Source organism: Syngnathoides biaculeatus, chromosome 9 (assembly GCF_019802595.1).
Source record: "Syngnathoides biaculeatus isolate LvHL_M chromosome 9, ASM1980259v1, whole genome shotgun sequence".
Taxonomy (NCBI): domain Eukaryota; kingdom Metazoa; phylum Chordata; class Actinopteri; order Syngnathiformes; family Syngnathidae; genus Syngnathoides; species Syngnathoides biaculeatus.
The window spans coordinates 4,062,501-4,170,570 of record NC_084648.1 but is presented as its reverse complement, the minus strand read 5'-3'; the positions used below and the strand labels follow the sequence as shown (position 1 = coordinate 4,170,570).

The 108,070-nt window shown below is 41.7% G+C and overlaps 6 protein-coding genes and 2 non-coding genes across 8 annotated transcripts; 4 read left to right on the top strand and 4 right to left on the bottom strand.

Moving 5' to 3' along the window:
- The first annotated feature begins 8,003 nt into the window (after positions 1–8,003).
- On the top strand, positions 8,004–10,189 carry LOC133506425 (keratin, type I cytoskeletal 13-like). The gene is made up of 7 exons (XM_061830557.1): positions 8,004–8,496; positions 8,574–8,656; positions 8,755–8,911; positions 8,999–9,160; positions 9,238–9,363; positions 9,485–9,702; positions 9,813–10,189. Exons 1-7 carry the CDS (start codon positions 8,071–8,073, stop codon positions 9,907–9,909), a joined length of 1,269 nt encoding a protein of 422 aa, XP_061686541.1. The 5' UTR covers positions 8,004–8,070; the 3' UTR covers positions 9,910–10,189.
- Positions 10,190–11,507: 1,318 nt separating this feature from the next.
- krt98 (keratin 98) lies at positions 11,508–29,799 on the bottom strand. Its single transcript, XM_061830561.1, has 9 exons — positions 28,890–29,799; positions 13,684–14,023; positions 13,219–13,301; positions 12,998–13,154; positions 12,362–12,523; positions 12,157–12,282; positions 11,843–12,063; positions 11,728–11,738; positions 11,508–11,632 (listed from the first exon to the last, which is right to left on the bottom strand). Exons 2-9 carry the CDS (start codon positions 14,011–14,013, stop codon positions 11,535–11,537), a joined length of 1,188 nt encoding a protein of 395 aa, XP_061686545.1. The 5' UTR covers positions 14,014–14,023; positions 28,890–29,799; the 3' UTR covers positions 11,508–11,534.
- On the top strand, positions 17,806–17,878 carry trnat-agu (transfer RNA threonine (anticodon AGU)). The gene has a single exon. It is a non-coding gene; the product is annotated as a tRNA-Thr (tRNA).
- Positions 28,226–28,298, top strand: trnat-agu (transfer RNA threonine (anticodon AGU)). Its single transcript has one exon. It is a non-coding gene; the product is annotated as a tRNA-Thr (tRNA).
- Positions 29,800–29,924: 125 nt separating the features above from the next.
- Positions 29,925–32,605, top strand: krt94 (keratin 94). Its single transcript, XM_061830560.1, has 8 exons — positions 29,925–30,417; positions 30,651–30,733; positions 30,821–30,977; positions 31,076–31,237; positions 31,328–31,453; positions 31,879–32,099; positions 32,199–32,212; positions 32,304–32,605. Exons 1-8 carry the CDS (start codon positions 29,998–30,000, stop codon positions 32,351–32,353), a joined length of 1,233 nt encoding a protein of 410 aa, XP_061686544.1. The 5' UTR covers positions 29,925–29,997; the 3' UTR covers positions 32,354–32,605.
- A 6,956-nt stretch (positions 32,606–39,561) lies between these two features.
- On the bottom strand, positions 39,562–54,106 carry smap1 (small ArfGAP 1). Its single transcript, XM_061830673.1, has 10 exons — positions 53,816–54,106; positions 53,247–53,380; positions 49,432–49,517; positions 48,165–48,240; positions 47,984–48,049; positions 47,807–47,885; positions 46,424–46,554; positions 44,729–44,933; positions 43,320–43,657; positions 39,562–40,560 (listed from the first exon to the last, which is right to left on the bottom strand). The coding sequence occupies exons 1-10, from the start codon at positions 53,931–53,933 to the stop codon at positions 40,426–40,428; spliced, it is 1,368 nt and encodes a 455-aa protein (XP_061686657.1). The 5' UTR covers positions 53,934–54,106; the 3' UTR covers positions 39,562–40,425.
- A 459-nt stretch (positions 54,107–54,565) lies between these two features.
- On the bottom strand, positions 54,566–61,888 carry cenpk (centromere protein K). The gene is given in 11 exon segments (XM_061830097.1): positions 54,566–55,340; positions 56,933–56,986; positions 57,103–57,238; positions 59,808–59,835; positions 59,838–59,905; positions 59,994–60,076; positions 60,149–60,195; positions 60,725–60,788; positions 60,957–61,013; positions 61,095–61,196; positions 61,524–61,888. Coding segments are annotated over 11 exon segments (1,005 nt in total). The 5' UTR covers positions 61,734–61,888; the 3' UTR covers positions 54,566–55,184.
- Positions 61,889–67,388: 5,500 nt separating this feature from the next.
- Positions 67,389–68,779, bottom strand: lbx1b (ladybird homeobox 1b). The gene is made up of 2 exons (XM_061830674.1): positions 68,452–68,779; positions 67,389–67,879 (listed from the first exon to the last, which is right to left on the bottom strand). Exons 1-2 carry the CDS (start codon positions 68,777–68,779, stop codon positions 67,389–67,391), a joined length of 819 nt encoding a protein of 272 aa, XP_061686658.1.
- Positions 68,780–108,070: the final 39,291 nt, after the last annotated feature.

Sequence of the window (108,070 nt, the reverse complement as noted above, 5' to 3'; positions counted from 1 at the left end):
ACAAAGACTACTGAATCAAAAGGTTTTCCATACACGTATTGAACCTGCTTGGACAAGACTACGTCGCTCTCGCCTAACACTCCCGCAGGCGCTCTGTGCAAGGAATGCGTGTTAGGTTCATGAGTCCATTGCACGAAAAACTCCCCTGTTAACTGCTAAAGAAACGACGTGGCTCAAAAGTAAATCCCTGATGCCAAAATTTCCCCTTTCCTCTTGGAGTCACAGAATTTTGCATTTGTTTTACATGCATGCATACATTGAAGTCAAGCAGTGTAAAATGCATGGGGGGTTTATGACTTAACAACAGTGTATATCTGTGACAAATAAAACGTTGTGCTTTGAAGTACATCACCAGCCAGTTAATTATTTCTGTTTGGATGTAAAGTTAGCAGCATTGAGGGGGTTTGAAACACAGAGTAATTGAATAGAATAGAACAAAAAAAAAAAGACGTTATTGTACAGCAGTAAAGTAGGCAGTAGCAGCACAAGGATTTAATAATATTTAATAAGCAACCACTCCCCACCCAATATCTGCAAATGCTGAAATAAGTATTTACACGTCACCATTTTTATCAGAAAATATACTTGACGTGAAAATTTCATCAGATGTTGGCCATAACACAACTAAAACTGCTAAAATGTACAAGGATGATCAAGATCAGGCAGAAAAATGAGCCACCACATACTGCCAAGGAAACCCTTGATTCTTAAAAAAAATATATATAAAAAAAAGCAGCAAAAATGCCCCCGCAAATGGACGTGAATACGATTGAAAATCTGTGGAAAGCGCTAAAACTCAAAGTCCATAAAAGAAGTTCCTGGAACCTTCAAGATTTGAAGACTGCTCGTGTAGAGGAAGGGACCAAAACCCCAACCAGAGCAATTCCATGCGACTAGTTTCCCCATACAGGAGGCGTCTTGAAGCTGTCTTTGCAGACAAAACGAAATACTAGTTGGCGTGTTCTCTTCTTTTCCCCTGTGTCATTTCACATTAGCATGCACAACTTTATGTCTGATCTTGATTGTTCTGCTTTCTTTGTCTGTTTGGATTACTTGAGTTGTACCCACCATCTGGTAAAAATTTTCACATCAATAGCACATTGGGAAATATATTTCATGAAAAAAAAAAGCATGACACATTAAATACTTATTTTAGCCAGTCTGTGAATGGCAAACTGTCTATAATAAAATAAACTATATACATTTGCAAAAGTGAATGTGCACTGCAGCAAACTAGTCAGCAGCATTACTTGCAGTCATTACAAACGATACAATCAGGAGCCGCTCTTACATCCACATCGCTAAGCGACTCCTTTGTTTTCATTCATATTAATGTCACAAGTGTGTCGATAGAAGCTTTGCTCACACCTTTCGCAATCTCTGCTGGAAATTTCCAGACCTCAGAGAGCTTGCAAACAGTGTTGCATGAATCATTGATGGTAGTTAAGGGTGGAGCCAAGCATCACCTGCGGGTTATGTGGCCGGACCACACAAACCTGCCTGAACCTGAATTCAAGAGGAGCTTTTGGAAAGCTGACAAAGAACGCAGCTCCTGTTGCTGCGCCCCCCGCATTGGAAGACTGATGTGCGCATCTTGCCTTAAAATAAACCATAAGATTAAATATTGTTTCATTGCTACTTGTATCTCTGTCTGATGAAGGATATAAATAAGCAAATAAATACACAAGATATTCCAGCGTTCCTGATCATAAAACTGTTCCACAGCAGGGACCCTGGCCTGGCTTGACGCAAATAAATTCCTGCCAGGTTTTGGAGTAAATGTCAGTTTTATGCCCCCCCCCCCTCCAAAAAAATAAAATAAATAATAATTATTATTGCTATTACATGTGTGATTTCGTGTCTTCCATTGCATTTTGTCTCCAACATGAGCGTTCACACCCAACTAAAAGCACCCGAGGCTCTCACTTGCAGGTTGGAGCACAAACCACATTTCTGACATGCTCCAACTGCTCCCCCCCTCAAGATGCAGTCTCCTGTTTTTGTTGACTAAGGATTTGGGAGCCTTTTGCAAAGTGAATTTAAAATGACTGTTCCCATTTAAAAAAATAAGTGACAGCAAATGTGCACACACCCCTGTTTGGCTGCAGTATAAAGTGCAACCAGGATAAATCATCTTAACATTTGCATCTAAATAAATAATGCATGTTTAATAAAAAAATGTAGTTCTCAGTTGTAGATGTATAGCTTGAAAGTATTTTTCACCTTTTCAGTTTTCCCCGAGTTTTTAGGCAAGGGTAAAATGTGATCCAGTGATGCTCTTGGTAAGCCACCGTATTGGTGCAGATGTGCAAATTTTTCTTTCCGTGTTTTCTGTGGACCGCTTCCCACTTGGGACAGAACATTTACTTTAGAGGACATTATGACTTCAAAAGTGAATATTACATCTTTTTTTTTCTTGTATCCTTGTATGTCCAGGAGGATTATAGTAGATTTGAATTTTCAATTATAGTTTTTAGTTCATTTTGACTCATATATATTTTTTAATTCCATTAGTTCAAATATTTTTTTTTTTTTTTACAGCAGGTGTGGTAGTTTTTATTAGTTTGTATTTTTTCAGAAATTATTAATTTTAATGAAGCTTTCATTAGTATCAGTATTAGTTTAAGTTCATTTTCAATTTGAGGTATTTGTCAATAGCAAGATTTAAAAAAAGGGCCCAATGAGTCCATTCATCTATTTTCTCAGATACTTATCCTCAGAAGGGTCCCGGGAGTGCTTGACCCTATCCCATTGTCACAAGGCAGGGTACACCCTGAACTGGTAACCAGCCAATCACAGGGCACACATAAACAACCATTCACACGCCTATTCACACCTATGGACAATTTAAGTGTCTATAATGCATGTTTTTGGGACGTGGGAGGAAACTCGGATGCCTGGTCAGAACCCACCCAGGCACGGGGAAAACATGCAAACTCCACACAGGCGGGGCCGGGATTTGAACCCCGGTCTTCAGAACTGTGAACTAGTCAATCACCTTGCTGCAATCCATAGAACCACGGTTACATAATGATGTAAACTTGGGTTTTTAACTTGAAAAAAAAAGATTCAAGTTTTTATTTGCATGCTGTCCTTCGCATGTTGTTAAATTGAAAACTTCTCAAGTGGACTTTCAGATTTTCGACTGTTAGATGGTGATAACAGGCCATAACACCCAAATGAGCATAAGCGCCAATGTGCTCCACTATTAAGAAACTCCAACACCTCATCAAGACATATGAAACAATTGGGTTTAAGATCAAAAGAGGAATATGAGACAAAAGTTGAGAATTCCAACATTTATTCTATGGAGGGTGTGGTAAAGAAGTGAAGAAACGGGTCCAAGTGGGGCGGAACAGTTGGCGGAAGGTGTCTGGAGTTCTATGTGTAAGTTTATAAAACAGTGGTGAGGCCGGCCATGATGCACAGATTAGAGACGGTGGCACTGAAGAAACAACTGGAAGCAGAACTGGAGGTGGCAGAAATTAAGATGCTGAGGTTCTCGCGTGGAGTGAGCAGGTTGGATAAGATTAGTAATGAGCTCATTAGAGGGACAGCCAAAGTAGGAGGTTTTGGAGACAAGGTTCGAGACAGCAGACTTGGATAGTTTGGACATGTTCAGAGGCGAGAGAGTGAGCATATTGGTAGAAGGGTGCTGAGGATGGAGCTGCCAGGCAAAAGACCGAGAGGAAGACCAAAGAAAAGGTTGATGGATGTTGTGAGGGAGGACATGAGGACAGTGGGTGTTAGACAGGAAGATCCACGAGATAGGCTTGGACGGAAAAAGATGACACGCTGTGGCGACCCCTAACGGGACAAGCCAAAAAGGAAAAAAAGAAAAGAAGAAGATTCCACAGTACAGTATTTACATCTAGATGTGTTGAACAACTCAGGAGAAAGCAGCTTTTGTACAAGTTTTGACCGATGGGTGTTTCTAGTTGCTCAAGTGTTGCCTTTTAGACTGAACCTCCACAGGGCAGCCATGAAGGTCTCACAGTCCACTGTTCGAAGAAGACATCAACACCATAACATACCATGAAAACCCCTCATCAACAAAATCAATCAGAAGACCAAACTGGATTTTATAAACACTGTAAGTACAGAGGTGAGCCACAAAAGTTTCTGAACAAAGTTTTATGGACTGATGAGACCAATATTCACCTCTAACAAAGTGATGGAAAGGAGACGGAGGAAAAAAATGCTTTTGATCCAAAACATAAAATCTCCTCTTTGTAGCAGGATGAAGGTAATGTCGTGGTTTGGGCTTGCATGGAAGCTTCTGGAATGGGCTCGCTACTCTTTACTGATGATGGAACCCATGATGGTAGCAGCAGAATTGATTCTGAAGTCTACAAAACCATTTTGTCTGGCAAATTACAAGGGATAAGCTCCATCATGCAACAACACTTCTGACAAGACAAAGGACATAGACTTACACTAGGAAGGTCTTAGACTGGCCAGGTCAATTACAACGCACCTTAACCCAGCAGAACATGCATTTTACGTCTTCAAAAGGAGATTGAAGTGAAGAAACATCATAAACAAACAAGAACTGAAAGAGGCTACAGCAAATACCTTGAAAAGCATTTCAAAGAAGAATGCAACAGTCTGGTGAAGTCAATGGTTTTCAGGCTTTATGCAGTTATTGCAAGTAAGCCTTCATTCCACCAAATATGAAACGTTAATTTAATCATTTATGTTCCACTACTTGTTCTCTGTTGAAAAGTAGGTGACTTCAAACACAAGGTGCTCGGTCCCGAGTTGTACATGTTAATCGAGATGTTGAGTCATCTAGATGTAAATACCGTGAAATGAAAGCTGGAGTTCTGAACATTTTGTCTCTTCTTCATCTCTTGATTTGAAACCCAAATAAATGTCTTCAGTAAACAACAAACACAAAGAAATTGACCTTCTTGTCCCAATAGTTTTGCAAGAGACTGCATACATTTTTCTGAAATACATCTGAAATGTCAAAAGTTTCTATATGAAATTACATGACAAAGATGAAAATGAAAGATATTTTTGCTAGGATTCTAGTTAGCTTTACTTAGTTTTGCAAATGTAAAATGTCATTTGTCAGTTTGTTAATTTTTTTAAAGCATTCTGATTTTGCATTTTATTTCATTCACGGAAATTTTTTTTGCACTTGTAGTTGTATTTTTTCATTTTCATTTACTATAACTTTGGTGTGCAGCTGTTCTTTCTTTGGCTCCAGGATCTGTCAATTTATAGGTAAGCCTTTAATTCTTTCACACGCACACATTCACGCATGGATGCACACGACACGCAACACACATTCTATCAGAGATGTCCCTATGAATCAGAAAATGTGTTGAGCGAAATGTCAGAAAACCTCAAACCAAATTGCGAGCTTGCTTGACTCAGATTTCAGCCACACCTTCCACTGATACCTCACATGCCAACATGGCTGCTCACTTTCGCCTCGCCTGGTGCGTTCAAGCATGAGTGTGTGCAACCGGTCGTGATTCTTCGCCTACCACAAAATATCTTGATTTGCCCAAGAGTGCCATAGAAATATCCTCAACATAGATATTGGGGTAAGACGGTGCATAATTGTTCGGCATTCAGCTCAATGAACGAATGAGCTTTTTGCAGATGCTTCACTTTATCTGCAAATTGGTACCATCAGATATAGTATAGAGTTATGAGACAAAATACAAATTTCCAAGATCAGGACAAAATACATCAAAGCCTACAAATGATTTGATGAGCACAAGAACCGTAAACCGTTTTCAACTTGTCAAGGGAACTAATCTAAATTTTAAGACTTCAGATCTGTATCTTTGGTCTCTCGTGCCTCTTGTCTTTGAAATTGAAGAATTCTTTTCATGCAGCAAATCTTGAAGTTCATCTCCAAAGTCTCAGAGAAAATTGTTTTTCTCCTTGATACTCCACAGAGCCGGATTCTGTGTGACAGCATCTTGTCAAAGATTTACAACAGAATTTGTATATGCTGTCGTTTTGCAGTTAACAGCTTCTGGATATAAAAATGATAGCCCAAGAGTATATGGCACATACATCATACAACGTTATCTTGTTTTGTGACCCAGTAAGGATACAGAAAATGGATGGATGGATGGATGATTTCAGAACCTAAGAATGTTTTCAAATACTGGTCTTGAAATTGGTCAGATTTAGTTATCCACAGTTCATTTCCTGATGACTCACAAAAAACAAGTCCAAGTTACCCCCTGCAAAGACCAACCAATAACACATACTGATGCTACACAGCCTCAAAAATCGTTATGTATGGTGTCCATCTATGTTATCGGTGGTAGTTAGCAAAAGTTGCAATTATGGCCTTTGCAGTTTGAGCAATGTTGCTCTCATGGATTAAATTTATCGCTCGTAATTTTTTTCATGTAATTCCAAAATTCCATCTGTAATCTGTGTCCCTTGTCATAGCCATCCATGAATTTTCTTTATTTCTTACAATGTTCAGTGTCATGGCCATGGGTGACTGGAGCCTACCCAAAGAGAATGCAGACTGATGTCATTCACAAAGCTACAAGTGCACACAGAGACTGACAACCTTTCACACACACACACACACACCACACACACACACACACACACAACACACACACACACACACACACACACACACACACACAACACACACACACACACACAGAGTAGGAAATGAATCCACACTGCCTGGACGGAATTCAAGCAAATGGACCAGCAGTGGCTGTGAGACAGTACATTATGCTCGTATGAAGGCATTTGCCTCTTGCATTGCTGTGTCTATCTGAGTTTACTAAGGATATCAAAAACACAGCAGTTATACAATTCCAGAGCCATGACAAGACTTGCTACAATGCGAAGAGAGCGACAATTGAATAGCAAAACCACAATGCTTATTCAGTAAATGCACAGTGGTCACGGTTCTTTTCCCAATCTTTCACAACTTTCCATGCAAATTTATACTGCATTCTCAGAAGAACAGCCTGCGCACCGTTGCAAAGCGTGAAATTGCTCAGGTACCAACTTGCGACCTTGTCGTTTTAATTGATTCCTCATGTTCCCATAACCCACGGAACCAGAGCAGCAACATGTTTGGCTCCGCCTCTTCCTCCTTTGCCGCTCCCACCGGTCACAATAATGGCATCATGTTGCACCTCTTATGCAAGCACGAAGCACTGGCTTGCAGTGCAGTGCAGTGCAGAATTTTACAGAAGTAAATATAGCAGTTATGCGATATTGTGATAAAACCCTGGAAATGCAAACTAATTATGGACATATTTCAATGTCTTCAGTTAGAACCTGCATTGGAGAAGTGTTTCCACCTCCAACAACAATCTGGAGGTTGTTTTTACTGTATGGCATACATTGCACAAAGTGTTGTCTTTGCATGGGGTATAAAGCCTCAGTTCTTTTCAAGGCAGATGAGTTCACCAAAGTGTCAATGGTGCAGAAGATCGGGTTAATATTTGTGTCAATTAAGAGTTGAAATTGCTGAAACTCATCTCTCTTAATGAGTTTCCAATACTTGTTTCTGATATAGGAGTTGTTTTTTTTTTTTCATTTTTTTGCCAACAGGGTATCACTGACTTATTGAAGCCAGCAGCAGTTCATTGAAGAAAGATAGTCTGTTAGAGCACCGACATGGCACTTCAAACTGGTTGAACTTGACTATGCAGCCTCAGGCTAACAGGGCAGGGCACGGCCCTTTCACTAGACATATTTTAAAGCGATAAAATTTAGGGGTTGTCAGGTAATAATGGGTTCTATATACACAAGATCTGGAGAGAATATTGTGTGAAGCAACAATAAACCTATATTTGCATGTGGTTTAAATGCATTTTTTAAAATGTGTTTCAACACGTTCCACTGTCTCTTTCAAATCATGTATTGAGTAAATTAACCCTAGGGATAAGTGTGAAGGGTGAGGCATCTCAGGTTATGCTCCTCCCATCAGCCATGCATGCCTCCACTTGCAGCAGAGGTTGCCTTGTGTTGTATAAAAAGGGGACACAGAAGGAGCTGTGTATCTTAGTCCATCATCTCCACTCTAGGGCAGGCAAACACCACCGACCACTCAGCACCATGACAAGCATCAGCAGGTCCTCTATCTCTGGTCGCTCCTACTCAAGTGGAAACCTGTCCACCGGTCTTCGTAGGGGGTATCCTTTAAGTGTTCATGGAGGTGCAGGAGGAACCGGCTCAAAAATCTCCACCAGCACATTTAGCATAGGAGGGGGTTCTGGCGGTTACGGTTATGGCATGGGAGGTGGAGGAGGCGCAGGCTTTGGCATTGGTGAAGGCCTGGATCTTCATGTTGGGGCCAATGAGAAGGCCACTATGCAGAACCTGAATGACCGCCTGGCCTCCTACCTCGACAAGGTGCGCAGCCTTGAGAAGGCCAATGCTGAACTTGAGCTGAAGATCCGTCAGTTCTTGGAGAGCAAGGTCTCCCCCTCTGCCCGTGACTACTCTGCTTATCAGGCCACCATCAATGACCTGCAGGGAAAGGTAGGAATTTGTGTTTTACTCTGTTTATTCAGTTTTCATGAACAGATGCTAACATTCTATTTTTCTGAATCACACAGATCCAGGATGCAACACGAATCAATGGAGGCATTTACCTTGCCATTGACAATGCTAAACTGGCAGCAGACGACTTCAAAACCAAGTAAGCTTCAAGACTGACAACAAGGATGATTTTGCAAACTGCAAGGACATGTTCAGCCATGGTGTAGCATGATGTTCTGACTTCTTGCTGCCTCACAGGTATGACAATGAAATGGCTATGCGTCTATCAGTGGAGTCAGATATTGCCGGCCTGAAGAGAATGTTAGATGAGCTGACACTGGTCCGCTCAGACCTGGAGATGCAGATTGAAGGACTCAGGGATGAGCTTATCTACCTCAAAAAGAACCACGAGGAAGTGAGTAGCAATTCCTTTTACAATCTATGTCTGAGTAGCCGTAACCTTCTCTCTGACCAGTGTCTTACAAACACTTTTACGTGACAGGAAATGGCAGCCTTGAGGTCACAGATGACTGGACAGATCAACGTAGAGGTAGACGCCAAACCTCAAGTCGACCTTAACAGAGTTATCAACGAGATCCGCGAGCAGTATGAGAACGTGGCTGCAAAGAACCAGCGAGACCTGGAAGCCTGGTTCCAAACTAAGGTGAAACTGAAACATTTTTGGTTATTCCAAAGCCTGTAAACGAATATGACACTAAAGGTCTATCATGACTACTGCAGACCGAGACACTGAACAAGGAAATGGCGGTCAGCACAGAAACGCTCCAGACCTCCAGGTCAGAGATCAATGAGATCCGTCGCACTCTGCAGGGCTTGGAGATCGAACTACAGTCTCAACTTAGCATGGTAAATAAAGCAGATCCTTTTAGCTCTACACTCTCATGAGGATTTTCACATGGCCCACTGTTCCCTTTTGTATTTTCTTGAATGGGGAATTCATATTTATTCAAATTCTAATCCCCCCCAGAAAGCGGCCCTGGAAAACACATTAGCTGAAACCGAAGCCAGATATTCCATGATCCTCCAAGGTCTCCAGGCACAAGTGTCCTCCATTGAACAGCAACTGATGCAACTGCGTGCCGAGATTGAAAACCAGAACACTGAATACTGTATGCTCCTCGACATTAAGACCAGACTTGAGAGAGAAATTGCAGAGTACAGGAGACTGATGGATGGAGAGGGCAGGTAAGAAAATAAAAATACCTTACACATATTTGACCAGAAGAAAAACCCAGCCAACAGAGTTTAACCACACGCTTTTTGACTGATATTGGACTGTCATTGTCCTTCCTCAGCATTGGCACTTCCAAGACCACCACTGCCAGGGTGATAATGGTCACAGAGGACTTGGTCAACGGCAAGGTGGTGTCCTCAAAAACAACCACCGCGTAAGCTGCCTCACACAGCAAACAGCAGCACAAAGGGGTGTGACGCTTGAAGAACGAACGCCTTTTCATCTCAAAAAAATGAAATGATGAAATAAAAAAGCTCCTTGTCTGCCAAACCTACTCTTTGTGTAGAAGCTTGATCATTTGTTTCATGTTGTTGAGCCTGCAAGAGTTCTCCATATGACAGGTTTGACAACAAAATTAGCTGTATGCAGGAACATCACCAAATCACAAATGCTTCAGATGTGTTAAAATGGCAACAGAGTTTCAATCCTGCAATAAAGGGGGGAAAAAAAGTACAGTAGTTGAGAAACTCCATTTCATTTCAGGGTGTGGTTTTGTCCCAATTTGAATGGGATCCGGATGAGACTGAATGCTTTAGTTTCTCCCGGTGCATGCTGACGCACAGGTTGTATAAAATGAACTCTGGCAAAGCTGAAGAAACTATAAATAGTTTGAAAGAACTTGCAAACTGATTGGACAAATTGATGAGTGTGCGTGTGTGTGTAAGTGTCCTGTCCCATCATCCAGACCAATTTACAATCAGCAGGGAGTGTTTTTTGCAGAGGAGTGATATCTATCCAGATCTGATTAAAATGACAGCTACCCCACCAGCATTTTGGGTATATCCATCCATTTTCTTAGCCGCTTATCCTCACAAGGGTCGCAGAAGTTCTGGAGCCTATCCCAGCTGTCAACGGGCAGGAGGCAGGGTACACCCTGAAGTGGTTGCCAGCCAATCGCAGGGCACATAGAGACAAACAGCCGCACTCACAATCACACCTACGGGCAATTTAGAGTGTCCAATTAATGCTGCATGTTTTTGGGATGTGGGAGGAAACCGGAGTCCCCAAGCCACATCCGAAACCACATGGTCCTCAGCAATGCGCACACACAGCAACCTCGCCACTCCACCTCCAACTATCAAGTTTATGCTTAAAATCAATTAAATGTATTCAACACTGCACCTCTGTGACTACACCTGCTTTGCAAACTAACTTATATTCACATTCTACAATACAAATATGTGGAGAAAAAAATGCGTACCTTCCACTCAGAAGTCTCACAAACAAGAGGAAGTCATCCCCCCTGCCACCCGATAAGTGTGCCTTCAAAATAAAGCATGCAGCCTACTTCCCGTGTTTCTCAGATCTTCCACCAACAATTCAACAGCATTTCCCCCCTACAATGACCATTTTTAAACGCAATTCATTCTACCATCAATGACGTTGAAAAGAAGGAAAAAGAATAAATGACAGAGAAAACGCTGCCTTTTCAAATAAACATGTACTTCCACATCCTGTTCTATTATAACACAACAACATCACACCATTACACAGCCACGGGGAGAACATGCAAACTCCACACAGGCGGGGCTGGGATCGAACCCGGGTCCTCAGAACTGTGAGGCCAACACTAATGTGTTTGGCCCACAGGCCTTGGGTTTCACACCTGCGCTCTATGCTTGCATCAACGTATCTCTTGTTCAATGTTCAATTGCTTCAGCAATTGTTTATGTGATTCATCCTGTCCTAATTAGGGTGACTTGAATTTTTTCGTTTATTTTTATGAAATGGCAGAACACGAAATTGTTAACGGCATGATCTTTATTGAGTCTCTTCCCAGGTATCACTTAATGTGATCCACATCAACGTCGACAGTCTTGCTGCTCTCCACCACCCTCCCGTCCACGACCCTCTCCACCACCGTGATGACCTTGGTGACCACTGTTGAAAGGAAAAGACATAAAAGAAACATGCGCAAATGTCGTCCTTAGGTTCAAACCTTGTTCAGTGTTAATAGTGCCCACGAGAATGCTCACCTTGCTTTGAGCTAGCAAAGAAGAAGAAGAAGTGCGGGTATTAATAACTTTGTAATTGCTCCGATCGTGACCAATATTTTCTGAACTACAATCGAGCATTTGGGTCAGATCTCACCTCTCCTCCTCTCCATCCAGTAACCGTCTGTATTCTGCAATCTCCATCTCCAGTCGTGTTTTAAGGTCCAACAGCATGTCGTACTCATGCTTGTTGCTGGTGATGTTGGCGCGGATCTGGGAAAGTTGGGCCTCTAAGCTCACGATCATGTTCTGCAGGCCTGATAGCTGTGCGGCATAGCGGGATTGTGTCTCTGCCAGGCTGTCCTCCAGGGAGGCTTTCTGATTGGGCCAGGCAGAGACGACATGAACGGGCAGCCCGAGATAAACGGTCAGGTGAGACTATATTTTGGTGACAAATGCAAGGATCTGTACCATGGTAAGGTGGGACTGCAGTTCAATTTCAAACCTCTGGAGAGTGTTCTTCAGGTCTTTAATTTCTGAGCGGGATGTCACCAGAGACTCTGAATGTGTCATCACTTCTTGCTCTACTGCCGTGATCTTGGCACATCACACGCACACACACCGCTACATGTTAAATTATTGTCTTTTTGAAGTTATCATGAGCTGTGCTCTTTACCTTGCTCTGGTACCAGGACTCGAGGTCCTTGCGGTTCTTGGTGATCATAGCCTCATAGTGTTCTCTGATCTCTGTCATGGCCTGGTTTAAGTCTAGAGAGGGTGATACGTCCATGGTCACGTTAACCTGACCGCCCGTTTGACTCCTGAGCAGAGCCAATTCCTGTGGGGTGTCAAAGAAGGAATCTTGTTGACTGAGGTTAGGGTTTTTCCTGGTTATGAGTTTTTTTAATATATGCATCCATGTTAATCTGACCCATTTAAGTGTGTGCCTGTGAGACAAAAGTGTAGCAGTGTGCTAATGGAAGCAAGAAAGAAGTTAAGTGTTGAATGGAGCAGAACTCTTTGTAAAAACATTCATCCATAACGGAACTCAGTCAGTGTTTTCAGAGGGGAGTGTGGTTCTGTGTGTGTTCTAACACGTCACAAGCCACAAGAGACTGTGATAAATGGTGACACTGGTCACATACCGTAGAGAGAATAGTAAGTAGGAGTGCTGGCTCCTTCACCAGCAGTGAAGTGAAGAATTGCACAGACATTTCATGGGTGTTTGTCATGCTCAAGGAAAGTCTTGACCCAGATAAAGATAAAGATATTAATTTTGTTCAAGCACCTTTGTTTAAATCGACACCCTCACCTCTTCATGATTCTTCTTCAGCATGATGAGTTCATCCTTCAAACCGTCCATGTGGCACTCCAGATCCACTCTGGCAATGTTCACATCTTCCAGAAGCCTCTTCAGCCCAGCAGTGTCTGCCTCCACGGTCATTCTCATGGCAAGCTCATTCTCATACCTGAGGGTGGAGATTTAGGCGGCTCATGTCAGCTACGTGATGGTAAAACAGGCAGCACACTCACTTCATTTTGAAGTCCTCAGCAGCCAGTTTTGCGTTGTCAATATCCAGAATTGTCTTGGCATTGAGCCTGGCGGCGACACAGATCTGACAAGGAATCAAAGACATTTTTAGAGACTACAACGTGAGCACGTTTGTCAAACGATACGCCATCACAAATACTACTACACGTTTGACTATGAATGAATTCAGGTGAAAATAGTAGTCAGCAAAGATACCTCCCCCGATGGTCATTCCCCCCATATTCTAATACTGTACACGTTTTTATTACAAACTTTCAAAAGAGCGTGGAATTATCCATCCATCCATTCATCTTCTATCGCACCTTTCCTCATTAGAGTTGTGGGTGAGCTCGAGCCCTTTGGAGATGACTGAACGAGTCAGACAATATCCTGCATTGGTTGTCCCCCATTTTATTTTACCCACCAATTTCACAATTTGGTGGGTAATCCTGGAATACTACTCTTACCTTGTCCTTCAGGTCATCAATGATGGCAAAGTAGCTGGTGTAGTCGTGGCTGATGACACTCCTGCTCTGGTACCAGTCTCTGATCTGCTTATCCAGGCGCTCGTTCTCCTTCTCAAGGGTGCCCACCTTCTCCAAGTAAGAAGCCAGACGGTTGTTCAAGTTCTGCATGGTGGCCTTCTCGTTGGCGCCGACGTGGAAGTCCAGGGCGTCAGCCAGGTTGAAGCCCGGAGCGGCTATGTAGCATGATTGAGCCGAGGAGATGCGGGTGCCGTGGCCGCCGGCTCCACCGTAGACGCTCAGGGTTTTCTGGCCGTAGGATTTAGTGGCCATGATGGAGAATCTGGATGTGGACCAGGTGGGAGCACAGGAAAGGATCTGCAGTTGTAAACATCACTTTGCTTGCTGAGTTATATGTAGTGCAAAGTGGGAGGGGTTTTCGTTGAAAGAGAAGAATGTGGCCACCATCACTCCATGCAATCGCTCCATCAGCACTCGGGTGGTGCCTCGTGGGTGAGGGCTTCATACCCCCTCATTACAGGTCAAACTTGTGATTCCACATTTTTTCATTTCTCAATGTATAACCATTCTTGAAATACTTATCTACCTTACATTTAGCCCCTTTTACAATGCATACGGTATATGTCCCCTTCTGTATTTATTCGCAGATGAAAACAGGCAGTTTGAGCTAGCATGCACCTATTGGAAAAATGTCCTAAAATGTTGACTCGGAATGTTTGCGCACAGCTGATAGAAATTACATGCAGCGGTGATAATTTCACGTCAGCCACACAAGGGCCAAAGGTTGAGACCAAGCTTATTTAAGGGAAGTATATCAGAGCGGAAATGTGCAAGATTGCACTTAGTGATGCTTGTGTAGTCGTATCTCATGAACCTTTGACTACATTCACGTCCAAGTGTCACACGCCCGCATCTCCACACACAAGACGAAACGACAAGCGAACACAATAGGGATGTTTGCGTGAGTCCAAGAATGCAGAACATTTTCTTAAACATGCATTCCTGTCATATGTTGAGAAGCCTCTGAGTTTTGATCAACGACGTGTATGCAAGTACATATTTTTGACATCTAAAGGAATTGGCAAGTCAGAGTGGGTGACACACATTGTGTAAAATGTGAAGAGAGACAAGAAATATTGCTTGAAATCTCGTTAGACTTTCTTAACCAACCAAGTGATGTTAGAGTTACAACATATCTCACTGTTGTGTGTTGTTACATCAATACTACGTATTTCTAAATTGAACCTATTTGAAATTCAATTTTAAAATGAAACTGGAAGAAATGGCAAAATATTGAAAGCACCAATAGATGTGGAATGATGGCTCAGTCGTGAGAGCAAGTCAGAGCGCTACAAAATACCTTGCACGTGTGTGATGAATTTGAGGAATGATTGATTATGACTAAGGATGGCATTTCTCTTTGCATTATCGTAAACGCCCCTCAAGATGACGTCTTTGTCAGGATAATGATTTATGTGTGCAACAGAAAAAAGCCCGACAGTGTGGGATTGGTCTGTTTTGATTAGCCTCTTATTTGGAGTTTATTTTGAAATGTCAACTCACCAACAAACTTTGCTTTACTTCATTATTCCAAAACACATCCTTACTACCTTAAGTTTAAAAAGTAAGATGCATTTCACAGTGGTGATTGGAAGTCAACACTGCGAAATGCATAGGCAATTATTTTTGGCTTGTTCTGTTAGCAAGTCATCTTTTTCCTTGTAAGCCTATCTCCTGTCCTCTCCTCTCTAACACCGACAGCCCTCATGTCTTCCCTCTCTACATCTTTCAACCTTCTCTTTTCTTCCTCTCGCTCTTTTGCCTGGCAGCTCCATCCTCATCGCCCTTCCACTGAGATACTCACTCTCTCTCCTCTGGTTATGTCGAAACCATCAAAGTCTGCTCTCTCTAACTGTGCTGTCCCTCTGATAAACTAATTTCTAGCCTCATCCAACCTGGTCACGCCTAAAAAGAACCTCAACATCTTCATTTCTGCCACCTCCAGCTCTGCTTCCTGTTGTCTCTTCAGTGCCACCGTCTGTAATCCGTAGATCATGGCTGGCCTCACCACTGTTTTATAAACTTTGCCCTTCATCGTAGCAGAGTCTCTTTTGTCACTTATCACACCTGACACCTTCCGCCGCCAGTTCCAACCTGCTTCAACGCGTTTCCTCTTCTTTTCACTTCACCCCAAGTACTTGAAGTCGTCCACCCTTGCTATCACTTCTTCTCACTTCTACCACTCCATCCCGCTCTCATTCATGCAGATAAATTCTGTATCACTTCGGCTAATCTTCATTCTTCTCCTTTCCAGTGCACAGCTCCACCATTCTAAAGGTTCCGTCCCCCAGCACTCCTGTGACCCTTGTGACCATAAGAGGCTCAGAAAATGGATGGATGGATATTCATTATTTTGGCATACAGTTGAGTTGTATATCTAGTTATTTGTTTTTACTTGTTTCTATGCGATCTGTCAAACAAGGTTACTTTATTGTTACATGAAACTGGTCCATGGCGCAAAAAGGTTAGAAGAGTGAGTGCTGATTGGGAGTACAGTAGCCACACCCCATTTTTAACAATGGACTTTTCAACATGCATTAATTCATATCTGCAGTATTCTGATTAAATTACTTCTATTGGATTTATTTCATACAGAATTAAAAAAAAAAAGGTGTAGGTGGAGCCTGATTGGTCTGCTTGCGTCAATATTCTCTTCCAATAAATACCTCGGTTAAAATACTTCAGTAGAAGATTCACTATGCCTCTATGACCAAACTCAATATAATATCTTTTTGTTCACTCTCTTTTTGCAGCTCAGGTGTTGAGTGAGCATTGCCTGTTAAACAGTATGAAGCCATGAGTACGGTCATTTTTCAGTGAATAATGTCTGTCTACTGGATATTGGATGAGTGGATAACAGCACATTACGTGTACGTATACCGTATAGTTTTGAGTTGTATTTTTAGAGCACAGTCAGTGAGAATATGCTAAATCCAAAGTGATGGAGTAATGTGAAGTTTCATACCTCATAAACATGATTGACTAGACAATTTGTGTCTTCTGTTGTCACATGTCACAGTTAATAGTCACTGACGTGGAATGTTTTGCAGTAAAGTACATTACATTTGAAAAACTTTGCACTCATGGGTTTTGTATGTTTCTGTTATAATTTGGCCCTACAGAATTTTGAAAGGAATTTTTCCTTGGGATATGTGCAACAACGAGCAGACGAAACGGTGTTTGACTTGTTAGAGCGTTGGCCTCACAGTTTTGAGGACCGGAATTCAAATCCCGGCCCCGCCAGTGTGGTGTTTGCATGTTCTCCCCGTGCCTGCGTGGGTTTTCTCCGGGCACGCCGGTTTACTCCCACATCCCAAAAACATGCATGGTAAGTTAATTGACGACTCTAAATTGCCCGTAGGTGTGACTGTGTATGTTAATGATTGTTTGCCAATACGGAATATGGATGCATACTCGAAAAAACAGAGACTGGATGAAAAAACACCACCAACTTTAGCTTGAGCAGCATCTCCTCAGCGCCACCTGTTGAACTGCAGCAGTTGTTGACATGCAAGATGTCCCGCAACTGAACCTGATTAGATGCGGTAGGGTGGAACACAACTTGGAAGCGGTCCCTTTTGTGTAGCGGGATACAGATGAAGTTTTCATTCCTCGAGGCTTCTAATTTTGTATTACGCCTTGCATGAAAAAACCTTGATTATCATTCTCAACCACCAAATTTGTATTCGTACTTTTTTTTCCGCATAGGAATGATCAACAAAATAACAACATAATTCATTCATCCAACATGTTTATGGTGAATGCGTGCAGAATGGTATGTGGTATAAAATAAACAGTACGCAACAGTACAATGTTGATGCAATGACTGGAGTCTTTTTAAAAGATGAAGATTCAAAACATTACTGTATGCTCACAAAATCTGGGGTAGTGAGAACTTTAGTCTTTTTCTTTTCAATTAAGTAACAATATTTCATCTTTGCCTAAATCAGTACTGTCAGGGATCCTCAATTACATATTTAATTTTACTTGATCTCATTATTCTCAGGATGATGAACAGATTTGCCATTATTTACGGTGAGGTATCGCTCCGTAGCTCAGTGGTTAGAGCACTGGTTTAGTAAACCAGGGGTTGTGGGTTCGTATCCCACTGGGGCCTCCACTCCCTGAGGAGGGTTGTGTCAGGAAGGGCATCTGGCGTAAAAATTGTGCCAAACATATAAATGCGTTCATCTGAGATGATACGCAGTGGCGACACCGAAAGGGACAAGCCGAAAGAAAGCCACGGTGAGGTATCGCTGGACTTCTAAATGAAACACGTGTCCTTAGGAGAAAAATAGAAATACAATGTAACGCCGAAACAAATTTGGAGCATTACAAAAACTTAACAATGGAATGAGAGAAACCTGTGAGATGTAGGATAATTTAAAGCCCAAGTGACGTGCCTATAAACATTCTAAAATAGGTATTGCAATGAAAAATACAGTGAACTTTATTCACTTCAAATGATATGATATAAGAGCATGTCATCCACGCGCAAAGTTGCCGAAGTCCCACTCGACATCCAAGTGGTAGCCATATTGCCCGCAACGTCATCAGCAGACGTCACACTGGAACATTTGTCTTTGAAAACATGCAGTGCCACCTGCTATGGGAGAGGAACAAGAGAGATTTTCAGATTTTTCCGATGCCCCTTCTGACACGGAAGCTCTTTTAAAAGAAAAGAACATCTCACAATCGAGTGAAGTGACCGGGGCAATATTACCCTCTCGTTTCAAGCCATATTTAGATGATATGCGGATCACTTCTAACTAAAAACAGACTCCCCGACTCCCCTCGCGAGCGACCCAAAAATAAAAGAAAGAAGGATTACGTCCTCCTCCCCAATTATTAATTTTTTTAGTCGCTCTATTCACACCTATCTGTCCTTTGTAACCCACGAAGTTCTCGTCCTTTGCATCTTTTCAATCTATTTTTCATGACACACTGGGTGTTTTAGAAAAGTATGAACGGTAAATCCATCCTTCCAAGTGTTCGAGCAATATCCAGCTATATAACAAGCTGCATTTTGGCCAACACAAAGGAACAAAGAGCTATCTTCCCGCAGGTAAAACTGGTATAAACATACGAGACCGCCTGACTGGGCGTCTGGTACTAACGTCACTTCCTGCTTCTTCTCGAAAATAAATCCCTCGAGAGGAATTTCATGGCGGGAGTTACAAAAAGCCATATACGTCAAAATCATGTTCTGTGGTGAAAAAAAACGGATGGGTCCAATCCGACTGCCTTTTTTTTTCAATTATTAAAAACACACTAAAAATCATGCTTTTGGTGTCCGTGGGCCTTTAAAATATAGTTGTCTTTTGAAGTCAACTGTCAAAAATGCACTCGAGCATTTTCTACTATGGCTGACTTAATTTCTCTCCCACACTGCGACTGCTGTGGCAAATTTTTGGGCAGTTTACAAACTACAGCGTGACACATTTTCCCATAGCTGCCCCCCCCCCACGTTGGCTCACGAGGATCCCGTTTTGTCAACGTATCAGTGAAATATTAGCTGCCGGGAAAGTAGAGGAAAGTTTGGAGAAGAGGTTCGGCGGCTCTTCTGCACCTCATTGCAGAGAAAGGACATGGAGAGTTGACAGGAATTGCATTAAATTCCGAGGCAGACGGACACAAATTGAATAAATTATTCTCCAGCAGTATTATAAAGTCTATGCCTCATATTTGCTCACACGTTTGTCACGATTTCATCACGTCTTTGCGTTAAATAGAAAACGAAAAGATCCACTTTTTGGAGACTTTTTGTGGTCTGGCGTCATCTCCTGGCCGGGGAACAACTGGGAGGTGATTTTTATTGATGAGGTCATGGGAGTACATTTTGATGTGAGGTGTGACTGACTGGCTTAACACGTCCTGCTGTGTAAAAGTATTCTTGACGCATGAGAGACTCGCGTGAGATTTATGCAATCTTTGCTTTGGAAGGTGAAGGCAATTTAGTCCTCACGTTGGTTGGTTTGCTGTAGTTTGATGATGAAAAAAAAAAAGTTCATTCCGCAAAGATACACACTGGGCTTAATTCACACATGCTTGTCGTCCAAAGGGTGAGGAGGCGAGTTTAAAGAATAATGGCACCGTGACCAATCCTGACATCGTTTGGGCCTCCACGCCCACACTTCCTCCTCCTTCCAAAAGCCTCACACAAAAAAATGCTCACTCAAACATGAACAAAAGGTGCTTTGGGCCTCTCTCGTCTCAGCTCTTAATTCACTTCTTCGGACACATTGTGAAGCTCCTTGCTGTGGACATGCAGGCTTGCACGCTTTGTAGGTTTTCTGCAAAACTGCATATTTGCAGCATGTCTGCATGTATCGCAGCAAGCGGGTGAGAAGGATGTGTTCATACTGTCACTTGGGTTTGAATCACATCAGCGACTTTAATTGTTGTTGAACAAGAGCTTGTCCTTCTTGGGGGGAACTTAAGCTCTCGCTTGTTCAGCAATGTACGCACAATTAAACAGAAGAGAACCGTCATCTGCCCCAGTAAAAAGGACAAGGTGTGAAAAGTTTACAAGCGCTACCAGATAAGCTCACAGTTAGCATATAGCGTCTTCTTATGTAAGCAAAGCTATTTACGCAACGAATCCCCACCAGCTTCTGTGATTCACTTTGTCTGGTTCTTGCCTGCATTTTATGTGCTGCCGCTAGAGGAGGCTGCGCGATAGTAAAAGACGCCTCCAACGCGCAGACATCTGATCTCAGGAAGGGTGTGGCACTGTCAAGTCAAGTCAAAGCATCTCGAGGAAATATCAAGACTTGCTTTTCCCCAGAGGTCATTGTAATGTATTTCCTATCGCGCTGCACGATGTTGCACTGTTAACAAAAAACAGTAAGACATGAAGCACCAAAAGTAAATGTCCAAGGTTCTGCAGAACAACAGACAACCAGAAACTTGGTCCATCGATTATGTGACATCCCAACTTCACCCTACAATAATCCTTGATTATTATTAGTTGTTAATGACAGCCAGTGATGCAACAGTTGTGTGTTTACCCAAGTTAAAACAGATGCTGGCTATGAGCGTTTGGAGCCACTCGCTGGTGAATGTTTAACATACACACACACACACACACAACACACACACACACACACCACACACACACACACACACCACACACACACACGGGCAAAGTATGCAGGCACCAGGGTTGTCCGTATCAATAACTGTGTGTGTTGGACTTTTGGCATAGGTGTTGCATGCTGGGAAGTTATTGCAGAGTACAGGCCGAATAGTTCAAGAGGATGTGATAATGCCTGCGGTGGGGTGTGGTACATGGACAGCAGTCTCCAAGGAGTGTACAGGAGTGTGCTGCGATGATTCACTCTTGATCCTAAAAGGACCGGCTGGCTAACTCTGCTCAATGGGAAACATGTGTTGAAGGGATTTCTGCAACTCTGCTAGCATGCAACAACGGTCTGTCAAAGTGGTGTCCTTCATAAATAAATTTTCTCAAGAAAATGTGACTTGTAAAACAAATCATAAAAGATGACGAGTTCGGTAAAAAAATGATCAGGATCGACCGTGTGAGAACGTCATCCAGCATTCACACGAAGGCGACAGTGTTCATGTATGTGGAGGTGAATGAAACCAAACTGGAAGACAATAAGTGCCATTCAAACACGAGTAGTGAGTGACACAGTCTACTAGTTGCTGGGATACATTAAAACAACAGATACTGCTCGGAGCTCAAGTGCACTTGAAAGTGCTGCGTAGAAGCAGACAATAGACCACTTGTTGTGATTTTCTTTTCTTTTTTCCTCCCTTTTATTCACAGGGTTGTGGAAATCCGGACAATGGAAAAAAATGTGAAAAATTTCAATGACAGCTAAGCGAGCAAGAGTTCAGATTTTTCCACGCACTGCTTTTTGGATGTTGCCAATACCATATTGCATACCTTATGTTGCTATCGTTACAATCACATCAACACAACACCACAGCACAATCTTCTCAAATGCAAACGGTATCAACGCGATGCCAAGCCGAGACGTGCCCATCAAAGTCCGGCCCAGTCTGGCTGCCTTCCTTCTGTAACTAATTTGAACAAAACAAGCCTACTCAAATGTATCCAACTTCACAATTTTTCAATCTTTATTGTCCCAAAAACAAACAAACAAACAAAAAAAAAAAAACACCCAGACTTTCAATTTAGTGCTCTTGTTGAGCACTGCAGAACATGTTATTAATTTTGTAAAGAAACGTCCTCATCTTTGGTCACTTATATCAGCAGGCACATGGTTTTGGACACATTTTTGCCTTGTTATTAGTTGAATATTGATTCTTAACTGCCCCATCCAATGCAGCCCAATGGGGCTACAAAGCAGTGCAATCTGTAGGCCAGTCCCAAGCCCCGAGAAATGCAGAGGGTTGCGCCAGGAAGGGCATCCGGCGTAAAAACTGTGCCAAACAAATATGAGCGTTCATCTAAAGAATCCCATACCGGATCAGTCGTGGCCCGGATTGACAACGCCCGCCCCCGGCACTGCTAACCTCCAGGGCGTCGGTGGAAATTCAGCTACTGTGGGTCGAAGACAAAGAAGAGGAGGAAACCGGATCCATCGTCAGAAGAAAAAGAGGAATGCACAGAGCCTACAACTGAGTGTAGGGACTTTGAATGTTGGGACTATGACAGGAAAAGCTCAGGAGTTGGTTGACATGATGATTAGGAGAAAGGTTGAAATTCTGTGCATCCAAGAGAGTAGGTGGAAAGGTAGTAAGGCTAGAAGTTTAGGAGCAGTGGTTAAATTATTCTACCACGGAGTAGATGGGAGAGAAATGGAGTAGGGGTTATTTTAAAGGAAGAGCTGGCTAAGAATGTCTTGGAGGTGAAAAGAGTATCAGATCGAGTGATGAGACTAAAATTTGAAATTGAGGGTGTTATGTATAATGTGGTTAGCGGCTATGCCCCACAGGTAGGATGTGACCTAGAGTTGAAAGAGAAATTCTGGAAGGAACTAGATGAAGTAGTTCTGAGCATCCCAGACAGCGAGAGAGTTGATTGGTGCAGATTGTAATGGACATATTGGTAAAGGAAACAGGGGCGATGAAGAAGTGATGGGTAAGTACGGCATCCAGGAAAGGAACTTTGAGGGACAGATGGTGGTGGACTTTGCAAACAGAATGGAGATGGCTGTAGTGAACACTTATTTCCAGAAGAGGGAGGAACATATAGTGACCTACAAGAGCGGAGGTAGAAGCACGGTGGTGGGTTATATTTTGTGCAGACGATGTAATCTGAAGGAGGTTACTGACTGTAAAGTAGTGGTAGGGGAGAGTGTAGCTCGACAGCATAGGATGGTGGCGTGTAGGATGACTCTGGTGGTAGGTAGGAAGATTAAGAAGACAAAGGTAGAGCGGAGAACCATGTGGTGGAAGTTGAGAAAGGAAGAATGTTGTGCGGCCTTTCGGAAAGAGGTAAGACAGGCTCTTGACGGACAGCAGAAGCTCCTGGAAGAGTGGATGACGACAGCCAACGTAATCAGAGAGACAGGCAGGAGAGTACTTGGTGTGTCTTTTGGTAGGAAAGGGGAGAAGGAGACTTGGTGGTGGAACCCCAAAATACAAGGAGTCATACAAGGAAAGAGATTAGTGAAGAAGAAGTGGGATACTGAGAGGACTGAGGAGAGGTGAAAGGAGTACATCGAGATGCGACGTAGGGCAAAGGCTAAACAAGAGGCATATGAAGACATGTACACCAGGTTGGACACGAAAGAAGGAGAAAAGGATCTCTACAGGTTGGCCAGACAGAGGGATAGAGATGGGAAGGATGTGCAGCAGGTAAGGGTGATTAAGGATAGAGATGGAAATGTGTTGACTGGTGCCAGTAGTGTGCTAAATAGATGGAAAGAATACTTCGAGAAGTTGATGAATGAAGAAAATGAGAGAGAAGGAAGAGTTGAAGAGGCAAGAGTGAAGGACCAGGAAGTGGCAATGATTACTAAGGGTGAAGTCAGAAAGGCACTACAAAGGATGAAAAATGGAAAGGCAGTTGGTCCTGATGACATACCGGTAGAGGTATGGAAGCAATTTGGAGAGATGGCTGTGGAGTTTTTGACCAACTTATTCAACAGAATACTAGCGGGCGAAAAGATGCCTGAAGAATGGAGGAAAAGTGTTCTAGTTCCCATTTTTAAGAACAAAGGGGATGTTCAGAGCTGTGGGAACTATAGAGGAATAAAGTTGATGAGTCACACAATGAAGTTATGGGAAAGAGTAGTGGAGGCTAGACTCAGGACAGAAGTAAGTATCTGCGAGCAACAGTATGGTTTCATGCCTAGAAAGAGTACCACAGATGCATTATTTGCCTTGAGGATGCTAGTGGAAAAGTACAGAGAAGGTCAGAAGGAGCTACATTGTATCTTTGTGGATCTAGAGAAGGCCTATGACAGAGTAGTGGAGGTGGGACTGCATCAGGGATCAGCTCTGAGCCCCTTCCTGTTTGCAGTGGTAATGGATAGGCTGACAGATGAGGTTAGACTGGAATCCCCTTGGACCATGATGTTCGCAGATGATATTGTGATATGCAGTGAAAGCAGGGACATGCAGAGGAACAATAAGAAAGATGGAGACATGCACTGGAAAGGAGAGGAATGAAGATTAGCCGAAGTAAAACCGAATATATGTGCGTGAATGAGAAAAGTGGAGGGGGAAGAGTGAGGCTACAGGGAGAAGAGATGGCGAGGGTGGATGACTTCAAATACTTGGGGTCAACAATCCAGAGCAATGGTGAGTGTGGTAAGGAAGTGAAGAAACGGGTCCAAGCAGGTTGGAACAGCTGGCGAAAGGTTTCTGGTGTGTTATGTGACAGAAGAGTGTCTGCTAGGATGAAGGGCAAAGTTTACAAAACAGTGGTGAGGCCGGCCATGATGCACGGATTAGAGACGGTGGCACTGAATAAACATCAGGAAGCAGAACTGGAGGTGGCAGAAATGAAGATGTTGAGGTTCTCGCTCAGAGTTAACAGGTTGGATAGGATTAGAAATGAGCTCATTAGAGGGACAGCCAAAGTTGGATGTTTTGGAGACAAGATTCGAGAGAGCAGACTTCGATGGTTTGGACATCTTCAGAGGCGAGAGAGTGAGTATATTGGTAGAAGGATGCTGAGGATGGCGTTCCCAGGCAAAAGAGCGAGAGGAAGACCAAAGAGAAGGTTTATGGATGTGGTGAAGGAAGACATGAGGGCAGTTGGGGTTAGAGAGGAAGATGCACGAGATAGGCTGAGATGGCAAAAGATGACACGCTGTGGCGACCCCTAACGGGACAAGCCGAAAGGAAAAGAAGAAGAACTGCCCCATCCATAGGATGTATGTGTCACACCTAACTGCTCTTATATTGTGGTTCAATATGGTCATGATTGTTTCTAAAATTGTGAGACAAATAGACGGCGGATTAAGTCGGGCCATGCTCAGGAAACAAACGCTGTGTTAAAAATGTTTCTTACAGCATTTACAATGGGGAGGGGGAGAGGGGACAGGTCTTGAAATCTCAACAAATACGAGCTCAAGCAGCATTCCAGAACGGTTTGGGTTCAGCCTCGTATGTATTAATTTGTCCACTGCGCCCGACAACTTGCTAATTTACAGCCTAATGTCATTGACAGGGTAGGAATGCGATGTGACATTCACAAGGTATTAAAAGTAACAACTGCAGAAGAGATTGAGCTTGCTTCAACCCCGGTATGAAGTGATCTTATCTTGGGTTTGCTTCACTTCTTTGCCTGAGCACTGGGATTGTAAAAAAGGGAGGGGGCAGAAGATATTTGAAGTTTATAACTACTGAAAACACCCAGAAAGCAAACAGAGATTAAAGTCAAGCTAGCAGGAATTTCTTTCAAGGGTTGTGGGTGATGCAGTCATTTTTGATAAGCTACGTACAGTATTTGGATTTAGGATTGCGATTAAGGGAGTATGTCTTTGGGGTTCAATTCCCCACAAGTATTGTGACATACAAACTTTCCTCCAAACTGTGTTTCAATCACGCTGATTTCGTAGGAGGCTGAAAGCAGCGTTGCAAAATCTGTGAGCGAGGGGGTGCATGACACACCGAAATCGTCGCAATCAGAATTTACAAATGGTGCTAAAAATAAATGCGGCAGTGAATAATTATGGAGGAGTTTTTTGGAAGCATCCAAGTAAGCCTGAGTCATGCTGTATTTGGTTTGTGTGAAAACGTCCACTTTCCACTTGCTCAAATGTGCTGTGACTGCAAGTTCTCCACCTTACAGTACGCAAATCCTACTAGTTTTTCAGCCTGTAAATCTGTTAAAATATGATTTGCTCTTCCACTTTTTGGTCATCAATTGAATTGTGGCTGCCCACACACACCAGGCAGCATCTCCCATAGTCTTGTTCTGCTTTGCTTCAGGTGCACTTTTTAATAAAGCTTTCAGTCTGAAGCCTGCTACACACATCTTCATTTTTGAAACATCTTTTACAACATCTTGACAAAATTTTTTTAACGCGACAGACCATGTAAGCTGCCTTCGCTGTTTGCCACACACATGAGTGTCCCAAAATGTAAGTCCTTCTTCTAACTAATTTGTTTTGCAATTGTGAGGGAATCCAGGATTCCAGCAAATCTGTTTCGTGGGACTTTAGCGATTTCTTTCTTTGACATGAGCAAGTGGAGTTACGTGTACGGTATAACCCTAACCCTAACTTGTAAGTCAAGGTACAACTCTCTTCTAGACCAATGGATGCAACGCTTTTCTCCACATTGAAAGTTACCGTCATGATTCTCAAGAAGACACAGCAGACATCTTAGGTTGCTTTGGTTACTTGCATAATGAAGGTATGTTGATTCATTGGGTACAACAATTCTTTGGGCTAAAAGGCAATGTGCACCCTGGCCTGGTTGCCCGACCATTGCAGATTCCACTACATTATAACTTAACCAAATGACATCGTGTTACAATTGTGAGGGGAAACACGTGATGATTTCCTGGTACACGTCAGATGTTGGCAAACAAAATAGAGAATTTTGATTTAAAAAAAAAAAAAAAGTATGGTGGGACGGTGGACAACTGGTTTCCCCGTCTGCCTCACAGTTCTGAGTACTGGGATTCAAATCCCGGCCCCACCTGTGTGGAGTTTGCCTGTTCTCCCGTGCCTGCGTGGATTTTCTCCAAGTACTCCGGTTTCCTCCCACGTCTTGTAAACAGGCATGGTAGGTGAAGTGAATACTCTAAATTGCCCCTAGGTGAGAATGCGAATGCAAATGGTTGCTTGTTTCCATGTGCCCTGCGATTGGCTGGCAACCATTTCAGAGTGTACCTTGTCTCCTGCCCGAAGACGGCCGGGATAGTCTCTAGCACGCCTCTGACCCTTGTAAGGATAAGCGGCTCAGAAAATGAATGGATGACTGGAAGGCACTTTAACTTCAGCGCTATTTAATGTTGACCAGAGATATTATTTGATTAGTTTTGCAACTGTCTATTCATCCATCCATTTAGATTTTTAGAGTTGCTTATCCTCATGAGGGCCGCGGGAGTGCTGGAGGCAATCCCAGCCAAGATCAGGCAGGAGGCGGGGTACTCCCTGAACTGATTGTGATTTTCAGAATTGTGAGGCCAACCCTTCACAGCTGCCCCACCATGCCAGTTTTGCAACTGTTTTGTATTGAAATCCATCCATCCATCCATTTTATTTTGCCACTCATCCTCACGAGGGTCACGGGGAGTGCTGGAGCCTATCCCAGCTGAAATCTGGCAGGAGGCGGCGCACTCCCTGAACTGGTTTCCAGCCAATCGCAGGGCACATGAAGACAACCAACAGTCACACTCCACATCACACCTCGAGCCAATTTAGAGTGTCCAATTAATGTTGCATGTTTTTGGCATATGGGAGGAAGCCGGAGTGCCCGGAGAAAACCCACGCAGGCACGGGGAGAACATACAAACTCCACATAGGTGTGGCTGGGAATGAACCCTTCAGAATTGTGAGGCCAACGCTTCACAGCTGCGCCACCGTGCCAGTTTTGCAACTGTTTTGGACTGAAATACAATTAAAAGTATTTTTCCAGGGCGGCACGGTGGATCAGCTGGTAAAGGGTTGGCCTCACAGTTCTGAGGACCGGGTTAGATCTGTGTGGAGTTTGCATGTTCTCCCCGTGGCTGTGTGGGTTTTCTCCGGGCACTCCGGTTTCCTCCCACATTCCAAAAACATGCAACATTAATTGGACACTCTAAATTGCCCCTAGGTGTGATTCTGAGTGCGACTGCTTGACTCTATGTGCCCTGTGATTGGCTGGCCATCAGTTCAGGGTGTACCCTGCCTTCTGGCCGTTGAAAGCTAGGATAGGCTCCAGCTCTCCCCGCGACCCTCGTGAAGATAAGCGGCAAATAAAATGGATGTATGTATTTTTCCACGGTTGACATTCCTGTCTGTGTCAATTATTTGATCCACCCGTTCACTAAAATCCTTTTATTTACTTTAAATAAGTTACACTAAGAGGCCCTGTACCTCAGTGGTAAGAGCACTGGTTTAGTAAATCAGGGGTTGTGGGTTCGTATCCCACTGGGGCCTCCACTCCCTGAGAAGGGTTGCAAAATTGTGCCAAACATATATATGCCACACTGTGGCCAAGCTGAAAGAAACACACACTACTAGGATTTTATTAGTTAATAATTAATTACAAAGTCTCCAAGCTTCTTCTAACAGAGGTTTGGTGCTCATTTTCAAGCAAAGGCCAAATGGAAGATCGTGGCAATTTTGTTTCGTTTCAGTCAACTTTTCCCCAACAACATTGGCCTTAAAGGCCATTTAACAACGGAATGACCTTGCTCCTCGTTTCACAAAGTAATAGCAAAGTGAAAGTCAAGTCAATGACTAAATTACTGTACAAGGTTTCATGAAACATATGAGTGAAAAATCTCTCACAGTAGAGTGAGACCAAACCCTGCTCCTCCAAAAAATAAGAAGTATGAGTCACTTCTCCCTTTGGCTGCAGGGTGATGACCCCCACAAGCCTCTCCCATCTCCACCAGTGGAGACAAGTTGGCCCCGGGCCCAAAACTGAGATAAGGAGTTGCACACTCCCTTGCACTCGCGCAGGCATGCACGCACACACAAACACACAAACACGCACAAAAAGTATCACAATCCCTTTATACGCACCGTTTCCTCCCCAAAACAGGTCCTAACAGGGGCCAAAATCAACACGGTCAAGAACACACACACACAGACAGGAACTGAGGTGCACAATGGAGGAGGGGGACGGGACAGGGTGCAGTGGGAGAGGGGTGGGCTGTCTTTTTCATGGCCTTGTCAAGAAGTGGTTAAAGAATAATTTTTATTTGAATGATGGCCACAAGGTCGTTTATAAGTTTGGATACAAAACTGCCATTTTCCCAAAAGGTGCAAGGACGACTCTATGTGTTAAAAAAAAAAAAAAAAAAGTAGTTTGCTTCGTGCTTCATGTCCAAAGTCATCTAGTGCAGGGCTATCAAACATACGGCTTGAGAGCCAAAATTGATGCACTCATTCTTACATAATCCTATATTTTTCAGTCCCAAAAATTATTTTAGCCTGAGGTTGTTTTGCAAAATTATTAATTTTTTTTTAACAAAAACAACATTAAATCTCAAGATTTTCCCAATATACTTCCTTTCATTATGCATTAAAACAAAGGCAAAAAATGTATTATTCATGATTATATTAAGTATAGTTTGATTTTAGTGGTTTGTATGTGACCCCTGAACTACAATGAGTTCGACACCTCTGCTTTTGGTGTCATAAAACTACAGTAGCATGTGGCTTTATATTTGCATGTGAATATTCAAAGTGGTTTGCATGAGAGTAGGCTAGCAGGTACTGTATTTAGATACACACACAAAAATGATAGAGGTGACACACACACACACACACACACACACACACGTAGACATGCACACACTTCAGCAGACACTCGCTCTGTCAAACATGAGCACAAAAACAGCAACACACACACACACACACACACATTCCATGAGAGTGCCCTCATAGGGGGAAAGGGAAAAAACCCACTGGTCCTTAAAGGAAAACAAATGGTGGTTGTGTCAGGCCAGTACTGAGCAGCAGAGTAACACTCCCTCCTTCTCTTGCCCTCCGCCCCTTCCTCCCCCCAGCCGGGCCCGCCCCGGGCCCGGGACTATATCAGGAGCCTGCTCCCCGCTATCTAAGTCCACACTCCTGATTCAAGCGCGTCAACTCCTCTCGTCTCCTCTCTTGAAACACTCTCTCAGCCATGCAGTCCAGCTACAGCATCACCGGCGGGCCCGTCATGATGAGCAGGCAGAGCTACAGCTACTCATCCAGAGCCGCACCCAAAGCTCAGAGCTTGTCCGGACTGAGCCTCAGAGGTCCTCGCATCTCCTCTTCCACCATGCACAGTGTCTCATCCGGGTTCGGCGGCGGCTACGGCGTCGGGGCCGGCAGCTTCGACCTGTCCAGCGCTTTGGACCAGAACACCATTCAGCTGAACGAGAAGGCCACCATGCAGAATCTGAATGACCGTCTGGCCAGCTACCTGGAGAAGGTGCGCTCTCTGGAGGCCGCCAACGCAAAGCTGGAGAAGCAGATCAGAGAGTACTACGAGCAGAAGGGGCCTGCAGCCCAGAAGGACTACAGCAACTACTGGGCCATCATCAATGACCTGAAGGACAAGGTATGCCGGGTCAATCAGCACCATGCGAGATGATTTGTTTGCACAACTCTTAATCGTTTTCATGGTTGACAGATGACACATTTCAAAATGTTACAGTGCACGCATTAATTTGACACTTGATTTATACTTATCTCTGTATTGTATCAAACAAAGTTAAAAAAAAAAAACCAACGGTTGCTGTCAAATTGATCGAGAAAGCATCCGACCAATTCTCAAATTGTGCTCCAATTAAGATCATGGCCGCCACCGTCGGCAATGCCAACATCCTCCTCCAGATTGACAACTCCAAACTGGCTGCTGACGACTTTAGAACCAAGTAAGTAAGCGTATATATAATGTGTTTAAAAATCAGGAGCATTCCAAACATTGAGTTTGTTCCACTTCCTTTGACAAAACCTGACAGATTCGAGCATGAGCTGATGATGCGGCAGTCGGTTGAGGCCGACATTGCCAACCTCCGCCGCCTGCTCGACCAGACCACTCTTACCAAAGCCGACCTGGAGATGCAGATCGAGGGTCTGCAAGATGAGCTGGCCTACCTCAAGAAGAACCACGCAGAGGTACCAGAAGTTTTACAAGGGTCATTGTTGTGGGATCACCATCACCGAAGGTTTAAGAACCTAACTTTTTTTTTGGGGGGGGGGTGTCTGTTGCACAGGAACTGGCAGCCATGCGATCACAGCTGTCCGGAACCGTCAATGTGGAGGTTGACGCCGCACCTCAACAGGACCTCAACAAAATCCTGGAGGAGATCCGCGCCCAATACGAAACTATCACAGAGAAACACCGCCGCGACCAGGAGGCCTGGTTTAATGAGAAGGTAAACCAAGTCACTAAAATAAACAAGTACATTAATAAACATCACACAGTATCCAATTTAGGAGATTTGATCATGGTTTTCTCTCTCTAGTCGGCTGCCTTGACAAAGGAGGTGACCATCAGCACAGAGACCATCCAGACGTCCAAGACAGAAATCGGAGACCTGAGACGTACGCTGCAGGGCCTGGAGATCGAGCTGCAGTCTCAACTCAGCATGGTGAGAGACGAAAGCCAGAGCGCCTTCTCACAATCTTGCCTTATATGAGCAAAAATCCCAGATGCCTCTCTTGTCCACGGGAAGAGAGACAGTGATAAAGGGAGCGGAAGGGGGTGGGGGTTGCTTGGAGATGAAAACATTTCACAATCCGGTTCTGATTCTGGTGGAGATTAAAGAGCATGAAGAAAAAGGAAGGCATGCAGAATTTTTAAGCCCGCAGTTCATTAGAGTTCAAGAAGGCCCCCCTTTTTCTTTTGTCTTAAGTTAAAAAGGATGTTTAATTAAAAAAAAAACACACCAAGTCTTATCACTATAGCAACAGTGTCAGATACAATCCAGGGTAGGGCTGCTCTGTCTTACGTTAACATCCAATGTGTCAGTGGTGCAACTCTAAGGGTGCTTCTTCATCCTGTCATCCTGTACAGAAAGTGGCACTGGAGAACACGTTGGGAGAGACGGAGGCTCGTTACAGCGCCATGCTCGCCGGCTTCCAGAACACAATCAACATGCTGGAGGCAGAACTAGCCAATGTGCGCGCCAGCATTGAGACGCAGGGCCAGGACTACAGGATGTTGCTGGACATCAAGACCAGGTTGGAGCAGGAGATTGCGACATACAGGAGCCTCCTGGACACAGAGGAATCCAGGTAGATGAAACTAGATCAATTTGGGTTGACCACATAGTTCAATATATATACGATCAACCCTCATTCATTGTTCACGCTCTGTTTCCTTTCTCAATTCAGGCCAATTGGTTCAGGTAAGTGATCCTCGACGTCATGTTGTTATTTTCCATAACTGCATAAAACTTGATCCACTGACATCATGTTTTTCTCTCGTCGTCTTCACAGGGAGCTCAAAGACCACCGTCACAACCACCACTGTGCGCACTTCCAGCTAAAAGGCTCGAACCTCCAACTGGCAGGACGACAAATAACATGCACACACATACACACAGTCTCATAAAAGCTGTTCCACCTGATACGTGAAATAAGCCTAAAAAAAGTAGCTGACAGAAGAAGAAAGTTGAAGACCGTGCTTAAGCTTGAGAGGAGATGAAAGACTGCGTTAAAGTTAATAAAGCAGAAGAAACGTCTGTTTGTGTGTGTTTACATGTGCTGTCTAAACAAAATAAACCTGCTGGTAAACATAAGGTGTGTCATTACTGTTTATGCGGTTGTCATGACAACAGAGTTACGTTGTGGGAGGTGGGATACGGGGCGGTGGAAACGGTTGTTACGTAAAGGCGGTGTTGTCAGGAAATGGGCGAACAATGGTGAAACCTCTTGGTGTTAACCTCGGTGCCTTCGATGTCTCTTGGCATAAAACCTGAAGAAAAATCTCAACCAAACAGAGCAACTGACCCCTGGATTTAGTCAAGGAGACACACCCTAAGAGCTGACTAATCTTTGGCCCTGGAAGCTGTCAACGCTGTTACATTAACTCCTGTTACCTAGTAACAAGAACACACACACTTGGATATAGACACACCGAAAGGGAATGCAAATAGTGTCAAAGTGAACAAAGACAGACTTTAAATTCGAGCATCAGCGGTGTACTTTGGACTCGTTTATGACGTTCCGTGCATAGTTATGGAAGAATAAACAGAGGACGAACCACCGCATGATCACTAATGACATACTTTTACCTGTTTGTATGAAACAGGAATACGAAAATAAGACATGAGAAAAAAAAAAGTTACCTTAAGTTCAATTAGTTCAGCAATAAATGTCATCCAAAAAAAAAAAGTTCATGCTTCTCAAACAATGGTGCAATGTTTGCTTTAGACACACAGCGATTACACAGAGCGTGGGAGTGGAAAACCCAAGCCCCACTGTGAGGCTTTATGGCCCCATATTTGGATCCATCTGCAGCATCCTGTTACATTACTCTGTTTATGGAAAAGAGTGTCCAACAATGCTCTTACTTTGACAAGCCAAAGTCAAAATATTTCCTTTCCCCAAATGATATGATAGGCAGCAGTAGCTCCATTACCTAGTCAAGTATTCTGTCAAGTAATCAGTAAACATGGTTTTTGAGGTCATGGCTCTCAGCGTAATTGTTATTTCTGAGCGGAACACTGAACTTCCTTCAATTATTTGCCTGGATGATTAAAGTAATAATAAAAGCAGGAAGGAGTTAACGCTCAAGTCCAGACACGCAAGTTCGGGTCAGGTGGCAAGTCCCTACACTCTCAATATATATATATATATATAATATATATATATATATATATATATATATATATATACTGGGGCGGTGGCACGGTGGCTCAGCTTGTAAACGCGTTGGCCCCACAGTTCCGAGGACCCTGGTTCAATCCTGGACCAACCTGTGTGGAAATTGCATGTTCTCCCGGTGCCTGCGTGGGTCTTCTCCAGGCACTCTGGTTTCCTCCCACATCCCAAAAATATGCAACATTAATTGGACACTCTAGGACTCTCTAGGTGTGATTGTTGCAATTCTTGTAACATATTGTCAAGTCAAGTCTAAAGTCATCAAATTCAAGTCGAGTCTGACTCGAGTCCAAGTCTTGTGACTCAAATCCACATCTCTGTAATAAAGTCTTTTAGTCATTATAAAGTAATAATGTCTATCTGGGTCTGAGACAGTTTTGCTCTCGGTTGCCACAGAAGGCCCGAGACGGCCAAGCCCAGATAATTTGGTAATTGGACCCTTCCAACTTTTCTCCATAGAGCACTGGTGTCAAACTCAAGGCTGGGGGGCCAGATCCGACCCACTGCATGAATTTATATGGCCCGCGAAGCCAAATCATGTGTATCAACTTTCAAAATTTCAAATGGTCATATCATAAATGAGAATGTTGAGACATTGCAAGCATTTTTGTGTTACTAAACATCAACATAAGTTGTAAAACCCATTACCCTTGATTTCTGATTCTAAAACTAGCCCATAAATTTCACGTCAATATGATATAGCGGTTGAAAATGTTTATGGTTTCACAGTAACAACAGCCATCTAAGGGAAACCGTGACTACAATGTGGCCCACAACAAAAATGACTTTGACACTCCTGCTATAGAGCAACAACGTAGCTCTTTCAATTATGTGTGACAGTGGATTCCACAGATGAAGGGGGGGGGGGTACCTTGTAATCAGAAGACTGCAGTTTTGACTCCCATTTCCATCCAAGATCACCTAAAAAAATATCCATGACGATGACAGTGAACCCAGAGTTACTCCTGGTGTTGTCCTCTCAGCTACAATTTTCCCACTACACAGTGTAGACATTTCATGACTTATACAGTGAAGAAAATAAGTATTTGAACACCCTGCTATATTGCAAGTTCTCCCACTTAGAAATCATGGGGGGTCTAAAATTTGCATCGTAGGTGGATGTCCACTGTGAGAGAGATTATCTAAAAAGACAAATCCAGAAATCACAATGGATGATTTTTTAACAATTAATATGTGTGATACAGCTGCAAATAAGTATTTGAACACCGGTCGATCAGCTAGAATTCTGACCCCCAAAGACCTGTTAGTCCGCCTTTAAAAGTCCACCTCCACTCCATGTATTATTCTCAATTAGATGCGCCTGTGTGAGGTCGTTAGCTGCATAAAGACACCTGTGCATCCCATACAATCGGGAAGACTCAAACATGTTACGTGGCCAAGACCAAAGAGCTGTCCAAAGACACCAGAGACAAAATTGTACAACACCACATGGCTGGAAAGGGATATGAAGGAATTGCAAACCAGCTTGGTGAAAAAATGTCCACTGTTGGAGCAATCATTAGAAAATGGAAGAAGCAAACATGACGGTCAATCTCAAGCTCACGGAGTGGAGTCCCATGAAAGATATCACCTCGTGGGGTCTCAATGATCCTTAGAAAGGTGAGGAACCAGCCCAGGACTACACAACAAGACTTGGTCAACGACCTGAAAGGAGCTGGGACCACCGTTTCCCAGGTAACTGTTGGTAATACACTAAGACGTCATGGTTTGAAATCATGCATGGCACGGAAGGTTCCCCTGCTAAGACCAGCACATGTCAAGGCCCGTCTTAAGTTTGCCAGCAACCATTTGGATGATACAGGAGAGTCATGATAGAAGGTTTTGTGGTCAAATGACACCAAAATGGAACTTTTTGGTCATAATTCCACTAACAGTGTTTGGTGGAAGACGAATGATGAGTTCCATCCCAAGAACACCGTCCCTACTATGAAGCATGGGGGTGGCAGCATCATGCTTTGGGGGTGTTTTTCTGCGCACAGGGCAGGACGACTGCACTGTATTAAGTAGAGGATGACTGCGGGCGTGAATTGTGAGATTTTGGTGAACAACCTCTTTCCCTCAGTCAGAGCTTTGAAGATGGGTCGTGGCTGGGTCTTTCAACATAACAATGACCTGAAGCACACAGCCAAGAAAACCAAGGAGTGGCACCGAAAGAAGCATATCAAGGTTCTGGGGTGGCCTAGTCAGTCTCCAGACCTAAGCCCAATAGAAAATCTTTGAAGGGAGCTGAAACTCTGTGTTTCTCAGCGACAGCCCAGAAACCTGTCTGATCTAGAGAAGATCTGTGTGGAGGAGTGGGCCAAAATCCCTCCTGCAGTGTGTGCAAACCTGGTGAAGAACTACAGGAAACGTTTGACCTCTGTAATTGCAATCAAAGGCTAACCTTGGTCTTCTCAGGTGTTCAAACACTTATTTGCAGCTGTATCACACAAATAAATTGGTAAAAAATCATAAATTGGCATTTCTGGATTTTTCTTTTTAGATTATCGCTCTCACAGTGGACATGCACCTACGATTAAAATTTCAGACCCCTCCATAATTTTTAAGTGGAAGAACATGCAATATAGTAAGGTGTTAAAATACTTATTTTCTTCACTGTAATTTAGGCAGAGACATCATTTCCCGTTACTAGTTCATGATAATGTACTACATGCTGCAAAGCTGATTTAAAAAAAAATAGCGAATGCAGTCCTGCGGAAAATTGTATTCTACAGGTTCTTCCTTATCGTCCAAGACGGGTCAGGTGGTCACCTCACTTACATCCAGCTATCCATTTTCTTCCGTTTATCCAAGGTCAGGTCGCGGGGGCTGTAGCTTTAGTTGTGACACCCAGACTTTAGTCTCCCCATCCAGTTCCAGTTCTTCCGAGGGGACCCCTAGGCATTCCCAGGCCTTTTTCTTTTGGCTTTTGAGACATTACGGGAATATAGTGAACGCAGCATTTGGTGTGGTACAGGATACACAGATTCACCTATTTGCAGATGTCTTTTTTTATTGAAAATTTTTCACAACACTTATTGACCATTTATCACAGTTTATATAAGAATTTGGGGGGAAGTAAAGAAAAAAATATATATTTTTTTTCAGTGTAATTATAATGGGTGTAACTTCTCTGCTGGCCTAAACCCCATCATAAACACTGCACTCCATTCAAATTGCTAATAGCTGGAAAGATAAGAGAAGCTGATTAGTAGTGGCCAACAAGTCTGCATGAATTCAGATAAACCCAAAAGACAGGAAGCCGTGTCAATGGACTCTCAGCCTCGTCGTGGCAGACCGCCATGCAAGGCGGCCTCGAGGCGAGCGGCATAAAGGCAGAAGACATGAATGAGTCAATACTATGAAACCCAAATGATCTATAATAAAATTCAAGGTCGGGCTTTGTAAGTTTACAGCTGCTCTGATCTGTGTGGAGTTTGCATCATAAAGATCTGTTAATCTCTTCTGTGCTTAGGTGTCGATGTGGTGAAATGTGAGGGGTGTCAGTAGAAAAGTCTCTCAAACACCTGCCAACAAATTCCATGACTTGTAATAGTAACATATTTAATGATGCATTATTCATGACTGCTGACAACGTTAAAGCAAAGACTGACGCAGCAACCAGCAAGAATGTGTCAAGGTCCTGGACAAGAGGAGGAGGATTCTTCACATGGCTGCTGGACTCTGTTCTGGAATTGCGTTAGCTTTGACACTCTCGCCCAGAGGAATTCCGAACCTTCTTGCAAATGCTCTGCGAAATTTTTTAAAGTTGGCCCGGAGGAGAAGTTGGAATGAAACGCTTGAGACGGATTTGCCAAGCACGAGCTACAGTTGTTCTTCTGCGTATTTGTGCTCCCTCCATGTGGGAACAAGCCTCTTTTGCCGCTTTCGTCAAGGCTTACTGGGCGCTGCAGGTTGGCTGATGGGAACAGGTAGAGCTAGTTTTGAGTACTACACCCACTCTTAATCCCAAGAGCCAAAGAGCAGGACCGACCTACGATACCTGGGCAGGGCTTGTAGTGCTTGGAATAGTTAAGACTACGTTTTATACACAATGCAAACTATATATAAAGATAGGGTTTATACAAAGAAAGGCTTGGCGCACTCAGCATGCCAAATCCACCTGTAAAAGCCTTCGCTGGGGTAGATTTATTTGTTCTGGAACATTTCCCAGTCTGAGCTGGGCGGGGAAACCTAGCCGTAATATGTGTTTACAGACTTTTGTTCTGATAAACCTGACCGCCGTTGCTGCGTGAAAGAACCTCTGCTCTATATAGAGGCAACATGAGGCACATTTTCCCTGCTGGTCAAACTTGAACTGAGTATGAATTTGTTTCATGAGTCTCCTTTTCCAAAAGCTTGATGTGAATGGGCCTCACTTGTACACATAAAACAAAACAAAAAAAAAAAGCATTCATCGCACTAAGTGCAGTGCACTTGGAAAACCAGCCGTGACAAACAGGAAAGCTCAGCACACACAAGTATTTTTTTTAAACCATAGTGGCACAGTGAAAACGGCTTGTAAACATACTGTAGCTGTTTTCCTTTTTCCAAGTAAAGTACATCGTAATTCTGTAATACCATTCATTTGCTGTGACTGCACTTAGCGAGGTACAATAACAGAGCCAAGTCTATGCAATGATCATTTTACTTGCATTTTTGCTGCCAGACGGTATTCATTAGAGAGCATGTTTCACAGTGGTGTAGAACGACACGACATCACACCCATCTGATTGGGATTTCATGGTTCTCAAGAAACTTCACAATAAAACGCCAAACAGCGCACCTTCTGATTAGATTTGTGCAGCCCTGAGCAGCTTAATACACCCGAGCAAATATTCATACAATACTGCCACCTAGTGCTCATTTTCTATACCACGTGTTAAAAAGTAGTCGCTGGTTGTTGAGAAAGTTTCGACATTACACCGAACTCTCTTGCCCAAGGTGAAAGTTATGTTAGCATTCACATATTTTTTTTAAAAGCTTAAATGGGAAGGGGTGCGCAAATTGAGTATTGGTCAACTGCCTCAAAGGACTTCAAACCAGCATTTGCGTGTGTGAGGAGGCCCACACCCCTCGGACTCTTTCATTGGGTGTGGGGAAACTCACTTGTTGCGACAAATCACTTCTGAATACGCAAACTGTTTGTGTATTCCCCCTACTTATACTTAAAAATGCAGAGAAAGCCTTGAAACTCTAATGTGACATGAAAAAACTGTTCCGGTAGAAAAAGGTTACAGATCCTCCAAATGTGTTTGACCTGACAGCTGAGTTGGACCAAAAAAACATGGCAGCACAGTGCACTGGTTAGAGCACAGGTGTCAAACTCAAGGCCCGTGGGCCAGATCTGGCCCACCGCATGATTTTATGTTGACCACGAAGGCAAATTATGAGTATGAATTTCCATGATTTTTGTTACAATCTGCACCAAAATATCAAATTGTCATATCATAAATGATAATGTTGAGATATTACAAGCATTATTGTGTACGCAAACAGCAATACTTTAAAAAACACATTAACCTTGATTTCTAATTCCAAAACTAGCTCATAAATTTCTCGTGTAAATATGATGAGGCGAAAGATATTCATGGTTTCAGTCATTATGCCCCTCTGAGGGAAACCGTAACTACAACGTGGCCCGCGACAAAAATGAGTTTGACACCCCGGGTTGGAGCGCGGCAGGTTAACCGAAGACTTAATTACCCGTAGGTGTGAATGTGAGTACAAATGGTTGTTTTTTTCTTTGGGCCCTGTGATTAGCCCATGACCAGCTCAGTTCAGAGGCTCCAGCCCTCCCGTGACCCTAGTGAGGATAAGTAGCTCAGATAATCGATGGATAATAAAAAAAAGAAAGTTCTTATAAGCTGTCAATAAGTTTAAAAAAGAAAAAAAAAAAAAACAAATGTTAGTGTTTTATCAAGAAATCCATCACTAAAATATAATAGAACTTGCAATTCAAAATTGGTGTGGGACTAACAGGAAGAAACTAGTCAAAATATTTATTTACATGGGCAAATGCGTGAACAGGTGAACATTAACTATGCTTAATGTAGTGGTTATAATAAGTTTTTATAACTGCTGACTATAACGTCACAACAATGGGAAACTTCCCAATTACCTTAATAACTTCTTAGAGAGCAAAGACCCAACTCACAAAATTCAATTTATGGCTTCAGCATGGGATGCTTTTGCAAACTAGCAAAGAGAGATGACACCCACTATTTAACAATTTTATTTTTGTAAGAGGGGAACCACAAGTGCTTTAAAAGGTTATGCAGCGCTGTACACTTGGTAGTACAGACCATCTGAATTAGTCTTCTCCTCTCCCATTAAATACTATTCATTTAACTGTTCTATAATCTTATAATGATACAATAAAAGCTTGTGTAACTGGTCCTGCAGCTTTTCTGATATGTCAATACAATTTTTGTTGGGACTGTTATTTCCTTCTATTTGTTTTCCAAAAAAGGAAAATAAAAGTAATGTTCAAAAACCATACACGATAGGCAGAATCTGCCAGGTTGAGACTCCCAATTCACTCACACAATAGAGAGAGAGAGACAGAGAAAGTAGGAGAGGGGGGCAAGTAGAGATACAATTTCCATGTTCTTGAAGGCTGGTCCATGGTGACAGACATTAGTTCATAGTGAGGTGCAGAGAAACACAAAATATCTTTTGCACCTTCAGCAACCACCGCCCTTCCTCTGTCTGTCTGTCCATCTCACCAAAAAGCTCACTTCCAAAGCTGTGTGCTCAGAGTTTGACCGGATCCGGGTGCAGCCCAGCCACCGATAGCAGGCGGAGGCTGAGTGAAGGCCATGTGTCCGGCTGCACCGTTCAGATGCAACCCTGACATCTGATGGCTCACCTGAGGGTGGCAGACACAGTGTAGCAAAATCAGTGCTGGTGACGGAATACAGGACCTTAATTTATAAACTGCACAAAATGTAGTCCAGATTCAGAACAGCATAATTAAGAGTCTTGAGAATGTGTGAGGCATATTTAGTCCTGATGCTTAAAATGAGCTTTTGTACACGACAGTATTTCATTTTGAATTTCCTCAGTGGTGACCTACTCTTGCCTGCCCTTTCATGGTCACAATTTATATTTCAGACTTAAAAAAAAAAAAAATCACATTTCTGCCAATACGGTCAAATCCACTCATTTCATGTACTTTAAAACACTTACTTACTTACTATTAAAAAATTGCTTCGCTGTGGGTTGGCACAACCCACTTAAACAACCACAAGAATCAAGTTCGACATGGACATTTTTTTTCTTCTTTTTTTAAAGACCAGACATAAGTAGTGGTGAACTGTCAAGGCCAGCAGACCCTCGGGGCCTAAACATTGTCAGCATTGCTACTTGGATTGAACGTACAACAAAATCTAATATTTGGTCAGGAATTTGTATTTATTTACTTAGTGCCAACAGCCTATTTCGTGAACTAACTCTTGGCTCCAATGACCCCAGTAAATGTATGAGGATAAGATTTTTTTTGGGCCAATTAGATTTCAGGCTCCAAGTGCCCCCACGGGTTTCAGTATCAGTATCAGTAGTCTTGGCTGATGTAAAACTACATTAGCACGGTGAGGTTAGGCTTACTGAATACTCTAAATGAATGCGAGTGTGAACGGTTGTCTGCATGTGCCCTACAATTGGTTGGCGACAGGTCCAGGGCATTCTTGATTCTCATCCAAACTCAGCTGGGATCAGCTCCATCTCACCTGCGACTCGAATGAGGTCAGGTTGTTTAGAAGATGGATGGATGCTTTTGATTCTGAACTACTCCAGATGTATGTGGCACTGTTGTGCGCTTATATTGCATTTTCGTATGCCAATAACAGTTTCTGTAAATGCGATGCAATAGTGGTAGTATATGTCAGCCAAGTACCTATAAAAGAAGCATGTCCCAAATGTACACCCTGCCACTACAATACCGTCCATAAAAATGTGTATACTAATAGTGTCATAAACAAATTTCATATTTTGTAAATGAGAAAAACACATGCACTGTTAAATCTTACAAAAGGAGACAAGACAAGAAAGCTAGTTAGCTACATGGTAATCGTGAAAACGAGCTCTCCAAACAACCTCTCCAAACAAATTTGATGAAATTATCTGTCATTACAAATCCAAAAATATATGGATGAAAGACCAAAACACTTTGAGAAAAATATTGAGTTTTGAGCAAATTTGATCATTTTAATTATTGTGTGGACCTGACAATTTCCCTTTAATTGAATAAAAATGAGCTAAAATGAAAGTTACTGTGATTTCTCAAGTATAATGCGCACCAAAGTTGACCTAAAAAAAATCATGAAAACCCTTCTACCGATGTACAATGTGCACCACCAATTTGCTGCTATTCATATGCTCAAAATATTAGGAATTATCTGTATTTCTATTTTGCTAGGTTTGTACTTGTATTGTTTTTAAACAAAAATCGTCTTTGCAACAATCATTAATAATAATCTTTGTGCATGTACTGATGCAGCGGTAATATACATCTCGGGAAAGGCCATAGGACATGCTTGTCCTGGTCCCTGTAAATGTCAGAACAGAATCCCTCAACCAACTACAATAAATGCTCAACAATAACATAACATTTTATTAATACTGTTGATAACACATATTGCAGTTTTAAATAAATAATTTAACACTGTTTAACTTGAAAAATTTTTGTATTTTAATATTTGTGCATACTGCAGTTTATCCACTACATTACACATCCCTGGCCAAAACTTCAAAAGAAGCATTTGACTCATCTCCAATCTGAAAAATATCCATCGTAACTATCTTTGGTGCATCAATGTCAAACTCATCATTGATGGCGTGGTCAAGTTCTGGTTCCTCCTGCATTCATAAACAGTGATCCCATCTTGCTCCAACAGCATGTCATCCTCTGTGCCATCCATGGCGTTTGAGAGGAAACATTTTTTGAATCCTAAGAATCTTGGTTCCCTTTATTCCTCGTTACTCTCAGCGCTTTGAGGGGAAGGTCCACCGTGGTACCAACGTTCACGTACAATCTGGAGCAGCTCTTCATAGCGTCAAGTCGTGATCCAAACGATCATACTACGTAGTTTCAGCTCACGTTGTTTTGCTTCTGGTTTGGCTGCGTCATCGGCTGGAGTGGTGAAACGTGAAACATCTCTTTTAAACGCGGCTGCACAACTAGACCTTGTAGTCAAGATTTTTTGTCTTCGTTTATGGTAAAACAAACTCACGGGCAGCCGTTTCTGAAGTTCAGTAGCAAAAAATACGCTATTTTTTTTTTTTTAACGCTAACGATCGCAAAATGCACAACCCCCCCACCACCCACCCACCCCCAGGAGCTCAGAGTTCAGGTTGGTGGCACACATTACCGTAATATTTATAAATCTGGAACATAAAATATCGAATATCATAACAAAATTACCTTTTTTTTAACCTCTATGTACTTGTATACAACAATACAATATGATTTTATTTTTTAGTTTTCATCCATACCTAAATATAATGCACTCTGTTGACTTTTTTAAAATATTTTTGGAAAAAATTGCGCATTATTTGAGAAATTACGGTAAGTAATTTTTTTTTTGGTAGTGATTTTAGTGGACTATATATAGTGTCTCCCAGTGATACCTGAGCCATGTTCCACTGGGCTTGTTGGCCAGGCTGGATGGCATACATGCCCTGGGCAGGCACGATGCCTGCAGGCATCGCACCGCCATGTGGTGCCAGCATTCTGGGGGCCATGCCCATCACGCCGCTGGCAGGGGCATTTCCGATAAAGCCGTTGGGCATGGTCATCCCAACCATCATTCCTGGACTTGGCCCCATCATGGCTGTTCCACTCTGTGCCATCATGGCACCCATGACGGTCGTAGGCGGGACGGCGGTCCCTACCCCAGGGAAGGCCTGATAACCAGCAGAGGTTTGGACAGGAAACTGCATCTGAGAAGGTCCCATGAACATGGCAGCTGACAGGAAGTGGAGACAAAAAAAAAACAAAAGACCATAATGCAATGTATAATGTTAATGTTCTGTGACATACAGGTTGTTCATATTTAGAATTTACACAACACAGTAGCGAAGAAGAAGCAATGTAGTTTCAGTACTTTTTCTTTCTGGCTTCAGCACAACCTAGCAAGTGACTAGAACTATAAAACTGCTACACTCACTAAGTACAGTGGCGCATAGAGTCCCCTCTAAAAGTAATGGAATGGAATGGAATGGCAAGGTCCATTTCTTTGTGTCTGTTGTATACTGAAGGCATTTGGGTTTTAGCTCAAAAGACAAGCATGAGGTCAGAAGTTGGGAATTCCAGCTTTTATTTCATGCTATTTACATCTAGATGTATTAAACAACTCAGGACAGAGCTTTTGTTTGAAGGCACCCACTTTTCAAGTGAGGATGTGACTGATGGGTTTTTCTAGTGGCCCAGGTGTTGCCGTGTAGACTGAGCGCTTAATCATTAGATAGTGCTTGTTTTTTGCTTTGTGTTTCACCTATGAAAATTGCACTGTTAAGCAGAGCAGAGAGACGTTTATGGAGAAAGAAAGGAATTGCTCATGGTCCAAAATACACTAAGTCTCTTGTCATGGGATTGCAAGTGTTGTTGCAACCCACTGCAAAAAAGTGGGTCATACCAGTGCGACCAGTCTAAAGGTTAGTGTAGAACCCTTAAGGTAAACATGAAACTAAAAAAAATTCAGTACTATACAACTGCTAACTGCAACTACTATTATTTAAAAATTATGGTACTGGACATTATTAGCTTGTGTCTATTAAGCGCAAGTTTAACTAGATTATACTCCAACACCATCTGTATCTCAAGACTAATGATTTTACCTTTGGTGTAGTTAGAGAGGTTCCAAGTGAGTGCAGAGTCAATATTCATGAGGCAATCTCAAACAGCAAAAAGTAGCCCGACATATGCCATACAGCTGTGAGGACTATTCGTTTAACATCTAATTATAAAATACAGTAGTCTTTTTCGGGTTTCTGTAAATAAGTTGTAACATGAGTTATAATGACGTCTATCCTCTTACCAGCTGGAGCCTGTGGTGACATGTTGTTGGTTCCATAGAGTGACAAGATGGAGTCCTTGGACAATGGCTTCTTTGCGTTATCTTCTGTCTTAGTTGTGCTGCTGCTGTCATTGAACAGGTCAAGATCGGCCTGTCCTGACCCGGCTCCACCCGCGACTGCTGCTGGGGCTTGTGTGGGCGTGCTTGCCACGCTGCTGGAGCTCACCTACATGGAGGAAAAACAACAATAAGAGGCTGAACTACTAGGAGTAACTATGTAATCACACCCGCTCTGCAATTACCTACATTAGAGAAACTATAGAGAAGGGCATTTGGATAACTATGGGGCGATATAGAACACATAGAATAATGTTTGTGGGCAAACAGAATGGACGGCACGAGTTTAGGACTCCATTTACAGTGCCGACAGTAAATTTCTTTCGCCTTGTCCGTTAGGGGTCGCCACAGATGAACGCTCATATTTGTTTGGCACAGTTTTTAAACCCCGGATGCACTTCCTGACGGAACCCCTCTTGGGGAGTTGAGGCCCCAGAGAGATACGAACTCACGACCAAACGTTTACCAAACCAATGCTCTAACCACTGAGCTATGGGGCCTCATATTTACAGTGGCATGAAAAAAGTACTGTCTCTTTCTCAAGTCATATAATTTCACAAATGGAAATAAACAAATATACCCCAAGTGAATTTAAAATGCTATTCTTTTTTTAGATCTTTAGACAAATTTGATTTTGTCGGGAAAGAATTGTGATGAAGAGATTTCTTAATTGAACAGCTCTGCAGGTAACCAGGCTTCGGTGTAACAAATGAAAATCAACCAACTGTAGGGATTAGCCAAGATTAATTCATGATTTAACAAGGCAGTAATTGCTTTTTCCACACAGGACCACATAAGGTTGAACTGTTTTTCCTCTTAATTAATGAAACCACAATTTAAGAACAGAATTTTAAGTTTACTTGGGTTATAGTTGTCCATACTTTTTGTAACACTATCTTCAAGCAACAAGTCAGCGGTGACAGTGGAAAAATAATACAAATATTGAACTTATTGTTCACATGAGAGTAACTTCCGCATTGCTGCACTAACCACAGCTGGATTCTTCATATTAGGAAGGAAGTATACTGTATTTAGACTGCAGACAATGTATGCTTTCACTGTAGTTTAGATAAACAGAATGGGCTTTTTTTTTTTTTTTTTTTTTAACACCTCAATTTTCCTTGTTAGGCAGACAGAGGTGTGTATACATCACCATTCAGTGATGGGCAATCACGACTGCCCAATTAATTAATCATGATCACAACTTTGGCTGCCATGATCAAATTAACCTAATTGTCGGCTATATTTAAATCCTAAACCTGGGCTCTGCTGGATTTTTAATCAAGCACTTTTCTAACCAGTACTAAGCTAACCAACCGGCGGCGAGGTCATGGTTAAGGCTTCATTAAGATGCCAAAATAACAAGCTAGTGCACTCAGCAGCATTAGCCTAAAGTTGCTTGGAGTGAAGAGAGCAATGTTATTTATGATATGTGTTAGTTTCACAAATGATTTAACCATCCTAAAATGGATTGCTTTCTTTGCTGATGCAATGTTAGTGGGTGAAGAACTTGCTTTTGGGACCGGGGGGAATCCTTGAAAAATGATAATTTGGACATGCAAAGATTTCACCCGATGGCAACGGTATCATAAGTTCTACCTGAGGAAATTGAGAAGTTGACGTGGATGAAGGTAGGGGGTTGGATACCATAGGACCAAATATATCCAGGTCATTATTGTTCTGGTTTGTGCTCGTAATCGCATTGTTGCTTGGTGCAGCTGCCGGTGCGTCTACCACACAAAAGCGAAAAGACTGGTTTTACAGGTAGAAAATATATGCAGACGCACTGTCAGGGACAACACAAAATGATTCAGTTACAACTATTACCTACAATTCTCCTAAAACTAATGGAACATAACAAATAAATAATATAATATAAGAAAATAAACAAGCATCTTTTTATACCCACTACCCATTTCCCACTAACATGCACAAGTCCAACTTTATTCCAAGGAAACAAAAAAACAAAACACCTCAGAGAAAATGTATGTATGAAGGAAATGTGGTCCACCAGAGCTGTGACTTAAAAGTGACCCTGTCCTCTTTGCCATTTTGAAACATAAAGTCTTAAGTCAGCAACATTCACTAGTGACTGAATCAGCAACTTCAACTTCCTGCCAGAAAAAACAGCTTACAGCGTTTCAATGGCTCAAGACATCTGGATGAACAAGTAACTAACTTTGTATTGCAGGCAACATGGTCCATTACAAATGAGAATGATAAAAACTGATTATGAGAATACAGAAACTATAGTTGTTTGCACTTTTGGAATATCTTCATAGACACTATGGTTTAGAGTTTCCATTGTCAAAAATTGTGAAGGGTACAAAAAACTTCTGCTGCCTTTTTGTTACAAATCCAATTCCAATTATGTTTCGACGTTTCGTCAAACATTTTTTTTTTTTTTATTTAAAACAATGTCCCAACTTCATTGGAATTGGGCTTGTAGAATACTTAGTGTTATTTTATCTATATGGTGGAGCTAGACAACTTGTCGGTTGTTGCTTAGTCAACATACAATCCTCACACAAACAAACCTTTTTAAAATCTTTTCCTGGAACCTAGTCTTCTACCTTTAAAAATGGCCACATTAAGAAGGAACACAAAAGGATGTATGTCCTCCATTAAAATTTTAGTGTGTCACGCTCATCATGGTATAATACATTAGTAATTACAATGTTGTATAACACACTATAGACTTAGTGGACAGACATTGCTATGAGGGTTTACACCTCTGACACTTCAATGGCAAGCTGAACTGAGCTATGCATTTAAAAAAATGGCAAACTGAGGAGCATTTGCAACATTTCTCCATCTTATGTACAGTAGTTTAATATGGTATGCTGATGCAGCGCAAATCTCACGACAGTGAGAAACTATTGTATAATTGTCAGTCTGGTATATATAAACTCATGTGTAATTTTTTTGCGAGGAATTTACCTGAAACGCTACATGATCAATGTAAAGGAGCAGCAGACTCACCAAGTCCTAGTAGGTTCACTGAAGGTTCTGATGTCTTAACTGGGCTGATTTTAGGGACTGGCCTTGACTCGTCATTTTTCTTAAAATAAGTAAATCATTCATCAGTCATTTAAGAAGATAAAATGGAGAAAGCTGAGGAGAAGAAGGCTGTGTGAGAACGTATACAAGAAAAGTTACCTTGGTGTAAGTTGACACCTTGCTCCCTCGCTCTGTCTCCTTCTCTTTCTTGGTACAATCTTTAGGCTGAGAAAAAAAAACATTAAAAACAGACCTCATAAGTTTATTTCAGCCTAGAAAACAGACATGGAGTGAAGAATGTCATAAAATACTAGTGTCCAAAAAATAAAGCGGAACATACACTGCCTCCATTGGTCATATTGTTGCTGTAGTATTTCTTCTTTTCATATTTATCCCTGATGAAGAAGTCAACTGCTCTAAGGCCAGAGTCAAGGATATAAAGTAACGAAACACATTGACCACATTATAAGGTACATCTTTTAATTTAATGAGCTAGTTAAAAGACCTTTTATAAAAATTAAAATCATGCTTTTACAAAGACTATAATACAGCTTTGGCATTCTTAGATATGCAGTGCAACCGTGATATTCCCATTTTCTTTACTCTGATGTTCATTCATAATCTTCTACCGCTTATCCGAGGTCAAGTCGGAGGGGCAGTAACTTTAACAGGGATGCACAGACTTCCCTTGCCCCATCCACTTCATCCAGCGCTTCCGGGGGATCCCGAGGCGTTCCCAGGCCGGCTGAGAGATGTTATTTCTCCAGGAAGTCCGGGGTCGTCCCGGGGGTCTCTTTCGGGTAGGACGTTCCTAAAACACCTCACCAAGGAGGTGTCCGGGAGGCATCCAAATCAGATAACCCAGCCACATCATCTGGCTCCTCTCAATGCAGAGGAGCAGCAGCTCTACTCTGAGCCACTCCTGGTTGACCAAGCTTTTCACCCTCTCTCTATGAGAGAGCCCAGACACACTGCGGAGGAAACTCATTTCAGCTATTTGTATCCCGGATCTTGTTCTTTCGGGCATGACCCACAGCTCGTGACCATAGGTTAGGGTAGGAACATAGATCGACCAGTAAATTGAGAGTTTCTCCTTTTAACTTAGCTCCTTCTTTCCACAATGGACCGATACAAAGTCTTACTCTGATGTAAGCAACATATTAGGAACAGCTCTCTGTACAGTATTGTTCTACAACACTCTTGGCTTCAACTACAATTTAATCTAATTTACAATCGCCATTATTCTCTAAGGGTAAATCCAACTCACACTGTGCTGTTTGTGTTGCATAAACATACAGATCAGACTCAGCTCAGGAGCGCCTTGACAGTAGACCAGAAGCAGAATAGTATGTCTCTAATAAACAAATTACCATTGCATTTTTTCATATGCAGCCAGACTTGAACAGTGACACACCGGTTGTAATGCCAAGTCCTTACCGATGACCCCTGTCTGCGTCAATCAATACTGAGCAATATCATCCATTGTGAAACATTGTGATTTGCACATTTGTATTTGGAATGGCACAATTACATTAAAAAAAATTTGCCAGTGAGTTTTTATATACAGGGAGTGACGTCCTTAGGCAAGTGCAGACAATAAAGGATACTGGTCCGTTTGAGGTCGTCTGAAGTTTTTTGGAAGGTTGGCCTCATACAGCTGCCTGGCCTTGGTGTTTCCCATATCCTGTATACGCTGTAAAAGAGGACAGACCACAGGGGGGTAAAACATACATAAAGAGGAAATTCGAGTTGGCACACAGTCACTGTGTATAGGGCTGCCGCAATTAGTCATATTGATGCCGATGATCAAAAACGACCTTTTATTCATTAATGTGGTATTTTTTTACTTTTACTTTGTTTTGACCTCAAAAGTGCTTGAATCCTCTCAATGCTCAAAGCACTGCCCTGTTGTCTGCTTTTAGCGTGACGGACATGCGTGGTAGTGATTATCCGAGGTCTTTTGTGATGACACGTGTGCAGTAGTGGTCTTCCCAGTCAGCTGTGCCATACCCAAAAACAATTACAGTGAACTGCATGACAGCAGTGTTTGAATGTTTAAGCATTTAAGCCCAAATACTGAAGAGGAAGGCAATTCAAAACATGAGACCGAACGCACCTTTCATGACAGCTTAACAATTACACGAGCATCTACTGGTAAAAGGAAGTACATTGTGGCAGGTTCCATTTCTGACAAACACCGTCATTATCGTCAGCTGTTGCTATATGGCTGGTTAGCTGTTAGCAATAGAGTTTGTGCTAATTACTTAATGCTGTAAATGTTAAGCTTAGTTTAAAGCTAATGATGGCAATTTCTTTAGCTTTAGCGCACAGGTTGTGTTTTTTATATAATGTTAGAACCAGATATACAGTATGAAGAGAAGATTAATAGACTACGTATGGCAGGGCAGCTGAGCCAAGTGCCCACTTGGAACCCATGTTATTGGGGACAATAGTTCCATCAAAAGCGATGCAAGTACATTGAAAATGAGTCAGAACCAAATTTCAAAACTTACATTGTCAACATCAGAGAATTTGCTATTAGTACAGAATATTTGAAAAAAAAAATGCCTACAAGGTTATTACCAGTTCCCTTGATATAACTGTACGTATGTACTTAAAAAAAAACCTGAAGTTTAACTAAACTTAACTAAGGGCTAGCGTATCGCCTTCGTTTTAATTTGTATATGTGATTAATCGACTAACTGCAAAAATAATCTGTGACTAATCGTCTATGAATATAATCATTTGTGACAGCCCTGTGTACATGCACTCTTTGTGTAATAATTAAAAGCTGTTAGCACAGCACACAGAGTATGACAAAAACTCTTAATGCACTATTTGTATGAGTGGTGACTGGACCAGGAAATAAAATGTTGAAAATTTTAAAAATATTCAATTGAATTGAATATTTTACCGGGCCTTACTCAATATGAAATCTGGGCCTGTTTATAAAAACGTATTTTGTTGTATGAACAGTGATAGGTGTTATACCGGCGATTGCACTTTCTCCTCTCGAGTCTGCCTGTCACCACATGTTGCTGACATTGATAGACAATGTTTGAATGAATATTTTCAGACGAATCAATTTCAATCGAATCATTTCCCACAGACCAAATGATGATCTCTCATGTAAAGACAATGGGCCTGTTTCTGCCCCTTCCCAACCAGTCTTAATTTTATAAGATTATCCTTTAAGATTGTTTTTAGGTTGATTTTTTTCCCCCCTTTCAGATGGTCCCATTAAAGGTTTGCCGAAATGTGTCAACCATGTAAGGCTATCTCCTGCATCCTCCTCTCTAACACCAACTTCCCTCATGTCTTCCCTGACAACATCCATCCACCTCCTCTTTGGTCTTCCTCTCGCCCATTTTACCTGGCAGCACCATCATATTCATCACCTTTCTGCCAATATACTCACGCTCTCTCCTCTGGATGTGTCCAAACCATCGAAGTCTGCTCTCTCTGACTTTGTCTCGAAAACATGTAATTTTGGCCATCCCATATTATTTTTAATCCTTTCTAAGAGGCTCAATCCTAGAGAGAACCTCGACATCTTCATTTCTGCCACCTCCAGTTCTGCTTCCTGTTGTCTCTTCAGTGCCACCATCTCTAATCTGTACATCATGGCCAGCCTTACCACTGTTTTAAAACTTTGCCCTTCATCCTAGCAGAGACTCTTCTGTCACATAAAACGCCAGACACCTTCCGCCAGCTGTTCCAAATTGCGTGGACCCGTTTCTTCACTTCCTTACCACACTCACCATTGCTCTGGATTGTTGACCCTAAATATTTGAAGTCGTCCACCCTCGCTATCTCTTTTCCCTGTAGCCTCATTCTTGCCCTGCATGTCTCTCATTCATGCAGGTATATTCTATCTTACTTCGGCTAATCTTCATTCCTCTCCTTTCCAGTGTACGCCTCTACCTTTCTAAATGTTCCCCCACCTGCTCCCTGCTTTCACCACAGGCCACAATGTCATTGCAAACAACATGGTCCAAGGGGACATACAAACAGCAAGGGGCTCAGGGCTGAACCATGGCGTAGTCCCATTGCCACCTTAAATTCTTCTGTCACACCTGGGCACTGTTCTGCTGCCCCATATATGTCCTGTACTATTCTAAATTGCTTCTCTGCCAAACCAGACTTCTGCATGCAGTACTACAGTTCCTCTTTATAGTCTGCCGTAGCCGTTGTCCAGATCCACAAAGAAGCTCCTTCTGTCCTCTTTACTTTTCCACGAGCATCCTTAAGGCAAATAATGCATCTGTGGTACTCTTTCTAGGCATTAAACCATACTGTTGCTCGCAAATACTCACTTCTGTCTTGAGTCAAGCCTCCAGAACTCTTTTCCTTTAAATTCAGTGTTTACCTCATCAACTTTATTAAGGTTTTTCTTAGGTCTGATGTGTGTTAAGAGTAAATTTGTTCCAACTTTATGTTCCAAACCAGCTTGGGGTAGACCGTTAAATAATGAACATGTTCCTTTCTTTTACGACCAAAATTCTTCATGTATGTGGGGAACGCCGACTTTTTCCAACTCATGAGAATGGTGATGTGGAACAAAATCCAGCCAATCAACGAAGCACGCAAGACAGACACGGAACCGACCAAAAAAAGGGAAACTTAGAAGTCTTACAGGATGTTTTAAAAATAAGTGGGCTTCTCAGAAAGCATCAAGTATTTTCTAAACAAGTCAGTTTATTTTCCATTTTACAATGCTCTTGGCTCCACCAACCCTCTGGAACACTGAAAATATCAGCGCATATCTGGTTTTGTGAAATCACTTGATCACCCAAAACTTTGAGGTTAGGACTCAATAAAATCTTCATGGCTGTGTCTGAAATCACTCAGTAATCACTAAATAGTGGTGAAGACGTTTTTGCACTGGTGCCTGAATGATGAGTGATCATATTCAGTGCACTCAAACGCTCCAACAACAAAAACAGCAAAACATAGTGACCAAAGGTCAGTCACTCATTGATATACAGACTTCACAGAAGAATGGGGGGGACTAGATGAGTCACAGACAGAGTGAATGAACTCTTCAGATAAATGTAATGAACGTTTTTGGACATAGCATGTGTGTGTTTTCTGCTGATTTGAGATGCTCAGATCACACCTTACACGACGACCAAAACTGATAAATTGCCCAATTTTTAAATCGTTATCTGTGAGGTCTGTAGCAGCTAAAAAAATAGATGGATGGATGGATAAATACATTTTAAGAGTAGAAAACTATATTTGTGTGTGTACCAGGCATTAGTATATGAGTCTGGTTGGGATTCACTGCCCGACTATATTCAGACATTGCATTGTGAGTGTTCTAGTACCTCCCGTTTTGACAAACCCTGTGACAGAACACAGCGGGAAGTTGGCAAATATCATGACAGGCAAACCTTTTTGCAGAAACGTTAAGATTTACCTCGATTTGATCTGAGGTCCATTGGTCCAGGTTGACTGACTTCACTCGGGATATATGGACACCGAGCTTCCTATGGAGGCCCGCACACCGAATGCAGATAAACACTCCCAGGTTCCAAGACGCCCATCTGGGACCTAACCACCATTAAAAATAATACATACATACATACATATACATACATATATTAAAACGGACCATTAGACGTGGGTTACAATGCAAAGGGCAGTAGTAATAATGTACTATGCACCTCCCAATGACGTGACAATGAGGTAAGAACCGTCTCCTCGTGGACAGAATGAACATTCGGCGTGACATCTATTAAGGACACATGGTGTCAAAACGTGATACCGTATGCACATATGAAGATGAAAACGCTAGCCTGCTAGCGAGGCACTTAGTTTAGCTTCTATGAACGCAGTGTCAACTGACTACCGAGCCGCTTCGGTACCTCCAAGTTGGCAGGAAAAAAAAGGTTAACAGATGCTACAGTTGTTTTTAACCCGTGCGGGGAAATACAAGTCGTTGGTGTGACAAAGCGGAACAAATATTAGACAGACAAAATGTCGCACCTTTCGCCTCACAATCGGCACAATACTTGTTGTCTTCTTCTCTGAGCATTTTGGACAGGATGGCCTGGTGCTGCTCGTTCAGTTTCTCGGCCTTCTCTCGTTCTGAGCGGGTCGTCATGTTCGCTTATTGGGTTTACCTTGTTGAATAAAAAAGGGACTACCAGAATCCGTCGATGGTCGAGAAAAGTTTCCGATTAAAGACCATAATCAGAAATGCGAAACGCCTCCGACTGGTATGAAGACACCCGGAACCGGAACAGCTTCTCCGCCCACAGGAATTCTCAAGCTGACGCGGCGGCCACACGTGATTGGACGCTTCCGATGACGTCACCCGACGCACGAATTTCTTCACGTTTCCGAGAAAAGGAAATATGCAAATAAGTTCGAAATGTGTTCAAATACTCATATGTACGAATTTGACTTGAGCCGGAAAAAAAACCCCCACAATACTAGCAATAAATACTGACTAACGTTTTTATGCTTTAAGAATGAATTACTTTTTCAAAATACATGTATACTGTAGAGGTAAAATGAAAACAACCGCAACTCGAGAACCCTAGACACTTTAGGTACACTTTCACACTCTTAATAAACCTGTAAGAGTAGTAGTACTGCACTTCGACTTCTGAGTGCCCCAGGTTTTTCACGTTAAGAGCCATGAGTTTGTCCATTTTTGTGACTTCTTGCTGGCCAAAATTAAGAATAGGCCACAGCTTGGACTGAAGTGAAAAAAATAAGAAAAGTCACAGACACACTTTCAGACATTTATTGAACAGGTCAAAAAGACAAACACAAATACAAAATGGAAACACTTGCACAGATCATGTTGAAGAGGTCAAAGTCGTCAAAAAAAAAAAATCATGTTAAATGACCAACTTAAAATGTAGTTAGAGATAATGACATCACCATTAATTAAAAACAAAGCAAAACAAATGGTGGTGGTTTTGGGGGCTCTGGAACGGAGAGAGCCAGGGTGCCAAGATTCTTCATTGTTATGGCTGTTGTTTACAGTGGTGTAGTTGTGCCTAGAAGCGGTTCTAATACGGTTACATGCTACCCCAAAACATCCATTATTAGTAACATTTTGTTAAAGTATGGATGGATAATACTCTGGTCACAATGTCAATTAAACCTTGTACGCAGTATTATTTTTGAAGAACACACTTACATTGGATGCCAATGGATCATCCATGAGTACCAGCCAAGGCATTTTGCCATATGCAGTAAACCTGCAGCAAAACATTAAGCAAACTGCTTTTGCGCATTGTTAATCTTCACAAAAGGAACACTAACATTAAAAAAAAGCAAGTAGAAAAACTGATTGCATGGCAGGCATGCTAGTATTACTATAATGATGAATACACCAGTTTCAGAAGAACGTTTCCAAGCGAATCTTGAAGTTATCCTCCTGATGTCTTACAGCGATACCATGACGGAGCAGCATCTCGACATACGGTGGCCAGAAAGTTGAGTCTATTGTCACATAAGGATCGTGTGGCGAGCTCAGGGGCTTGTTCATGAGCAGCTGTGGCATAGAGGATAAGAGTGCGGTTATTATAGTAATGCAATAACTTAAAAACACAAGTTGGAAGTTCTCCTATAATCTCATACAAAATGGGCAGGTCGAATCCAATGTAAGTCAGCCAGACATAATTATGTGCCTGAGATACGTCCGATTGATCGTCATTTGTTTCCCACTGACATTTGTGTGTGTTTTCAGAACACATTTGGCGTGTTATTACAAGTACTGGAGTTCTCAATGAAGGCCAGAATTGCCCACAAACTGTTGTTTACCTGAATTTGGCAATCTTTTGGGCAAGGGGGGGTTTCAGAACACTGAGCCTCATTCACTGTCAGTGCTGACATCCAAATTTGTGCACAAATCAAGCGTACGCACGTCTGTCTGATGCTTCAATCTGCGATTTATCAGGATGTTCATACTGTACTTGAATTTGAAACCAGTCATCTCTATAAACTTTAACAATAATTTATAAAAGAATTATTCCAGCTTTACAGACTATTAACTTTCTCCTGTGCTATATGTAATACCTTTTTATTTGTACTCAGAGCTCTATAACAGTCACCTCATTCACTTACTGATGAAGCAGTATCAGCACCAAACAGGGATTGAGTATACAGTATTGCTCAAGCATACTTTAGGAAGACTGAGAATTGAGCCCAGAACCTTTTGCTTACGAGACGACTCCCTCAGCCACCCAAGCCAGCCCAACATTAAATGTGGCAAAACATATTTATTCTCCATTCACGTCTACAAGGCATTTAATGTAAACAAGAGGGCTCAAAAGCGCTCTCAAAATCACAATTCATTATTCGTGTTGACAGAAATGAATGACTTCCGGATCAGAGGCGAATTGTTACTCCTTGTACTAATATCTCAAAATAAAGAGTAGTTGGAGAGCTCTTGGTGGCACAGTGGATCAGCTGGTAAAGCGTTGGCCTCACAGTTCTGAGGTCCCTGGTTCAATCCCAGACCTGCCTGTGTGGAGTTTGCATGTTCTCCCTGTGCCTGCGTGGGTTTTTTCTGGGTACTCTGGTTTTCTCCCACATTCCAAAAACATGCAACATTAATTGGAAACTCTAAATTGCCCCTAGGTGTCATTGTGAGTGCGACTGTTGTCTGTCTCCATGTGCCCTGCGATTGGCTGGCAACCAGTTCAGGGTGTACCCCGCCTCCTGCCCGTTGACAGGTGTGGTAGGCTCCAGCACTCCTGTGACCCTTGTGAGGATAAGCGGCGAACGGATGGATAAAAAGCTCTCGTCATGTGCCACTGCCCCCCCATTCATTCTGGTGCCTATCATCGTCCAGCTATGACAGTCACTTTTTCACACCTACTAAAATCCTAATTTGAGTCAACGCCCATTCGTGGACAGGCCTACAAAACCCCCATATTCAGCACAAATACGCACTCAAATATCGATAAGTCTGTCTAATATCTATAATGGGTTCTATCAAAACTCAAGAATGAGAATAATACAATAATGAAAGTTAACAAAAAACACTCAAACAAAATGTGATACCAGCAGCAGTGATGTATTCCAGAAAAACTCACATTTATTCCGCTCAAATTGAACGTTGAGTAGTGCAACAGAACTCACCTCCAGAATTTCATGAAGAGAAAGCAAATCTTCATTGAGATCACTTGGAATATTCTGAGAAAATTGGGATTATGTTGAGCTAAAGTATGAAGACTTGGAAACAACATGGATTTTGTGACATGGTCTAAGCTCCAACAACATGGTTGATAACACCAGAAATGTGAGAGCACCTTCTTCTTGTGTGAGTTGAGGGGACTGCGAGGAGGAGAAGGAACGTGTTTTTCTAAGATCTCTCCTAGACACTCAAACAGCCTTTCTTGATAGACTTGCATTTTGCGGATCTTCTCCTTGGTGTCCTTCAGAATGCTGGAATACATGTCGCCACACACGCACCACAATGCTCGGAATTTAATAACAATTGGCACCGTTATTAATTTTAAAGCGCTTAATGTATGTGCAGTAATACATTTTGCTAATGTAAGTGGAAGAAAATCGAGTCTACATGCAATGGTTTTACACACGACTACCACACACCTGTTCACACCTGAAATGATGGACACGTTATTCAAAATGGTTCAATTCTAGTAAGTATTTTGGGATACTGATCATCAACTTAGCAAACTTCTAGGTTTATAGATCCTTTAGACATTACTTTCTACAATCAATCATTGATGGCATCTGTTTTAACCACTACATTTCATTTCTTTACTTTGGGCTTCCAACCCAAACATCAATTGAGAGTTAAAATCTGCCACAAAAACACTGGCAGTTAGCAAAAACCCATTTAGAACTACTGTACAGTATACAACAAAGCATTTATCTACTAACTCATGTTCTGGCCTAGGCAACCATTAGCAAAAAAACCAATATTTATCCATTATTATTATTTACTGCTTATCCTCACTAGGGTTGCAGGCGTGCTGGAGCCTATCCCAGGTGACTTCAGGCGAGAGGCGGGATACACCCTGAACTGCTTGCCAGCCAATCACAGGTCACATATGGACAACTATTCGGATTCACATTCACACCTAGGGACAGTTTAGAGCAAGGGTCACCAGCCTTTTTGAGGATGAGGGCTACTTCGTGAGCATCGATCGTATAAAGCAGTGATTCCCAAACAGTGTGCCGGGGTGCATTAGTGTGCCGTGGGAAGTTATCCAATTTTATGTAATTGCCAAAAAAACATTTATTCCAAGAAATAATGTATCTTTCTTCATCTACTTATGCCAGTGAGGCACAATGACAGACAGGACAAAAAATCCTCTTCTATTAGATGGCAGGAAGTACATGCAGTAATTAATCGATCCATTTTTGGTGACATTTACTTTTGTTGGTGTGCCGTGGGATTTTTCAATTGTAAAATGTGTGCCTTGCCTCTATAAAGGTTGGAAATCACTGGTATAAAGGAGTACAAGACCTGTTAGTGGCAAACTACAGAATCAGAGTTCATTCGCCATCAAATACTTTTGTTGTAATTATACATATTATAGGACATTATTTTAAAAATATAATTAATGTAAGCAAGTCACATTCAGAGGCCCCGTAGCTCAGTGGTTAGAGCACTGGTTTGGTAAACCAGGGGTTGTCGGTTCGTAACCCACTGGGGCCTCCACTCCCTGAGAAGGGTTGCGTCAGGAAGGGCATCCGGCGTAAAAATTGTGCTGTGGCGACCCCGAAAGGGATAAGCCGAAATTAACCTCCAAGCAAGTCAGATTCAAAATTTAAAGCAAAAATAATAATAAGAACAATTTGTGACCTATTCTAGTTTTAGAGCATGCCTCGCAAGCACCTTAAGTGGTCTTCGCGGGCAACCATGTGCCTGCAGACACCGCATTGATGACCCCTGGTTTGAACTCTTCAGTTACTTACCATGCATGTTTTGGGGGGTGTGGGAAGAAACCACAGTACCTGGAGCCAAACTCACACGTGCACAGGGAGAACACGCAAAGTACACACAGGGGAGACCGGATTTGAACCTCAGTCCTTAGAACTATGTGGGAGATGTGCTAACCAGTCAGCTAGCATAGTACCAAAATACTAATCATCCATTCATTTTCTGAGCTTCTTACCCTCGTAAGGGTCACGGGAGTGGTGGAGCGAAACCTAGCTGTCATCGGCCAGGAGGCAGGGTACACCCTGAACTGCTTCCCAGTCAATCGCAGGGCACATAGAAACAAAAACATTTACACTCTCATTCACACCTACGGGCAATTTAGAGTGCGCAAGTAGAACAGGCAAACCCCACACAAGCGTTTGGATGTTTTCCTTGTGCCTATGTGGGCTTTCTCCAGGTACTTCAGTTTCCTCCCAAATCCCCAAAACCTGCACAGTAGGTTCATTGAAGACTCTAATCTTCCCTTAAGTGTGAATGTGAGTGTGAACGGTTGTTTGTTTGTATGTCCCCTGTGATTGGCTGGCAACCAGTTCAGTGTCTCCCCCCTTCTCTCGCCCAAAGACAGCTGGGATAGGCTCCAGCAAGCCGGGAACCCTCGTGAAGATAAGCAGTAGACAAAATGAATGAATAATTTGTCATATCATCTTCCATTTCACAGCACAATTTCATAAAATGCAGATTGCACAGAAATATTTTCCACAATATTCATTTAAGCTTTCTCTCCCTATTAAATTGTAGCTTTTAATACGGTGCCATATTTACAGTACCTACGATTATTTGGCTTTTGTGTGAATATTTACTTGGTGAGACTTTTTTGTGTGACATTGCCACTGTTGTTTTTTTTTGTTGTTGGGGTGTGAGAAATAAAAAAAGTTTACTCATGCAATAAAAACTAATGTGATCTGATAAGTTTGGGAAAGGGTGCTCAACAGTGTGCAGACACAAGGTCAAATATCAAAATATACAAATTGAAATTATGACGAGAGAATAAATAAGTTCAAGAGTTCATAGAGTACGTAGTCTATTGAACGTCACACTCACTTGTGCTCTGATAATTGCTCACTTTGTCTTTTAGTCGCGCAGCATGATTAGTGGCAGCGTTTAGCACTCGTCCTTTCTCCTCCAACCACTTACTTTCACTGGAACACACAATTGACACAAAATCATCCACAAAACACATCCAAACAGAGGGTAATGCATGCACGCAACTTCTAAATGGATACGCACAGTTCCTTAGTTTCTCGCAGTTTGTCTCTCTTTGCTTCACAGCAAGAGAGAACCATCTCAAGTTCAGAGCATAGCTTGAGCATCTGTGTAAAACAGTGCAGCCATATCAGAAACAGACTCTTTTTTCAGCGGAAAATTTTTACTTGTCAATCTACCTCCTCTTTTCCAGCTTTAAGTAACACCTCAGAGTTTTCTGCCAGCACTATATGGTTAAAAAAAAAAAACAAATACATGGAATCTAAACGATGCAATTCTCTCAATTTACATACATTTGTTGATGGATGAGTTAGTTAAGAAAATTCTGCACAAACTGCCAAAACTTGTGGAGGAGTGCGAAGGATTTGGATAATGGATTGGACATATAATTTGTTTTCCCTATTTTGAATCACTTTTGATAGGAGCCCATCCCAAAATGAAAATGCTACCATCTGCCCATTCACTTCTTTGAGAGCAGAGTGACTTTGTGCAACATATGATTATTGGGCAGAGGAAGAAGCCAGTACTTTTTCATGTGGAGCCTGATAAAGGTGCTGCAACAGGAGTTTATTTTCAGTTTGCGCTATCATGCTGTCAAAAAAATCCAAATTGATATTAACCTTATTCTAGTTGAGAGTATTAGTCTTGAATGGATGACCATATTAATACTGCCTCATAATATAAGTTATGAAAATAAGTGATAATTAATGTGTAAACAGTCATATTTATAGCCAAATCTTATAATGGTTACTTACATCTCGGTTCCACTGTAAGCCACTGCTTCAGCTCCGCTTCTGTTGCTAACAGCCGATTAACTGACTAAAAACACAATATTATTAATTAATTCATATCTCTTTTAAGTAATGCTCAAGACCAGGCCACATTAAAAAAAAACAGTATTGTAGGAAGATGAAAGGCAACACCAAGGATAGGAAAATTTCCATCTTAATATAATGTACGACAGATCAATATATGCAATCATCTCACCTGCTCTTGAGGATTTTCACTGTGGTCTGGCAGACTTAATAGGATTTCTTTTTGAAGCTGCAACAGGTTGAGTATTTTGTTTAATTTCGACAGAAATGTAATATATGTCATCAAGAACGTGTACTGTATATAAATCACCTTTTCAAGATGGGCAAACTGCTGCTCACACTGGTTCAATAATTCCACCTGGGCAGTTTCTGACAGCTCAAATACAGCCGGGTTGGCCTGACTAACGTCATCCTGTATACACATTGGCAATTTTTGACAGACTGTGAAGTCAAGTCAATAGTCAAGAGTTGTGATGTTACATTGTGTATTTTTTTTCACCGCCAGATTCAACAAGTTTGTCACACCAACGTACATTTACACTTGATATCCCCTAAAATTTGATACGCCAGGACCCAGATTGGCCTCAAAAGTCTCAAGACTTGTGAAGAGATAAAAATACTTATTTGCGGTTAATGTGTACAAAGGTATCAATGCAGCAAGAATTTGCATGCACCACAAATATAAATATCAGGAACTTGAATTGCACATATTTAAATGATATTTAGATGGCTATCGTACTTGAAGAGAATTAAGTGATGTCAGGGCTACAGAGCACTTTTTAAGTTTAATAGTCCAGCAATTATTCTGCATCAGATGTTCCGCATCGGGCGGAGTGGATGGAAAAGAGGGTGTGCCGAAGGGCTTGAGGCTTTGACGTCGAAGAACCCGCTTTGTGAACCTGCTGGTGAAGATGTCTGTCGTGTTGCAGAAGCTACCTCCAAAAATCATCTGAGCAGCCCTTTTTCATACTGATACAATTCCAAGTTTCGTTTTGTCCGTTATACAAAAAAAAAGCTATCCACGAGATAACTTATAATTAAATAACTTCAGTACAACAAAAAAAAGGACTGGTCTTACTCATTCACGTAGTTTATACAATTTGGGACTTTTTGACAGACGACGACATAGTGTACGAAAAGTAGCAAGACGGTGGTCTATAAGCGATTACAATGTGAACTGTGTTTAACTAATGGAAACAAGTCGTGGTAAGGTAATTAACTGTAGCAGACATAAAAGGGGCTCATGCTTACCATCTTTGCCAAAATCGACTTTCCTGAATTAACTACGAAGGCTCCTTCTTTTTTTAATTTTTCAAAACACCGCCAATATTTCTGACGTCATACACGCGACGGAAAAGATCGTCGAGCATTGAAGAGCGTCACTACTGCGTGCGACTGCGCATTCTTTTTTTTGCAACTAAGGTAGATCTCTTCAATATCGCATCAGTTATCAAGCTCAAATACAAACACACAAAGTAACATGCAAACCACGAACTTTCAAGCAATTCAATTTACTATACGTATGAGTGCAATTCACATACATTTCGTATAATCACCTCGTCAAAATCACGAACGTGTTGTTTTGCAGTTTTTGTGCCCGATAGTCGCGTTTGCAGAATAATACTTTTTTTTAGTCCGTGAAGTTACCGCTATTTTGGCATATACACTTTTAATAATAATAATGTTATTGTTGTAGTTAAACACTGGATTCTAAAAAATTATCCTACTCTGAAAGTAAGTAATCAAACTCCGGAGAGAGGCGATGTGTCAGAATAGGTCACTATTATTATTATTATTATTATTATTATTATCTATCCATCCATTGTCTTAATCGCTTATCCCCACTAGGTTGCCTGAGTGCTGGAGTTTATCCCGGCTGTCAACGGGCAGGAGGAGGGGTACACCCAGAACTGATTGGCAGCCAATCGCAGGGCACATAGAGACAAACAGTCGCACTCACAATCACACCTAAGGGCAATTTAGAGTGTCCAATTAATGTTGCATGTTTTGGGGATGTGGGAGGAAACCGGAGTGCCGGGAAGGAAAAAAAAAAACACTTAGGCTCGGGGAGAACATGCAAACTCCACACAAGCGGGTCCGGGATTGAACCTAGGACATCAGAGCTGAGGACAAGGCTTTCTAGCTGCGCCACCGAGCCGCCATTGTTGACTGGTGACGAGTTCAGGGTTTAGTTCCGCTGGGATAAACGGTGTTGAGAATGGATGGATGGAAGGATGTGAAAGTTGGTTTCTTCATGTCGTGAGTGCATTTCCCAAAATGACCAGCACGTGTCTCTGTTTACTCTTGTCCTCAGCAGCACACGAAGCTCCTGTTCAACTCCCTCTGAATATTAAATGAATATCTAATAATATTGAGGACAAATTTTGGTTCATAAATCACAAATGCATTCTGATTTAAAATATCATACGTCAAGGAGCTTTCTGGTTAACTACGAAAAGGTGCCAAATATTTCACTTAAACCTTGTTATGGTGTGGCGGAAAAAATGCACTCCCAAGCCAATAGTGATGACATTTACCTTATCTTTGAAAATAATAATAATGTTTATCCGTCTATTTTATGAGCTGCTTGTCCTCACAAGGGCCGCGGGAGTGCTAGAGCCAACGTTCCAACCAGTTGAACCACTGCGCATGGTTCTGGTGAATCGTACAGTGATTTAAACTAGGGGCCTTCTGGCCCTTAATGATGTAAAATGTAAAAATCATCTTTAAAACCGAAAGTTCCGATGTCATTGTATCATTTGTATAGAATGTATTTCTTTTATTATGCTTTGCTCCACTCTGATGTTTGCTGCCAGATCGACATTGCAAATGGGAATCTATTCCCCATTGCGTTACTTGGATCAATACAGTGAAGGCTACATGAAAAAAAAAAAAAAATCAAATATCGTAAGACTGCGTGGTATTTACCACCGTCAGACTACACGCACAGATATTGCTGCTTTCACTAAAACCGCGCCACTTTCAGGAAGGGCATCCGGCGTAAAAATTGTGCCAAACATATGTGCGTTCATCTGAGATGACACGCTGTGGCGACCCCGAAAGGGACAAGCCGAAAGAAACTTACTTACAGCAAGTTTTTATGTGAATATTTTTCAGTTAGATTTTCATTATATATATTTTTTTTCATTAGAAGAACGGCAAAAAAAAAGTTGTCTTCAATGATCCTGCGCAGTACTTGTTTGTTATTTTGAAACAGATGTGTTAATCGTAACGTCTGGTTAGGATTAACACCTCATATTGCAGGAATGTTAATAAATTCTGCTTATTTTGTTGCCACGATTATTCTTTTTTCTCTCTTTCTCTCCGAACGGGCGTTTATTCCAACAATCCGGATTGGTGTGAATAGAGTGTTCCACACACGAAGGTACGTGCAGTTCGAGGGAACATCGGGTATTCCCGCTACGTTTTCAAGCTTCCTTAAGAACCCCAACCATATATTATTTGAATGATCAACTAGAATTTGATTAATATGCAAATTTGCAAGCAACCCGTTCCGTATGAGCCTTCAGCGCAGCCTAATTAATCAACAGTTAAAGGAAATTAATACATACATCAATTCTGTCAGAAACATGCTTAGCTCAATCGCCCGTAAAATTGAAGTTTGAAGTATTAACTGGCTCTGCAGGAAGGCTATGATTAAAACTCTGCAATCCCACTCCATTTAGAAATATAGAGTGATGTAACTCCGGGCAAATATAAAGTCGCTGACGTATCTATTTTATACACAACAATGACAATATTGCTAATTAATTATGAGGGAAAATTATTATGATGATTGTAATAATCACGATTGCTCCCAATATTAAAATACCCTTCATAGTTTTTGTATTTTTTGGGATTTAAAGAACATGTGTTCCTTCATTCCATTGCTCGACTGCAATAACGTCACTCTGCCATCAGTGGCTCCAAAATTAATTTAGCTTTGCACCTGAGACTGTTTTTCCACAAGGTGCAAATAATACAATAAAACGGAGAGATGAGGAGAGAAAGAAATGAGCGGAAGGCCAGGGGAGGGGGCGGGAGGGAACTATTGTTTCAGCAGAGACTCATGCATCAAACTTCAATTTTCCGGACGATTGAAGTAGTGATTTCCACCCCCCCCCCTTCTTGAAGTGAAATACTGAAATACACTTAAGACCTCCAGATTAATTACCATGAAGTGGTCCCAAAGACTGTAATATTACTTATCATGGGGCTTCCTGACAAGCGCTCATAAAATAAACAAGTGAAATCCATAAACTTGGGCTGCCTTAACACTCTCCCCTTTCGTGCATATAGGCTTAATTCAGAATGGGGCACGCACGTCAATTATGAAAATAATATAATCCCGGGGTATAAACAACTCATTGTCCACTACAGCACCTATAGACTGTCTTCTTTAAACACTGTTAATTTTGCATCATAAATATTCCTTAATTCAAATTCTTTTGCGCCACGAGAAGAACAAAGTGCTACAGAAAGTCTTTTGAAAGTATAGATTTTACAGGTGTGTCTAATGTTATGGGCCACGGATTAATTGCCTTTCAATTAGGGCGTCGAGTTGCACGACCGAGTCCTCGAAACCGATTGAAGTTTGAAGTTGAGAAGGCAAACTCTATAAAACGAGCCTGCACAAAGAGACAGGCCTACTTATCATTTCTTTGAACAAAGGAGGTTAAACGGGAGGCAGCCTTTTGAGTTGCTGTTCGTGCCACTCTCTCTTTCTCACACGCGTGTTTTCAGCTTCATTAAACCCCTTAAAGACAAAAGGAATAAAGAAGCCAAAGGAAGAAAACAAACAAAAGGCTCCCTAACCAGAGTTTGGCATCAATGCCACAGCCTCAACTCTTTATGGGCTGCCTACTTAACATTAAAAACACTTTCACGGGAAAAAAAAATCCATTTCTCGTTTTGAAACCCTTCTTGGACAGAAGTCAAACATATTATCCGGCAGCAAAAAAAAAAAAAGCGTCCCAACAAAAAGGGCCACTTTCATTGTAATTCATTGACTTGTTCAAAACGGCAGGCAAAGAAAAAGGCCAGACATTAATAGCCGCAGATGCCCTCGTGAAGGGAGAGTCTGTGTAAGCATTATGGCCTTTGTTCGCACTCCCTGCAACGGTTTAAAAAAAAAAAAAGCGGGATGGGGGGGGGGGGGGTTAACTCAATCCATCAAATTGTCTGAAATGGTGAGGAAATTTACAAAACCATATGGCCTCCAAACGTTTGCGTCCTTTTTTGTGCGGTGGGACACACTTGTCTCAGTATTGCAGGCGGCGGGGGGGCGGCCCTGCGCCTTTGTGATCGTCCCATCGGGGAACGCTGCTCATTTGTCCCCACTTTTCATGCTCTACGCTCAAAATTACAGCTCGGACCCGTCGAACAAATAAATAAATATATAAATAAATAAATACGTGAATAAAAGCCCCATAAAGGGCCGACAGAAACTGGGCCAAAAACTTTGTGTTTTCGTGGCATCTCGGTCTTTATTCGCCGTGGCCAGATTTGTGTTTCTCACATAAATTTTTGGCCCGAATGGAGAAACACGTCTGCGGGTCAAGAAGCCACGATACGCATTTAAGACCTGAAAGGAGATGAGAGATTCAGGGCCACAATATGTTTCATGGACCCTCGGCGAAAAGGCACAAAGGGATTAAATAGTGCAGTATTATTCGTTTCAACAGACGCCGTTGATGGCTTTACGCGCCCGAGCGGCGTGTCCTCTCTATAGCACTCTCTTTCTTTTATTTTTTATTAGTCTGCATTCGGCTCTTTACTTAAGAATTACAACGTAAAGAAAATATTCAGGGAAAAAAAACGATTTTTATTCCCATTGTTGCCTATATACATTGCAGTCTGTGCATTAATTGGTTCTCAAATCCTGATTTTTAGAAAGGCACTTACAGGTGTTTAAAACATAACAAACGGTATCCAAACAAAGACATCCAAAATTAAAAAATATATATATATGTCCGTAAAGTCACCGCAATAACAAAGTAAATTTATCGCCGTTCAATAAAATGCATCATCGTATGGAAATAAAAAAAAAAAAAATGTCCCAATCTTCTTGCACTGCGGCACAAGGTGAAAAGAGGAGGGGAACCTGCACTAGCTCGCGAAATAAACAAAATACAACTACAACAAATTAAATTAAAAAAAGAAAATAAATAGGATAATAATCACAAACCAAATCATGCATTTGCATGCAAAACATAACTGGGCGAGGCCCTTTGAAAATTAATGGAACGAACAGGTGCATGTGTGTGTTTGAATAATAAAGATGATGATGATGATGAGGATGATGATGAAGATGATGATAATAATAATAAGTTAGACATGTCATTTTTGACCATATTGCTGTGATTGCAAAGACTGTTTGTTGGTTACATCGTGAATTACCACTGCATATTTCTTCTTGTTGTGTGTATCCATGCGTATGCGTGGCCATATAAAAGTATAATTACATTTTGGTACATGTTCTGAAAAGTGGTGTACACAATTATAAGCAGTAAGTTCTACAAGTAAGTCCCGTCCATTGTCTTTTTTTTCTTTTCTTTTTTTGGGGGGTGGGGTGGGGTGGGGTAGGGGGCTCTGTTTGCATGCATCAGTCATCCACGTCAATCTCCACGTCGTCGTCCTCGGAGCACTCTTTGCTCGTTGTGTGGTCTGAGAAGGGCGACAGCGGGGAGCTCCTCAGTTTCTGGCCGAGATCGTGCTCCTGCTGCTGGCCTCCCCGCACGGGGGACTCCACTCGCGGATGGCCAAGCGTGCCATTGGCGCATTTCTCCAGGTCGGCCAGTTTGGCCAGCTTGTCCAGGGGCACCTGGCCGATGGCCTTCGCCGACTCCACGTCCGCCTTCATCTCCTCCAGGTCCCGCTTTAGCTTGGCCCTGCGGTTCTGAAACCACGTGATGACCTGCGCGTTGGTCAGGCCGAGCTGCTGGGCGATCTGGTCCCGGTCGGCCGGGGACAAGTACTTCTGATACAGGAAGCGCTTTTCCAGCTCGTAGATTTGATGGTTGGTGAAGGCCGTGCGGGACTTCCTTCGCTTTTTCGGGGTGGTTCTCTGGCCGAACAGGGTCATGCCGTCCCGGCCTGGAGAAGACGGGGCACAGCAATGATAACAAAAATGAAACAGAAATAAAAATAAATGTTTGACACCACATGCAGGCCATAATATGTGCAACATTCGGAGTGCTTTTTGCTTGCCGCTCATTGTGGCTGCGGTTCACACTACTAGAATCGCTTGTCTAATATTTGGACTCCATGATATAACCAAAATGATTCAAACAGCTTCCAGTACGGCACAGCGAGCATAATATTTTGTTGCATTATACCTCTTTCAGAACCGCTCCAAACGGAGCCGTTATCCTCTAATGGTGCATGCAGACCGGTGAGTGAATATCACTCATCATATCGATCATATCTATAGTAAAAGGTTCCAATCCACGTATATCACGATGGTAAAAAAATATATAGATGGTAAAAAATATATATATGAAGAGACCGCTGCAAGAATCAGCAATCAAACACAATGAAAATAAGAGGACTTCAAAAACAAGGATGCACTTTGGGGCCAAGAGGCTTGGAGATTTGTTAATGAATTTGCAGTGGTATCTTAATTTTTTTTTCTTTCTGTCCCTGAGCTGCATATTTGAGGCGCCTACCTTCTGCTGCCTGTAGCACGCTGACTTCCAGCCCCTTAAAGGTTTTGCTGGCCAGCTCCTCGAGGGCGCAAAGCGGCGAGGTTTGGGTGAGCAGAGCCCGACTGGACAGCGGCAGGCTGGAGGCGCGGTGCTTCTCAGTGGACGAAATGAGGTGAGCAGAGCCACAAATGGTGTAACTTCGCTTGACAGAGGGCTTGTTGAGGATGTCCTCGATGCTGAAGGGGGTCAGCGGCTTGTTGGAGTTGGCGGGGGGCGGCAAGTGGTCCAGCGGGCTTCGTCGCCTGTTCTCCCCCGCATCACATTTGGCCGCTTCTTTGGATGTCATCATTGGTGGTGAGGTGAGTTGGTCTCGGTCGGGGTGGAGAAAATCAACTTTGGACTGAGGCTTTGCAGGGGAGATGGGTGCAGGGAAAAGTCACATAACAAAGCAAGATAATCGTGGACAATCTTATTCCAAAACGGGATGCCTTCAAAGTGCTCCTGGACCTGGAGTCCTCTGCACCAAGAAGAAGAAGAAGAAGAAGCCTTCCTGAAAATAGCGAGCTCCAAACACTTGACGATTACTAACAAGTGATCATTGACTGGTAGCTAATCAATTATTTCCAGTGGCACTTTCGCCCTCTTCCCTTTCACTCTTTGACTATGTTGCAGTCCAGCGCGGAGCTTTTTGCGACACGGGGAGGGGGAGAAGGAGGGGAGGGGGTGTCCCATTAATTAGGATGCATGGCTGGAAGAAGGAGGAGGAGCCCGGCGGAATTATCATGCGTTGTACTCATATCATCTTTGGTCTAATTTAGTCGTGCTGTGACTTACCAGAATAGCTTTGCGGAGTCAATGAGGGGGGAGAGAGAGAGAGAGGGGGTGGGTTGGGGGCGCATGGGAGAGGGAGAGAAATCACAATCCGTAGCCTATTTAAGCCTTTTTACACATAAAAGTTCACTTGCACATGGCGTCACGTTGTTGGTTCATTTTGCATTCTAGAGAGGTTGGATTATCTTGACGACTGGACACAGGCGTGTTTTAGGTGGTGCAGTTAGTCACGAGGATGTTTTTTTTCTTTTGTCGTTGTTATTGTTGTTGTTCCTCGACCAAAACTGGACGGTTCTTTCTTTTGTAAAGGTAAAGTGGAGCCGCTGAGCCATAGATCAGATTTGATGATGGTTCCTCTGGGGCGCCAGAGAAGAGCAGCGTGCGGCCCTCTTAGAGGCACCAAAGACCGCTCATAATTCAGGCAACGGGCTTCTTTTCCCCCCTTTTACCTTCTTTTTTATGACTTGCAAGAAATACTTCATCTTTTCTCAAATGTCCCCGCACCGTGGAGGTTTGACATCTCAGGTTTACTAAAGGGAATCTTATTTTAGGATCATAAGAACAATTTTTAACCCATAAAAATAAAAATACTTTGCATGGCGTTGCAGCGCTTTAGTTTTTAGTTTTGTACTATTTAATTGTTAGTTTTTAAACACACACACATAGCACAGGGGATATTCGATGCGCAACAGTGTTGGTGCATTTATTCCGTCATTATTATTATTATTATTATTATGTTTATTGTTATTAAATTGATTTGTGTAGATTATTTTTTTTCTAATACTGCACACAGTGATTTGTTTCATTTGTTATTGTTTATTTTCGCTGCTAATATTAAAATGAAGTCTATACAAGAAAACGAAAACAAAGCAAAAATAACAATAATCTGCTCAGGTGAGGATAATAAATGCTGTCAGTTTTATTCGCTGCTGCAGGGGGTCGAGGTTTAATTTGAGAGGTAACTGCTGATGTGTTATGTGGTTGGGACGCGACTGTGTTTTCTGTCGCTTCCCAAATGTGTTTATGCACAAATGTGTTTGGGGTTTATCGTGAGATAACCTATAATAAGCAATTCAGATTTTTATCGGGCTGGATTTAAAATCCCTGTTCAGTTATTCAAACCACTCTAGTTAGTCTAAGAAAATTCCAATTATAAAAAACATAAATAACACAAAATGAGAATTTGATAATAACACGGGAGCTTCATGCTGTAATAGTCAACGAGATACTTATCTAACTGTGATTAGTTTAAACGAATAAATAGTCATTATCTATTGTATAATTGCCTAGTGAAATTCGAATGAAAAATGAAAAAGCATTTTTTAAATGCAATTTATTTATTTATTTTTTAATGCCACAAGCTCCTTGTTAGCTGTCCCTTATCCAGGGACTTAATGTCTTTATATATAGCTGTTACACTATGAATGCAGGAGACAGCTTCATTCATTCTCTCTCAACTGACTGTTTTGTGTCTATCACATTTTTTTTCTCTCTTGATTGGCTCGTTTTCGTGCATATTTCCGAGTGTTTCTGCACTCTGCTCATTTTGCCTCTTCCCAACCAGGTGTTGATTTAAGCCGTCCACACTGTAGCCTGTTAGCTCCGAGCCCCGTCCTGCTATATGTTGGTGACCTCATGCAAGTAGACGCAGCACCCACTGCAGGCTTAGGCGGCTGTTAGTTGACAGCTGCAGGGGGGAACAAGCCACATTGTAGCCATTTTGTGAGACCGCAAAGTTGGGTGTCAGATCTCCGCTCTCCCAAAGGCCCCTTAACTCCCAGAACACCATATATAGAGACCAAGAAATAGAGACAGAGTGATACCCCGGCTTGTGTCGCTCTGTATAAAACATGTACTGTATAAATCACACGTCATTACCAGAGGGTCACTCTCCGAGGCGCACCATTGGGCGCTTTGTTCGCGAGGGCCGCTTTGATTGGAGGAGAGTGGATTTATCTGGGAGTCGGCTCTGCGGAGAGGCAGCCATATTTTATGTGCAGACTCGAGATGTAATAACAGGCCCCTGACAAATCCCTGACGGCCCGCCTTTTCCTGCCTTGCAGTACAGTGGCAGTGCTGCCGGAACCTCACAAGTACTGTACATGCAATCCTAATAGAAGAGCACTGGGGCTCTCAGCACACATTTTGTCTCACCCGGATGCTGTTGTGACCTTTGCAACGGCCTTGCCCAAGGTCAATTTGCTCAAACAACTCAACCCGCTTTCTCATGTATTTCTAATGCAGTCCAGATATGCAGGTACCCCCCGCCCCCCCACCGCTAACATCTAAATCTAACAATGACAAGCAATCTAGTTAACAAATGTATTATAAAGTACTGTATTCTTGCAGTTATTGACACTATCTGGGAAAATAATCACTGGATGTCAAATATCAAATGTAGTTCCATGGGATACACAATAATTTTTGACTGTAGGCTACTGCACCTCAATAAGCTGTTAGAAGTATCATACTTACAAGCAGACAATATGATATAATATAAACAGTGGTGCAGCTGCAGAGTGTTGGCCTCACAGTTCTGAGGACCGGGGTTCAAATCCCAGCCCCGCCTGTCTGGATTGTGCATGTTCTCCCCGTGGGTGGGTGACTTTTCTCCCGGCACTCTGGTTTCCCCCTACATCCTCAAAAACATGCATTGATTGGACACCCTAAATTGCCCGTAGATGTGATTATGAATGTGACTGTTATCTGCCCCCATGTGCCCAGCGATTGGTTGGCAACCAGTTTAGGGTGTAGCCTGCCTCCTGCCCTTTGACAGCTCCAATGGGCTCCAGGACTCCCACACCCCTTGTGAGGATGAAAAAATGGATGGATGGACATGTATGAGTGTGTGTGTGTGAAATTAAGAATATTCATGGCTGAAGCAGAAAGAAAATCAATCAAAAAATACACTGGGTACATATACATGCATGGAAATGATTTGAACAATAACAAAAAAGACAAAGTGAAGTAAAATAAAATAAAGTTAAGATGTGCATTTTCGCAAGGAAGAGCAAAACATTGAATATTCTCGTATGTCACTTTCTAGTATTTATAGTATTTACTTATAATATTTATATGATGATGATAATAATAATAATACAGCCATTTTCTTAGCTGCTTATCCTCATGAGGGTTGCGGGAGTGCCGGAGCCTATCCGAGCTGTCAACGGGCAGGAGGCGGGCTGCACCCTGAACTGGTTGACAGCCAATCGCAGAGCACATAGAGACAGACAACAGTCGCACTCGCAATCACACCTAGGTCCAATTAGAGTGTCCATTTAATGTTGCATGTTTTTGGGATGTGAGAGGAAACCGGAGTGCCCGCAGAAAACAGGCATAGGGAGAACATGCAAACTCCATACAGGTAGGGCTGGGATTTGAACCCCGGTCCTCAGAACTGTGAGGCCAACCTTCTAACGAGTTGCTCCACCGTTCTGCAATAATAATAATAATAATAATAATAATAATAATAATAGCTATGTATGTACACCAAGTAATATTATCATATACTCAGTAGCATTTTATTTTTATTTATTAAAAGAAATCAAGACAAATTTTAGCAGGCATATGGCAATGGTGTATTTTATTGATACTGTGCCAGTAAGTTAAAAATGACTACAATATGGGCAATTATGCTATTAGGCTAATGATATATATGGCGTGTCTACTTTTTAAAGATTCTTTCACTAAGCGGATTCGTAATAATCTGACATGAAATTGAGCCAATTTCGTTCAAAAGCCCTGAAAGGCAGTTGAATGGATGAACAGGGATATAAAATGCAGCTGAACACAATAGTCAATAAATTACAACTTGGGACATTTCCCCCCCAATGTAAGGAAACGCACAAACAGGTGCAAGGACTCCCAAGAAATACAAGAACCACAGACGTCGTCCCATGGGGCAGGCATAATGCAGTGTTACCCCCTCTTTCAGGAAAGCTTTTCATGGCTCTCAGGATGGAGGACAAAGTCACTGTCGTGGATTTTGCTGAGATCGCTTCGCTCAATAAATATCCAGCAATGATGCTTGGACATGATCACAGAATGTCAATGAAGCAAAGCGTATACTGGTGGGGTACTTATCCCTGCCCGCCCTGCCAGGCGGTAACAGCACGTCCGACCATACTGCTGTGGTTTGGGGCCTTGCTGTACACTTGTTATTTTGTAGCATGAACATGAATGAGCATTTGGAATTCAGAGAAAACATGCTTCCTGTGGTTTTATCTGCCCATCAATTTGGAATCTTTTGACTTATCGGAACCTTTTTTCATACTTACATCCCTATTTTAAATACTGTGTGTGAAAGTAGTGTATTTCTGCTGAATGATTCTTTTATTGCGTTTAGCATTACAATCCAATGACACATAATTGACGTGCATCAAATGTTAATGCATAATAGTGCAATGATGCTTATTATTGTACCTGTAGCTTGCAGTGATTTAAAACTGCACTGCCCTCAAGAGATATTTCTAACATTTCTGTCCTTGTATTTACTTACAAAGGGCAAAACAGAAACACTTCATTATGATGCAGTGCACTTCAACACTAATACTGACAGAGAAGTATTAATTGAAATATTTTTACTATCAAAGCAAAGTTTTGGTGCCATTTTACAATTGAGTAAGGCCACCCTGATTTGAGTGACTATGCACTGTTAAATACAATAGTTCTTGAATGTATTGACAAATGGCTATTACATTGGAACAGCTAGAGTGATAATTAGGAATGTACTAAAACACTTTTGGCTTGTCTGCTATGCCTTAAAAAAGTAGTGCTCGCTATTTACACTAACGTCATGTGAAACTTTTGATACTAAAACTTGTAGAAGTTCACGCCGATGGCAGGATTACCGAACAACCAAACGATCAACCAGACGAAAAACCTTTAAAGTGCATCAATTGCTTAGATTTCCCAAAATAGTGAGTCACCACAATGTGTTATTTAAAAAAAAATTGAGTGTCTTTAATTATTTACCATTTATTTCATCATTAGCCTCGTAATAAATAAAATGGAAATATGGATTTTTTGAGTGTACCTAATAATCTGACTGGTAAGGGCAGATTGTATTTTTCCCATTTGGTTTTCCACATTTGGTGATATACGAATCTCTCCTCTGTGCAATTTGAATGCTGTCCTGCAGCAGCATGAGCAGTGCATCATTTCCATATTTTTTTTTCTTTGTCATCTACATTTGAGCATAAAGCAAGCATTGTGTTATTTGGGATGGCCTGGATGGTAAACATTATTCACTGCCTTTGCTAATAAAAACCACCAGAGGAGAACTGGGGAGAATTATGATAGCAATCCTTCAGTTTTCATTTGCACAGCGTTTTTTAAAAATTGGGTTTGATGTCAAGACTTACAAAGTAGAATAAAAATGCAGAGAGGTAAAAAGCAGGAAAGCAAATTTGCCGTAATAATGGAAGAAAAATAAGAGCTCTATCTTCTAGGTGGAACTATTCTATATACATACCTGGATTAAAAAAAATACATATATATATATATATACATAAGCAATTGTAACTTATTGTTCATGGTAAGCCTTTGTTACCTGCAGCACCTGTTGTATTAATTTTTCCTTCTTTTCTTCACCTTACATACATCAAGTGCCTCTTCGAACGATAGCGCAGGTACTGCAATTCAAGCACGAATTCCAAAAAAGAGCCACTCTAATTACATGAAATAGGTTTGCTTTGAGATCATTCAAAGCCCATTTGGGCTTTTCCAATATAGCCGCATGGGAACAAACGCTGTAAGGTCAGCTGTTCTTTCTGTGGGGGCCAGGATTTGGGTCCTCCTTCTCCCCATCACTCGCTGTTCCTCATTTTCTCCAGCCTTTGACACTTAGTGTTCCCGTTGTTTCTGCTCTTTCAGTCACGGAGACGCATAAATACAAACAAACACCGAGAGGTGGCCCCTGTCTTTCAATTAGCCCCTTACAAGACCGGCGTCTGGCGAATCGGGCCCAGAGCAGATGCTGTTGCGGAGAGGCCGTTCATCTGCAGCTTGAAGACTGTATTGAATAGTCATTAGGGTGGAGCTGAGTATTCATGAGAAGAGCCTTTGTGTGGACAGGGATGCTGCTGCTGATATCTGTATTCTCTGCTTCCCTGTGGGACTTCCTAAAAAAAAAAAAAAAAAAAAAAAAAGAATGATTCCCACTGTATCACTAGCTTCCTTCGTGTTGACGATTGGTGATAGCGAGTTACATCATTGGATCAAAGGTGGCAAGAGGACGACGCCCACCAAATGGGAAAAGGAGCCACGAGCCTGACTGTCACATTTGCGTATGATTTGTCGGCTCTCAGCAGCTCCGTTCATGAAGCACCTGGCAACCCTGCGCCGAGGAATATGGTGGCTGCCATGACCATACAGCAACACGCACACAACCATATGCCCCCATTGTGATTCCAATCAGTTTGGACAACATTCACTTTCCCCTCCTTTCACTGAACACTATCAATACAAACCCCATGTGGAGGGCCCTGGGTCAAGAGGGACACTCTACAAAGTGGCCGCTGACACACAGGGAGGCGCGCACACATGCAAACACACACACACACACACACACACACACACATGTATTCATGGACACACAGCACTGCCTCCCTCGGTTCCTCCTCCCCCCTTTCTGTTCAACCCCTGTAGGCTTGACTGAGGAAATGTGAATTAGCTTCATCAATGCAGAGGTTAACATTGCGCAAAGATGATGTTGACCTCTTGTTGTATTCTAGGTTTGATGTCTTTCTTAGGGCCAAATGCTTATGAATAAAAATGGCAAGGGGAGAGGTTGACAAAGGGATTTGTCTGACTAATACCAAAGGAAACCCCCTCAGGGAAAGCCTGGTTAAGCCCACCACTATTGAGCCCCCCTTGCAGTATTATCAATCATGGCATGGCTCACACAGCGCAGTTATTGTTTTTACTATAATTGTGTCAAGACAGCTTCCATTTGTCTCTAATGAAGTGTTGGCATTCATCATGCTAATCTAGTGACAACGTAAGTATTACAGCCTTAAATATAAAACAGGTCACATATGAATGTTGTCATGATGAATCTGTCAGATATAAACTATTTTACTTGACCAAATCCATGCAAAAATTTCAAGCCAAATAAAAACTATATCCATAGTTTATATTATAATAGTGTCACCACCCATATTTTTGACAATACAGTATATTGATTTCAAACTATATATCACCACACTGTAAATTTTTTCCGAGTAGGAATATGAATACTGTACACACATACACACACACGTCAATAAAAAAAGGAAATAACCTCTACGTGATAATGACGTTTGATACCAAAGTTAACACTTTCACTTTTTCATTTGAATGATCATTTGATCGAATATTTATAAGAGAAACATGGTGGACTAGTGCTTTTGCGTGTCATCCTTCTGCTCAAAAGGTTCTGGTTATGAATCTTGCATTAGGCAATGTATTTAGCATATTCAGCCTAATCTAAAAGCTTCTGAACACATTCCTAAAGACACACATCTGAAATCAAAAGTCCAAATTGTTGTTGTGAATGTGAGTTTAAATGTTTGTCTGCACAATATCTGTCCTGTAACTGATGACCAATCCAGGCTGTCCGTATACTGCGTCTTGGCCAGACTTAATTGGGATAACCTTCAACTTGCCTGTGATCCTAATAATGTTTAGAAAATGGATGGATGGATGTTTACTCATGTGGGCTTGTATTTGTGTAGAAATATACCACATTGTACTGAGAAGTAGTGGTGCGAAATGAACATCAAAACATCAAAATATATGATAGAATAAAACATTACCCCAAGATTAGGTATTATACGTTTAATACCTAATGACTATTCTTCTGGTAAGGATGTTGTGGTTTTAATTCTGTTCAGAAAAAAAAACCTAAAACTATTTCCAAAGAATGTTGTGGAGCGGTGGGACAAGGAAAAACACAAAATTTTTATGTCTCCAAGATTTTTTCTAGTCAACATTTAATGACTGTGCATCATCAACATTTTTTTTCAATGACACATGAATGTCAATACAAATATTTATATTTATCGCACCCACCCAAAAAGAATGCATATGTTTATTGTTGATCCAAATGAGAATAGTTCAGCCCCGTTGGAGTGTCTCTACTTGATAGCGTGGCATCCTACTTATCTCATTAAAAACAAAGTTTTTGATTCAATTCTTGTAATTGCAACAGATTGTAAAGGTATTCTTAATGAAGTGTCCACTCAGTGTAAATGCAAAAACTGATTTCATTTTCCGTACTGAACGAATGCTAGTTCAAACAGCGCTTGAGTTTAGCAAAGTGCGTGGCTGACTCAACAGAATCAGCTTTACTGTTATAGCCAATTCAAAAAGGACTTGATGGCATCATCCATAAGCGTGTCCGCGGTAATGACCATTAGTGATAACATCAACTACAGAAAACCTCAGGCGAGAAGGCTGAGTTGGGTTCTCAACCTTTAACCTTGATATAATTGAAAAGCATTTCCGCATTTCTCAAAAGTCAAGCCTAGTAGCTTTTTTTTTGTCTTATCCACAAGATTTATAATGTTACACTGACATAAAACCAACATGTAAATATTCAAAGTAAAGTTGCTTATTTGTGATAGCAGTTTGTGTTCCATTTTTCATTCTTTGTGAATGGAAACACCAAAAGTGAAACACAACACTCCGACATACATGACATGCTTTCCTGGTGTGATTTTTCTTGTCTTGTTACACACGTTACCATACTCTTCCTCCAACAAATATTTTCCCCAATATATCATATAGTTATTGAGGGTAATTAAGACCAAAAGTTGGTATTACACAGCGGCTGTTGTGCATAAGCAAAATCGACCATTTTAATTGCAAAGGATCTACAGTATTAGCTTGGACTTTATCTAGCATAAAAAATGGAATTATTCCTCTTAATACTGAGGTAGGGCGAAGTCCATAGAAAATAACACAGCCATTTATTATACTAACAGTCCCCTTTAAAATTGAATGGTAATGAGACACAACAGCTATTTACTTTGCTTTAATGCTGGTAGCTCGAAAAGACACACCCCCCCACTTGCAAACACCCCATCTCCTAATCTCCTGACTTGTTACACTGCAAAATATAACACTGCATTAAAAATGTAAGAGATACAATTCTAGTCACCTCATGCTGATTATCCAACTAATGAGTGGATCTCTTTTTGAATGCTTCTGTAGGCACTGTCATTGTTTTTGTTGAGTTATTTCATTTTTTTGGGTGAAATATTGAAAAAAAAAAAAGCAGCAACTTCATCAGTCAGTCATTGTTTTCCATCTCCCCTTTCCTTTCCGTTTTTCAGAGAGAGCTCAAAAAGCCAAGCGTCTCCCTCTCTCCGACGGAGAAGCGTGGCCTGGAGGAGGATGGCCGCCATTCATCCACATCTCTGCCTGTTGGTGCCGTTGAAGCCCGAGCAGGCTCGACTAATGCCCCTTCCTCGCTCCTGTCGCGCTGCTTTATAGGCTTTGTTCCAGGCACCTCGTTTACTTCACAAACAATCCATCTTTTTCATATTTTCACCTCCTAATTCTCGCCGTTTTTCCATCTCTTCCCCCTCATTTCTTGCTTCCCATTTTTTCCGGCTTTCCCCTTTTCATTTCTGTACCTCTTTTACCCTTCCCTTGCCTCCTTAGCAATTTCTCCCTCCTTCCCCTTTAGAAAAGCGCCTTAGACGAGAAGTCGGTGGCGTTGAGCCGAGGAGGACACACTCCACTTAGATAAATATCCCCATCGCTCTGAGCAGAGCCAGGGAGATTTATTCTTCCGCCGAGCTGGCAGAAAATTGACTTGTTTCATGGGGGCAGGCTAGTGACGCATTGCTATGAGAGGCAAAGAGGCAGGAGGGAGAGAGGGAAGGAGAGATAAAGAATGATAAAGAGCTCACAGAGAGCGGGAAGGAGGGAATGGATGAGAAACGAGTGGAAAGGGGAGAAAGAGTAAAGCGATTTAGGGAGTGCGGAGGGAGAAAAACGATAAAAAGAGATGCGAGAGAGTGATGTCCCTCCCCTTGTACCAGAGGATAAAGTCAGTGGGGTGGTGAAACAGTGATGAGGGAAATTGTACATTTGACATTTATATAAGAGGATATTGATGAAGCAGAGACAATAGCAAACTCAGTCCACTCCTCCTCATCCCCTTCTGCCTTTTTGTCCTCGTTTACTACTTCTCTCTCTGTCTTTGTACTGACATAGTGTACTTACTGGCCACTATATCCTCATAGGGAGAGAAGGGCCAGATCCTTAGGTGACTTAAGACTGCAGCCGCACATGCATCGACGTGATAGTCTCTTATTTTCTCCCTCCTGCGCCGCATACTGTATATACTGCGGCTGCATCGCCCCCCGACAAAGTACTGAGTTGCCAGTGCTTCATATTGTCTCCATGCTAGCACAGCATGGAGACTTATGCTACCTCCCCCCGGCTTTTCCAAAGGGGTGCAGTGAATGAAAGTGTATGAGGGAGTGTATTTGTGTGTACGTGTGCGTGTGCTCAATGTGTATGAGTGTATGTGATCTGGGAGCGATGGGGTGTGCAAGATTTCTGCTTGTATCAGCACCTGAGCTGCATCGAGAGGGAAGTATACAGTGGAGAAAGATGGGGGAGGGGGTGCGTGTATGCATGTGTGTGTGTGTGTGTACTACAATGAGAGGGAGAGAGGGCTGAGGCAGGCTAATACGAAGCAAAGTATAATTTAGCCGCACCAAAGCTCAAAGGTTGAGGCAATCTTTGCTATCAACCCAGGATATTAATTTGAATTGGGAATCAAGTCACCAATCAATGGTTATAGTCATGCAGATTCAATGGATTGTCAATAGAAGAATGCCCAATCATTTGGATGTACAGGGCCATGATCATAGGTGCATTCCACTCCGCACACCACATTAAGACCTTGCCGAAATAACGTTAAAACACTCAGGAACACTCAAACTAGGAGTTGTAGAGGTGATCAAATTTCACAGACTGAATACTCTGTTTAAGTATTTGGTGATTTTTTTCCCCATCTGTGATTTTATGGTTTGTTTGTATTTGATTAGCATTAGTGACCCCATGCCTTGAACTCACATTCAGACACTGCATAATTTCCACACTCAAATATGAAACAACATGTGTAGCCAAATATGCTGAGTTACTTTCCCACGAGTTAGTGCCAATAGAAATAATGGTATTTTTTGGCAAATTTAGAAAGTATTACGTCTGTCACAAGGAGATTGGTCGCGGTGGAGTGGAGGCAAGGACGGCAGGTGGACCCAAGAGCAGGGAAGCAGCGAAGCAGGGAAGGGTATTCTTCATCCTAGCAGGGACAAAATTAGCCAAATGTGTCTAAAACCAGATGTTATGACAAATGAAAAACAAGGGGTAGACACGCCACCACCAGAGATGACAGGACCTAAAGCACAGGACATTCAGCGATGATCGGGTGAAAGATTGATCGGAAACACGGAACTAAATACAAACAAACTGACAAGGAAATGGGGCACACATTGACTAGAAATGAATGAATGGAAAGTGCTGATTCGTGAATACAAAAAGAGCAGAATTGATAAGAGGTGAACGCAAAACCAGAAAAACCTCAACTAAAACCAAAAATGAATGATGAAGTGCGGCAGCCACCACAGCTGCTGCGGGGCTGGTACAGGAGCCATGAGCAGCCATTGAGACGCGACAAGGTTCCTCAGTCGCTCCGGAGTCGGGACAGTGGTCTTGGGCCGCCACGGAACTGCCACAGGAACTGGGGTTTGACATTTGACAACCTGCTGCCACGAAGGTACAGGGACACCAAAAACACGGGAGGTTGGGGGGGTTTAAAGATCATGTTTACAACATAAACAGTTTGGGTGTTTTGGTGTGAACACATAAGATGGCATATGATAGATCTCAATTTATCTATGGGCATCCTCACACAAACAAACTAACATCAATATGGACACACACTCAGTTTATCCTTCTTGGAGGCCTCGCAGTTGTTTAAAATAACACTTTTTTTGTGTTTCCAGGATTAGGATATACAATAGAAGGAAAGACATCTGAAATATTGCTTGAATATAGTTGAAAGTTTGAAATTGTTTACACTTTTATATTATTGTCTCTAAGAAAGAGTTAGGCATCCCAAACGTTCTATATCCTTTCTCGTAGGTGGCATAAATGTTTCTGTCTTGAGTTTCGAATAATAACTGTGTGGAGAGAATGTGAACCTTTTAATTTCATAATGTGTTGGTTATTGTTACATTTAGAGGATGTGCTGTATAATGTGGTTTGATATCCAGCAGTAACAATCACTCATAAGCTATCCCAACTGTATAACAGCCCTGAAGAAAGCATTTAAAAAGACGTCAGATTTAAAAACACTTCAGGTTTTCTTGAAGCGCTGAGCTGTGTGTGTGTAAAATTGCCACATCAAGGACTATTTGGTCTTGGTAAATGTGAGTGGCAGCCGTGTTGAGGGGCAGCATGACCGTAACTCAATCAGAGCTGAAGTCGTGACATCTTAACCCTGCGTGGCAGGAAACGGAGCGACTCCAGCAGTCACTTAATGCCTCCACTAACGGCCGTGACTGCGCTACGCTCATATCCCGCTTCAAGAAAATATAAAAAGTCACTTCGCCGCTCGTGCGCTCCAAGTAAGAGATAAGCCTGTTTTTGAGTGATTCATCGCAAAATGGGTGCTCCGGATGACGGGTTCACAGGTTACCGACGCTCGGATTACAAGTTCATCAAGGGAATTAATGATGCTTCGGCAGCAGATGGATTAAGAGAGTATCTGCTTTCCCAGGATTGCTCTGCAACAAGTTCTTTACAAACACTGTGTCGAAACAGTGATTATTTTAAGTGACCTGAAAATGGGAAAAAAAACCCAACATGATCCTGGGTTGTGATTTTTGCAAGCCTAAAAGTTGGCCTTAGGTTAGGTCGATAACGCTTGTAGATGTTTGGATAAGGGAATCGAGATAATCTTATTATGTGGAGTTCATCCCTGACTAAATTTTGGAAGCTGGCCGTGTTTTATCAGCTGCTCCCAGGAACTGCACAGCTTGTTGCTTTGCTCAGAAACACCTGCATAGTATGTGTGTGAGTCCATGTGTGTATACCATCTTGTTTTCGTCATGGCGAACATGGGGCTTTCAAACAGAACAATAATTGGAACGGACATTGTGCATGACGTATAGTTAAGCAATCATTCAGTCAAAGTCAGAATCCTGGTTTGCTGAGGAAAAACATTACCCACCATATTGGTGAAGTGAAAGGTTCCTCTGTTTTTTGGACTAGAGGGTCACTTTGCCCCCCTGGAGGGAGCAGTCCGACGGATTCCTCAATTAATTTGTCGAAATGTATTTGTAATCACAGCTGAATTTGCCTGATAATTGCAATGGGAGTGGCAGTCTTTATCGCCTCGCCACAAATTATTTCTGTTCCCACACCTTCAAAACACTTTTCAGCTATTAATGTGACTTGTAACTCGTACATCTCAGTTGGATTTTGAAATAAAATAACAATAATTGAGAGGGGAAATAAAGATAAACAAATTAAATAATGCACAACTTTGCATACCCTCTGATAAGAAGGATGTGGTTGTGCTAAGAGTTGAAATAATTTAAAATAATGTTCAATGGGACCAAAGAGACGAACTACATTTGCCAAGCTACATTTACTCAATGAACATTTTAGAAAAATTGTACTTGTCAGAGGAATTTTAATGAAGCATACTTTTTACTTGTACTCAAGTATTTATGTTAGGAAGAAACAATACTTTCACTCCTTTACAAGGGTTTACTTGGCACTTGCTGTTTTCAGTTAGTCATAACGACAAGCACGACTTCTTCTATTTTTTGACTTCTGCATTGGATGCCGTCGATCCGATCCACCTTGATTACCACAGCGACGTTTGACTCAAGTTCACCAATCATACAATGCAAGAAAATCACATGCCAACACACAAAGTCTTTGATTGGCCCATCAATGTGAGTCGTAACAGCCACACACGATTGTTTTCTACATTACAGACTACAAAAAACAACCGTTTTAACGTGGATGTTTCAGCCCACTTGCGGTAAATGTCAGATGTTTTTGTTGTTGCTGTTTTCCATGTGCATATGGAAACATTAGCTCTTTATTGTGGTCACAATTAATTGTAAAACATGCATCTTCTCTGGTATGTTCTGTTTTTTTTCTCTCTCTCTCTCTCTTGCTCTCTTTCAATCTCTGATAAATCAGTTGTACAAATTTGAATTAAAAAAAAATTATATTCTGTACGAATTCTTCACATGAACAGTGGAAAATGTTTCAAAATGATTTATCTTGGTCCAAATTCTATTACAACATAAAAATACAGCAACTGAACAGCCATGTGTAGACGTTTAATTTCCACTGCAGCCTTGTTATTGTTTTTGTAATCAGCCTGGTGACCCATTCCTTAGAGGTGAATTTGCCTGGTTGTTGTTTATTGTTGTTTATTTATCATGTTTTGGATTAAATGATATTGTTCAGCAGTATCCAAATAAATTATTTTTATTTTACTTAACCTTCAGGCTCTGATTTAAACCAAAAAACAATTTTTTTTTCACTAGTTTATCATCCATCCAACCATTTTCTGAGCTGCTTATCCTCACAGGGGTCACGGGAACTACTCAGTACTCGAGTAATCTTTTCTCCTGAGTTCTTTATTATTCTTACTCAAGTAATTATTTGGATGATGACTTTCTACTTTTACTTGAGTCATAATATTCCAAAGTAACAGTTCTCTTACTTGAGTACAATATTTGGCTACTCTACCCACCTCTGAATGGGATCCAGTATAACTTGCCAGCATTTAAAAGTGTCTCTGATTAACTGTTTAAATGAATAAGTTCAGCTATTCCAGTAGGCTTTTTACAATTTATTTATTTTTTGCTTTCTAGCAGAAGTCTGAAGTCTTTGTGCAAAGACTTCTGGCTGTTTCCAACTATTCCCTTCACCTTGACTGGTTCAGCTGAAGAAAAGCAGCCCGAAAGCATGATGCCGTCTCGGCCGTGCTTCTCCATGGTTCCGGTGGTCTCTTTGGGATGAGCAGTCTTGTGCTAGGACCAAACATAACTTTTGGAATTTTGACCAAAATGTTCAACCTTGGTTTCGTTAATACATTTTCCCACATGCCTGCCAGACATTATTTTATACTGTACTTTGCTCTTTTTCATCCCCACAAAGTCAAGTTTGGTGCAATTTTTACCTTCATAATCAGGACACATAATGAATGAGGAATATTTTAGAGGCTCTACTTGTCACATTAATGTCTGTAGAATTTCTCGTCATTTGAAATTGGGTTTCAACTCACAGAGCCCTTATAAACCACCCTTTGCTGTTAGAAACTCATTATTACTAAAGTATTATCATTAGTATTAATTGAATAAAGGCAATTATAAAATGGAGTGCTTTTGTTGAAAATGTTTTGGAAACAAATCCTCAGAACAAAGCTAAAACAACAACAACATTCCTGAGCCCACTCTGAAGCATATCTAGCATTGAAGAAAGCTTGCAATGATGCAAAAGTTGCATGTAAAAATAGATAACGGAGCCTTGAAGTGAATGCATCTGGTAGAACAGGTGCAAGAGCAGCCCATTCTGATCTCTTCTCCCTCTGAGTCTGAAATCGTGACAGGGGACAAGGTCGTTCCAACGGGCCGAAAATGTTGATCCCGCTCGTAAACTCCAAGGTGCCCCAGATAAAAAGAAAATGTAAGAAATTCACGTGTGGAAGCGATGGAGAAGTCTGGAATGTGGTGCGATTGACTTCTGTGTGCTATTTCGGTCCACAGTCGCTTTTTAGTGGACAGCGATGGAACGATTGTGCGTGCAATGTTTTGAATTGAATTACACGCTTGCAGCAGCTAAGAGGAAATACTGGGAAATGTGAGGCGGCGAATGAACATTACTCCACACCAATGTGCTTCCTGATACTCTATGTTTATTATGCAGGCCTGTTTGGGAGAGGGCTTAGTGGTTGGTCAGAGGTTACGGCGCTGGGATTTCATGACTAGCGCAAAGATGGCCCCACTTGTGAGAGAGCGTGGCCTCGGAGAGGTGCAAACCAAACGCAACCTCACACTGGACAAACACAGAGGAGACAACATGGATAAAAAAAATAAAACACCATCATTCATTCTTTCTTTCCAATTGAGATTCCTCAGTAAAAAAAAAAAAGTGACCCCCCCACCCCTTTATTTTTCTTATATCGCACACAAAATACAAAAAAAGAACAAAGTGTGAGTTTTTACATTTGAACAAAAATGTATAATGGAAATATAGGTCGTAGGACTGAATTTGATTTTAGTATTGAATTGTTCGTGTTTACATGACCCAAAAGTTTGCCAATGATATTAAAACAAATACTTTTGCTTGTTAGCTGCCACAATCAGTCGCTCGAGGTATATACTGTAAACATTGTTCCTTGCATATCATCTTGCACAGTGCCTGAAAAAAGATAAATACAATATAAAAAACATATAAAAGTGCCGTGGTTCTCTTAGTTGAAAATAATGTGATTACTCAGTCAAACGTTTGTGAAAGCAATTGTCTTGTCGTCTACCTACGGTTGAAACAATACATGATTGTTCATGTCATACGATGGCTGATTGATTCTGATTGACTGATTGTGGTAGCTAATATAAAACATCTTTAGTGATCCTCATAACCACCTGAGCAATTAAATATTCCAATCAAATCCAGTAACCTGAGGTATTTTCCATCTTAGCTTTAAATCAAAATGAGAAAAATGTCATTTGTTTTTGTTGTTGTTGGATATAAAAAAAAAAAAAAAAGTCATTTGTCAATTTGTATTTTGTTGCGGTTTGGGTTACTAATTGAAAATGGAAAGAATGAATGATACATTCATCGGAGAAAACATGTTGTTGTGTGTTGTGTTATATAAAAAAAACAACCATAAAGCGTCTGGTAGAGACGAAAATAATATACACAAATATTATTGACTCCCCATCAGTACTGTTCTCCAGATTTACATCTTTTTGTTTTAGCTGTCCATTTGTCTGCCGGTAAACATAATTTAGCATAGGTATAAATGACAAACGGAAGCCTGCTTGGTGCAAAAGATTTTTCTTCCGACTCCAGCGACGTTAATGTCCCTCTTCACCGCCATTTGGCGGAATAAATCTCTGTTTTGCTCTTTTTGCCTTGAATCATTGGGATATTGAATTACTCCCCTGCTTGCACACATAGAGGCATTGTGCATTACGTTGAGTGATAAGCTGTCAGCGGCAGTTTAACTTAGAGACATTCAAAGGGTAATACAACGGTTGAGGATAAACTAACCGCAGTGCCCCCTTAGAGAAAGCTGTGACGCTGTCACGGTGAAAAATATGATGGGGGCTTTTCATATAACATGCGGCATCTGGCGTCAGAAAATAAAGGAAAACACCTTTGAACAATGTTTAGTTTATGACGCTTTTCATAAGGCCCGACACTTTTACCCTTGAACATGAGGGAACGCTTGAATCACAGTGGCAAGAGGAGGCGAAAAGACATTGACACATGCGAGTTTCCGTGTTGACTCAGGAGGGATCATCATTTCTTTTTCAAATCGCTACATATTAATATATAATGTTATTCACGAAAACACAACGCATTTGCTTTTGTCGTCACAGCGCCTTATTTCCGGCGTGCGTCTCTTGACTTGAGATGGATCCGTCTTCCGGTTTCCCTCGTCATACCGTATTAGGAGCAGCTAAAGGGCCTTTTCATGCTTCAATCTGGGAACAGCCATTAACACTTGGAGCTGAAGCGATGGGAGCCATCAGTCTCTCAATCGTCTTAGCTGGCATGAGCGCGGGCTGATCCATCATGGCGCATTTGGCTTGTGGTTCTGAATGCCACGTTGCTTCGGGGTGGTCTGTCCAATTCAACATCTGCATGCGAGACTCCGACTGGAGCAGCTGTGTGTGTGTGTATAGTGTGTTCAGTCGTAACATCAGCGCAATGCTTTTATGACTTCAAATCTTGTTTGTGCGGATTTGAAGATTTCTGGTCTGTCGCTCCAAAAACGTGTAAACATCTAGCAACAACTGGCGAACATTTTATAAATTTGCTCTCAAGAGAAACTGTTGCATACTTTGCAGTTGTTAAGTTGACCTTATTTGAACAAGTGCGACCATAACATAGAATAGTATAGCATAGAATGGAATACTGCAAAACATTTTTTTACCCTTCCCTTTATGGATACTAGTGAGACACAAAAGGAATACTGTACGTGAAAAAATGTTTGTACATATTCACAATAGAAGGCAATAGTAACCGTGAGGTGGTAAACAATTGTAGCAACAGCATCCAGCTTTTTGATTTATAATCGTACTCTATTTCATTTTCCAATAGTGTTCACTTTTGCTCGACAAAAGGTTACAGCTAACAGTGACCATAAGATTACAGATTTGAACCACGTATAAACTCTGCTTGGATCTTCCAATTTATGAGCCTCTACTTAATGTTTATTGACAACAGTTTTTTTAGGGATTTACAAATAACCTATATCTCCATTAATAGCTGATTGCCAAATGATTTGCAAAAGTCCTTTACAAGGGGGATAGAAATCCAATCTATTAAATATTGCAACAAAGGAAAAAATGTTGTTATCTTTTAAATCTGAAACCGTAGCGTGACAAAACCCCAACTAGAAGTAAAGTAATAAAAACGTGATACAGCCGAGGACTGCCACCGAGAGAGCGGACATAAACAAGACAGATGTCCATCCCCTTTAATATAACACAAAGACCGAGCAGGAGAAAATAAAACACCTCATTGTAATGAAATGCATTTAGTGTGTGGAAATCAGGCAGCGCAAATGTCAAAAGAGTGCCAGAACGGGGAAGCCTGATATCCAATCCATTTCCTGTGAAAGTGGCGGAGGAGAGCACATCAAAGAGAGTTAGAGGGGATTTAGTGAAAGCTGTTGGGGTGGCAAGGCGGTGAAATATGGCACATTTGGTTCCTTGCTACACCCCCTAGGCATTGTGCCTTTAGAATAATTAGAGCCTAATTCTGTCTAATTAACGGACTCAATTACTCCTGAAGAAAGCTCATCAAAAAGATGGCGGGAATGCAGATAAAGAAACGCCCGTGTTTTTTCTTTAATTAATGAACTGAGTTGAATAACAGCCATGGAATTAAGCATTTCCCCAAATGTGTATGAATTGCAAATTGGAGCTGTGTATGTTCTGTTTTTTGTTTTGTTTTCTTGTGTTTATTTTTTTTTTTTTTGTGAGACGGCAGGAGCCCAAGGGCTAACGTTGCTGTCAAGTAGCTTTACAAAAAGTCAAAGTGCCGATGCAGCACTAACAAATGACTTAGGATTGCCATCTTTAGCACATGTCGAGGTTCTAACGAAGAGAGGCGAATTAATATGCCGTCTGTGCGCCAGTGCTCCCATTGGCCACGCGTTTCTGATCCTACCAGAGCCAATAAACCCAGCACTGGCGTGAACTTTATGGCGCACCTTTTTGTTTTTTTTTTTCATTTTCTCAGTAAGTGGTTGTGTGTCAGTTGCGTATTTCACAGCCTTGAGACGTTGATACAAGTCTTGTTAAACTACTCAGCTGAGATAGAGCCCTTCGTACGCTTGGGTGTCCGGGGGTTGAAAACTTTTTATGTGTTTTCAGGGCCCAACGCGTGTGCATGTGTGTGCGCCTCTGTGTGTGTGTATGCTTTGCTCAGCAGCTTTCAAGGCCCAAGGGTCGGCTAAGCTAACTTACTAGCTCAGCAGTCTTTAGCTCAGCTACTCAACACATTCGCTGAGGTACAAGGAAACAAATTTAAAGGCCCGATATAATCGCCCATACGTAGACTGGGAGAGCCACACAAGAACACGAGGCGTTCGAGACCAACTGGAAAAGTGTAAACTGCATATAATTGAGTAATGTCCAGCAAAACTGGATAACAACCAAGACAATTAGAAATGATATCATATTTATCATATAGTACATTACATTTTTAATTAGAGGGGAAATACTGTATGCTTGTCCACCCCGCTGTCTACTCCAATATAAATGAATACATTAATATAATTACTATAATTAACTGAATGCATTTCTCAAAATGTTCCTCTTATTTGTACATGGGATTAACATTTGTTCTCAACATTAGTTCAATTAATTATTAAGATGAATTAATGTGAGAAGAAAACATTGTTAATGCTAAGTACGAATTTGAGAAGGTCATTTGTTTTTCAGTTGCTCGTCTTAAATATACAGATAAAATTATTATACAATTATTGTGCATTATTAGAATGTTATTACTAATATAAACGTCATTGTCAAGAATTTTGATCAATCATGGTAATGAGATGGCCCAATGAATTTCCTTTTGAAAATCAATTGATTTATGTGATATCAGAATTTGAATTATTAGCAGTTATTATCCATCAACATGTAATAATTGTTTCAAAGGAAAAAAACATCTCAAGTGATATCTTTCAACCTTTTAATGCCAAAATTTTTTCATTGTTAGGTGTCTCAAGTGAAGTTTTCCTGATTAGCACATGTGACTCACGGTTCTGAGGACCAGCGTTCATATTCCGGCACTGCCTACATGGAGATTGAATGTTCTCCCCGTGCCTGTGTGGATTTTCTCCGGGCACTGCAGTTTCCTCCCACATCCATCCACAATACATGCATGGTAAGTTAAGTGAAGACTCTAAAGTGCTTGTCAATGTGAATGTGAGCGCAAATGTTTGTCTGTCTCAATGTGTCCTGTGATTGGCTGGCAACCAGTTCAGGGTGCATCCTGCCTCTCGCCCAAAAGTCAACTTGGATAGGCTCCGGCAGGCCCGCAACCCCAGTGAGAGTAAGCGGTCCGGAAAATGGACGGATTTGCTACATGTTGTCTGAATATAATGATAATAATAATTACATTTTTGGATGCATAAAATTTTTCTCCTACTGCTTAAAATGCATTCTCCATGACAACTAACACAAATGGATCTTGTGTCATGTTTTCAGAGTTGCTTTTTTAATATATATATATAATTTATTCTTTTATATATATACTCTTTAACAAAAGCTCCTTTATTGTCACTCAAGCAGTCTTTACCATTAATGGTATTGATTCCAGTCACACTCACAATCACACCTAGAGGCAATTTAGAGTCTCCAATCCAAAGTGCCCAGAGAAAACAGACACAGGTATGGGGGGAACATGCAAACACCACACAGGCGGGGCTGGGATTTGAACCCCAGTCCTCAGAACTGTGAGGCCAACGATCTAACCAGATGCTCCACTGCGATGCCACAGTACAAGCAGCAAGAAGTGAAGTAACAACAACAAGAAAAATAATCATAACAAATGGGGTATTTCAATAGTGAATTCAATCTTTGCATTTGTGAGTTATGTGAATAAAGTAAATAATTAAAGTAAGCCTTATTAATAAGAATTCATCTTTGTTCCTTAACGTGTCCTGTCTCCAAACGTGGAAGATAGGCCTTGAGGGGGTGCCACCATTTATTGGATTGTGTTATATTTTCATTGTTCTGATCAGATGTATGAGTAAAATATGTTATGATGTGTCTTCTGCGGTGAAGTCAAAAAAGAAATCAATGGGAAAGATTTGAACTATATTTTTATTAGCGTTGTTCATTTGTCATTAGATGTGCCATGACACGCCTTGTTTACATTTGAAATTGGGAAAAAGGAGTTTGCGATGATCCAATTAAAGTTGTAACCCTCCGGAGACCCAGTGCCCTTCCTCTCTTCAGATTATTGGGTGGCACCCACTGAGAAAAAGCATTTGACTGCATTAACCGCAAATGAGCCCAACTTTGTTTTGTTCATTAAAGCGCCATTCTGAAGATGGTAAAATTGATAAGAGTCACTAGCATGTATTTGCAAATTTGCACTGCTAATTTGACATTTTTCACATTTTCAGAGATTGGTGGGATTAATTGAAAACATTTGTAAAAACAAAAACAGATACTGTTACAGTTCAAGTCATGTTATAAAAAAGACTTATGATAGCCTGCTATTTCAGCACTGTCTCCAATGATCATCGTTTAGGAGCACCTACTGTGTTTTTAATATCCTGTAAATCTAATTAAGAACCAATACTGTGGTTTTGGGCTTGTGTGCAAACAAGCATTGGCACGCAGTACCACTGCGGATGTTGAAATTGAAAAAAAAAGAACAAACAAACAAATCTGAGGCCTCGTAACTGTTTATGTCAAGATGTTAAAATCAATAACAGGAGTGTTTATTAGCTCTCCACTCACTTTGTTCCAAAGGGGAGGAGAGGGGAGGAGAACGGTGGGGGGGGGGGTCGGCTCATATCTCTTAATGTTCTTTGTGGTGTTGTTTTAAAGTGGCTGAACAGGTACAGAGACAAACAATTTTTCCACCTAAATGCATCTAAAACAATACAGATGGCTGTTGTGTCCCATCTGTTAAAGAAATGGTGCGATCTCATTCCTGAGGGTTATTTCACTTTTAGACTGAATAGCATGTGGCAGGGCATAAACGGTATCCTATCTTATAAAAGGCTTCACTGGTTTTACCATTTGTAATTAGCAAAAAATAGACACCAGTAATCTGCCCTCTCGTAATAGCCTACAAGAAGTCATTAGTTCATCACATTAGTTTGCAAAGTTCAAAGACAAATCCGGACAATTGGGGCTGGGGGCACATAACTCATACTGACAAGGTATTTTGTTGTTGTTGTTTTTTTACTAAAGTGATGCTAAGATATAGAGTAGATTTGTTTATTTCAGATTCCATTAAACTGCCAATAAGGACAAATAGTCGACTAGGAATAGACATGTTATTTTGTTAGTAGTGTGGATTTTAATGTGTTGTATCAGATCTGGGAGGAGTACTAAAAGAAGTATTCCAATACTGTTACTAGTTACTTGTTTAAAAAAATGCAGTCAGTAATATCTATTGGGGCCTTAGTAAGCATATAAAATCCATCCATCCATTCCTTTTTTAGCCACTTATCCTTACAAGGGTCGCAGGGCACATGGAGACAGTTACGCAATCACAGCTAGGAGTAATTTCGAGTGTCCAATTAATGTTGCATATTTTTGGAATGTGGGAGGAAACTGGAGTGCCCGGAGAAAACCCACACTGGCACAGGGAGAACATGCAAAGCTAGGGATTGAACTCGGGACCTCAGAATTGTGAGGTCAATGCTTTCCTGCTGTGCCACCGTGCCACCTAAGGATGTGACATGTGAATTGAAACTGTCTACAACTTCCCGAGTTCCAGAACCGATGCTATCAGAACAAACAGCTGTGCTTTTACAAGTGGGGTTCCTACAGTGAGGCAACCAGTCAGAGGAAAAGGGGGCAGTCTTATACATATATGGACAAATCATAACCAAAATTGAGTCAAACAGAAGTCGTCATAGTGGCCTTTTCTGGACACTTGTATCACAAAAACAAGGAGTTTTGTTTTTAAAATTAATTTGCCACTTACTCCAAATCCAAGACTAAGTCGCTCTTTGGAAGTCAAAGTAGCCAAAATATGGAACCTTTCATTTTTAAGCTCATCAAACAAATGTGAACATCAGACAAAGATAATCAAACTAAACATAAAATGCAGTTTGTAAATGGTGACTTAATTGATTAAGGAATCAAACTGTTCAAAGAACATTTTGAAGTCTGAACTTTGCCTAGGCCACTTCAAAACCTTTAGGACTTGACTTGCTGTTGATTTTTGGATCATTGTCCTGGTGCAGGTCCCAAGCACGCTTCATCTTGAGGTCATGAACTGCTGGCCAAACATCCTTCTTCAGGATTTTGAGTTGAAGAGCAGAATTCATGGTTCCCATCAATCACGGCAAGTCCACCAGGTCCTGAATTGGCTAAGCAGACCCAGACCATGTTAGATTGTTTGTATGAGGTTTTTTTTTCTGAAATGTATTATATTTAATTTAACTGTCACAAAACAGAGCGCTTCCAAAAATGTTTTACTTTAATCTCATCAGTCCATAGAATAATTTCCCCAAAGTTATTGGTGTAGTTCATTTTTTTTTTCCTGGCAAACACAATACAAGCTTCATATTGTTTTTGCTCAGCGGTTGTTTTTGCCTTGGAACTTGATGCCAATTTTTCTCTTCCTTATTATTCATTAATGAAGGCTGACCTTAAATGAGGCAAAGCAGTCCTTTGGACTGAATTGTCGCTGTCCTCTTGGTGTAATTTTTATTCCTCTCAGTCCTGCAAATCTTCACCACTGTTCCATGCTTTCACCATTTGTAGATGATAACTCTCCCTGTGGTTCACTGGAGTTTTAAAAATGGTATTGTAACCCTGTCCTGACTAATAGAGGTCACAGAGCATTTGTCTAAAATTAATTATTAACATTACACCTTGAATGCCCTTGACTCAAGTTTTAACATTATTGTTTGCATCAAAACAAAATAGAGGTGATCTAGGGTCATTGTAGCAAGGAGAAAATGAGCACACCGTCACAACCCCAATAATGGACGAGTGTTGCCTATCGTCATTATTTGAAGCTAAAATTGTGACTTACTGTTGCGACCGCAAAAGAAAAGTCACCCACACACACCGCAGACACGCATACCCAAAAAAAGAGGGCAGGTTCCACTGGGGGCATCCATCTTATGGTAAGCACAGCTGAACCATTAACCTCATTAGTATAATGGTCACACATGAGTGGAATGCTGGGCCACGCTTCATGATGGCAAATTGATGTTGATACACTACTAATGTTGCTTTGATAAATATAGGCAGGAAAGGAGAAGCATGCAAAACTGTTTATATATCACTGTTAATGAAAAGAAGTGTCTGCAGCCTTGAAAGTCTCTTCCTTCATTAGAAAAGTGTGTGCCTCTTCAATTTCAGAATGGACAACTGAAAGTAATAAAATAGCAACGGGTCGACAATGTTTTTGTTTTGCAGCTGGAATTACTTCCGTGAAACTTTTCAAATTCAGAAAACATCAACATTCACATTTTGACTAGAACATTCTCTTACACTCGCCCACAGAATGTTTCGAGGATCATTGTTAGAAACCCAGAAGCACATTGACTTATGAGTTGAAATCGTTACCTGAGCAAGCTGGTAATTCAACGTAATCATTTATCAAATAAAACTTTGAAATTAACTGAAAGGCCTTTAATCCGTTTCAACCCCTAAAAAACCCAAATATTTTTCATTAATTAAATCTAGCACTATATTGTAATGCAAAACATAATAAACGAGAATGTGAGTAAACAAAGTGATAGCTGAGCAATATGCATGATATCCCCATTTTCCATTCATCCATCCCTTTTCTGTACCCCATATCCTGACTAGGGTTGCAGGCCTATCCCAGCTATCTTTGGGCGAGAGGTGGGGGGGAGGGGGTGGGTACACACCCTGAACTGGTTGCCAGCCGATTGCATGCAACACGGAAGCGCCGCACAGGTGGGGACGAGAGGGTCCAAGTCCTAAATGTCGGACGTCGGATTGTTTTTTTCTTTCTCTTAGTGTTTACGGGCGGAATGAGTTGGGGTTCAGTGATTTCCTTGATAAAATACAGATGCTCCGTCGCGTTTTACGGCTCCCTGTAATGACATCGCCAACTACTACTACATACAACATAGTGTGTTTCATTTTTTTGTTCAGGTCGTAATGACTAGGAACTGTGTTGACAATGTCACTGACTTGTTGTTCAGTAAAGAAACCATCTTACAACAAACAGTCTTTCCAGACTCATGAAATCAGGAATACGCTTCTGCAAAAAGTGATCACTAAATCCCTCCAAACGAGTGAAATTCTCGGCTGTATTCACAGGTTTCAGGAGACAACCTTGTCCTGCAAATAAAGTCAGGCTCACACTGCGAGCCTTTCGAAGCCGCGGAAAGACAACGTCCACGGTGCGCTGCTCAGCCCGTCTACCATGACGAGGGGAGCGTGGCTCAGGCTGCGTCCCGGTGTCCTGCAGGCACCCTGTTAAAAATGTCACTGCAGGGAAGGAAATGGGCGCCCCTGGGCATCACGGCCCCCTTTTTTCCACGGAGATCGAACACAAATTGCATCCTGGCAGTCACGACGGCGCTCCAAATGTTAGATATCAATATCATTTCCTCGGTGCGGTGGGCTCAGAGAATATAAATAAAGAATATGTTTATACATATAAATACATTCAGAGACGTGTCCGATAGGGTAGAAAAATGATAATGCAATCAGGAGCCGTGTGGAGTGTGTGTTTATCCCTTTGGAACGCAATGACCTCTATCCCTCCTGACATTTCCCCGCCGCCCATCCCCGGTCGACATTAGTGTGGATGGTGTGTGCGCGCGTTAGTATTTTACAAGAAGCTAACACAACATGGCCCCGAGAGGTACCCTTTTCAGCGAGAGCCATAAAAACCACCAGCTTCAGCAGCCTTTGGAATCATTCAGGATGAAACATCGGTAGTTCGCTATTAAGTGTTTTTGATAAATCACTTTTATGAGAAATGCTTGAAAAAGAAACTGGGGATAAACTGCAGCGAGGCAACAGCGAGAGAATTGAAGGAGAAAGATGGCTCAGTCGCATTCGAAAAGACGTGTTCATTAGTCTTGCTCGCTAACATATGGCGCCGGGATGGAACAGATCTACTCGTGTATCTCGGAGATCTTACTGGACTTAAGAGGAAAGGCAAAAACAATGACAGGGAGCGAGGTGATAATATGAGGGGAGTGGAGTGGAAGTGGGTCGTTGTTGTGCTGCTGCTCCTATTTGGCCCTTTTCCAAGGCTCCACTTTGGGCTCCATCCCTGAAGCATTAGCATCACCCATTCAAGCTGTTCCAACAGACTGAGTGCTAACGGGCTAATGGGCTAATGGCTAATGAAAAGGCTGCTTCATGGCTGTGTTTCACCAACAACACACCAAAACAACAGGAACACAATGACCCAGAACCAGAACCTGAGCACTTAGCATTTCATCTGCAGACATAGAACCAAATTTGGCACACTTGTGCAAAGCTCATTTTTACCATCCAAAAACATTATTATCCTGCACGCTTCATCAGTGGTTTCGTTTGCAATCTTTCACACATTTAATTACTCTCAAGTTGTAAAAACAACCGGTAAAAATACCCATCCGTGCATAGGAGAAGACATTTATTTGTTAATTGATTTGTACTAACATGCACCTTTTTACTGGAACCTTAAACTGACTGATATCTGGATTAAAATGACAACTCTTCTTTACAATTGATTGGTTTGAACTAAATTAGTTATGACTTGACATTACAGTACATGTGACACAGTATGAGTTACAGCATATGTTATTCAACCTCTCTGCTAAAAGTGTTCCTTAAACATTGGGAGCAGAACTTTTCTTGGAAAATATTTCATAGGTGATGTAATTGTGCACTAAAAGCAATCAGTTTTGGACACTTGAAATCAGACCTTGTGTACAAAAAGTCATTAATACAGACAAACACATCAAATAAATATTCAATTAATAGATGGAGCTCTTTTGCAAAACAAATGTCACATTTTTTTCAATTACGAGGCCTTAACTTTCATTTAACGTGTTCAGACAGAGCCAATGAATTGTTTTAAAAGGACACAAATTTGTACATTTTTCTCAGATAAAAAAATGGGGCAGCAAAGTGGTGCAGCAGGTTTTAGCGTTTGCCTCGCAGTTCTGATGAATGCCTGTGTGGATTTTGCATGTACTCCCCGTCACTGAATGGGCTTTCTCCAGCCACTCTGGTTTCCTGCCGCATCCCAAAAACATGTTAATTTAACTCAAAAACGTTAATTGAAGACTGTGAATTACCCATAGGTGTGATTGTGAGTGAGACGGGTTGTTTGTTTTTGTGCTCTGTGATTGGCTGGCAAACCAGTTTAGGGTGTACCCTGCCTTCTGCCCGAATATAGCTGGCATTGGCTCCAGCACTCCCGTGACCCTTGTGAGCACATGCTGCTCAGAAAATGGATGGATTGATGGAAAATCAAAAATTGATTGTCTAAATTACATACCTTGGGTCTGATTCACTTGCACTGCACGCGATAATGAAAGTATGTAATTATACATATTGTATAGTTCAAACAGCACCATCTCCATCAACATCTCTACATGAATAGATCCAAAAAGATGTGTAAAATTGTTGCAAAGCAACCACCCAGCAACTCATGCACTGCTGAAGATGTCAGTGGTGTAAACTACTGCTATCTAGTGGTGCAACCATCCATTACACTGCAGTTGGGCGAACTGCCACAAATGTCAAGCACTTGACCATTTCTCATTCACTTACTCCAAAGTTCGGACTCAAAAGACCTTTGTTCCCCACTAAACATATAATAATAGTCTTAGCTTATGATTCTCTTCAAAATATGCAGGTTCTGCCACCTTCCAAGCCCTTTCGCCATCAGTGGGTTGTATGAGTCAGCAAAATTGTCACCAGAAAAAGGACAAGGAGGGATGTGAGGTTTTAATACTATACTGTCACCCACGCCTCCATCATAAGGTCATATGTGGGATTTTTAAATTGAAGAACGTTTTAGACTGACCTGAATCTTACAACACGTAGTCTTGTGTATTCTCAATTTGTACACAAAAAGCATTCCACATGTTTCCAAGTGTGACAAACTCAAATAATTCTGACACGGTGACAGTGAAACTTCCAAGTCACACACTGTCTCACAAAACAACATTTGTCACTTTGTTCTGAGACTTGCAATGCCACATATAGAAAGTGCTTAGATATTTTACCATAAAGTCTGTTTTTAGATTAATTTGTGGAGGACAAAAGAATATAAAAAAAAAAAAACGAAAATAAACAATGAAAGCTTAAATGCATCTCAAGTTACAATGCAGCCAGTTCACAATACTATCAATATTTGAGGGAAATAATTGCCTCAAAATGTAAAAATAGTGGCAGCACAGTGTAGCAGCTGGTAAAGCGTTGGCCTCACAGTTATGAGGACCTTGGTTCAATCCCGGCCCCGCCTGTGTGGAGTTTGCATGTTCTCCCTGTCTGCGTGGGTTTTTTCTGGGCACTACGATTTCCTCCCACATCCCAAAAACATGCAACAATAATTGGACACTCTAAATTGCCCCCCAGGTGGTCGCATGTGCCCTGTGATTGGCTGGCAACCAGTTCAGGGTGTAGCACACCTCCTGCCCATTGACAGCTGGGATTGGCTCCAGCACTCCCCACGACCCTGGTGAGGATAAGCGGCAAAAGAAAATGGATGGATGGATGGATGTAAAAATAGTTTCAATCTTTTCTCTTTTTTTTGGGGTGGGGGGTACAAATGATGGTGTTGATGGTAAATTAAGTGAGTTTTAATCTCCCCAGTACGTTTGTCACTATAAATTCACACACTTCATTAAAGTGAAAGTTGAATATTATGTTATTATTTTGAAATGAAACAAATCCAAACAGTGGGTAACGACGCTCGACTTATGCACGTATTACAAAAAATGAAGAACGTTAAAATGTGAACTGTATGAGGTGATCCCCAGTAAATTTGAAAACACGAATTTAACACCCTCCGAATTGACATCAACACTTTGCATTGTTTAGATGCCAACCTCCGGTTCACAGTTGAATCAACACTTTTTAAAGAGTTAACATTGTTAACACTGGCAGTGTAAAATATTGACACCATATTGGATGAGTCAACATTATTAACACTATGAAAGTGTTTTTTAACAACTCTGAAAACAGAAAACAAATAAAAAACCCTCCAGGTGTGTCTGTCGGGATAAGCTATAAGAAATAATACATTTTATTTTCAAAACCAATTGTGAATAAAATCATTTCTGAAAATAACATTTATTATTCATGGGACTGAGAGCACTTACAGAGCTGGTAAGTCGCCAAGTAACATTGGTGATACAGCGAATATGGCTGCAGGGTCATTATTCATCATGCAACACTAAAGCAAAACACCCACTAAACGCATACTTGTTACAATATGGGCAGAAACAAACCGATGAAAAAGAAAATAAACGTCACCACAACTATATTTTTAGCTAAATGTTGCTTTTTTTCCATTTGTAAATATATCCACAAGTGAGCACCGCGAAGGATGCTGAAAATAGCAAGGCTTTCGCCATTGTTGCAGCATATTTTGCTCTCATACCACAGAAGTTTACAGCATCGATTCATAATTATTTTAGAAATTTTGAACTTAATTTACCATGTGAAAATACAGGAGTGGGAAAATGGCGCTGACTCATCCCTCTCATGCTAAAGAAGTGCAGGTGCGAAAGTGGAGCTTGAAGAGACCAGCTGTCAAAGAGTCCCTACTCTGGACACCATTCAAATATGAAAATTTATACATCCATCCATCCTCACAAGGGTGACGGGAGTGCTGGAGTGAGTGAGTCACACTCACAATCACCACTAGGGGCAATTTAGAGGTCCCGGAGAAAATCCACACAGGCACCGGGAGAAGATGCAAACTCCATTTCAACCCCAGTCCTCAGAACTGTGAGGCCAACACTCTAACCAATGCTCCACTGTGCCAGCTAAAATATGAAAAATAGTTAAATATTAAACTTAAACTGCGTCATGGTGGCACAGCTGTAGAGTGTTGGTCTCACAGTTCTGAGGACCGGGGTTCAAACGCCTGTGTGGAGTTTGCATGTTCTCCTCATGCCTGAACTCTGGTTTCCTCCCACATCTCAAAAAGATGCATTCATTGGACACTCTAAATTGACCCCGAGGTGTGATTGTGAGCGTGACTGTTGTCTGTCCCATGTGCCCTGCGATTCGCTGGGAACTAGTTCAGCGTGCACCCCGCCTCCTGCCCATTGATAGCTGGAATTGGCTCCAACACTCCCGCGACCCTCGTGAGGATAAGTGGCTCAGAAAATAGATGAATGTTTAAACTTGAACTTTGGGAATTCAAATCAGCTCCGAAAAATGTAACCTTGAAATTTGAACACTCCAGGTTTAGCTGTTTAATGAGTTGACTTTTATATACAGGCTGAGCTAATTTTGAGCTTTCAAAAACCATACAAAATAAATTGTGCTTTACTTATTTGCTTACTTACTCCATTACTGAACTGCTCCTAAAAAAAAAAATCCACTTCATGTGAGCAGATGTTTATTAGAAGTTTACATGTATCTCAAATTTAGGCACGCCACCCACAGGAAAATAAATCCGTAAATAAATAATCAACTAATTGACAACTCTTAACTTTAAAAACTCCTAAATTCTAGCAATAGAAAGTCACAATGGTGCTGTACTTGCATGAAATCTGGTTGTCTTAGGATCATGCCACAAAAAAAAGTCCCAACCATATTTAGGTTTCCTATTAAGAATCAATGTTCAATTTTCTAAATTCCTGGTTTATGCGCATGTACAGTGTTCCCTTGCTATATCGCAATTCACCAATTGTGGATTTTTTTTCATATTCATATTGTGCATAATTTAACAGCGTGCATCGTCATAATTTTTTGTGATAAAAATAAACTGTCCCAAGGCCAAAACATCAAAAACATTTAAAAAATAAATGAATAAAATCTAATTCTTTAAACACACGTTACAAGGAATAAAATGTACATAGTGTACAGTGTGGCGGCACGGTGGATCAGCTGGTAAAACGTTGGCCTCACAGTTCTGAGGACCTGGGTTCAATCCCGGCCCCGCCTGTGTGGCGTTTGCATGTTCTCCCCGTGCCTGCGTGGGTTTTCTCCGGGCACTCCGGTTTCCCCCCACATCCCAAAAACATGCGATATGAATTGGACACTCCAAGTTCCCCCTAGGTGTGATTGTGAGTGCGACTGTTTGTCTCTATGTGGCCTGCAATTGGCTGGCAACCCGTTCAGGGTGTACCCTACCTCCTGCCCGTTGACAGTTGGGATAGGCTCCAGCACTCCCCGCGACCCTCGTGATGATAAGCGGTAAAAAAGAAAATGGATGGATAGTGTACAGCGTTATGGTGCATTCCAATATGCCTGAGAGTTTAAAAGGTATTCGAAAGTCTTTTTTTAAGAATTGTGGGGAAGATTATCACAAGTCTGGCAGGTTCATAGAACTTTAAGATATGTATAAATAATCAAAGAAACATATAATAAACAAGAAACACAACACAACATTTTCCAATTGCGGGGGTGCAATAAACAAGGGCTTCTTCTATTCCCACACATCCACATAATTTTGTACCAGTATTTTTCATCCAGATCAAATGTCATTGCCTCTGCCACCTCGCATTCAGCATCCACAGTGACATCTCCATTGTGGCCCTCCTTGCCCCCCCCCCCCACTCCCACCCCCCATGCTGCTCTCTAACTGAAGTGTGGCAGGGATGAGTGATGAGCCAGTGTTTGGGTTAACGACAGGGATGGTGTGTTAAACCTGAAGTGTTTAATTAACCCCACAATGGGCCTGCCTGTCAGGCTGCGCCCATTCTCTCTTGATTGAGACTTTGGCTCACCTACTGGTTTGCACGCACAGACACACACACACACACACACACACACACACACACACACACACACACACAATCAGAAGCAAGTGTGCATACAAATTCACATGAACGCACTCAGGCACATAAGGCCTTTGAGACGCACGCATAATAGCAGATGCACACAAACACATACACACTTGTACAATGGCACACACTAGCCCAGGAGGGGCGAGGGGAGGGGAGTAAAGTGATAATGCTCTGCCACTAACGCAAGATTGCTTCCCCCTCTTCCCCCACTCTCCTTCTCTAAAGTCCATTTTCTGGGTCACTGCATTGCATTCATTACTGTCTTTGAAGACATTGGCCTGGGAAGGAATAATGCTTCTCTTTCACTGAGAGCGTCTAGAGTTGTGACTACCAGAGAGTTGGGCAGGACCAGAGGCCCGGGAGTGAGGAGACGAGGTCGGGGACGCAGTAATAAGTGACATCTTTATCGGATTTTAATTTCAGTCATAAATATTGAATGCTTTATTTGCTCATCTGCAGCCGCGGCGTTTCATCCTTTTTCATTCGCGCTCATCCGGCGCACGCCATGTTTCTTCGTTAGCTAGGGGCAAACGAAAAGCTCTTTCCCATTTCCAAATGAACTCTTAAGATTGACTTCAGATGAACAAAACGCTCAACTATGTGGCTCATTTGTAGATTTAGCGATGAATCTGGAGATACTTCCCGTTATTATTAGTAGCAGTATATTATCAGTACTTCTACTGTACACTATTGTATAGTTAGCTGTTAAGTTAGCAAATATGGTTTGTGCTAAAACATTATAAATAACTCCACAATAGTTGTATAGAAGGCGGCACGGTGGCACAGCTGGTAAAGCATTGGCCCCACAGTTCCGAGGACCCTGGTTCAATCCTGGACCAACCTGTGTGGAAATTGCATGTTCTCCCCGTGCCTGCGTGGGTTTCCTCCGGCCACTTCAGTTTCCTCCCACATCCCAAAAATATGCAACATTAATTGGACACTCTAAATTGCCCTTAGGTGTGATTGTTAGTGCGGCTGTTTGTCTCTATGTGCCTTGCGATTGGCTGGCAACCTGTTCAGGGTGTACCCCGCCTCCTGCCCCTTGACAGCTAGGATAGGCTCCAGCACACCCCGTGACCCTCGTGAGGATAAGCAGCAAAGAAAATGGATGGATGGATAATTGTATATACATTTCAACAATAAGAGTGGTTGTACAAGCTGGATAGCTCAACCCGCTGCTTCACTTCTAGTCTGTTAAACCTCTTGTCTTCCATTTATCTTTGATTGCTATCACTTAAAACTGGTAAAAATGAGCCTTATTATAAAGTATAAGCGTAAATTTAATAATGAGATACTGACTGTACAACCATTTCTTGGGGAAAGTAGAACAGCTAAATTCCGGTTTACTATTTGGCAAAAGGGGTCTCCTTCTTTTTTCACATCATGACTTTTAGCATCTGACGACGTACTTAAAATTTAGAAATACAGTAGTTGGCAAACCGATTCCAACCCGATATCAGGTATCAAAGTATAACCCACACAGTTTGAAAAGGGCTACAGTTTTTTTCTTGTGAGAGGGCCTATCTAGAGGCCCCTGACAGGGTGACACTGACATAGGGAGCGCCTTGGGAGTCATCTCCACCCCTGGATGAATCAATAGGTGCCGCGTGACAGCGGCTCACCCATCAAGTGGCGCAGTGATGGGGTAGTGCTGCTGGAAATTTGCTTAAAGCCTACACCAATTAACTTCAAGATGACGGATTCAAGCAGCCAGTGCTGCTGCCTGCACAGAAGGGAGAGACCTCTGCTGTTGGACTGGTTTGGGCTTGTGTGTGTCTGTCTGACAGTAAGAGAGACAGACGCAAGCACACAAGCATCAAACCGTGTGTAGTTGTTAAAGTGAGGTGCCTGTGTGGCGTGTGTGCACGAGCTGGTGATGGCAAAGAGGTGGGGGTGGGGCGGGGAGGGAATAAATCTGCAGTGATTCGAGCTCTGCTTGCTCGGCTCCTTAATGATGATGTCAATCTGTGAAAATGCATGCACACATTGGAGCTGTCAGGACCTCATCAATCACTGAGGGGTTTGTCAAAGGAGCCCACGCCCAGATTAACGAGGCGGGAACAATGATGGCGGCCCATTTGCATAGAAAATTACCCTCATCCAGACGAAAGTGATCGTGTTTTGGACTAGAGGACCCACAACAGGGATGTTCGGGATATTGTCACTTGTATTATTTATGAAAGAGATGGCTCCTACTCTGATGGCGTGATCACAAGATACAATTGTAACACATCATATAATATTTACCCTCAAGTGTAAACAACCCATTTTACTGTTTTTCTATAGTAAGGTGGAGCCATTTATAGACCAGTCACTGAAAGATTTGGAAATTCAACACCAAGTCTAGGGTTTTTAGCTGTGACTTCAACATGCCCATCCATCCATCCATCCATCCATCCATCCATCCATCCATCCATCCGTCCATTTTCTGGCACCATTTAAAGTTTTATGGGTGTCTGGCGAGTGCTGCAGCCTATCCCAGCTCTCTTTGGGCAAGGGGCGGGATACATCCTGAACTGCATGGTCGCCAACCAATCAGAGGATTGCAGCATGCCTTTATCATTAATTATTTATTGCAATGACAGACCTGGAAACAGTTATAATTGATCATTATAACAATTATAATCTCCATTGAGTTTTGGGGAAACGCTAATAATTCTACATGCTGCCACTAAATGGCCCATTGTGTGGCCTATATTTGGAAGACCCACTTATATGACCAAATGATGGTGCACAAATATTCTTTCATTGTATTTATACAGGACTTTGTCATTATTATCATAACTCGATCAAGTATAAGAGCTTCAGCCAATGTTCTGCCTTTGCAACGTTAAGTTTTGATTGACACTGTTCCTTATTCTAGTTGTAGTTTCTACTGCTGTTACAAATAAGTTAGCCCCACTGGTGTAACTAATTTAGGGAACCAAATTATTAAGAACAGGTCTCAGTAGGATATGCAGTTGTAAACCATCAGAAAGTACAACCACAATAATACTGACAGCATTAATCAAAATGAATATGATTATTTTTGTAAGTGATATTGACTACAGCTCTTGTAATGAATATCACTATATTGTCCAATTAGTCACATTAAACACAATCGTGTTCCCAATAATTATGCATATCGAATTTCCATTAAATTCACTTTTTACATATTGCTAGTGTTGGGCGGAATCCTCTGATCCCCAAAATCACCACGTTTCAGAAAGCAAAAATAAACCTTTGCATCATCAAAGAAAACAAGCCATTTTAAACACTTGAAATTAGCCAATAAGTTTTCAAAAATAACAGTGATAAAAGGAGACTGACCAATTATATAGATTGGTGAAATAAAAGACCAAATTTGCAAATATGAGGTTTCCACCCGACAGTGACGACATGTTGTCACCCCTGTCTAGTTAGATCAACCGCATCAGTCTCAAACAGGTGTGAACAAAAACTGTACATGTATGCAGAATCTTTCGGAACACGGTAATGTTGCCACTGGTGCCGATAATACGGCTGACTTCAGACTTCACCCACAAAGACTTTGCGGCATGTCGCGCCCAACCCACCTTTCTTTGCAACATGTCCATTTACTTTCTTACCCAAATGAGACAGTGATGAATCAAGTGGGTTGAAGGTTCATTTTTATGAACTCCACCAAGAATGCACGCAGAGTCCATCTCAAGCCGGAGACCAAGCATGCACTCCTCCCTCCCAACGCTCTCCATTGTCAGCAAAAGGACACAATTCTTGGAGCTACATATTAACTCAGCCTGTTGTTCTGGCTGATTTGGCTCTGCTACCATCTGGCTTATTTGGGTGCCGCCCCCGGGACAGACGGGACAGTAAAGGTCGGGTCACCTGCAGGGGCAGTGCAGGGTACACGTAATTTGTGTGCATGAGTGTATTTTTTGGTGCATAAAAGAACGACTCAAAAGAGGAATTGTTTGTGTGGCTCTTGTGTAAATTGTCTGATAACTTGGATTCAAAGCGTTGATGTGAGAACCGGAAATTGTGCGTATTTGGACTGTGACTCAAGCACGAGTGAGGAGGCCAGCGTGACCTTTTGAGGGTTAAAGAGCAACGTTGAGCTGAGAATGTGACTCAGATTGTGTGTAGTGGGCAACAACGCTTTCACAGTTGCACCTGTGTAAAATGCCAACGTGCAGTATTTGCTATTGTGCGTGTCCTTTCGCCACCACGCGAGAGACAAAGTGCACGCGTGTGTTTTTCGGTGGCAGGGGGGCTCCCTCACTGAGTGGGTGCACGACAGTTAAGGTGTCAGCGCCATGATGGAGAGGGTCTGTCTTCACAGGAGGTCAGCAGCTGCCAGCTTTTCAGCAGCTTGTGGCGAGGCCATCACATAAGTTAGTGGTCAGAGATTTGGGGTAATGGGTAAAGAAAAGGGAGGAAAAACTGAAAACCCCAACTGATTTACAACGTGGGCCAAAGGTGAGAGGTCGAAGTGTGGAAGGTCAGAAAGTACGCTTTCTTTTACACACACACAGAGGTGCAAAAAGGTGAAAACTCACATCTGCATGTTCAGCCTGATCATCACAGACTGTGTTAAATGTTACTGTGACGTGGTTGGAGGTCACATTTATCAAAACTATTTGTGCAAAAATAGGGTTAGGGGTTAAAATACTGTATGTAGTATGTGTACATCAAGCATCCATCATTTTATTTTTTCAAATAATAATAGTGAAGCTTTAAAAAATACACAATATTTACATGAACCTCGTGAGGATAAGTGAGTATGAAAATGGATGGATTAATATATTGTGTTTTTTTAATGGTAAATTACATTTTAGAAGGTTCCACTGTGACCCCAAGTCTAGAAATGTATATTGCATTCCATTTAAGTTCAAATGTGGAATTTCAACAAACATAATTATATCAAATGTTTTCATTTATAAAAAGCTCACATTATTACATGTTGAATTTAAGGATGCACTATTTTATATTTTCACACTGTTTTTTTGTTGTTGTTGTTGTACATTTGTTCCACACACAGTGGCACCTTGAACCACAAGTCAGTGCATCTGCTCGACAGTTCTGAGGACCTGGGTTCAAATCCATCCCCGCCTGTGTGGCGTTTGCATGTTCTCGTTGTGGTGTGAGTTTTTTCAGGGCACTCTGGTTTCCTCCCACATCCCCCAAAAAAGTCCATGGTAGGTCAATTGAAGACTCTAAATTGCCAATACGTGTGAATATGAGTGTGAATGGTTGTTTGCTTACACAGTGTGCGCCTTGCGCTTGGCTGGCAAACAGTTCAGGGTGTACCCCCCCCCTCCCGCTTCCCGAAGATGGGCCAGATAGGATAAGTGTTAAGGATAAGGATAAGGATAAGCGGCTCAGAAAATGGATGGATGGATGTTCCACATACTTTCTCGTTGATTTAAACAGAATATATTCATTTTCAGCAGTTTTTAAAGTATTTTTTTTTATTATCAACACATATCTTTACTAAATGAGAGCGCGCCAAATCCAAAGTACTAAAACAAACAAAAAACACAGCACAAACTGCCAAACCAGTAAATGAGCATGTCTTTAATTTACAACCAAAATATATGCAAAGTGTTTGTGTTCTTCTGACCTCCACATTTAGTTTGAACAAGTATATTTGTAAAGTGTAGTTAAGACCAGTAAATAAATAAATAACGTCATTAATCAACTCTAGATCAGAGCAGACACTTAAACACTCAGGCAGTTGACTTGGCATCCCCGCTTATTACACCGTCATGGACCAATAAACACCCAGGCCAGCGCCATTCTACCAATCAAACATCTGGCATCTGTAGGTCGTTAGGGAGGACGACGAATCAGATGGCTCGCTCTTGCAAGCGTAGGGTGGGGGTTGTCGGTGTCGGCTCCGTGCCCGGACCCTCCTAATCTCACCAATGGGAATGCAGCTCTCCTTGTAATCCAATTAAAGGAGCGTAAGCGGTTTGTTAGACACTGGGTGTGAATGTAAGCACCATCCAATATACCCTGGGCTGGTAACAGCATGGCTGGGGATACACTTTGGTCCACGGAACATCGAAGTAGTATACTGCTGGAGGCGCTGCTGCGGTAATATCTGGATCAGCAGATTTCCCTGGTATTTGCTTTGGCCTTTTGGAGTCTCATTTGTACCATCTCAAACCAGGCTTGTGAATTCAGCGGGGGGAGTTGCGCGCTGAATAATAATACTGCTGACCTTGGATGTTCCTTTTCAGATCTGATGACCTAGGCAAATGTTATCTAGGAGGAGAAATAAGAAAGGCCGTCCGCAAAGTCCAAAAGCAAACAGTACAGGTTGCGCCTGAGATCATAACTTGTACAGTGTAATGTATAATATCATTCTTGTACATCATTCGAATCCTCCGAAATGATTAAAACTTCACCCCCTCT

What these genes read in the sequence shown, in the direction of transcription:
- LOC133506425 (XM_061830557.1), top strand. Translation starts at nt 8,071, where the DNA reads ATGACAAGCATCAGCAGGTCCTCTATCTCTGGTCGCTCCTACTCAAGT. An exon ending in GCAGACGACTTCAAAACCAA is followed by an intron (nt 8,657 to 8,754) that starts GTAAGCTTCAAG and finishes GCTGCCTCACAG; the next exon opens with GTATGACAATGAAATGGCTA. An exon ending in AAGCCTGGTTCCAAACTAAG is followed by an intron (nt 9,161 to 9,237) that starts GTGAAACTGAAA and finishes TGACTACTGCAG; the next exon opens with ACCGAGACACTGAACAAGGA.
- krt98 (XM_061830561.1), bottom strand. Translation starts at nt 14,013, where the DNA reads ATGGCCACTAAATCCTACGGCCAGAAAACCCTGAGCGTCTACGGTGGA. An exon ending in TTGATGACCTGAAGGACAAG is followed by an intron (nt 13,302 to 13,683) that starts GTAAGAGTAGTA and finishes ATTCCTTGTCAG; the next exon opens with ATCTGTGTCGCCGCCAGGCT. An exon ending in TGAAGAAGAATCATGAAGAG is followed by an intron (nt 12,524 to 12,997) that starts GTGAGGGTGTCG and finishes GACACCCCACAG; the next exon opens with GAATTGGCTCTGCTCAGGAG.
- krt94 (XM_061830560.1), top strand. Translation starts at nt 29,998, where the DNA reads ATGCAGTCCAGCTACAGCATCACCGGCGGGCCCGTCATGATGAGCAGG. An exon ending in TCAATGACCTGAAGGACAAG is followed by an intron (nt 30,418 to 30,650) that starts GTATGCCGGGTC and finishes GCTCCAATTAAG; the next exon opens with ATCATGGCCGCCACCGTCGG. An exon ending in GCTGACGACTTTAGAACCAA is followed by an intron (nt 30,734 to 30,820) that starts GTAAGTAAGCGT and finishes AAAACCTGACAG; the next exon opens with ATTCGAGCATGAGCTGATGA.
- smap1 (XM_061830673.1), bottom strand. Translation starts at nt 53,933, where the DNA reads ATGACGACCCGCTCAGAACGAGAGAAGGCCGAGAAACTGAACGAGCAG. An exon ending in AGGTGTCAACTTACACCAAG is followed by an intron (nt 47,886 to 47,983) that starts GTAACTTTTCTT and finishes ACTTATTTTAAG; the next exon opens with AAAAATGACGAGTCAAGGCC. An exon ending in AGTGAACCTACTAGGACTTG is followed by an intron (nt 46,555 to 47,806) that starts GTGAGTCTGCTG and finishes TTTGTGTGGTAG; the next exon opens with ACGCACCGGCAGCTGCACCA.
- lbx1b (XM_061830674.1), bottom strand. Translation starts at nt 68,779, where the DNA reads ATGATGACATCCAAAGAAGCGGCCAAATGTGATGCGGGGGAGAACAGG. An exon ending in CGTGCTACAGGCAGCAGAAG is followed by an intron (nt 67,880 to 68,451) that starts GTAGGCGCCTCA and finishes CGTCTTCTCCAG; the next exon opens with GCCGGGACGGCATGACCCTG.